The sequence below is a fragment of the Syngnathus leptorhynchus genome, chromosome 15 (genome assembly GCF_054491065.1).
Source record: "Syngnathus leptorhynchus isolate UIUO chromosome 15, UIUO_Slep, whole genome shotgun sequence".
NCBI classification, from domain to species: Eukaryota; Metazoa; Chordata; class Actinopteri; order Syngnathiformes; family Syngnathidae; genus Syngnathus; species Syngnathus leptorhynchus.
The window spans coordinates 9843009-9975000 of NC_141209.1; the positions used below are offsets into that span (position 1 = coordinate 9843009).

At 49.8% G+C, this 131992-nt stretch overlaps 12 protein-coding genes and 1 pseudogene across 26 annotated transcripts in view; 6 read left to right on the plus strand and 7 right to left on the minus strand.

Moving 5' to 3' along the window:
* Nucleotides 1-24372: 24372 nt before the first annotated feature.
* On the minus strand, nucleotides 24373-25548 carry LOC147045650 (L-threonine 3-dehydrogenase, mitochondrial pseudogene; annotated as a pseudogene).
* Nucleotides 25549-30387: 4839 nt separating this feature from the next.
* Nucleotides 30388-31797, minus strand: foxg1a (forkhead box G1a). Of its 2 annotated transcripts, XM_085932038.1 has the most exons (2): nucleotides 31692-31797; nucleotides 30388-31523 (listed from the first exon to the last, which is right to left on the minus strand). In XM_085932038.1, the coding sequence occupies exons 1-2, from the start codon at nucleotides 31789-31791 to the stop codon at nucleotides 30388-30390; spliced, it is 1236 nt and encodes a 411-aa protein (XP_085788164.1). In that variant the 5' UTR covers nucleotides 31792-31797. The 2 variants fall into 2 exon arrangements, with proteins under 2 accessions (XP_085788164.1, XP_085788162.1); XM_085932036.1 differs by having other exon boundaries at nucleotides 30388-31791.
* Nucleotides 31798-37863: 6066 nt separating this feature from the next.
* ehd4 (EH-domain containing 4) lies at nucleotides 37864-49371 on the plus strand. Of its 2 annotated transcripts, none has more exons than XM_085932039.1 (8): nucleotides 37864-38490; nucleotides 43533-43709; nucleotides 44327-44424; nucleotides 46408-46574; nucleotides 46652-46785; nucleotides 46847-46982; nucleotides 47701-47865; nucleotides 48250-49371. In XM_085932039.1, the coding sequence occupies exons 1-8, from the start codon at nucleotides 38261-38263 to the stop codon at nucleotides 48802-48804; spliced, it is 1662 nt and encodes a 553-aa protein (XP_085788165.1). In that variant the 5' UTR covers nucleotides 37864-38260; the 3' UTR covers nucleotides 48805-49371. The 2 variants fall into 2 exon arrangements, with proteins under 2 accessions (XP_085788165.1, XP_085788166.1); XM_085932040.1 differs by having other exon boundaries at nucleotides 37882-38490; nucleotides 46847-46958.
* A 2887-nt stretch (nucleotides 49372-52258) lies between these two features.
* Nucleotides 52259-59742, plus strand: scfd1 (sec1 family domain containing 1). Of its 3 annotated transcripts, none has more exons than XM_085931846.1 (25): nucleotides 52259-52354; nucleotides 52865-52932; nucleotides 53076-53164; nucleotides 53236-53326; nucleotides 53795-53917; nucleotides 54062-54149; nucleotides 54241-54330; nucleotides 54402-54457; nucleotides 54783-54868; nucleotides 54930-55029; nucleotides 55112-55251; nucleotides 55321-55411; nucleotides 55476-55549; nucleotides 55844-55925; nucleotides 56011-56107; nucleotides 56188-56258; nucleotides 57108-57187; nucleotides 57554-57616; nucleotides 57691-57766; nucleotides 58089-58142; nucleotides 58383-58435; nucleotides 58515-58548; nucleotides 59047-59112; nucleotides 59222-59290; nucleotides 59482-59742. In XM_085931846.1, exons 1-25 carry the CDS (start codon nucleotides 52288-52290, stop codon nucleotides 59503-59505), a joined length of 1932 nt encoding a protein of 643 aa, XP_085787972.1. In that variant the 5' UTR covers nucleotides 52259-52287; the 3' UTR covers nucleotides 59506-59742. The 3 variants fall into 3 exon arrangements, with proteins under 3 accessions (XP_085787972.1, XP_085787973.1, XP_085787974.1); XM_085931847.1 differs by having other exon boundaries at nucleotides 52268-52354; nucleotides 54783-54859; XM_085931848.1 differs by lacking the exons at nucleotides 59047-59112; nucleotides 59222-59290; nucleotides 59482-59742 and adding an exon at nucleotides 58613-59018 and having other exon boundaries at nucleotides 52268-52354.
* Nucleotides 59743-59878: 136 nt separating this feature from the next.
* coch (coagulation factor C homolog, cochlin (Limulus polyphemus)) lies at nucleotides 59879-66581 on the plus strand. 3 transcript variants are annotated; one of them, XM_085931849.1, is made up of 14 exons: nucleotides 59879-60118; nucleotides 60192-60567; nucleotides 60740-61327; nucleotides 61411-61579; nucleotides 61638-61771; nucleotides 61859-61966; nucleotides 62231-62378; nucleotides 62526-62629; nucleotides 62740-62966; nucleotides 63052-63166; nucleotides 63266-63409; nucleotides 63506-63662; nucleotides 63718-63812; nucleotides 65454-66581. In XM_085931849.1, exons 4-14 carry the CDS (start codon nucleotides 61464-61466, stop codon nucleotides 65624-65626), a joined length of 1521 nt encoding a protein of 506 aa, XP_085787975.1. In that variant the 5' UTR covers nucleotides 59879-60118; nucleotides 60192-60567; nucleotides 60740-61327; nucleotides 61411-61463; the 3' UTR covers nucleotides 65627-66581. The 3 variants fall into 3 exon arrangements, with proteins under 3 accessions (XP_085787975.1, XP_085787976.1, XP_085787978.1); XM_085931850.1 differs by having other exon boundaries at nucleotides 60192-60287; nucleotides 61286-61327; XM_085931852.1 differs by lacking the exons at nucleotides 59879-60118; nucleotides 60192-60567; nucleotides 60740-61327 and having other exon boundaries at nucleotides 61375-61579.
* A 1334-nt stretch (nucleotides 66582-67915) lies between these two features.
* LOC147045655 (dynein regulatory complex subunit 2-like) lies at nucleotides 67916-72101 on the plus strand. The gene is made up of 9 exons (XM_085932407.1): nucleotides 67916-68136; nucleotides 69141-69293; nucleotides 69410-69577; nucleotides 69904-70073; nucleotides 70517-70664; nucleotides 70748-70918; nucleotides 70980-71198; nucleotides 71257-71370; nucleotides 71669-72101. The coding sequence occupies exons 2-9, from the start codon at nucleotides 69177-69179 to the stop codon at nucleotides 71927-71929; spliced, it is 1368 nt and encodes a 455-aa protein (XP_085788533.1). The 5' UTR covers nucleotides 67916-68136; nucleotides 69141-69176; the 3' UTR covers nucleotides 71930-72101.
* A 600-nt stretch (nucleotides 72102-72701) lies between these two features.
* On the minus strand, nucleotides 72702-82324 carry strn3 (striatin, calmodulin binding protein 3). 6 transcript variants are annotated; one of them, XM_085931160.1, is made up of 17 exons: nucleotides 81662-82316; nucleotides 81507-81577; nucleotides 80337-80440; nucleotides 80085-80248; nucleotides 79872-79950; nucleotides 79656-79805; nucleotides 79442-79577; nucleotides 78893-79031; nucleotides 78654-78793; nucleotides 78325-78503; nucleotides 77554-77601; nucleotides 77350-77471; nucleotides 76681-76848; nucleotides 76470-76610; nucleotides 76263-76370; nucleotides 74237-74323; nucleotides 72702-74159 (listed from the first exon to the last, which is right to left on the minus strand). In XM_085931160.1, the coding sequence occupies exons 3-17, from the start codon at nucleotides 80363-80365 to the stop codon at nucleotides 73990-73992; spliced, it is 1860 nt and encodes a 619-aa protein (XP_085787286.1). In that variant the 5' UTR covers nucleotides 80366-80440; nucleotides 81507-81577; nucleotides 81662-82316; the 3' UTR covers nucleotides 72702-73989. The 6 variants fall into 6 exon arrangements, 5 of the variants coding, with proteins under 5 accessions (XP_085787286.1, XP_085787283.1, XP_085787284.1 ...); XR_015068284.1 differs by lacking the exon at nucleotides 81507-81577 and having other exon boundaries at nucleotides 72702-72902; nucleotides 73140-74159; nucleotides 76263-76610; nucleotides 80175-80248; nucleotides 81812-82324; XM_085931157.1 differs by lacking the exon at nucleotides 81507-81577 and having other exon boundaries at nucleotides 81812-82323.
* Nucleotides 82325-82591: 267 nt separating this feature from the next.
* ap4s1 (adaptor related protein complex 4 subunit sigma 1) lies at nucleotides 82592-84571 on the plus strand. Its single transcript, XM_085931161.1, has 6 exons — nucleotides 82592-82633; nucleotides 83053-83235; nucleotides 83742-83828; nucleotides 83922-83990; nucleotides 84065-84076; nucleotides 84166-84571. Exons 2-6 carry the CDS (start codon nucleotides 83098-83100, stop codon nucleotides 84292-84294), a joined length of 435 nt encoding a protein of 144 aa, XP_085787287.1. The 5' UTR covers nucleotides 82592-82633; nucleotides 83053-83097; the 3' UTR covers nucleotides 84295-84571.
* On the minus strand, nucleotides 84474-104826 carry hectd1 (HECT domain containing 1). Of its 2 annotated transcripts, none has more exons than XM_085931155.1 (43): nucleotides 104637-104826; nucleotides 100390-100510; nucleotides 100090-100241; nucleotides 99787-100021; nucleotides 98977-99204; nucleotides 98584-98868; nucleotides 98168-98438; nucleotides 97928-98004; nucleotides 97761-97859; nucleotides 97558-97672; nucleotides 97296-97470; nucleotides 97075-97213; nucleotides 96837-97007; nucleotides 96542-96764; nucleotides 96089-96352; nucleotides 95782-95993; nucleotides 95556-95699; nucleotides 94885-95015; nucleotides 94686-94791; nucleotides 94475-94609; nucleotides 94253-94392; nucleotides 93971-94183; nucleotides 93643-93753; nucleotides 93411-93577; nucleotides 93151-93327; nucleotides 91107-91823; nucleotides 90802-91023; nucleotides 90352-90485; nucleotides 90093-90249; nucleotides 89934-90004; nucleotides 89707-89858; nucleotides 89573-89627; nucleotides 89208-89427; nucleotides 88821-89031; nucleotides 88487-88688; nucleotides 88251-88388; nucleotides 87644-88101; nucleotides 86653-86811; nucleotides 86153-86231; nucleotides 85978-86071; nucleotides 85290-85440; nucleotides 85067-85211; nucleotides 84474-85003 (listed from the first exon to the last, which is right to left on the minus strand). In XM_085931155.1, the coding sequence occupies exons 3-43, from the start codon at nucleotides 100227-100229 to the stop codon at nucleotides 84866-84868; spliced, it is 7461 nt and encodes a 2486-aa protein (XP_085787281.1). In that variant the 5' UTR covers nucleotides 100230-100241; nucleotides 100390-100510; nucleotides 104637-104826; the 3' UTR covers nucleotides 84474-84865. The 2 variants fall into 2 exon arrangements, with proteins under 2 accessions (XP_085787281.1, XP_085787280.1); XM_085931154.1 differs by having other exon boundaries at nucleotides 91107-91973.
* A 1650-nt stretch (nucleotides 104827-106476) lies between these two features.
* On the plus strand, nucleotides 106477-107546 carry hikeshi (heat shock protein nuclear import factor hikeshi). Its single transcript, XM_085931944.1, has one exon. The coding sequence runs from the start codon at nucleotides 106808-106810 to the stop codon at nucleotides 107399-107401; it is 594 nt and encodes a 197-aa protein (XP_085788070.1). The 5' UTR covers nucleotides 106477-106807; the 3' UTR covers nucleotides 107402-107546.
* A 1047-nt stretch (nucleotides 107547-108593) lies between these two features.
* LOC147045660 (SUN domain-containing protein 3-like) lies at nucleotides 108594-112343 on the minus strand. 2 transcript variants are annotated; one of them, XM_085931943.1, is made up of 9 exons: nucleotides 112217-112343; nucleotides 111478-111568; nucleotides 110954-111138; nucleotides 110286-110338; nucleotides 110085-110214; nucleotides 109669-109811; nucleotides 109427-109600; nucleotides 109245-109334; nucleotides 108876-109145 (listed from the first exon to the last, which is right to left on the minus strand). In XM_085931943.1, the coding sequence occupies exons 2-9, from the start codon at nucleotides 111564-111566 to the stop codon at nucleotides 109029-109031; spliced, it is 981 nt and encodes a 326-aa protein (XP_085788069.1). In that variant the 5' UTR covers nucleotides 111567-111568; nucleotides 112217-112343; the 3' UTR covers nucleotides 108876-109028. The 2 variants fall into 2 exon arrangements, with proteins under 2 accessions (XP_085788068.1, XP_085788069.1); XM_085931942.1 differs by lacking the exons at nucleotides 111478-111568; nucleotides 112217-112343 and having other exon boundaries at nucleotides 108594-109059; nucleotides 110954-111446.
* Nucleotides 112217-121431, minus strand: mdga2a (MAM domain containing glycosylphosphatidylinositol anchor 2a). Of its 2 annotated transcripts, XM_085931940.1 has the most exons (19): nucleotides 121071-121431; nucleotides 119276-119415; nucleotides 118937-119111; nucleotides 118670-118869; nucleotides 118470-118602; nucleotides 118113-118385; nucleotides 117542-117871; nucleotides 117151-117462; nucleotides 116715-116987; nucleotides 116333-116481; nucleotides 116092-116269; nucleotides 115978-115998; nucleotides 115504-115659; nucleotides 114774-114917; nucleotides 114579-114703; nucleotides 114125-114224; nucleotides 113930-114014; nucleotides 112450-112574; nucleotides 112217-112345 (listed from the first exon to the last, which is right to left on the minus strand). In XM_085931940.1, the coding sequence occupies exons 1-18, from the start codon at nucleotides 121141-121143 to the stop codon at nucleotides 112475-112477; spliced, it is 2967 nt and encodes a 988-aa protein (XP_085788066.1). In that variant the 5' UTR covers nucleotides 121144-121431; the 3' UTR covers nucleotides 112217-112345; nucleotides 112450-112474. The 2 variants fall into 2 exon arrangements, with proteins under 2 accessions (XP_085788066.1, XP_085788067.1); XM_085931941.1 differs by lacking the exons at nucleotides 112217-112345; nucleotides 112450-112574 and having other exon boundaries at nucleotides 112643-114014.
* A 2831-nt stretch (nucleotides 121432-124262) lies between these two features.
* Nucleotides 124263-131992, minus strand: part of npas3 (neuronal PAS domain protein 3) — a 50071-nt gene continuing 42341 nt past the window's right edge. Inside the window, exons 9-12 of the mRNA XM_085931960.1 lie at nucleotides 128463-128569; nucleotides 126965-127112; nucleotides 126527-126642; nucleotides 124263-126427 (exon numbers count right to left, since the gene is read on the minus strand). Of these exons, the coding sequence (XP_085788086.1) occupies nucleotides 125034-126427; nucleotides 126527-126642; nucleotides 126965-127112; nucleotides 128463-128569 (1765 nt within the window). The 3' untranslated portion in view covers nucleotides 124263-125033. The remainder of the gene's footprint in view (nucleotides 126428-126526; nucleotides 126643-126964; nucleotides 127113-128462; nucleotides 128570-131992) is intronic.

Sequence of the window (131992 nt, forward strand, 5' to 3'; positions counted from 1 at the left end):
TTGTCATCGCCACGCTTGATTGGCAGCAGCCCTAGGGGGTGCGGTGGGGGGAACACCACTTGATGGGAACACCACTCGAGATGTGAATTGGCTCGGCCACTCCAATCAGGCCGCTGGATGACAAATGAAGTGTGTCTCCCCCCCCTCCCCACAAACACACACACACACACACACACACACACACACACACCACACACACACACACACACACACACACACACACACACACACACGTTCTTCTTCACACTTTTTGGCCGTCCGAGCTAAAGAAGAAAAGGCGAGTTCATGCGGGAGTGCTTGACAGCAACACAATCACATTCCCATTCAGACCCCCGCCTGCTGCTAGTCCGCTAGCACGCTAAGACGACAACAAGAAGGAACGGCGCGGCCCAATTAGAATCTGTGAAAGACACAAAAGGTCTTTAGAGGTTTGGACAGGTGTCTCATTTTGTCTCATTTGGCCGCAGGACACTTTGGCAGCTTTTTCAATCCCGTTTGTGGGCAGCGGGCGAGGAAAAGTGACGAGAAGGTTATTTGTCGCGCTGTCACGCTGCTCGTCTTCCTCGCTGGCCATGGGAAATGAAATCATCTTCGTCTTTGCGTCAGGTCACATTGCTTTGCTCCGCTGACGGAAAAAAGACAACCAGACGGAAAAGTCCTCACATTGGCACCAGCCACTTGTTTTGCCACCTTGGCCTTTTGCTCACGTTCCAACCTCAAGTAAAAAAAATCTCAAACAAGAAGTAGAAAGGAAATAAAAGCGCCTCCAACGGGAAACAGAACCTCCTCAAACCAAAAGTTGAATGTTCCAGAAACAGGACGTTAAAGAACTTGAATTGGCAAATGGAAAATAGAAAAAAATGTATTTTCAAAAGAAGTGCAATGCACACATGCAAGTAGGAGGTGGAAGCACCCCAAACAGGAAGTCGAACACTCCCAAATGAGTAGGTGGAGCAGCACAACATTCAATTGTTTTTAGTTGTCGTAGGTCCATTCAAAAAATGGGCAGTGAATCGTTTTTAGTCGTCGGAGGTCCATTCAAAAGATGGGCAATGAATCAATCGTTTTTAGTTGTTGGAGGTCTTAACCACTGCCCACCTCCGCCTGCTCGCTTGCTCGCAACTCGCACGACCAGGACAAAAGTAGCGATCTGGCCGTCCCAATCGCCAAACTCATCGCGGGAACTACTAGTTCAACTGCTCGTGTGTCACTTCCTGCCAAATAGTGATCAACGTCACAAGAAATGGGAGCAGCCGCCATTTTGGAGGAATGGTGGCACATGCAGGCAATTTGTGGGCCTCTGGCCAAGATGATGTCTGGGGTGGGGGGTTGAGAGGAGGAAATGTGAGAATGCTGGAGGTGACAGGCTTTGTGTGAAGGTGTGAACGGTGGAGACAAGAGCACTGAAAGTTGTTCTTGTCCTGAGAGGAAGAGGACATTCACCCCCCCTGGCAACCCCCCACCCCAATTAGACAAACATTAAGGTCGATTAAGGGTCCTCACGGGAACGTTGGCTCTATATAATTACCTTAATGGGCGGACTCTTTCTCTCTTTGGGTCGTTTTCTTTGTACCCTCAATGTCTTAAGCAAACTTGGAGGGACCGATGGGGGGGAGGTCCTAGGGGGTCAGACAAACGTTGATGGGCAGCGGGGGGTGTAGGGAACCGGTTTCCCATTATGCTTTGTGGCAGAACTTGCTCACAAAGGCCTCGCTTGAATTGACGCTATTGGCCCACAAACAAGGAGCTGTTCTCACCGAGGGCGGGGGAGAGGGACAAAACAGACCCCTGACTGGGAGAGGACTAGGAGAGGGGGTGTGAGGACACTAGTGGGATGGGAGGGGATGGGGGGGTGACCATATCAGGGTCCATGGCGATGTCACGTGGGATAGTTTTGACTTCCTGTCAGCCATTTTGCTTCCACCAATTTGTGACGTCCTCATGTCTTGTCGTGATGTCATCAGCATGTCTCACATCATGTCAGTTGCTCGCTCGCCCGCCTCTTGCTTGTCAATTGCTTGCTCATGTCTCCTGTTTGAAATCATCCGCTGGCCCAAAGCAACACAAGCGGGTGCCGCTGCCAATTCGCGTGAAAAAAGGCCGTGTCAATCCAGAACAAACAAACAAAAGGCTCTTTTTGGTTTGCTGACAGCTTGTGTTTGCTTTGCGGCGCATCCAGGACCGAGCGGCCGAAAAGCGCATCGTCACTGTCGCCTGATTGACGTGCCGCCATCCATTGTTGAGCCGCCAGCTGGCCACCGCCGCCAGCTGTGGCGGGAAAGCAAGCGCCAAGCGCACCGGCCGGCCGGCGTCTCTTAGGGTCGCTTCCTGCCGTTGGCGGAGGTGTGACGTGTCAGCCGATCAGAGACATAAAGTGTCAAGTTGGCTTAAAGGGGACACACTCGCACCACCTGTGGTCAAACTGCTTGTGTAATGGAAAACTGATTTTCTAACGTTTGTCATCAAATAATTAAAAAACATTTGAAACATTCAAGCGCAACTCTTTTTTCCAACAGTGACTTCACATTTGGGTGAATTTGCATGACCCTGTGCCACAGAGCTAGCCGGCCTAGGCTGGACGGCGTTCCAGAAAGGGAAAAGGGTCTCAAAGGTCGGGCATCGCCGGATGAGCTAGCCCACTCGTCGTCATTCATGACAAAAGCGGGCTTGGTATCAGCGAAATGCCAGCGCTTCGCCAATCGGTGGCTGTTGGTCTATTTTGACGACACGACGGCTCGCCACAGACGGGATCACAGGCGTCTGTCGGGAAAAAAAAAAAAATACAGATGTTGGTGCTTTAACTGTCAGCGCGCTTTAACACTGCTTTTATGCTAATGCTGGCGCTTTTTGTGTGTGTGTGTGTGTGTGCACGCTGACATGTTTGAGCATGAGCGTAATGAGACTTTTGCGCCAACAAAGGGTGCTGCTGACGGCCTACTTTGACACCACGGGGAGAGGGGGGGCTGACAGGAAGTGACGACGGCACATGGCCTTTTGATATCCTTTAGCCGTGTTCAAAGTCCATCCCCGATAAAAAAGTGTTTTTGGAGTGGAATGAAGACAAAACGAGCTCTTTAACACAGCTTTCATATTTGTGGTTTTGCGTGGGGATGCGTTATGTTGTCGGTCGCCATCGTTTGTCATTAAATGTACTTTATTTAAAGAACACATATCATGGAAAATCGACTTTTTTTATTTTAAAATCATTTGTGTGTAGGGGCAGCTCGGTGGCTCACTGGTTAGCTCCATTCCACCTCCCGCCCTCCTTGTGTGGAGTTTGCATGTTCACCCAGTGTCCGCGTGGGTTTTCTCCGGGCACTCCGGTTTCCTCCCACATCCCAAAAAACATGCTTGGTAGGCAGATTGAGCACTCCAAATTGTCCCTAGGTGTGAGTGCGAGTACGGATGGTTGTTCGTCTCTGTGTGCCCTGCGATTGGCTGGCAACCGGTTCAGGGTGTCCCCCGCCTACTGCCCGATGACGGCTGGGATAGGCTCCAGCACGCCCGCGATCCCCGTGGGGACAAAGCGGTACAGAAAATGGATGGATGGATTTCCGTGTGTATCTGGAGTATCCAGGAGTGTAGAAAAGTGTCAAATGTATATCCCGCCAGGTGTTGCAGAGATACTGTTATGATCGTTTTGGAGAGCTATTTTTTACTTTTCTATGACTTTTTTAAAATCTATTTCTGTCACGTCTTGTCCCCAGCCGTTCCACTATGTGTTGGTTGTCTTGGTTTCTGTGTGCTCGCCCCTCCCCTTCCCTCCCCTCCTGTGTGCCCATGATCAGTTTGATTATTCCCACCTGCCTCTTGTTACCTGTCGTGTATATAAGTATTGTCTGCCCCTCACCCCTGGTCGGATCATTCTTGTCTGTTGTGTTGTCTGTTCCCCTTATCTTCCCTTCCAACTGCCTTTTTCCTGGTCCGCGCTGCATTTGGTCGTCCTGCTCCATTCCGATCCGTGACAGAATGATCCGATCATAACCCTAACCCAGTGCTTGTTTACAAGAAGTCCATAGCATTAGTGTCAGTCTTTCTGCTGATTTTGGAGCTGTGTTTTCTATGTTTTCACTTCTTGTGGGTGAATTTTGAGTAGTTGTATCAGCTGAATTGCATCGAAGGTGCTGTTTTATTCTTGGGGAACACTAATATGTTCAATGCATTGGTTAGCTCAGAACAAGTAGAAAAGAGTGACGTATCAAAAGGAGGAATTCAGACAAAAGCATCACTGTTCCACTTTATATAGACCACAACTGAATGAGTAAAACTTAGAACAGTCGAATTTATTATGGTGATACTTGGGCTTTAAAGGCAAACAGTATCCCGACACGGACCTGCTCGGAAGCACATCTATGGCAGTTTGCCTTGTTTGTTAGCATTGAGGTGAACAGTCAAAAGTAAGTGGCTCAAGTTGACCCCACTGACACCCCCCATCCCTTACGTACTGTGCTCGTATCTCAGTGAAGGTTGGGAAAGAGCAAAAGGTTCCCATTTGATAATTCTCTTCATGTCTCTTGTCTTACTTTGTCTCCTTTCAACATGTCGCGTTTGCCCGTCATGTCTATCACTTTTCATTCTGTCATGCCATTTCTCAACCCGTACATGTTTAGTTTCATTTCGTCTCATACTTTTGGTGTCTCATGTTTCATGTCTGATGTCGACACTGCTGTCTCTCGTCCGACAATGTCCTTTGTTAGCCTCCCCCGCCCCCAGTGCCTCTACCTGAGTGCGGCTGTCACTCACCCTTGAGTGAAACGGGGCGGGGAGGGCGAGCACAGATGGAAGGTGAGCGAGATGCTGCCACTTGTCTATCTCGTCTGCCTATAAATACTCATCTATACGTACACGCGCCACGTAGATTCGTAGACGCCTGCAGATGGAGATCACGGCCGGGTCACGTTGCCATGGAGATGCCGCTCAATGCGGTGTGTGTGTGTGTTGGTATGGGTGTGTATGTTTCTGTGCCTTATGTGGGTGCCCAAGGCGTGAGCATGCCTAAATGTGCGTGTCTTGCATGATTGTACACGTGAGACTGCATACGTCCGTCCACCTGTGTGTGTGCGCACGCGTGCGTGCATGTGCGTGTGCGCACACACAGCCCAACTCATAAAAAATACCTCAAGTCAAGCAAAGGAGCTTCCTTATTGATGACTGCATTTTCATCTTCTGTATTTGCCTCCATCGATAAGCGGCCCAACGGCCAAGTTTGAGAGGTTCCGAATACAGCCATAACGCAAGAACACAAAGAAGTCAAAGCACAAAGCTACACACACAAAAGTTCAACTTGCACGCACACACACACACGCAGCTGTCAAGTGAGGAATAATCATCACTTCCAGAGTTTGTTTTCTCAGCACAGATTCGATTGATGGACCGTTTGGATCAACATCCGCACGACCCCGAGTGTGCGCGTGCGTGCGTGCATGCGAGTGTGTGCAAGGCTACGTGAATGCGGTGTAAAATAAACACACGCGCGCAGAAACAGCTGGAAACGCGCACACATTGCAAGGAGTGACGACAGCCAAGAGAACATCTGCCGCAAATGTGAGTTTCTCCCTTCTGCGTAGATATATGCGAACTGGCGCCGATGCCACCCGAACAGCGTAGCTCCAAAATGTCCTCCGAGTTGGTTATGAATCAAATTCAATGTCCTCAAGCAAGTCGCTGTCAGTGCTGCATTATGTTAGCATAAAGATTGTGCTCAAGCTAACTACTAATGCTAACGTCGTGAGCTGTGACACTCGGGGAGGAGTCCATGTTCCACAAGAGCCAGATCCCGCCTCTTTTCCCGTATGTCTCCCTGCTGCAACGCACCTGATTCAAGTGATCAGGACAGTATCGAGGTTGCAGCTCAGCCGACCATTTCAGTCAGGCGTGTCGGAGGAGAGAGAGGGACATGGAAAGCAGTCAGGTTTGGGCTCTCGGGGAGTCAATCGGTTTCCCTAGCTAGTGTTGGCTCCTGAATGAACGATTCGTTCAAAAGAACGAATCTTTTCAGTGAACGAGAGTGAACGAATCACTTCCGAAAGTGATTCGTTCTTTTTTCACTTCATATGACTTATATGTTATATATATTACCTGTTATATGAGTTGGTGCCCCCCCAAATAAAAAGATGTCGGCATAACGGTTTTTTTCAACCTTTTATTCAAACACAAACACGTTTGGTAAATTAACACTATCAACTACAAGTCAACAAATACAAAATTAAAACATCAATGTCGGCATAACGTGTGTCGGCTGGCATAGCGACAATGCTGTCTGTCACTCATTCTTGAATCTTCGCGAACGACCAATCAGCAGCGAGTGATAGATGGAGGAGGGACTCTACGAGTCAGTGACGTAATTTCCCGTTCACGAACGAATCAGTGACGCAACTTCCCGTTCACGACCAGGTGAGAGACTGTTGCCAACGGATCAGTTGCCAATGTAGGTGTTGTATTATAGAAAGAAATGTATTAATTACCCGAGCCAGTTATTATTATATATAATAATGGCGGGGGGGGGTGTTGTTTGATGTGTATGGGTTGTTTCCACGGGATGTTTTTAAATAAATAAATAAATAAATAAATATAGAGAAATTGGATCAGTGTGTGTGGGGGTGAATAGACGATTCATTGAACAATTCGTTTGAATGAATCTATTGAGTGAACTGATTCTAAAGATTCAATTCATCTAAAAGAACTGGAATTCCCATCACTATCCCTAGCTAAGCCTCACAGAAATGGTCCTTAACTTCTGGTGCAGAGGGATCAAAATAAAAAATGCTAAGCTAACTTTGTATCACCAACAAGTACTGCTGATGCTAACTGCTAAATATGTGGTACAATGATCTGTGCTACAAGTTACTCTTTAGTGAACTTGAATGAAACTGTCAAACACTGCGCTTGACGCACTGCAGTGGGATTTGGGCAATGCGTGTGGCTAGCTCTAAAGGCTAACCACTAACATCAGGCGTGACAAGGGTGTTGAGTGAGTGTGTGTTCCTGCCTTGTGCTTGACCTGACATGCATAAACAAACTATACACACACACACACACACACACACACACACACACACACACACTCATCGATGACGTGCACGTCATACAATGGCAGAACTCAAGTTCTCACTTTGCAAAGCAGGGTGTGTGTGTGTGTGGGTGTATGTATGTGTGTGTGGGTGTGTGTGTGTGTGCGTGTGTGTGTGTGTGTGTGTGTGCGATCTTATCACCTTTGCATCAAACACACCTCAAGGCTAACACGCACATGAAAAAAGCCCAGATGGCCTCACAATCCTGTCTTTTGCCAAACAGATGGACTTTGATGCATTAATTCAACAATGGACACACACACACACACACACACACACACACACACACACACACACACACACACACACACACACAGAGTAGTGGCCATGCAATCACAGTGCGCTCCGCACACGCAAACAAGTACACACAGACACAGTGGCTGGTGTCCAGTCGCCGTGACCTTGGTGCTTGCGTGCGCGTTACGTGCTCATTAGCAGATCAGCATCAATATTGATGAGGGCCATTTCATGACGGGATGTCAATTCGCACTTGCGCTTCTCTCACTACTTTACGAGCACTCCAATACTCCGTGCCGCGACACGGGTTCAAGCATTCAAGGAGCCAAGTTAGCGTTTACTTGCGCTGCAAACTTTTTGATTGATTAAAAGATGTCAGCGGAAGAAGACTTGTCCATACATTCAAAACACGTAACACGGAATAAATCCCCTCACAATATTTATGAACACGTCTTGTAAATAAGCACTGCAGTCAAGCTACGAAGTAAGCTAATGCTAGCGCTAGCGAGAAGCTAACGAATGCATTTAACACATTATTTTGTTCTCCAAGAATAAAACAGCACCTTTGATGAAATGAATCTGATACAACTACTCAAAATACACCCACAAGAACTGAAAATCAGCAGAAAGACGAACGCTAATGCTATGAAAACCAGTGCATAGACACACAATATTATTAAAGTAAAACACAGTTTATTATTTTTGTGTCATCTCAAGCTTAGTGTGTCTGTCATTTCCATAGATTGAAGGAACTGAACCATCAATGAAACAAAGTCTTTCGGCGAATCCTTCTTGATACTGACAAAAGATTTCTGAAACACTCCAGGACTTTGCCCACAGATGTGAAAACACTGCTTGAAAAATGAAATTTGACCAGGCACTTCTTTGAGGTTCTGATGTTGGGGGATGGTGCAATGATTTGTGTGGATTGATGCATCTAACAATGGAACATTTTGATCTCTCCACTTTGGCATCTTTGAGTTGTTTGTATTTCAAAAGTCTCACTGAGTAATAAAGATGGCGGATTTGCAAAACTGTTTGACAACACCCATTACCTTGTTTGGTTTGCCCCGCCCCAACGGATGTGATGTAATAGATAAAAATAAGTAATAGAAAACGGAGAAAACTGAACGGAGTAAAAATTAGCCCCCCCAAACAAATGTTAAAAGGATCTCTGCAGCACCTGGAGGGATATTTTGCACTTTTCTACACTCTTGGAGACTCCAAATACACAAGAAAATGAATTTAAAAACAAAAAAATGGATTGTCCATGATATTATGTCTCCGTTGAGCGTTGAGCTTGCTTGTCCGGCTTTGAGCTGGCAAGGCTTTGCTGTGACAACGCTTTGCCCGAAATCCGCACTCGTCCTTCGTCCGTCAGCGCCGCCGTCTCGCGGGACCCACGTGAAGTCACGCAGTGTGACTGGGAATTAGCAACGTTTGTTTTTGTAGCCCATTTCTTCCACTCACTCACTCACTCACTCACTCACTCACTCACTCACTCACTCACTCACTCACTCACTCACTCACTCACTCACTCACTCACTCACGGACGCACGCACGCACGCACACACGCACGGCTGATGGGTGTAGAACATTGTTCATACATTATCTTAGCATTTGTGCTTCGATCTGTGTGTGTGTGTGCGTGCACAGGTGCGTGCGCGTGTGTAATTGCAGTTCGCTGAAAGATGAGAGTGTTCACTTTCAGGCAGGCGGACACTGGATCGCGGGGGCCGGGTTCAAAGGTCACCATCCATCCTTCAAGTGTACCTGCCGAATGCGTCAGCTCTGACTAAACGCTGGAGGTCAGATTTTTAATTCTTTAACTTCACACCTTTTTTTTTTTTTCTTATTTACTTATCCTCGGCTCCCCTGCCCGCATTTGGCTCCACCCCAAGTCCCCCAAGGCGTGCGATTGGTGAGCTGTGCTCAGATTAAAATGTCGCAGGAGAAAAGACGCGTTAACAAACACACATTTGGACTTAAGAGGATTAGGAGTCGCGCTCGCCTCTTCAACGCTCTTCATTTACACCAAGTAGACAAGGTCAACACAACCACAGCTAACGTGTTAACATGCTAACAAGCGGCATATGACTAGTTAAACAACCACAGGCAGTCGCCAAGCCAGTAGACAAGTTAAAGGGAAGTAGCGAGGCTAGCGGTGAGGTTAGCGGCGTGGCTAGTAGCCACTTTGGTTTTTAAGGCGAACCGAAGGGATCGCAGCCGGGAGACGAGAGGTCGGGCCAGCAACAAGTCTGGTGACAAAACTTGCAGCCAGGCTTGAAACATACCTAGCAGTTAGGCGAGGCAAATAGCAAGACTCGTGGAAAGCCTGACTGCTTTTCTGTGTTAGCATTAACATGTGAGAAAATGTTTGTTTCTCTGCTCACAATGTGTCTGAGTGGATGTGTTTTACTATTATGTAGCATCAGCATGATAGCAAAGTGTTTGTCGCTCCACTAAACTATGTATTAACATTTTAGCAAAGTTGTCATTAACCACGTGAGTTCGAGCCCCACATATGACGGTGTGAATGTGTGTGTGCGTGCGTGTGTGCGTGTGTGTGTGCATGTGTGTGCGTGTGTGTGCGTGTGTGTGCGTGCGCGCGCGCGTTTTTAGCATTAGGTGGCAATAGCATGTTAGCACAGCATTCCTCGTTTAGTGCAGCAGGGGTTGAACAAAAGCTAAACTACGACTAATCTCTTTGGAGCGGCAATTAGCCTGCCGACGCAGCGACAACAAAATAAGGTAGCCGCCCGCTGGCTCGCTTCCTGTCAGGGTCACCCGGGGTCAGGAATCGCAAGTCTACACTCTGCCGTCGTCCGGGATCGGACCTGTTTCTTCCTTTTCATCTGTGTGGGTCCTTTGTTTTTGCTATGTTAGTCACCATTTTCTTTGTTGTTGCTATTTTCTTTTTGAAGTTCATCAATAATGATTGTCCTTTTCTTTTTTCTTTCATCTTTCTGTGTTCATTTTTAAATTTATTTTCCCTATTTTCCCACTTTGTCAGTCTTTGACAGTCGTGTACATTAATGCTTGCTGTGGTTGTTTTCCCGGGCCGATGTCAGTTTGCCGCTGTTTGTTTGTTGCTGGCCGTTGTTTCCCGGCTGTCGTCGGCGTCCGCTTCCCGGGTGTCGCCTTTCGCCACATTATGACGCCGCCGTCCGATTGGATCGTGCGGATCGAGTGTCGCCGCCAAGGAGCCAATTAGCCGCCGACAGCGACTCAACGCTGACCACCCTCACCCGCATCTGTCCGTGTATTAGCCGGCTGCCATTAAAAATGAATGCAGGCCTTTTAAAGAGGATGGCAAAGGGGCAAAATATTGTTATTGATCCAAAGTTCTTAGACGTAAGAGGATCTCGATGGCTTCCAAACATCCATTCCCATGAACACAACACCACCGGAACATCCAGGCGGTCCGGGCGGGGCATGGCGAGGGTTGGGGGTACCGGGCATCCCGAGTCTGTTGTCGCGACGACAAGGACGATGAGTGCAGTTATGAAAATGAAGTGGGCCTAATTAATTGGCTTGGTTACGTTTTTATTCCTGCATATTGATTGGCCTGCCACGACAACAACAACAACATGGCTGCCGGCAGACCAACACGATGGAAAACATAAAAGTGAGCGGGCGAGCATGGAGAAATTGGAAAAAATCAATTAGAAATGAAATTTTATTTGATAAATTTTTCTCTTTGTGTGTGGTTTTTTTTTTTTACTGTTCGATTTTTCTTTGAGTTAATGACCAAATGAACTATTTCAACATCAATAGACTTCCAACTCATCGCCTTGGTCATCGTGTGTGCGTGTGTGATTACAGGTTAGGGTTACATCTTCCTGGTCGCGCCACGCCGAGCTGCACCGCGCTCACCATCTCGCCATCCTGTCAGCCAATAGCGGTGAGTTTGATGTTGTTCTTTGATGCTTTGAGTGTTTCTGCGCTCGATGCAAATCTCATCAGCGGGCTTGCACGCACACGCTCGAGCACGCACCCGGACGCATTAGAACTTCTGGAAGGAAGCGAGGAGGAAGAGTAAATATGGCGTCAGGTTTCCGACGTTTGGAAATGTTGCAAAATTGGATCAAAAATGTGCAAAGTGACTCCCACAACAAGTTTATTTTATGCACACGCACACTCACCCCCCACACACACACACGTGAGTGTGCATGTCCGTGCGTGCGTGCGTACGTGTCTTAAAGCAGCAGACAGACATTTGGTATCGAGTCGAACTCGGAACCTCCCTCCTCTTAAAGTGAGCTGGCAAATGAGCTTGCTGGCGTGTTAGCATATTCTTTTTGGCCCTCGGCGAAACATCACGCTTCCTACAGAAAAGGGAGCAACAGCAATGTGTACATACTCTTATTAGTTTATACAAAGTTTATCATATCAATGTGTAAATATTGTTCTTAATTTATACAAACAAAGTTACTCAATCAGAACACTGACACAGCTCACAGAGCTTTGTAACTTTCCATTACACACAGGCACAGAGCAGAGCACAGACACGGCACAGAGCTCACTGTCAGAGTATTTCTCCATGACACATTGACACAAAACATTCAGTATATAAAAGAACATTCAGGTGATAACAGAACTTATAAGGACATGTGTTCCCTCTCCTTCCCTTCACTTCCTAGTTTCTGGTTGCGGACACTATAAAACCTTCTGATCTGGAGTATAACGTTGTTGTTTCATCTGCTGAAGTGCCTTGTGTACTGACCACCATTAAACAACCCAAGATCTTGCAAATAAAGAACCAACTGTTACTCCACATCTTTATTTTCCTTGCTCAACGACGGACATCTTGAACAAAACTACGTTGCGTTTTCCTTCGCATGTGAGGACAAAAATGTGTTGGAAATGCACTTTGCATTTTGTAAAATTCGAATGTTCAGGCAATCGTATGTTGAAGTCTGACCCGTGTTCTCACTGGTTTACGATCAAATTCCGTGTGGTGTACCGGTGGCTAAACTTGTCACCAGGAACCTCAATATTTTCTTTCCGTCAATCGATGCAGTCAGCAGTTGCACGTCCGCCTTGCAGTTTATTTATCACATTTTATATTGATATTTCTTATCGCATTGACATTTATTTTTGTCTCTTTATTTTTGCACATTGGTATTTAAAGTCATTTTATTTACATCACATGAAGATTTTACTGCGATTATGTCGCTGACACCATTTTTTAAACAGGTGACTAATAATTGTATGGGAATATTCATATTCTGAAGTAATGCTCCCAACGCCAACTGTGTTGAAGAAGAGTTAAACGTGTGTGTACGTGTGTGTGCGCGTGCGTGTGTGCGTGCGTGTGTACGTGCGTGCGTGTGTACGTGTGCATAATGGACTCCCAGTATGACTAAGTAGTGTGTAAGTAGTGCGCATGGCGTGCGATGAAGTCGCCGCGGTCGATTTGCCGGCCGCACTGTTGACTTCCTGTCAGGGCTGCACAAGACATTTATTAAAGCGAGAGGGCGGGAAATCAATGCTAATCAATGCTAACGGCACTAGCGTCACATTACTGCCCGCCGTCTTGCTGTGTGTGTTACAAGTGTCTGCGTACAGTTTGCTGCATCAATGTTGATGCGAAACTATGAAAAGAAATGTCGACTTTGCGGAGCTAAACATGCTGCTCGACTTGAAGCAAACAAATGAATGTGACTAAAACTATGAATCAAGCTGTTGTTTGAGATGCAAATAATCAAGCTAATAAACATGCTATTCAATGTGCCACTCTACATGCGACTAAAGATGCAAATAGTCCGCTTATTTAGTCAAATTCCTTGTTTGGCATGCTCAAACATGGCAAATAAAAGAATTTGAATCTTGAATCTTATGAAAAATGCCCTTCCCGCCGGCCGCACTCGGCCAATTGTAGCGCAGCGGACGTGTCCCGCCTAGAAGTCAAGTGGGATCAGAATAACACATCCTTTTCTGTCGCCAGCGATGTATTCAGGGTCCACTAGAAAACAAAAACTTCCCTCTTTTCTCTGCTTTCTTTCTTTGTGTGTTTTTCTGCTTTACTTTCTACACACACACACACAAGCACTCAGTGGCGGTTGCCTAGCAACAGAGTGGTCGTCCTCGTGTTTACTTGAGATGTTTGTTGTGGCGGGCGAGTACGGGCTGCTAAACTATTAGCAGGTGACGGTGCGTTCAAGTGACCCACGCCCACAAATCTATTATTATCCAAAACAAAGCACTCTGCGGACACGCTGCCACGCCCCTTCCCCCCCCCACCAACCAAAGGGACTCTGGGACCGGCAGTACCGTACATCTACACCCCCCCTTCCCTGCCGTCGTCGGACCCCCAGCCGCGACTAAGTAGCATTCGCCAACAACTTGTGATAATTAGCACTCTGAAATGCCAGAGCGCGGCGGGGCGACGCTAGGGCGGCATGCTAGCGTTTGCTAATGGCTAAACAACATGATGAGTCCTTCAGGGGCCGCGCATAATTATAGCCTAGCGCACGTGGATGCCTAGCATGTACGCCAGCTGGTTAGCCATTAGCTCGGCCTTAAGATGGTCATTAGCGCTTCGCATTTTCTCCGTTAAGGTGGCGCGTTCGCATGATTGACGGCGTCGACCTCGTTAAAGAGCTGAACGTGGGAAGTGACCACCACTGCCTGACCGTGTCGGTGTTGCAGAACAGGTATCAGAACTTTGTCATTACCTCCATCAAGGAAAACATTGAGTTGTAATGTTTGTTTTTGTTTTTTGAGCGCATTCTTGTTGGAGGTGTTGTCCTCATTGTCCTCAGCTGAATTTGTATCATGGTTCTGGTCCATGGTTGTGTTTGGTTCTTTATTATGATACTGGTGTATGTTTAGGGGCCATGGTTCTGGATTATAGTTCCATTGGTTTGGGATCATAGTTATTGTGTTTGGTTGCGAGTCTTTATTCTGTTTGGTTCTGGATGTCGGTCACGGTTGTGTTGTGTTGTTTGCTCGATTGGTTGTGTTCTTTTCCCGCCCACTCGCGTGTTTGGGTGCACCAGTCACTGTGTGCATCCTCGCCATATTTATTTGATACGTGGCCATATTTGTGTGTGTATGTGTGTGTGTGTGCGTGCGTGTGTGTGTGTGTGCGTGCGTGCGTGCGTGCGCGTCAATCTTTTCGGCGTGCGTGCATGTGTGTAAAGTGTGAATTGAAGGAGCCGCGAGCAGATGGGCTCTGGAGATCGGGTTACCTGTTTATAGAGCAGCATCTGTCCATCCTGTCAATCAAACGCAGACATGGGGGGGACGCATTCGAGGTGGGTGGGGAAAGCAAAGAGGCGCGGGGGCGGCTTCTCTGGGTTAAGTGTTAAAATCTCTAAGCAGTCACACTCCATGCCAGCAAGGGGCAGCATGTTTACTTTGAAAAGTACAGTCCACAACGAAGAACATGAAGCGCATCCACGTGATAGTAAACATACCATTTAAAGTGTTATCAAACATGCTACTTAACATGATCAAAGAATGCTAAAATGCTGTCAATGTGCATAAACATGAATGAACAGAACACTAAACACAACATACATACATTTTCCGAATGGCTTTGTCCCCACGGGGGTCGCGGGCGTGCTGGAGCCTATCCCAATCGTCATCGGGCAGTAGGCGGGGGACACCCTGAACCGGTTTGCCAGCCAATGGCAGGGCACACAGTGACGAACAACCATTCGCACTCGCACTCATACCTAGAGACAATTTAAAGTCTTCAATCGGCCTACCAAGCATGTTTTGGGGATGTGGGAGGAAACCGGAGTGCCCGGAGAAAACCCTCACAGACACGGGGAGAACATGCAAACTCCACACAGGGAGGGCCAGAGGTGGAATCGAACCCGCACCCTCCTAACTGTGAGGCGGACGTCTACCCAGTGCACTACCGAGCCGGTCAGAAATGAAACATAATTGCTAAAAAATATTGCACATGCTAAAAAGTGCCAACAAACGTACTACTAACCGTGCAACTCAACATTCAAGTTGAGGTCAGTAACACACGAACAGACAATGTACGCAAATGCCAATGGCGCTAAAGTTGCACCAAGCATGCATTTCAACATATGCAAAGGGTCTTCGTCACAAGTTTATGTTCATATTTTCCATATTGATTTTCCACAATCGTGCATATATTACCCCCCCTCCCTCCCCCCACCCCCGTGGCGGACTCCGTCATTATGCATCTGATTGCTGCGTTTAGGCTGGTAATTGAAATAATGAGAGTAGATTGCAAGCACGCTTTTAGTCACTGCGTCCAATCCACCAATCAGCTGTCGGCAGGTCAACATTCAGTTTGCACAGCGCATGTGTGAGTTTGCTGTGATTCATGTTAGGAGCCCGTTTGGCATGTTGGCGTGTGCAGCAGCCAGAGCAGAAAAAGAGGAAATCGATGCAGGAGTTCTCGATGAAACAAATCGACAGCTGAATCTTCACACTATGGCTAGGCACGTGGTCTCCTGCACAGCGAGATGATGAGCAGATGGACGGACGGTCATAAGTGAATGGATGGAGAGAAAGTTGAATAGATTTATGTAGCGTTTGCACCAAGTTTCGCTTTTATCAAATTGGGTGGGTTAATTGTCATCATGTTGACAAAGGTTGTGTGAAAAAAAACATCACGTTGAAAAACGCATCCAAAAGCTTGACGCATGTTTGAGATTTATCTTCCAATTTGGACTTTGTGGTCACGGCATCCTCGCAAGCGGTGTCATCAGGCCGGAGGTTTTGCCTCCGGAAGCCGTCCGTCCACGCGGGGAGGAAGCTTTTAGCTGTGTGTAGCTGCACGTGGCTAGCTGAGCGCCGGCGCCTCTTAAAGGCTCCTGGCTGTTACGCCAAATGTCGACACGCATAAGCGCATAATTAAGTGCGCGCGACGCCCGACGTAAATGCGAAGCACTTTGAGGCGAGACGAGAGCGCCCAGGAGCTTCAATCTAATTGAGCCATATCAATTTATTTCACATTTGCCGAATATCACGCCTTGATGTGAAGTCATTTGCATAAAAGCGCCGCGTGTTGTTAGCTCGCCGCCGCGTGTGGAGCAAATATGCCGCCGCCGCCGCAAATAAATAATGCCACAGCGCCAAGGCACTTGCTGAGTGCGTGCACGCACGCACGCGAGCGAGTCCATTCTCAGCCGGCGTCTGGCAGCCGGCCGGCCGGCGTCCACGTCTGTCAATCAACCCCCACAACACTTCCTTCGGAGTACTGCGGGAGGCGCTGGGCAAGGACAATGCTAAAAGCCATAAGGAGAGCGACATGCGCACTATGGCGCCCCAGTATGCAAATCCCTGTGCAACGCCGTGCAAGGATGCTAGCAAACATAGCAACTGCTACCTTTCCAGCTTCCGTCTTGCTACGTCAAGCTGCCAATTGACATCTCGCTCCGAGTTACGACTCTGGTTCCACCTCCCGTTTGGGTCACAGACAATCATGCGGAATTGCAAATGATGTCGTCGCTCGTACGAGTCAAATCTTCTCGGGAGAGTGGCACATTTTGACGTCCGCTTGCGAGTTCACCATCAACATCTACGAGCTCGGGATGGTCCCGTGTGGTCGGAAGTGACCAGCGGCAACGGAGTTGGGCTTAGGTGGCTCGCCTAGCCTAACTAGTCCAAAAAACCGACGGCTCACATTTCGTCACCTCTTGGTGTCGTCGTCCTTGAGGCCGCGTCGTAAAGTCAATCCTGAGCCGCCGCCAGGAGGCCACTGTGGGCGACGCACATGCAAACGCACGTTGCCGGGATAAATGTTAGCATGGAGCTACGTGCAGCTAATGATTCTGTCGGCGTGCGCTCGTACCTCCGGATTGTTAGTTTCTTTGGGAATTCCGACAGTAGACACGCACGTGCAGAAACGCACACACCTGTTGGCAGGCGGATCAGGTTCAGCTGTTGAGAAAGTCGACGTGTCAGATCTTTTTTTCTTCCCCTCCCTTCGATTCATCCTTCAACTCTTTTGTTGTCCAACTTTCTTCCTCCAGCGCACACAAACATGACCCCTACACCACACGCACGCACACACATACACACACGCAGTGTTACCGGAGTGGCTGTAATTACACGTGGAGTGCGAACAGCAGTTGTCTCACCTCAGCGGGATGCAGCCTGCGAATGCGCATGTGGCACAATTGTTTCTACAAATTGCTTTTGTGCCTTTTGCACAACTTTTTCCTTGTCCAGAAACACACAAATCAAACCCTCCCTCCCTCCCGGGAGCCCGCCCGCAGAATGTCGTCCAACGTGGTCATATGTCACCTCATTGCCCGCCGAGTACACGCGTGTTGGCCTTGGAGCGAACAAGCGCTCTGCGTTGTCACGAATCACTCGACTCGCCTCTGAGAAAATTGTGCCACATTCATGCTGCCGACAACACAAAGACCGAATAAGCGCTCCCTCATATGCGCTGCTCAGACATGCACGTGTGTTTGTGCTGACATATGACCTGACTCATACCCCCCCTTGCCTAAAAAAAAACAACACACACACACACACACACACACACACACACACACACACACAAAACAAGGGAGCTCTTGCTCATCTTTCTCTGAAACACGCATGCATGCCTCCCTCCCTCTCGCTCTTTCACACTTTGGTATACACATGCAAGGTCAAATGTTGTTGGAGGTCTGGCTGAAGAGAATTAGCGAGAAGAAGCGCAGTCATCAGGACGCTACAAGTCCAAAGGATGCAAAAAAAGAGCGCTTGTTTTGCGTTGCTGCTGTTGGAGGTTGGAATCAGGTGAATTAGTCACAGGAACTGTCAACACACGTACGCACGTGCACGCGCACACACGCACGCACACACAGATGAAGGGACAAAGCTTGTGTTGCTTTTCAGGGTGAGTCCGAAGGTGCTCGTGTTACCTTCTTGTCTTCAAGTCATTTGTAAGTACCCCCCCCCCAAGCACCATCATTAACATCTTAAGTTACTCCCCACTCCCCCTTCCTCCCAGCTAAACACGCTCATCACTGTCCAGTGCGCCATGTGCGTTCCGTGCCGCCATGCAAGCTAGTAGTCTTTCCTTTTAAAAAATGCCATCTCACAAGAGCGAAGCGCATTCGTATTCATGTGGAAACTATTATACATGCGTTTATTACGTCACGCCTGGACTTCTGTAACGCATTATTCTCTGGTCTTCCTAAATCCAGTATCAAACGTCTACAGTTAGTACAAAATGCTGCTGCACGGACAAGAAAATTTGATCACATTACCCCAATATGATCCAACTTACATTGGCTCCCGCTCCATTTAAAATGTGACGTCAAGGTTCTCCTATTAACCTATAAATCATTGCATGGCTTAGCGCCTTCATATCTCGTCGACTTAGTTGTTCCGTCCCATAACCTCCGCTCGCAAAACGCTCGTCTTTTAGTGATCCCAAGGGCCCAAAAAATGTCTGCAAGGTGTAGAGCATTTTCTATTCCGGCTCCAGAGCTTTGGAATGCCCGACCGACCAATGGATATTAGAACTGCTACCTCAGTAGAAATATTTAAGACACCTTAAAGACACATTTTTACGATATGGCCTTTAATTAACCTGTAGTGGCCGATCCGGCTGGAGTTTGTGTTTTCGCCCCCCCTCCCCGGCTGGGTGACACCCAAACTGACAGTGGCTGTCTGGATTCTCGTGGCCCAATCAGGATGAGGGAACTGCAGCGGATTACTCCCCTCGAAGACACTGACAGGACAATCGAGGGCACCTCCTGCAGCTCTTCACTTTGAATTGGACATCCACTTTTTATTTGATTTTTAATATTATGTATTCTATGTGCCCTCTCTGCATCCATTGCAGCCTGGTCATCCTGAAATCTGTGGTCCCTTCTCAAGGTTTCCCATTTTTCCCCTGATAGTGTTTTTTTGAGTTTTTCCTTGCCCTCCTGGGAGTTTAAGATCAGGGGGATGTTTGAGAATAATTGTCTTTTTTTTGTATATGTGAAGCCCTTTGAGACTTGTTTGTGATTTAGGGCAATATAAATAAACTTGACTTGACATGAGTGCGTGCCAATATTCGTCGGCGTGGTCACCTTGGATCAAAATAGGCTTCGAGATTTTCGTTTTGATTTTTAAACAACAAAAGAGGAATATCGAGTTCACCTTGCATCATGTACAAACATCTTGAACTCAAGCGCACATGCACACTGCTGAAAGTCAGCGTTAATCTCTTGTTTCTCTTTTCTTCTGTGTTTTGACTGCGTTAATCCTCGACACCTGCAATGACATGGCTACAACACACACACACACACACACACACACACACACACACACTACACTGACTGTGACCACGCCCGCTAAACTCTGCCACTCACATTTATGTGTGTGTGTGTGTGTGTGTGTGTGTGTGTGTGTGTGTGTGTGTGTGTGTGTGTGTGTGTGTGTGTGTGTGTGTGTGTGTGTGAGAGAGAGAGATTGTAATTGGTTGTTAATTTGCATTTTTCACTTGCTCGGGTCTTTGGGCCACAAAGACAGCCACATGATCATTCGCTTCAAAGACAGCGACATGATCATTCGCTTCCCGGGTCGCTTCCCGCGTTGCTTCCCGCGTCGCTTCCCGCGTCGCACGGGAAACCATCGATGTTACGCATTGGCTCACTATGCTAATACAGCAAAGGAAACCTTGGCCTTTGAAAAGACTCATTTGAAATCCCAAGCCGCGTTGAAAAGCTCATTCGAAAAGCCAAAGTCTGGCCTAAAACCCGACTTGGAAACAAGTTCAAAGCCCTACTTGGAAAGTATAAAACTATTTGAAACGCTTACCCTGGCATTGAAACCTTAACCCAATTAAAAACCTATTTGGAAACACTAACCAAAGTTTAAAAATGTACTTTGAAATCTGACCCCAAGTTCAAAACCCCAATTTGGAAACTAAACCCAAGTTTAAGGGCAACAATTTCTCGGGAACCCTCATTTGAAACATTGAGCTGCTTTGAAAGGAAGGTTGAAGGAAGATGACGGCCGTGACGACCAAAACGGGGATGACGATGATGGCGATGAAGATGACTATGACAATTACGTTGACGCCGCCGCCGATGAGGAATACGATGACACACGTACGTTTTTGCGCGCGCTCGTGTCCACGACCGTTTGATTGACAGCTGTGTGACAAAAGGCGCACAAGAGAGATTTTGTTGGGTTTTTTTGCGCGCTGTCAGCTGCTCGCATCCAAAGCGAGTGAAGCATCTCAAGCGGCGCTAATACATCAGCCCTCTGCCCCGTACGCCATCCAGCTCCCCCCCCCCCCACACACACACGAGAGTGATCTGAATAGTTGTCGCATCGTGATGCAGCGGCGGCAAGGAAGAAAAGTGAAGAAATTCGGCGGTTAATGGCAGCGAGAAATAGCGAAACATGTTGAGCAGGACAAAAGGGGGGACGGCTGACAGACGACTCACAGACATGCCAATTTTCTGTGTTTCGGACGGCGCTGTCGTTGTCACCATGGTTGTCATTTTCATCATCCTCGTCATCTTCATCATCCTCGACGTCTTCACGCGCACGACAAACAATGCAAAATTGGAAGATGGCGGCGTGACCATGACCATGACGACGATAATGAAGATGATGGCAAAGATGTCGTGCATTTTGCCACCGCATTTGCATTTGTGGACATCCGTCCACGAGGGCGAGCCCCCCTTTCGAGTGACGGACGCCCCTTTTGGTGGCGAATGTTCCGAAGAGGGTGGACTGGCTTTTTACTTGCTTTTTTTGCTTGTTTTTTGTTTTGTTTTGGCGAACTAGCTTAATGGCAGAAGCGGTGACGGAACTGTCCGTTCTACTTTTTGCATTTGTGTAAAAATGTGCATCGTGAGTTTTTTTTAGCTGCTAACATGGCTAAAAGCTAACATGCCAGCATCTTAAACTGTCCAAGAAAAAAGGACTCTTGTTTTTGTTTGTTTGGACGTGTTTGTGTTGTAACAAAAGCAGCACCGCGCCTCTCCCAAAGCACCATATTTGCGGATACACTCATTTGTTCATCTTTCCTCAATGAACTGTCCGTCCTTACTTTTTGCATGTGTGTGTACAAGTGCATGGTGTGTGTTTTTTAGCTGCTAACATGGCTGAAGGTTAACGTGGCAGCATCTTGAAATGTCCAACAAAAAAGGACTCTTGTTGTTTTTGTTTGGACGTGTTTGTGTTGTAACAAAAGCAGCACCGTGCCTCTCCCAAAGCATCATGGGAAGCGCACACTGCGGCTTGTGAAAATTCACACAGTCACACAAACAACAGTGGCAAGATATAATATGGCGGTGAGGGTATTGAGGGTGTGGATGTGTGATTTAGAGGGAGTGGGAAGGCACGCCGCCGCTGCCTCTGGTGGATTCCATCAGCAAGCATGCACATACACACACCCGCACGGCACGGTTGTTAGTGAGTTAGAGCAGGTACAGCTGGGACTTAAAAAGTCAACACCACCTGCCCTCATGCTTGTCACGCGCTGATTAATGCGTGTACGCTCACATAATGAACATGTTCGACTTGTTTTTTTTCCCCCCCAATACCACATCTGACGTGGACTTTGACGTCTTCGTACAAGCTAATTGGCTAAGTGGCTAAAATGCTACATCATTAAGATTCTAGCTGTGATTGAACTTTTCAGGCCCGAGCCATCACTTCAAACATTTTCAACTGTCGGCAAAGGTGCACACGTCACTTTGTCCGTTCGTTCAAGGGTGCAAATGTTCGACTAACGTACGCCAACCGTCTGAGCCCCTCACCACAAATGTTGTTTTAGGGCATGCTAACGTTAGCTTAGCCAGCTGCATGTGAGGAGGGTACACACATCCGCAAAGTGTACTAAATAATAAATAGCATGTGAGTGGTCGCCATTGCTAATGGGCTAATTAGTTGTAGCTCGCATTAGCTGATATCGGACACTTGGCTCCTCCGTGCTAACTTTGACGTCTGGGCCCCACGTTGGGGGCGTTGCGGGGGGAATACTGTCATTTTCCGCTCCGCTGGCATGGAGTAGGAGTGGGGGATGCAAAAAAAAAGGGGTGAACAAGTGGAAGCCTTTTCAGGTATCAAAGCATCCAAAGTGGAGCACAACATGGGCAACATGTTTTGGCGGCGAGGCGCTGAGGGGGCGGGGCTAAAACAGCCGAGGCTTTGTTTTGGGAGGGGATCCTATCAAGATGGAGATCCTGTCAGGACCAGTTTTTCCTGCCAGCGGCCAGGAAGATCGCTTTCCGCAAACGAGACACGCCGACGCCCACGACAGACGGACGGCAAAATGACAAGAAACGACCAATGGGAAATGTCTGTGTTGTGTATGTTGTGTGTATCCATGCATTAGTGCTGTGATTTGTGGCGGCTAGTGGCTCAGACGTTTGGGTAGCTCAGTGCAGGTATGGTAGGTCTCAACCAGGCGGCAAAGTGATTAAGTTGAGCGTCGCGAGCGTTGCACTTGTGTTCAAATCGTCACCATGGAAACACATGTCCAACATTTGATCTTGTGATTGGTCAGCAACCGAGGACCTAAGATGCTAAGTGGCTGACAAGATAGGTGGCACAGTTACAAGATAAGGACAGGATGCGAGGCAGTAATGTGACAAAGTCAACATTAGCTTAGCTTCCAGCTGGCTAGCATGTTGCTGGCTAAGATTAAAAGGTAGCAAAAGCCCCGTTAGCACTCTACCCTAATGCTTTTTGGGGACCTCCTCATTTGTGCTTGGATAAAAAGTAGCCTGGTTCTACAACGGGACGTTCTTTTTGGCCAAGCGTCGAAGTTGACAATTCAAAATGGGGCTGCCGTTAAAACAGTGAGCATAAAAATAGACAGAACAGGACAAATGTTTTGAAAATTGACAGACAAAGAATTGAGTGGCTCGTTCGATCAAAGCCGGCGTGTGCTTGGACCGTCCCGGCCATGTGAGTGCGTGTCATGTGACCGGGCATCACTGTGAGCCTCTTCTTCCCCTAGCTGGCCCCACTCTCAGGTCATGGGTCAAAGTTGAAGACGAGCCCTTGTTAGGGCTTCAAAGATGTCGGACGCGGCGTCAAGCGACTTCTGCGCTTCCCGTCCGGTCTGTCTGGGTCGACACGCCGCTTCCTTCTGGTGGACCCCGACGTGCTGAAGGCCACAAAGCAAAGTGGAAAAGAAGGAGTGAGAAGGTGCATGGGAGAGGTCAAAGCATGGTGGTGCCTGCTCGCTTGGGAGCTAGCTTTGTGCACAAAGTAAGTTGGCGAGCTCGGGGACCGCTCAAGGAGCTCAGCACAAGAGCGAGTAAATGGAACTTGCCTTGCATGGGTCTCATCATTGGTGGAAGAGCGGGAGGAGAAAGGAGCAAAAGGTAAGGGAGCAAGGAAAAAAGTAGCCACGTCTGACAGGCAGCAGCGCCCAGCGGCAGCCACTACAGTTTGCACTCGGACAAAAGGATTAGTTGAGTTTGTTTAACCAGACAGCTGCTTTTCTGCTCATTAAAAGCATTTTTTACGAGCCGTCGACTGTTTCCACACACGCACCCCCCCACACACACACACACCACATACGCTCGATTAACGCACTTCCGTACGACTGTTATATTCCCATGACATGCACGTACGCGGTCACGAGTTGAACGTGTTAGCATCGTGCTAACTAGCTTACTTATTAGCATCCTTGTTAGCACTGAAGAAATGGGGTTGAAAAACAAAAAGTCCTGCCTAGCTACAAAAACAGATATGCTCACACCTCAATGAATAAAGTACATACTCAGACAAGTATATTCACATCTTAAATCAATAAAAGAAACATTCTAAGCCTATAATTATACCTACACACCAAATCAATAAAGAAGACATAACTAGACATTTTTGATATGTGGTAATGACAAAGATTTTTATAACTTCATGATCTGATATGCAAATGTTTTTTGATATATTGCCTGAATAGCCTAACAACCCTTAAGGAACAGTTTAATGCATGCCTGATGTTTTTCTAAATCACGGACACTGTCAAACCGACACGGTTTTATATAGCGCTTTTCTAGACACTCAAAGCCGCTTTACATACACAATTACAACAGATTATCAAGATAAAAACGTGACCAATTTATACACTATGTACAAAACAGCTGCGTTAGCTTAGCTCAGTTTGCCGCTAGTTGGCGTGGGCCATGCGCCTGTCGTTGCTGAGGAAGTTGAGCATGGTCTGCACCAGCTTGGGCAGGTTGTAGTCGTGCTTCCAGGCCCAGTTGCGTTTGGCGTTGGAGTCGTCAAAGTCCATCGGCCAGGAGTCGGCGATGGCCCGCCGGATGGGGGGGTCCACGTTGTACAGGACCTCCAGCTCGGGCACATGCCTGCGCAGCTCCCGCACTAGCTCTTCGGGCGAGAGGCTCATGGGGGCGATGCAGCCCGTGCGCATGCCGAGCGTGGCGCACAAGCAGTCGTCGACACACACCATGGGAAGCCACGGGTCGGGTCGCAGGAAGCACCCAAACCTGCCCCTCCCAAGAGCGTCACCGGCCAGGCCAGCCGGGATGCGCTGGCAGGGGCTGCTCGCAGCCAGCAGCTGGCAGTGGAGGCCGCCGCCGCCACCGCTGGCAGCCAAACGACGCAGGGAGCTGCAGAGTGCCGCCAAAAAGCAAAATATAAAATACTAACTTAAAAAGAACTTTAGTGATTTCAAAAGTGAAGAAAGAAAAGGACTAAAACTAAGCTAACTTGGTGGAGAAGCGGCGAACATTCAGCGCCAGCGTCCTCTGGATTACTACTCAATATTCTGAACATTTTTTGCCTAACAATGAAAAGATATGGTTAGAAGCATGATTAAACTAAGAATGTGATGAAGTAAGCAAGTACATGGAGTGTCAAACGAGCAAACAAACAAATGCATGGTAAGTGGTGAGTAACAACTTACTTACAGGGAACATTAACGACACCCAACATTTCAAATAATTCCGTGGAAGGATGATGAATGAGCGGTGTCTGACAGTGGGTAAAGTGGATGCTTATGCAAGATTGGAGGAAAATGTTTACAGGAAGGACACTTGGAGCAGGAGGAAAACAGCCAAGAAGCCAGCCAAAGGTGATCGCCGAGGCCGAGCTGGTAAACGACAGCAACGATACATGGAATAACCCATCATTCAATGTTTTATCAGGTAAGCCAATTGAGAACATTTTCTCATTTACAATGGCGACCTGGAGGCAAGGTGTGTGAAGTGTCTTGCCCAAGGAGACAACGACATGTGACTGTGACAGAGCTGGGATTGAACCGCCGACCTTCCACTTACTAGACGACCCACTCTGCTGCCTGAGACACGGCCGCCACAATCATCATAGTCCATAATCAGCACCCAACCCTACGGAACCAGCTCTCACCGAACCAGCACCCACTTCCATAGAATCAAACTCTCCTGCAAACTTGCCCCACCCCCCTGGACTCATCACCCATCAAACTCGCCCCACACCGGTGTTGGCACACGTGTAACTGAATATAAGCTGACCAAAGAACCTTGAACCGTTCGTTGCCTTTTCTGAATGGAGACTTTCTGCTCTTGAGCATTGTTGCACGAAAGGCCCAGCGCTGTATTGTACTTTCCTGAAAACAGCTTTTTTAACAAGAATTGTGAATGAACTCAACCAACCTGTGTAAGTCTAAATTTTGTTTCCGTGTCTAAGTGTTTTCCTAAATCTGAAGAAAGAAAACGAGCATGCAGTGAATGAATTGGAGAACAGGTGATTGGCTATGCCTTTTGCCACGAGGCGAGGATAGCGCGCTTCCCAAATTGTGGATTCAATCCAACAGCACCCTTGTTAACCTTCTGGTGCTATCCTTCAGCCACGCACGCACGCACATACACGCTAATATTTTCCCCGGATTTACCTCTTTTGTGCAATTCCCTACGTGGAAGGAATCCTGATCTTCCTTTTCGCGCCAGTCATTGGTTGATGACATTTCTCGACCAATTCCCAAGGTTGGTGTGATGAGCTTCCCCGTGCCAATCTTTATTTGAATTGTTGTTGATGATGCAAATCCATGTTGAATGTTCCTCACCTTTGCCGCTTCTTTAGTGGCTCTCTCGCTCACATGACATCGGTCAAATATGTAGCATAATGATGTCGAGCAGGTTATGCTCATTTGCACATTTTCCATGCATGCAGGACTTCACATGCAGCCAACCGATTGCACGCAATCATCATGTTGCTCTTGGTTTGGTTGGTTTACTTTTGCCCCCGAATTTTTTTTTTTTTTTTTGCGACAAAATGTGATAGGACAAATAGGAAATCCGTTAGCATTTACAACTTCAAACGCTTGCCATTCTGTCTGAGATGTTTTGCTCCCGCACTTGAAAATATTTTTCATCCTTTTACTCGTTCTTAAAAAACTTTCCGTTGTTCCTACAAAATGTGGGATTGGGTACATTCACTCCATCAAAAAAGCTCAATCTGGCTCGCTCATTGTGACATCATACTCGCACACATCGGTTGTTTTTTTTTTCTTGCTTTGAGCTGGCATTGCATACGTGAAATTATCCAGCTGATTGGCCGGCCTCCTTACGTTCTGATGTTTTCCATATTTTGACTCGTTGGATGACGTCACGCGTAACACCGGCAATATTCGAAAGACGCCAACATCGGGATTCGCTGATGGCCTGTTTTGTGTGCCGACACTTCGAATTCGATCACGCATATGATAGAATGTGTGTGCGCGTGCGTGTGTGTGTGCGTGTGTTTGTGTGTGAGACAAAAAAAAATGACGCCGACGTCGCAGTCCGACATCAAAATCCTCAAGGTGGTCGCTGTCGTCGACGTCCTCGTTGTTGTTCAACATCTTTCTCTACTTCCAGTCTCAAAAGACAGTCCCAATTTCTGCCACCGCCAAAATATTCCAAGTCCGTAAAAGGAACATATAAAACGGATGAAATGCTCACCTGCCTGCAAGAAAAAAAACCTGCGCATAAAAAAATGTGTCACGGTCCAAAAACGTGCGCCCATGCAAGACCGCTTGCGGGTCTCAAAAAGGCTGGTTTGAAAAAAACTTATTTTGGACGTGCATGGGAAATTCAATACTGAGAAGAAAAAAAGAATGACGAGGAAACAGCCGACACGCAGCGGGCATGCAAGCTATATCGTGCACGTGCATGCGCAAAAATAACTAAAAAAGGTTTTGCAAGTTCATTTTTGAACGACAGACACTGAAATTATTTGGCTGATTGCAGGCGGGACAGGTGACAAAGGAATTGAAATGATCGTGCTGATGAAGATTAAAACTATTGCTGAATCAAAATTGCCAGGCCAAAAGTTCAGCAGGAAGTCCGACTGTAACCTTTCAACCTTGCCATTTAACCTGTCACACCCTCACCAGGGAACACCTGAACCACCACGACACCCACAACAACACGCACACACATACATATACTATGTTGTAAACACTGTGTGTGGTGTGTGTGTGTGTGTGTGTGTGTGTGTGTGTGTGTGTGTGTGTGTGTGTGTGTGTGTGTGTGTGTGTGTGTATGTGTGTGTATATATATATATATATATATATATATATATATATATATATATATATATATATATATATATATATACACACACATATATTTATATATATATATATAAGTCTGTGCGTGTGTGTGCTGTGTGTGTGAATGTTATACGCTAAACGTATTTCTCGTTTTGTTTTATTTACTTTGAGGTGAGGATTTGCATAAAAATCAGAAATAAGGGACTATTTGGTTGAAAGTTGAAAAAAATCTAAATTTTTGAGCAATCAAAAAATACATTTGTTTTCAAATAGAAATTTGATCTGCTGCACAAATAAATGCGCAACTTGTAAAGTGTGATTTTTTTCTGTGAAATGTTGATTTTTGTTTTTATTTCATTGACTTCATTTCCACATATTTTCAATTTTACGGTACTGCACATTTGATGCATGCACTTATCTATTTTGTTATTATGCACATTGAGTTGTCTGAACAAACATTTGCTTCTTATTGTGTGAGCAACGAAGGTGATTTTATTCAACTTTCTTGCCCCCCTCCCCATTTCTAATCCGTTCTATTGCAACTCTAAATGTTCAACGACTGCAAAGAACAACAAGGAGAACGTGTTCTGCACTTCTGCGTTCTCTTTGGGGCCACTTGACACCGGTTCGTCGGTACAAGGCACGCACACGCACGCACGCGCACACACACACACACACACACACAAGCAAGGTTGTGCTCGAGTCATTGTTCATCCAAACAAGAATAGCAACAAATTCAGCACAACTTTGTATCTTTAGCTTCAGCACACAATCCAGAAATAAAATACTCACTCATACTCATTCATTGCATTTTTTTATTATTATGAGTAGTATTGTTATTAATTGTTATTATTAATTAGTAGTAGTAGTAGTACTATTGTTATCATTATTATCATTATTATTATTGTTTTATTTTTGTTATTATTATTGTTTATTTTGAGATCGAAAACATTTAGAAAAGGAAAATGGTTGCATGAAGGAAGACATTGCGCCAAGCTGAAATCAACGAAAAACAAGAGGAATCCTCGCCATCACATTCGAAACACGCTTTTATTATTTTTTATTACATCCAAAAGCGACAAAGAGAAGAAACGAACGTATCTGCAACCATTTTACATCCTCTTCGCGTTTTGGTTGTTGTAGTGTTTTAGTTGTCAGCAGCCCGCAAATAAATTTCTGCAGAGTTCAAATTTCTTTTGACATCAAAACATCACATTTAAACATTAATAAGAATAAATATTTTCAATGAAGGAAAAAAGAAAGTCTTGAGTGTTTCAAATGTTTGTGTCATTTTGCCAATATTCAAATTTTCTTTCGTTCCTTTGTACTTGGTTTTTTTTTCCTCTTGAGTGTCTTTCGGATTTCTTCAACGCTTCACACAACTCACAACGAAGTTATGGCAAATTGTATTTTATGTTAAGTTTTTTTGGGTGGGACGTTTTTTTTGTTCGCTCAAAGTGACAATAAAAAATAAAAACACTGAAAACGGCACAGTATGTTTTCGATTTTTTTTTAAAGTTTTGGTTTCCGAACGAACAAAATAATTTAGGGTTCATTTGTATTATTATTACCATTTTTTTTCAAATACGCTTACTAGAAATTAAGAAAATATTCCTTTATTTATATATCCTTTATTTGTCCCACACGGGGAAATTCCAAAATGCAGAATAATTCTAGAAGGAACAAATCTACTGTTTTTTTATTTTCAAGATCAAAACAAACTATGCTGACATCTATAACAAAACGAAATTATTAACTAATTTTAAAAAACACACTTTCATTTTTTACAAATAGAATACTTTCCTGGCATTGACAAAAAAAACTTGACGTGCTCACGCGACCCAAATGCTCTTGTTCCATTTTTTTTCTCATCACCCATCATTATGCATGCACGGTGTCCCTCAAAACAAAACGCGTGACACAGCTTCTATGTGCCGCAAACCTATAAGTCGATGCGCATTATTTATTTATTGCTGAAATCTAAACAAAAATCGCGTGCACGCCAGCAGCAAGAGAAAAAAAGACAGAAAATGTTTAGCAAGATCAGCTAGCTTTATTTCCTCAAGACTGCAACATTTTTCCCCTCCGCACTCTTGTTTGATTTTTTAGGTCAAAGCGACACGAGGAAAAAAAATAAAGAAAAGAAGAAGACATTCAAAAACAAGCAGCAGAATATTTGCAGAGGACGAGTAGACATGTTGTTGGCAACGGCAACAACAAAGGAGGAGAAAGGACGAACAAGCGGGTTGATGCGAGTCAGTCAACCTTTTTTACATTTCTTCGGTCAGATATGAAAAAAAATCCCCAAATGAGAACTCGGTGTCACGTTTAATACTGAAACATGTTCAATGTAAATGTTGACTATAAAAATTTAAAATAAAAATTTTGAACTAACATTCTTTCTAGTCGACGTGACACGTGCACGCACTATAGACACGCGTGCGCGCGATAACACGCACACGCACGCACACACAGACACACAGACACACACATAGAACACGAATAATAATATTAAGAATAACAATAATAATAATAATAATAAAAAATACCTGGAAACTTCCTGGTTGTCTTTTGCCTAGTTCTAAACTTTAAATTCTTTTTGTTAAATGTTCCACTTACAGTTGCGGAGTTTCGCCGTCGCCGGTTCCGTTAGTGGATGAGCGGATTGGGCGCAGAGGCATGGTTCTGGTGCGTGAAATAGTCAGAGAGTCCGGCGGACAGTCCAGACGAAAAGGACGGCAGAGAGGCGCCCATGGAGGGTCTCAGAGAGTCACATGTGGGGGCCTGCAAGGAACCGGAGGCCGGGGCCCGGACGGCGGGTTGGCCGCCGCCGCCTCCTCCGCTCGCGCCACCGCCGCCGCCCGGCGTGCTCACCGGTACGTGCGGGAAGAAGTAGCTGGTCTGGCCGGACAGCAGGTTGACCGAGCACGGGTTGAGGGAGTAGGTGGTGCCGGAGCAGGGCACCGACAGGCCACAGGGCATCGCTGAGGCCGCCAGCGCCGCCGCCGTTAGATGGTGCGTGGCGTAGGGCAGCTCTCCGCCGACCAGCCGCTCCATGCTCAGGCCATTGGGCGACGACGAGAACGGGTGCCCAGCGCCGTGGACGTTCTGGCCCAGCACGGCTCCGTAAGACACAGGGTGGGCAGGGTAGGCGGCAGCCGCCGCCGCCGCAGTGGCGGGCCCGTTGTATCCCACGGCCGCTCCCGCCCTCGGGTGGTGCAGCGACAGGAAGGGCGACACGGGCCAGTAAAGCGAACCGGCCCGTTCCATAAAGGTGAGGCCGGAGGTGAGGCGCGCTCCGCGCTTGAAAGCCAGCTTGGCTCGGGAGGTGGTGGAGCGCCGGCGCAGCTTGCCGGTGGTGCCGCCGATGAAGACGTCGTCGCTGCTGGGGTCCAGCATCCAGTAGTTGCCCTTGCCCGGGTCGTCGTAGTGGCGCGGCACCTTGACGAAGCACTTGTTGAGCGACAGGTTGTGGCGGATGGAGTTCTGCCAGCCCTGCTTGTTCTCGCGGTAGTAGGGGAAGTTCTTCATGATAAACTCGTAGATGCCGTTGAGCGTGAGCCGCTTCTCCGGGCTCTGGCGGATGGCCATCATGATGAGCGCGTTGTACGAGAACGGAGGCTTCTCGAACTTGCCGCCCTTCTTCTCGGCCTCCTTGCAGCCGGCGTCGCCGCCGCCGCCAGCCGCTGCCGCGTCTTTGCCCTCCTTCTTGTCTTCGGGCTTCTCCACCGCTGACGCCGAGGCCGCCAAGGGGGTTTCTTGGCCGCCGCCGGAGCCTTCAGGCCCTGGTGGATCGCTCTTGCCTTCCGTCTTGCTCGCATCCCGCTGCGCAGCAGCGGGCTTGAGCTCGTCGTTCTGGGGGTGGCGGTGGTAGTGGTGGTAGTTCTGGACGTGGTGGTGCTGGTGGTTGTTGCTTCCGCTGCCGTTGTGCGGGTGGTGACCGTGGCCTAGGCTGCGGTTGTCGCTCTGCGCGGCCTCGGGCACCAGGCTGTGGATGGTGAAGGACGACTTGGGGATCATTTTGAGCTCTTTGCGTTCGCCCATGTCCAACATCACCCAGCAGAGTCGCAAGTGTGCCTGCCGCCGAGCTGATCGACGGGACGCACGGGAAAGGAAGCAAGGAGGCGAGGAAGGGGGGGGGGGGGGGCGTGTGGATGGATGGATGGATGGATGGATGGATGAATGGATGGATGGATGGAAGGATGGATGGATGGATGGATGGAGGAGAAGGAAAGTGTAGCCCAACAAACTAGTTCATGTTCGCTTTGGGGAGAAAAAGACAAACACACACGCGCGGCACGCAGCTCGAACACACTCGCGCACGCTCACAAGGACAGGAGACAGATAACAGCAATTAATTAGCGAGCCGCAGCGGCACAACACATTGGTCGGCCTTTCCTGCTCGTCGGCCAATCGGCGCCGCGTGAGCTCCAGCGCGCAGCCAATTGCTTCGCGCCTGCAGCCACTCGCGCACGCGCAGGCTCAAGGAAGTCGGCGCCTGGCCCGAGCATGCACCGTGAGGCCAAGTGTTTTCCAGCTTCTAGTTGCCATTCGCGACGCGTCTCAGCTGCACCCGCCGCATCAAATGGGCCAAGAACACGCGCGCGTGTGCGTGATTATGGAGAATAAGAATGCTGCGTGGCATGTGACGTCGTCGCGGCATTTGGCTTCCGTGAAAAGCAACTGAGCACCAAAACTGCGCTTTGCATTTCTTACAGTGGTGAAAACAACTGTTCTCTTTCCGCTGCATGTAGGTGTATAAATAAAATAGGTGCATAAATAATATAGAATACTTTTTGGGCCGTGTGAGCTATCAAACACGTTTTAAACAACGTTTAATAACCATAGCAGTATATATATCGGAGTAACCTGACTCAGGCCACCTATCAACAAAGCTAGCTAAAGTACTCGAGCCAGGAGTACTCAGAAAGTACTCTGCGAAAAAGAAACAGCGTCAAAGCAGAAGTATTGAAACAAAGGACACATTTTGAAACATATAAGAATGTTTTTCCCCATCAGTGGAAAGAGGTCATCCAACTCTGACTTCAATAAAAATAAAAAGGTGCAACCCGAAATGTATTAAAGTCCAAAATAAAATAAATGGTTACAGTTAATGGAAAAAAAGTGGTGATTCAACATGTGTTCAACTAAAAAGCACAAACTACAAATTTTGATCAAGTGCAAAATGAACAAATGAGCGCTTACCATTTCACTACAACCCAGCAGATGTAAAGATGTAACCAACCTATTTGAAATCATTTTTGAATAAATAAAGAGTCGAACATGTAAAGAACCAATGAATATCTGTTTTACAGAGGCCAAGTAAAAAGTATTGGGGGGAACTTGAGTAGAACACGGACACCCGAAGTAAAAGTAAAAGTGCCAGTTAGAAGAACATGTTTTTCTTCGTTTGTGACCACATCCAATTTTCAAATGAAGTCCATGACGTGGTGCCACAGCCTACTGTGACCTGATGTAAACATCCTATGGTTGGTGGTTTTTTCCTGTTTGTCAAGTTCTGATGTTGTCATTTGAAGTCCCCATGCCGAGTAAATTGCAGCTTCCCTTTTGAAGTTGATCCCGATGAAGTCACAGAGAAAACTTTGAGTTAATTCCTGCTGCAAAGTCTTCATATTAGGTATTATGCTCCCTGGATATTTCGAGTGTGATTAGTTCGTCAGATGTTTGTAAGCGTTTGTACTGTGCAAGCGTTTGTATCAAGTCCTCATATGTGAATAGAAGACAAAGTCATTATGCGTTAGAAGACAAAGTCTTCATGTGAAGTCTTGCTGTCGACTCACAGTCATGGTGACTTGTCTTCTTCAGTCTTCATGTCCTCAATGTTGTGTTTGCGAGATTCTCAGCCCCGATTTGGGCAATGATTCCGAGGGCCTGTGCCAGGCTGTCGTCATACGATCCGACGCCTTGCAACTCCATCAAATGAAAAGTTGATGCAAAGTGTGCTTTCCATTTTGCCTTTTCCAACCAAAGTGGGGCAACGGCGCTCTCAAGCGGCCCAAACATAAAAGTTCGCAATGTAGCTAATCTTGACGTTCGACATTTCAGTCAATGTGAAGGTAACGTTTTGTTTTTTTCCACCATGATTATCATCTATAATAGAAAAAATAGCTTGTATTTTAGTGGTAGGGATGTACTGTCTCTGACTTGGATTGTCTGAGAACGATTTTTAAATCTTTACAACAAATGCAAGTATGTTTTCCTTCCTCAGGCACGTCGCTCGGGAGCTACTGCAAATGACGACACTGACATCTTGTGGCCAAAAATTGAGAGCCGACGATGAATTTGACTTTGATTTTTCTTTTTTTGCCTATCCACTGTTATTTGCCGAAAATTCGAGATCACTGGCGTTGTTGTTATTGGTGTTTTTGCTTTTTGCACCTGTGTCACTTGGGAGTTACTTTTATGCACATAGAGGCACTTTGCCGCCATCTTCGGGCATCTCTGTGGCAAGGAACTATTTTAAAATGTGTTGGAAATGTTCAGGGTTCGGTGGCGCAGTGGGTAGCACGTCCGCTAAAAGTATAAATAACTTGCATTATTTCCGTTATATTCATCTGCGTCTAACTAATCTTTTATTTTGAAACATGAACCGGATTCTCCCCTACACCTCGTGACGTGAACAAAACAAACATTACTCATGTTGGCGCGATTTTATGAGGACCCTGCAAGTAAAGTTGCATAGGTGTTCGCATACAGAAGTCCACCATGGAACTAATGGTTGAAGGGTGTGTCGAGACTGTGGTGTGTTCTTTCTATTCCTCGTTTTACGAGTATGTTCAGTAAAGTTTTTTTGTCTCCTTTCTTTTGGTACCACAATACCATTGTTTTTATGCCGGTCGTATCATTTTATTTTGTTGAATTTATCCGCCACACCTTAAAAGCCGGTCCCACTTCCGTTCGGTGTTCAGATCGGCTCCCTAACACTATTCAAGACGTCACGCGGAAATTGGATTGTAGTTCAAAGAAAACTTCTAAAAACCATGTGCAGTCGGTGATTATTTGATTTATTGATACTTTTGACATCTGATTTTGATTTGTATTTTCTACAATTGTTTTCAGAAGTTTTTGTCGCAAAAATCGTAAAAATATTGTATGACAAAAATCCGGTTAGTGGTGCTAAAAAGTTTGGGGATCGCTGCTCTACACAACTGATACTGGCCTTCCACTGCAAGCAAACCAACGTGAACTGATGTGAAGGTTCGAGGGACTGAAGTGCACGCCACAACGAAAATTCTTGCTCACTTTTGGTGCCAATTTTAGATAGTGACTGTAATACCAAAAGAAACCACATGATGTCATAAATGATCAAATACTCACTGGAACTGCCTGAGTAGTGTGTGTGCATGTGTGCGTGCATGCGTGTGTCAAGTGTGATTGGCGAGGAACAGGAAGTCACCTCGTTTTTCAGGAAGTTGATGGCGACGCCATTGTTCTCCAGGAAGTGGACTCTCAGTCTAGGGCGGCTGGGCGGTGCTCCAGCACCCGGATCGGAACCGCGCCGCACTTCCGCATTCAACTTCATCTACACAATTGTCAGAACTGCATTCTCCTGAACACACGCATCTCCCTCCTACATATACACGGACAGACAAACACACACGCACGCACGCATACACACACACACACGAGAAGCGACCGATGGAGTGTGTGTGCGTGTGTCTGTGTGTGTGACACACACACGTGCACACACACAATACAACATACATCTGCACACACACGTATTAGGCAGGAAGCTAACTGCTGCATTTGGACATGTGGACGATTCGTTTGAAATGTTTTGACATTTGCTTTCAAAATGTTTCCCGAAGAGGCCAACGGGAAGTTGAGCTGAGGTGGTCATGGGTCATTCTTGGAGAGGCCACCGCCATGCAGCTTCCTGCCAGTCTTCCACAAGTTCCTTTTGCCACACGAGTGTATGCTCAAAGTGTCTAGCAGATTTTTACTGATTTGATGACATCATCAGCTAGATGTCTACTATTGGCTTTGTGCGCTGTGCTCACCCCAAAGCTAACATTCATAGTTAAATCTGCTTTAGTGACCTTGGCTCCCACTGTTGTTGTTTTTTTTGCGTGGGGTGCGGGACCGGCTTCACTCAGGTAATAAATGCATGTGTTTGGTATGTGTCGTAACATATAAAACATCAAAGGAGTTAAAGTACTGAGTCAGTTGGGATGGCAAACGCTGTTTATTGTCAGCAAGTGCTCTGTGTGGAGTGACAACAGCCAGTATGGAAACTCGAAAGGTGGCACCTCAAAAGACAACGCCTGCACACTGTTATGATACGGATTTTTAGCTATTGATCTGACTCCAAATTGCGATCAACACTTAACACAATTTTGCGAGTTCGTTCTGTCAAAGAGAAGACCGGTAGATCAATCAGACCAAATTTACCAATTGTTTATTCCTAACAAAGCGCACTAATACAGGCCGTTGTAAGTTGCATTTCTAATTATTACACAGACCCATATAACGATATATAAAGTATATTTCAAATAACTATCATATTAAAACAATATTATCAAACCATCTGTGTCACTCCAAATCATTAAATCCTTCGATCAAATTCCTCGTTCTTTAAGTCAACAACGCCTCACGTGCGATCCAGAGATCTAGTATATAACTATATTGTAGCGTTAACAAAGTACCAGGAAAGACGTGGGTTTATATAACAACAATATTATCAAACCATCTGTGTCACTCCAAATCATTAAATCCATCGATCAAATTCCTCCTCCTTCATGTCAACAACGCCGCGCACGCGCGCCGCACAGATCTAGTATATAACTATATTGTAGCGTTAACAAAGTACCAGGAAAGACGTGGGTTTGGTAAACGGCTCTTTATTTAACAAAACAAGAGTTCAACGAGCCAACAACTACTGAACTTCCAGCCACGGAGGTGGAAGAGAGCTCCATAGAATAGGAGCGGGCGTGCGTAAAAGCCATGTCCGAGCCCCATCCACCGTCCCCGGACAGCCACCCGCCCGAGCGCCGGCCCCCGACTTCCATCCACGGAGGTGGAAGAGAGCTCCATAGAATAGGAGCGTGCGTGGTTAAAAGCCATGTCCGAGCCCCATCCACCGTCCCCGGACAGCCACCCGGCCGAGCGCCAGCCCCCGACTTCCATCCACGGTGAAAGAGAGCTCCCGTCGAGAAGGATCGGGCGTGCGTAAAAGCCATAATAGTTTTTCAAACCTTCTGTGTCACTCCAAATCATTAAATCCTTCAAACTCTTCATCCTCCGTGTCACTTACAAACAAAGCCGCTAATGATGCCGGTAGTACGTGGGGCCCTTCGTCATATTCGTCATCCCGTGATCGAATCTTTGGCCTTTATGTAAACAACCACTGCGCGGGACGGATGACATCACTTGCAGTTCAAATGACAGTAATCCCTTGCTACATCGCGGTTGGTTTTTCGCAGTTTCACTACATCGCGGATTTTTGAATTTAGAAAATTTGTGAAAAAAATCACAAAGTCGCTCCTGAGTATAAGTCGCCCCCCCCCACCCAAACTATGACAAAAACCGCGACTTATAGTCAGAAAATTACGGTATATAGAAGACGTTGACAGTCATACTGGCCCTTCAAGGGAAACTATGACAACAATGTGGCCCGCGACAAAAATTTGTTTGACAAGCATGATCTAGGTGATTAAATGTTTTTTGGACCAGAGTAAGTAATGCTAATGTCCTATGTTAGTTAAAGGGGAAGTAACCCAATTTCTTTGTAATATGTTCTGTGCAGCCAAACTCGTCGCAACAGTGTGCTCATTAATGTTTCGTTTTGAATTAAACAGGCATCCATCTCGGGGGCGGCCATTTGGCCACATGTCGCAATGTATAATATCGTAAATCTTGCTTTGATTGCGCAGGCATTGTGTATCATTACGTAGTAATTACCACCTTTAAAGGTGCATATTTAGCGTTTTAAGATGGCCGACCTTAAGCGGATGCGCCTAAGGGCGAATCCCGCATAGTCTGGACGAGCCATGGAGAAGCCTGAAGGAGCAGGGAGTGAACACACGAGCCTCGTCGATTGTCATCTTTTTAGAAATTCCCCTGGAACGCAGAGCGCGAACGTCATTCAAGACATGCCGAAACTGCCGCTCGACACAGTTTGTCCTGAAGGGGGCTCCGAGCTGCCTTCAACAAGTAGCGATGCTCAAATGGCCTCCGAAGTGCCATGACGAACGAGTGACGCCGCCACAGTTGCGCGTTCAACCTATTCGGGGACAAAATGTCAGCATTCTGAAACACATCCGCGCTGTTTGTTTCCGGGTTACTGTGACGCAAATGTGAAGGGGCGGAGCATTATGGAGCAGTTTGTCCCTCCCACAGGTAGGTTGCTCGCTCACCCAGCCCCGACAAGTTGCCCTCCAAGGCGTCAGTCAGAAAGTCCAAGACAAGGAGGGAAGTTTACGCCTTAACGCGTTGGCGTCTCCTTTTTTCTCCCCCTCCCTACGTTGTGCTGTGAGCGCTGCTGTCGCTGCTTGTGCTGGGGATGTTCAGTTGGGTGAAGCAGGAGCAGGGCGGCCGCAACAAGGAGGGCGAGATGTACCAAACGGTCACCGAGGGGCTGCAGAGCCTCTACAGCAAGAAGTTGCTGCCGCTGGAGGAGACGTATCTCTTCCACGACTTCCACTCGCCCGCCCTGGAGCCGGCCGACTTCCAGAGCAAGCCCATGGTGCTGCTGGTGGGCCAGTACTCCACCGGAAAGACCACCTTCATCAGGTGAGGCACGGCGCCACAGCCCGGCCAGCCGGTATTTGCTTCCCAATTTTCTGCCGCACCTGGGAGGGACGATCAGGATTGTTCAAATGGGTTGGACGTGTTTGAATGACCACGACACGGGGCTGCTTTGAAGAAATCTCCGCCGCTCGAATTGAACGCGATCGGATTGCGTTGACTCTCGGTGGACGGACTTCCGCAAGTTGAAAGCAAAGAGGCATCGAATGAATCAGAGCGCCCGGGCCGGCATGCTCATGAAACTCGTACCGCACCTCCCGCGCTACGTAGAATAACTCGGTCCCTCATCCAATTCGGCATTTGAACCTACTCGTGCGGATTACTTGGCGCTAACGCGCTCAATCTGATGCTTTTCAATAGGGCCTTAGTGTGTGTGTGTGTGTGTGTGTGTGTGTGTGTGTGTGTGTGTTCGTGTACGTATGTGTGTTCGTGTACGTATGCGCGCGTGTGTACGTGTGCGCGCGTGTGTGCGCGCGCGCGCGTGTGTGTGCGTGCGCGCGCGCGCGCGCGCGGGCGTGCGCGCGGGCGTGTGCGTGTGTGTGTGTGTGTGTGTGCGTGTGTGTGTGTGTGTGTGTGTGTGTGTGTGTGTGTGTGAGGGGGGTCACGTGACCATGATGTTTCTCTTGACAGTTTCGCAACTGTAAAAACACGTTGTTGTTTTTTAAAAAAAAAATGAAATATTCGCATATCTGTCAGCGCGCGCACGTGCAAGTTGTTTTCGAACATTCACTTTGGACCTGCAACGAGTGTCCCTCCTTTTTTTTCTTTCGGCTGTCGACACCCCCATTGTGTGCACTTCCTTCATGTCATGTGTGCATTTGACAGGCGCTCGCAGTTTACCACCGGACTCGACCTGGTTGCAAACTGGTCCATTTGAAAAACGGCCGTAGCCACAGGCTGCGACATCTTTGCAAATCGAATGCAACCGTGGTAGAAGCACACCTTTCTCACCAGACGTGAGATTGGTGGTCGGTGAGGCACAGACAGTCCAGTTGGTCGGGTTCGCAAATCCACACACCGTTGTCAAGTTAAATAAAAGCTGTATCGCCATTCTTTTTTCCAGCGTTTCATTTGCATCAAATTTGCCCCAAAGCAAATTGTGTGATTGCGACATGTAAGTGATTTGGGTACCAACCGACACCAAGATACACGATAATGATGTTCAGCCATCTGTCTTGTTGCGATTTGCTCCATTTGCTGTTGCTTCCCGCGAGTAACGATTCATTTACCCGCGCACAATTTGTGAGGACTCTCACGTGGTCGCAAATCATGCAGTATTTATTTTCCACTCACTCGCAAAACTGATTTGGTTCCTGTTGTGACAGATTTGTTACTTACTCAAATCATGTTTTACTTTTTGTATTTCCTCGTGTTGGAGTGTTCTCAAGTGACTTTGTGGCGAGAGCGGGACAAAGAAAGCGATTTTTTTCTTGATTTATTTTGTCGACTAAGGGTAGAAATCCCGTGTGTGTGTGTGCGTACTACATTTTTTTGGGCAGCCTACAAGCTGCAGAGAAATCTGAGCTGCTGTTGCAGCACTCGTGTGGATGGATGTATGTGCGCGCGTCTCCTTGGAGGCTCCACCCTATTCTGAGGAGTGCCGCCAATCACGGGAAAAAGAAGGATTACAACTTCATCATGCGTACGGGACTCGGCATGTCACTCAAAGCAGCCACGCTACACGACTCACGTGACCCGCCGACCCGCTGTGTCGTGTTATGGCCGTTTGTCGGTGCCACAAAAAGTACCGTAATTTTTGGACTATAAGTCGCGTTTTTTTCCTTAGTTTGGGTGGGGGGGGCGACTTTTATATTTTCACAAATTTGCAAAATAAAAAAAATAAAATAAAAAAAGGGAATTGCTGTAATTTGAATTTCAAGTGACGTCAGCAGCGCGGCGGTTGTTTACATAAAGGACAAATACGGCCGGGTGGCTGTCCGGGGACTGGGCTTTTACGCACACCCGGTCCTACTCTACGGAGCTCTCTTTCACCTCCGTGGATGGAAGTCGGGGGGCGGCGCTCGGCCGGGTGGCTGTCCGGGGACGGTGGATGGGACTCGGACATGGCTTTTACGCACGCCCGGAGCTCACTTCCACCTCCGTGGCTGGAAATGCCACCTCCGGGGATGGAAGTCCACGCCGCTGCACTCCTGGAAATCGACTTTGTTAACCCTACAATATAGTTATATACTAGATCTGTGGAATAACGACGAGGCTGACGTCAGGGCGCACGCGCGGCGTTGTTGACAAAGGTCGAGGAATTTGATCGATGAATTTAATGATTTGGAGTGACACAGATGGTTTGATAATATTGTTGTAATATGATAGTTATTTGAAATATACTTTATATATCGTTATATGGGTCTGTGGAATAATTACAAATGCAACTTACGAGTCCGACGTCAGCAGCGCGGCGCATACGCGGCGCATACGCGGCGCTTACATGGCATTGTTTACATAAAAGATGATCGATGGATTTAATCAATTGGAGTGACACAGATGGTTTTATAAACGCGGTATTTATGTAATAGTAATTAGAATAACTGAATGTTACGTCAGGCCTGTTCTCAGCTCTGCGTTTGTGTGTATGTCACGTTAGCATACCTATCGTTTAGCTTGTTGTTGCTCGTTCATGTCTGTTCTTGGTGTTGTATTTTGTCGAATAAATTTCCCCCAAAATGCGACCTATACTCCAGAGCAACTTATATGTTTTTTTTTCACGTTATTGTGCATTTTATGGCTAATGCGACCTATATTCCGGAGCGACTTTTAGTCCGAAAAATACGGTACTTTAATTTGTTGTGCGTGAGGACTTGAGGACGGTTCCCCCCTGCTCACAGCGACCAATCAAATTGCAGCGGGGTCTCTACTGCCTATTTGCTCTGGATATCTAAGCTCAGTGGTATTCCAAAAAGAGTCGTCGTCGCTCTTTGCAGAGGATAAATAATACATGACTGCGAGTACCGGGCTATTCACTGTCTTGGTGATGTTGTGCAACCGTTTGTGTTCAGGCCACAGCCTGGAGGCTCATAGTGACGCAACATAGATGCTAATTGGCGCTTGCATATCAGGCCTCTTATTTTTTTTAATCCTCCAGGTTTCTTGATGATGATGATGATGATGATGATAGAACTTTATTTATCCCACAGCGGGGAAATTTACTTGTCACAGCAGCGTACAAGAGTGCAAGAATAGAGACAAGTGCTAAATGTAAAAATGGATAAATAACAGACAAGGAGAAAGACAAGCGCCACTAGACAAAACACATGATCAGGTGCCACACATGTTGTAGAGTCTGACAGCAGTGGGAATGAAGGACCTGCGGAATCTCTCCTTATTAATAATAGTAATAGTCTGCTGCTGAAGGATCGCACTATGTCATGGAGGGGGTGAGAGGTGTTGTCCATGATGGATTTCAGCTTAATCCACCTCCTCCTCTCACCCACAACCTCTATGGAGTCCAGGGGACAGCCCAGGACAGAGCTGCAGACCACAGCGTAGAGGATGGCTGAGGCCACCACAGAGTCATAGAAGGTCCTGAGGAGAGCCCTGCACACACCAAAGGACCTCAGTCTCCTCAGCAGGTGGAGGCGACCCTGGCCCTTGTACAGGGCGTGAGTGTGATCAGTCCAGTCCAGTTTGTTGTTAAGGCAAACACCCAGGAATTTGTAGTTCTCCACTACCTCAAAGTCCGATCCCTGGATGTTCACCGAAGTGAAGTGGGGTGCTGTCCTCCCCAAGCTCACGATCATCTCCTTCGTCCTGTTGGTGTTCAGCTGAAGCTGGTTGAGCTCACACCAGCTGACTAAGTCCTTGATGACCGTCCTGTATTCCAGATCGTTTCCCTCAGAAATATATCCAACAATGGCTGTGTCGTCGGAGAACCTCTGGATGTGGCAGTGTGTGGTATCGTAGGTGAAGTCCGAAGTGTACAGGGTGAAAAAGAAAGAAGAGAGCACCGTACCCTGGGGGACACCTGTGCTGCAGAGCACCACATCAGACTCACAGCGATTTAACCTCACGTACTGCGGCCTGTTGCTAAGGAATTCTGTAGTCCATGCAGCCAGGCGTTGGTCCACTCCCGCCTTCTCCATTTTCACTCTGAGCAGTGACGCCTGGATAGTGTTAAAAGCGCTGGAGAAATAGAAGAACACAATCCTCCCAGTGCTCCCGATGTCCACCAGGTGAAGCAGTGATCTGTGCAGTAAATAAATCACTGGATCGTCCACCCCAACACCAGCCCAGTAAGCAAACTGCAGGAGGTCCTGCGCTCCCACCAGTGAACGCAGGTGACCCAGGATGATCCTCTCCAAAGTCTTCATGGGGTGGGAAGTCAAGGCAATAGGCCTGAAGTGGTTAGGCTCCTTGGGACGCGGCACCTTCGGTACGGGAACCACGCAGGAGGTCTTCCACAGGGTTAGGTGAGGGGTGAAGGGGCGGGGGGAGGCAGAATCAAATCTGTTGAAGAACAGATTGAGTTCATCCACCCAGTCCTTGTCTCTACCAGTTGGTTTCCGATCAACCCCTTTACCATGGCCTATGATGGATTGCAAACCCCTCCAAATGTTCCTGCGTTGTTAAGCTCCATTTGCTTCTCCAGCCTCCTCCCGTAGTTCTCCTTCCCCTTCCTGATCTTCAGCCGGAGTTCCTTCTGGAGTCTACGCAGCTCCACCACATCCCCCAAACTAAAGGCTCTCTTCTTCTCATTAAGCAGAGCCTTTATCTCGGAGGACACCCAGGGTTTGTTGTTGGGAAAACACCGGACCAACTTGGAGGGCACAGTGATCTCCACACAGAAATTAATGTAGTCCGTAATGCAGTGGGTCATGCTGTCAATGTCACTGCCATGGGGGCTACAGAGAGCTTAGGTTGAGCATGAAATCACATTCAACCAGGGCAATCGTGGTCATGACAGTTGTTATAGTGACGTCAGAGGTAGCAGAGGTAAAATGAGGCCGTTTCATCCGGCCATCCCCAAAAAACAAAACGGGTCTTCGTTGCATAAGAGTAGGCTTCTATGACCACAGGTATCTTCTGGAGCAAGACTTTCCGGGTATGCGGATTGGACCCGAGCCCACCACAGATGGCTTCATCGCGGTGATGTACGGCGACAACGAAGGGATCGTACCCGGCAACGCCCTGGTGGTGGACCCCAAGAAGCCCTTCAGGAAGCTCAACGCCTTTGGAAACTCGTTTCTCAACAGGTATGCTTCTGACACCTGAAAATAGATTTGGCTCTCCCATAGGGTCAGTACCCGTAATGGGCGTTCTGACGCATTTATAGGCATCAGGCAAAAATCTGCCATCTGAACATTTCTGAGAATTAGTCTTAACTTTTTTCAAATCACTTTCTGTTCCAAGAGAAGCAGCAGAGTGTGTTGCTTGCTGCGCTTTTTCTTTCACCTTCAAAGCTATGTGAAGATGAACCTGTTAGTGCGCCCGCAACTTTTGTTTACAATTTAACACAAAGATGTCAGTTGTCTAAGACAAAAACCACGTTGCCCGCATCCACAAATATTTTTGAGAGGAAGCGATGGGGGGGGGGGGGTGTTCCTTCAGCCTTCTTGTGCCAGCGAGGGTCCCCCCGCCTCAATGAAGCATTGTTTCCAGGGGAAACAATGCGTGTGCGTCACACGCGGCGGCATTGCGCTCTTGTTATTTCCCGCCTGCCACGCGATTTATGACCAACGAGCCATTTATGGTCCCAAGCGAACGCCCTTTTAGATGTACGCTGGGCTATCTATGGCAAACACAAATACTGGCTCCTCGAGCTAAGGAGGCTAAGCTAGTGGCCTTCCAATAGATCTGCTTGTGTGTACAGGTTCATCTGCTCTCAGATGCCCAATCAGGTTCTTCAGAGCATCAGCATCATCGACACGCCGGGGATTCTGTCCGGAGAGAAGCAGCGCATCAGTAGAGGTGCCACTAGCCCTCCGCCTCGGCTTTTGCTTCGTCGCACGCACACTCGCCATGCAACCGCAGCAGGAACAAAGCGCTAACTAGCCGACACGTAGCAATACAACGCAACGCAACTTTATTTCAAGAACGCATTTCACCACCGCTGGAGCTGGAACAAAGTGCTTAAATGGATATTAATAAGATATACTTTCTTTTTTAGTTGAACCGAGCTTCTTTGAAAGCATCCAACTTGTCAATCAGACGCATGCCTGATTTAACATTAAGCTTTGAAGGATTTGCCCTTGATTTTTGCTGGTGCATTGAGGGAATCGGCTGCGCGAGGGAGGCGGCTCGGTGGCGCACTGGTTAGCACGTCCGCCTCACAGTTAGCAAGGTGCCGGTTTGATTCCATCTCCGACCCGCCCTCTGTGGAGTTTGCATGTTCTCCCCGAGCCCGCGTGGGTTTCCTCCAGGCACTCCGGTTTCCTCTCACATCCCAAAAACATGCTTGGTAGGCCGATTGAGCACTCCAAATTGCCCCTAGGTGTGAGTGCAGGCGCGGATGGTTCTTCGTCTCTGTGTGCCCTGCGATTGGCTGGCAACCGGTTCAGGGTGTCCCCCGCCTACTGCCCGATGACGGCTGGGATAGGCTCCAGCACGCCCGCGACCCCCGTGGGGACAAAGCAGTTCAGAAAAAGGATGGATGGATGGATGGATGGATGGATGGATGGATGGATGGATGGATGGATGGATGGATGGATGGGCACCGCAAGGGACGGCGACGACTACTTTCAGGCAAAATCTGTCGTCCCTCTCAGACACATTTGGAACTTTACTCTATCCCGATGATTCCGTGTCGGTCCCTTCGACACATGATGCATGGCGCAAGAAAGACTGGCCAACCCGCTCTCGCTTCCGGCACCGGTTGAGGTTGTCCCTTCGTGACTTTGCATTTGAAGTGACAACATGAACAGTGTGCCAAAGAGCCTGCTGAGTTTGCTCGATGACATCACTCAGTGGGTCGGGCGGAGTCTCGGTGGGAGGACGAGTGGAGGTGGGGGGGCGCGTTGCTGCAATCTGGAAACATTTAGCGTTGCTCAGCCGAATCTCTCTCACACACACGCACACACTACGTACACGCCCGTACAATAATGTCACTCTTGTCACGGCATATTTTGTCAGAATGCGAAAGGGAATCCTAAAGGGAGCACTTGATTGTTTCCAAGTCTGAAAATGGCCGTGCTACTCGAGTCACAACTTGGCTCGAATTCCTCAACTGTGCAATCAAGAGTGACGGTGTCACGAGTTGGAAGCAGTTGTTGACATTTGACTCTCGTGTCTCACACCGCAAGTTCCGCGTCCTGATTGGCACCAGGATGTGTTTCTATAGTGTCCAGCGGGCCGGTTGAATGAATGAGCGCCCTTTGCGGGTTTATCTGAGTCAAGTTGACAGTTGCCACGTGATTTTGTTTCACAATGCTAAAAAAGGAAGCAAGATTGCTGGACAAAAGACATTTCCTCAAAAAGGGGAAACACTTGAAGCTGTAGAAGGAAACTGAAACCGGAGGGCGTCGCCCTTGTCACCGCCGTCCTTCATTTATTGATGGAGAAGAGCTGCTTTGGTGGGCAGCTACGGCAACTTCACATGGTGATTGCATCTGCAAAAAACTCAGTGTAGTTCTGGGGTCCTTTCCCTGGGGAAGCGTCAAGGACTAGGTTGCCCTGTTCAAAGACAGCTTGTGGCTGATGATGAAGCATATTGAGGAGGTGTTCTGGCCACCTGGCCGCCTGACAGGGCAAAGGCGAAGACCGGTGTGTGTTTTGGGTGGGACGGGCTAAGCGACAGTTTATAGTAAAGCTGCACTACTAGGTGGATTTTTTTCCTCGATTGGATGGGGTCTGGAACGTGTGCTTTGGAGAGATTGCGAACTTTTGGGCTTGAGCTTTCCAGCTTTAAAGTGTCCAAACACGTCAACATAAAGGCTCCTCGTCCTATGTGAACAGGTTACGACTTTGCCGAGGTTCTGCGCTGGTTCGGCGAGCGAGTGGACAGGATCATCCTGCTTTTTGACGCCCACAAACTGGACATCTCAGACGAGTTCTCCGAGGCCATCCAAGCTCTCAAAGGACAAGACGACAAGATCAGGGTGGTCCTCAACAAGGCCGACCAGGTCCGCTCTCCCTCGCGTCCGTCGCTTCGCCTCATCCGCCGCCTTAACGCCTTTTCCCACCCACCCTTGTGTTGCAGGTGGACACGCAGCAGCTGATGCGTGTCTACGGCGCCCTCATGTGGTCTCTGGGCAAAGTGATCAACACCCCAGAAGTGGTGCGGGTTTATCTGGGCTCCTTCTGGGCCAAACCCCTACAGAACACGGAGAACAGGTACCTTCCCGTAGGGTGTGTCCATCCCCTGACCACTCGCTAAATTCACTCTCGCCCTCAGACGTCTATTTGAGGCGGAGTCTCAGGACCTCTTCCGGGACATCCAGAGTCTCCCAAAGAACGCGGCGCTTCGGAAGCTCAATGATCTCATCAAGCGGGCCAGGCTGGCCAAGGTGAGACGGGAAGTGCATGGCGAGGTAGGAGGAAGTCACATAGGCGCAAGTTAAAACTGAAAAGTTAAAGTCCCAATGATCATCGTCACACACACATCTGGGTGTGGTGAAATTTGTCCTCTGCATTTAACCTTATGTGATTTTGATCCATCCCCTGCCCTGGGGGAGAGGGGAGCAGTGAGCAGCAGTGGTGCCGCGCTCGGGAATCATTTGGTGATCTAACTCCCCAATTCCAACCCTTATTGCTGAGTGCCAAGCAGGGAGGCAATGGGTTCCATTTTTATAGTCTTTGGCATGACCCGGCCGGCCGGGGTTTGAACCCACAACCTTCCAGTCTCAGGGCGGACACTCTATTACTAGGCCACTGAGCTGGTTTAAGCAAGTCAACTACAGACATGAATGGCGGCGCTCGGCTCCAATGAAGTGGCTTGGGGGAGACTCGACGCCAGAGGCACAAGCAAAAAGGGGGAAACAGCATTATGCATTATGGCTATGATTGGGTACCGCACTCAAACGTGCGTCATTTTGAAATAAATCTCAAACTGATTTCCCCCAACTGTGGAATGCACAGGCTGACCTTGAAAACATTTGTGGATTCCCGCTGCCGGCGTCATGTGATATCCACGCCAACGCCAGCCCACACGTTCTCAGCGCCTTTCTGCGCTCTTGTCTCCAGTTGGGGAGAGAGAGGGGCCTCCGAACCATCCCAGGTTTGCATTGACGCTGGCCGTGTGCTTGGCAGGTCCACGCCTACATCATCAGCTACCTCAAGAAGGAGATGCCGTCGCTGTTTGGGCGCGAGAAGAAGAAGGAGGAGCTCATCGCGAGGCTGCCCGAGATCTATGCCATCCTGCAGAGGGAGCATCACATCAGCCCTGGAGACTTTCCTAATGTCAACAAGATGCAGGTACATCGAGGCCAATGTTCAACTGCCCCCCCCCCCGCCGCTGATGTCAAGATTCATTGGGCATCGAATGACTCGACAACGAGTTGATAATGGTTTAGCACCAAATCCTCTGATTGATTTCTTCATTGAGATCTGCATGCTGAAAACAACGCTGTGGTGTCTACACCAAGTGTAACGTCAACTCCTCTTTAATCCTGCTGTTTACGCCCGCCGAACGTCGACGGTGGGCTACTTTTACTTGCGTGCAGTTATTTCTTTGGCAAGCAATTGCAATAGCGGTCCGACGGACATATATATCACAGCCACCGGGATGAATCAAGCAGACGGGTTCTGTTCAAAGGACAGGACCAGCGGTCCAATGACAGCCGCGAACCTTTCTTCCAGGACATGTTGCAGCACTACGACTTCAGCAAGTTCCCATCTCTGAAAATGAAGCTGATCGAGTCCGTAGACAAGATGCTGGCGTCCAAGATCGCCGGGCTGATGACCATGATCCGCGAGGAGGAAACCAAGGCGCCGCCTGCCATGGTGTCGGGCGGCGCCTTTGAGGGCTCCCAGGACGGCCCCTTCGGCCGCGGCTATGGCGAGGGCATTGGCGCCGGTGCCGATGGAGCCGAGGACTGGATCGTCAGCCGGGACAAGCACCGCTACGACGAGATTTTCTACACACTCATGCCCGTCAACGGCAAAATCAGCGGCATCAACGCCAAGAAGGAGATGATGAACTCCAGGCTGCCTAACACTGTACTGGGCAAGATATGGAAGCTGGCCGACTGCGACCAGGATGGCAGCCTGGACGACGAGGAGTTTGCGCTGGCTCAGCACCTCATCAAGGTCAAGCTGGAGGGCTACGAGCTGCCGGCCGAGCTGCCCCCACACCTGGTGCCACCCGCCCATCGCAAGCCGGCCGAGGCCGCATACGACCCCGGCGAGGACTAGACGCTCGCTTCCATGCTCCCTGACTGACGCTCGACGACAACAGGCACCTGTGTTTATTTGCTACGCTCGCTTGAAATTTTCGGTCCAACTCAAAATTTGCAAGTTTGCCATCAGCGGGGACTCTCGTCTTTATTTGATGAAAAATTCGCTTATTTGCTGTTTTTCTTCTCACTGCATCTTGGCTTTGGAACTGTTGAAGTGAGTTAAGGAGCTTTATTTCGACAGATGTAGTGATTTACCGTCATCTTGTGGTTGGCCAGTACAGTACACTTTAAACCGTTTTAGGGGCGTGTCACTTACAGGCCGAATAAGCTTCATTTAGGCCACCTTTTTGAAACCGAAACTAACTTCTTCCCCACACTGCTTAAAAGCAAAACATGGTTTTGATGGTTCTTGTCATACTGGTTTTGCTGGTGTCACTTGCAAAACTCGGCAGCAAAACCAGCCAAGATTTGAACAGCTGAACATTTGATCACCGACCGGGCAACCTACCTACTGCGCTAACTGAGCAAGAGATTTTAAGATGTGAAGACATATAGCCTTGTCAATTAAATTTTAAAAAACCTGTGTTGTGTATATGAATTGTTTTGGAGCAATGATCAAAGTATTGTACATGATTTCAAGGTTCTTGTACCGCTCTGTTGTCCCATAGTTAAAGGACACATATGGGAAATTGACTTTTTATACTTTTAAAGTCATTTTCTTGTGTATCTGGACTATGCAGGAGTGTGGAAAAGTGTAATATGTCCCTTCAGGTGCTACAGAGATACTGTTACGATTGTTTTGGGGGGGCTATTTTTTTTTCTCTGTTCAGATTTCTCCGTTTTTTTTATCTATTACAACACATCCATTGGTGTGTGACAAACCAAACAAGGTAATGGGTATTGCCAAACAGAAATCCGAGTAATGAACATGGCGAATTCAAGAATCCGAATCCGCTTTGTTCATAACTCAGTGAGACTTTTGTAGTCCCAACAACTCAAGAAGGCCGAGGTGGAGAGATCAAAATGTTCCACACAAATCCACAAAGTCAGCTTCATTGTCAATTTCTTCACGTTAAGACACACAAAGAGATCAAAATGACGTTTCCCACCGTCCCACGGTGACTAGGAACACTACACAACACATACAAGCAAATAGCACAAAGAGTAAAAACAAATAGACAAGAGCGATGAATAAGTAATAAGCAAATAACCCAAATAAATAAACAATAAATAGATAAATAAGAGGAGCAAAATGGAGCAAACGTGAGATCACGCGCTGAGCCTTGACGTAGGTCCACTCACTCTTATTCCACCGCCATTTTTGTTTGGGTTTGGGCAACATTTGCACGGTTTCTCACGTTAAACCAAAGAATGCTCGTCAAGTCAACGGATAGTAAGAAGCAGTGGCTTTCATTTGTCAAGAAATGAAACATTTCGGATGTACTGCTCCAAAATCCCATTTTAGACTAGAGTGTCTAGCTTCAGTTAGCTGTGAGTGTTTGCAAGTAGTCATGATTTGAAGTTTCATACATATGTCTATTTTGGCAGCCTTGCAATGTCTGTATTCATTTGTTGTTGTCTGCAGCATCAAACTTGAGTTTTCCAACAATTGTGTGACCTCTGACCCTGGAGGAGAACAACATGAAGAAGAAAGCCAGGCGCTTGGGAAGGCACGAAGCGGTCACCAGCAGCGAAATGTTGGTCCAGCCTAAGTATGGAACGAGGGAAGACAACAAGAGCAAAAACAACTCCCTTTATGACTTTAGACTTAGATTTGAAGCTTTTTTTTCTTATTTCAAAGAATTGGCTTCTTTTAGTGCTGCACTTAGCTTAATATTGTCTTGGTTCCTTTTGAGCAGATTTTGATTTATTTTGTGAATGAGCAATTTTTGTTTTCAATGTATTTGACTGAATTTTGTCGCGTTGATTGCTTTTGGCTTTATCCTTTGCTCAGTTTAATTCATTTTAGATGGGATAATTGTATTGAGTTGAGTATGTTTGTACTAAATTTAGTTCCCTCTTCATTTTTTTTTCTCCTGCCTGGACCTGATGTAACGTGGTATCCCCCAGGTTGCGTTTTCTGCCGACGCTGTGAGGATGACCCCGTCTTGTTTGGGGACAAATTCACCCTGTGGGAGGACAACATCTCTGTGCACTACTTCTGCTTGGTCAGCATCGAGTTGCGCTTTCGTTGCCCCGAGAAGTCTTTCCTTCATAGACAAAGAACCAAGACCTCGTCCAGAATTTTGACTCGATGCCCTTCTCCTCGCAGCTGACGTCGAGCGGCATTTACCAGCGGGGCAAAGATAGCGAGGGCGTGTTGGGGTTCCTGGTGGACGACATCAAGCGGGAGGTCCGCCGCATTCTGCCAAAACAGGGTGAGTCCACCTCGCCGGAGGTCGCCGCATCTCCGCGACGTGGCTCTAAAATTTGTCGTAATCTTCTCTCCCCGTTGCCACGACGCTCAGGTGGTTCACAGTGATCCGATGCCTGCTGTGCACAGGAAGTGCTCTGGGCTCAAGCTGGACGCCGCCGACTGGACCTGTCCCGAATGCGCTAAGTCCACTGACAGGAAAGGTGACCAAAGCCGACGCCCCTTTCAAGGCCCGAGCACTGCCTTCTCAGCCATTTTACGTCCACACAGCTTCCTTCACCTTGACATGCAGCCCTTGCATATGCCTCATCCATCCCCCCTTGTTCTTGCTGGCAAATGACCCCAATCCCACCGGCACAACAATAATCCCTCCACATGTGCATAGCCGCTTCACACGGACGTGCGGGCCTCTCCACCGTATCCCCTCTTTGACATTGCAATTGTTTCTCCAGCAGCCGGTCGCCGCAGCACCGTCTTCCTGCGAGACCTCCTACTCTTGGCCACCGGTTCGCTGATGCCGCCGCCGCCGCCGAGGAGGAGGAGGACAAAACGCGGCCGAAGCAGGGCCGCTTCCCCCAGAGCCAGCACGAGGAGAACCCCCTCCTTCTCCCCGTTAAATCAGCCCGGCCGTCGGCCACCACGCACACCTCCTGCCTGGCGACGTCGCACCATAACAGTTTCTTAACAATTACGTTTTTGTTATTACTCTAAGACTTAGCATGAAGAGAATAATGTTTCACAGTGACATTGTTCACTTGTTAAATTGTGACTTCAGTATCAACTTGGAAAAATACAACTCTTAATTAAAATAAATTCTTCCTTGCTTGCTCGTTTTGTTGAACTGGCTTCTTAACTCTGATTCTTTCCTTGTGAAGACCTCGAAAGTTTGAGCTTTCCTCCAAGGAGATACAAGACCTTTGATACATGTTTGTCACGCTATATCATTTTGGAATCATCCAGCCAAATTGACACCCTTTATCAGGGAGGGAAAAAACAAGTCGGGCGCGTCTCACATCGTTCACTCAAAAGGTAGCAGAGTGATACCTTCTCTCGGTCGTCTCTCGCGATGGTTTTGTCAAACTGCATCAGAGTGGCCCCTCCTCCTTTTAATGCCTCTTTGTGTTGATGACACGTCATCGACAGTCCACAACATCCAAGATGGCGGCGGCATCGGTGCGCGACAAGCAGACAGGTACGTGTCTTCCGATCGTAAATTTTCAAATCACTCGTCATCCGTCATCTACTGCCGCCGGCGCACTCTTGACTTTTAAACTGTCAATTAGGACGGATGCGTAATTTAAACGAGCGTTCATGGACCGCCATGTGGAATTAGCATCTGTTCGCTGGCGCTCTCCCCCGTATTTTGCATTGACGTCTCGTCTCTAAAGATGTGAAGACATCGAGATGGCAAATAAACTTTCAGGATGAAAGCGTAAGCAAAAGTTGCCGCTTAGCTCGTCGTACGTGTCCCAAAATTGACCGAGTCCGCTGCAAAGTGGGGGAGAGCAAAGCTTGATTGTCCCGAACGGAAATGCGAACCTTTCTCTTGACTCTACTCCCCGAACATCTCTTTTAAATTCAACCTAAATTCCATCGAACAAAGTGTAGCAAAATCGAGCCAACCCGAGCTCGGTCTCGGCGCGTCTCAATTGATGTTATGTCTGCTCACGTGTTGTGTCTTTTTCTCACGGTTGCCGTCCAGTGGCTCTGAGGCGCATGTTGAACTTCAACACTCCCGTGAAGAACGTCACATCCGAGCCAGTATGGAAGGTAAGAAACAAACACAAACTAACAAATCAAAGGCATCAAAAGCCAACTTGAGCAAGTGAACTTGACTTTGGAGCGAAGCGGGCGAACTCCATCGGATGGCAGTTTGAGTGTGGCATGGAGACAAGTTTGCGTTTGTTTCCTAGGTGCTGATCTACGACCGCTTCGGCCAGGACATAATCTCACCTCTGCTGTCCGTCAAAGAGCTGCGGGACATGGGCGTCACCCTGCACCTGTGAGATGCCGTCGGCTGGGCGTACCTCACCTCGCACCGCCATCAACATCTCGTTGCCTTTGTGCCTTCAGCTTGCTCCACTCGGACCGAGATCCCATTCCCGACGTGCCGGCCATCTACTTTGTCATGCCCTCGGAGGAGAACGTGGACAGAATGTGTCAGGTGCTGGTGCAAGCGCCCGCTTCTCTCGAGTGGAATGTCGCCAACATTTTGGCACTCCGTGAGCCGCATCAGCAACCCAACTTGAGTTGTGGCAGGTCTCAAATGAGCACCAAAACTCAAGACGCACTCCAATTTTTTTCCCCTCATGAGGTTACAAATTGGTGTCACCTTATGGCGCGGATGGGCGCAGCAGGCTCCAGTTGCGCCTTGTTCGATCTTGGCCCGCGCCGTCATTTTCCGTCCAATCATCCGATTGCTTGTTGACCAAGCAAGCGACCTCGCGCAAGTGAAAACTCCCAAGTTGATTTGATGTCGGCAGAGTTCTGATCGGGCTCCGTGTGTGTGTCCGTGTGTGTGTGTGTGTGTGTGTGTGTGTGTGTGTGTGTGTGTGTGTGTGTGTGTGTGTGTGTGTGTGTGTGTGTGTGTGTGTGTGTGTGTGTGTGCGCGCGCGCGCGCGCGCGGGTGCAGGACCTGAGGAATCAGCTGTACGAATCTTACTACCTGAACTTCATTTCGGCCATCAGCCGAAGCAAACTGGAGGACATCGCTGGTGCCGCCTTGGCTGCGAATGCCGTCAGCCAGATCACCAAGGTTGCCGCGCTTACCCTTAATCGATTATCACTCCCAAATTTCAGGATGAACAAAATGTGATACAACCTCAGTGGCCTCCCGTTATCATTTGGACCCTTTTGTAATAATGGAATAGGCTAACTGGACCTTTTTTGGGTGTTTCAGGTATACGACCAGTACCTGAACTTCATCACGCTCGAGGACGACATGTTTGTTCTGTGCCATCAAAACAAGGAGCTCATCTCGTATCACGGTGCCGCTTTGCTGCTACGTCATCGCGCATGCGCCTCACCGCTGCTGCCGCCGCCCGCTCACCGACACCGTTGTGCCGCATCACCCCGCAGCTATCAACCGACCAGACGCACAGGACGCCGACATGGAGGCCATCATGGACACCATCGTGGATAGCCTCTTCTGCTTCTTCGTCACCCTTGGTGCGTCCCCACCAGCCGCCAGCCCACCCTCGCCCTGACCTTGCCGACGAATGCGCCCTGTGCTCGCGTAGGCGCTGTGCCTGTCATCCGGTGTCCCCGTGGCAACGCGGCTGAGATGGTTGCCGTGGTGAGTTGAGCGACGCGCTGTGCGCTTCTCAGCCCCTTTTGCAGGCGAAAGAAAACCTGTGAGAGTGTGGTCGAACCCAGGTCGGAACCCGGTGACGTCTCGGATCGAGAGACGAAGCAATATTTCTCTGACCTAGCGACCCGTCTCGTAAGCTTGTGGTCGGTCACAACCATCGGGGGCTCTGTTACCGTTGAGGAAATAAAGCGAGTCGGTCGGTTTTGGTCCAGTTCCAAATTGGAACAAAGTGACCCAGACTCGCTTGTCTTCTGAAACAGATGCGTGGCTTTTTGATTCATTTCACCATCCACTCCACCCTGTCTCGTAGAAGCTGGACAAGAAGCTGCGTGAAAACCTACGCGACGCCAGGAACAGCCTGTTCACGGGAGACAACATGGCCGCAGGGCAGTTCAGGTGAGCGCGCATTTCTTGCCAGCAGCGGCTCCTGTGACGCTCGTGGTCCTCTCGCGCACAGCTTCCAGAGGCCGCTGTTCGTCCTGGCTGACCGCAACATGGACATGGCCACACCCCTTCACCACACATGGACATATCAGGCGCTCATCCATGACGTCATGGTGAGCCGTCCGTTGAATTTTTGGATTATGATGAATGATAAATCCATTAAAATTATATTTTGACTGTTGAATCGCCCACCAGGACTTCCACCTCAACCGGGTGGTGCTGGAGGAGGGCGCGGTAGCCGAGGCGTCCCCGACTGGCGCCAGACCCAAAAAGAAGAACCGCCGCACGTACGACCTGACACCCGCCGACAAGTTCTGGCAAAAGCACAAGGGCAGGTGAGTGGCCGGGGAGCGAGGGGAGAGCAGGGTGCTTTTCTGACCGTGCATGCCCGCGAGCGGTGGCAGTCCCTTCCCGGAGGTGGCCGAGTCAGTCCAGGAGGAGTTGGATGCGTACCGGGCGCAGGAGGACGAGGTCAAACATCTGAAGAGCATCATGGTGAGAAACCCCTGTCTCCTTGCCCCTTGCTTGCCTCCACCGGCTGAGCTCTCTGTGCGGGCAGGGCCTGGAGGGCGAAGACGAGGGCGCTATCAGCATGCTGTCCGACAACACCGCCAAGCTCACGTCAGCCGTCAGGTGCGTGGCCTGCTCCCAGCTTCCTTATTCACAAGCAAGTTAACCCCCCCATCCCCGTGGGAATGCCTTCATGCAGCACTAAATACAGCGGGCCTACTGTTCAACGGCTTTTGTGCTGCTTTTCTCCTCACCAATGTAAACCCTACACGCATACGAAACATAAATTTGATGGCGAAGAAGAGTGTCACAGTTGGAGTTGTTTTGCTGAGACGATAACGACTCGATGCCTGTGACGATTGTTATGTCGAGAGCAAGACTATGTGCGGTGGGTGGCTAAGTTTGGTGTTTGTGTAGTTCTCTGCCCGAGCTGCTGGAGAAGAAACGCCTGATTGACCTGCACACCAACGTGGCCACGGCCGTGCTGGACCACATCAAGGTACTAACGTGCACACGCGTTACTAACCTGTAAAGGAGGCGCCGTGACGTGTCGTGCCTTTGTTGTCCCCCTTGTGACTTTACAGAGCCGAAAATTGGACGTTTATTTTGAGTATGAAGAAAAACTGATGAGTAAGTCAACTTTGGACAAATCTCTTCTGGATATCATCAGTGACCCGGACGGTATGCACGCACGCACACTCTCGCTCGGCCATCCCGTCTGAGCGCCCTGTTGACGCCACCGTGTTGTTGTTGCTCGTCAGCGGGGACTCCGGAAGACAAGATGCGACTCTTCCTCATCTTCTACATCACAGCTCAGCAGCCTCCTTCCGAGGTATCGCCTCCGACAATCTTAGAATACATTTCAATAGACTTTTAAAATTGCACGCAGCAAAAGCCGCAAAAAATTGACAGGTTCAGAGTTGTCACCAGATGGCAGCAAAACACTACTTTTTCCATAATCTAGTTTGTCAGGCGCTTTAGCACGTGTCCCTCGGCAAATTCGCAAGAGAATGCCAAAGCGCTCCTTTGGTCCAAAGAAACTCCTTTGCTCACGTCTTCAATTAGTAATCCCCTCGCAGCTAGATACTGCAAGATGGCAGCAAAGCACTTCTTTTGTGTAAAGAACCCCTAAACCGAGTTCCTTGGCACATTTATCAAAGAGCTCCTTTTGTCCAAAACAAGCTTCCATCTTCACCCTGACATACATCATCTGTTGGCACCAAGGTGCCGCACAATGGCAGTGAAGCGCTCCTTTTGACGAAAGGAAGCGCTTCACTTTAATGTGTTTTGGTTGAGCACAAAACGGCAACTATTTTTAAGCGATTTTTTTTAGGTTAGGAGAAAAAAAAAGGTGAATATTGAACCAAGCTCTCCCCGTGTGTGCCTGCCAGGGCATCTGTCTCGCGTGCGTGTGTATGTGTCTGTCTGTCTGTCTGTCTATCTATCTGCCCCCGCGCTAGAGCAAGCGCGCGCGCTGATGGCGATCGCAGGCCCAGTGGCGGCCGGCTATGACAGCGGCCGTGTCGTAAATCACGCTCTTCCCTTTCCAGTCCAAACCTGCTCTAAGTGTGACGGAATGTTTCCCTTGCTGCTCTTTTCTTTTTCCGCTGGTCCTTTTTGTTTTGCCCTTGCTGTGGCTCCAATGATAGCAGCACAACTTCCGTTTGTTGTGTGCCCCCAGTCTGACGTGGAGCAGTACAAAAAGGCCATGCTGGATGCCGGCTGTGACCTGTCGCCCATCACCTACATCAAACAGTGGAAGTGAGTCTCTGTGCCTGCGTCGGTCAATGAGCAATCCCTCCAGCTTTGCACCCTCCCCCAACTCCCCTAGGTGGGCGTATGGATATTAAGTCGCGCTTTTCCCGACCTGGGAAAAACGAGTTGGCGGGTGGAGATAGAGAGCAGACGACCCGCTGCGCCCTCCCTCAAAATGTGTCTGACCAGCCTGTCATTGAATTGCTCCTTTTTGATGCTACGAACGCTTGCAACCAAAAAGAGCGTCTGTAGGCCTCCCCCTCCGAGTCGTGTGGGCTTCCCTGTTGAACCTGCAAAAAAATGGGACAGATGAATGTCTGGTCCGCTGTCACGCCTTTATGACACGCTTTGATTTGTGTCTTCGCTGCGCAGAGCCTTCACCAAGATGTCCGCCACACCCGCCAACTACGGCAACAGCGGAGTCAAGCCCATGGGGTACCTTTCTTCAAATAGCCAAAGTGAACCCGATTACCATCCTGAGCTTGTCCTCCGTTCCTCTTCCTGCTCAGACTCTTCTCGCGAGTGATGAATAGCGGCTCTCAGCTGGTGATGGAGGGAGTGAAGAACTTGGTGCTCAAGCAGCACGTGAGTCCGCAAGCAAACACCTGCACAAGTCGTTTCCACGCCGTTCGTTTGTTCCACCAGCCCACTGGCATTGCGTGCAATGTTGTCATCTCTTGATCACATCACCTTGATGTCTCGTCTCCAAAACATTCCACTCAAAATCTTTCTTTACAATTTTGTTCAAGATCAATGATGATTGACCCCAAAAGAGGCCCTTTTTTCCGTTCGGAAGGAAAGGAAAATTTTCTGCTTTCCTGATTCTTGTCTATTTGTTGAAGTTAACAATTCACCTTGGGTCTCGGGAAGAGAACAGTTGCTCTTAACTATGTGTTGTCACTTTCAGAACCTCCCAGTTACGCGAGTCCTCGACAACCTGATGGAGATGAAGTCGCACGCTGTGAGTGTAACACACACACACACACGTCAGTACGAGCACACAAAAAGTGGTTGTTGGACTTGTTGAAAGGAATTTGGACCGACAGTGACAGAATTTCCTTGACCGCACGCGCTTATTTTTTCCCTGCTTGACTTGCTGTGCTCACGCTAACCCATCTTAACCTTGGATTGTGAGGAGGCTCCACCTCCGGGCTGCCAATAATTTTTGTCACGTGTTTATTTTTTTTCCTTCCCGTTCCAGGAAACGGACGACTATCGCTACTTTGACCCCAAGATGCTGCGCGGCAGCGAAAGGTAGCGCACGCGCAAGCGCTTGCTCTTAGCGCCGCGATGACGTCACAGCAATGTCATGTCTCCCTCGCGTTGCCCGCAGCTCCATTCCGAGGAACAAGAACCCTTTCCAGGAGGTGAGTCCATCTGTTTTTGACCGATACGTTCATCCATTGACTCAAATCTAAATGCCTTGCCAAGGACAAGAAACGTGAGCCGGATGACAACAAGACCAAAGAAAGAAAGGAAGAAAAAAAAACAAGCAGTGTGAAAAAAGCAAATGTAGTTCAAAATAAATGTACAAAATGTAAACATTTCTGAAAGAAAGGAGGAAATGTCAAATTGGATTTAAAAATAGTAGATTAACCAATTCTAGTTGTGTAAAAATGAAAAAGTAATTCTGTGGCAAAAGGGAATGAATGAGAAGGCAAAAGGTTCAGTTTGAAAAAATGTGCCGTATTTGTGGATGTGGCACAGGTAAAATGCAGCAGAGCAGGAAGAAAGTCAAACTGAAAATTGGGTCAATGCAAACATTTCAGTTTGTAAAAAGCTTTTCAGAAATTCTCCAGAAGGAAAAAAGCCAGTTAGTGTTGTGTCGTCACACTCATGACCTTGTTGACCTTGTTGTCTTCGAGGCCATCATCTTTGTGGTGGGTGGCGGAAACTACATTGAGTACCAGAACTTGGTGGACTACGCCAGAGTACGTGAACTCGCACGCACACACGCACACACATACACACACACACACACACACACACACACACACACACACACGACTCGCCGTATTGACGCGTGTGTCTGTTTGTCAGTCAAAAGCAGGCAAGAAAATCCTTTACGGCTGCAGTGAGCTGTTCAACGCATCGCAGTTCCTCAAACAGGTCAGTTGCAGTTTTTTTTCTTTTTGGATGAAAACTTTTCAACTTGTGGCCTTCTGACGTGTGAAAACCATTAAACACTGTGTGTGTGTGTGTGTGTGTGTGTGTGTGTGTGTGTGTGTGTGTGTGTGTGTGTGTGTGTGTGTTTGTGTGTGTTTGTGTGTGTTTGTGTGTTTGTGTGTGTGTGTTTGCAGCTCTCCCATTTGGGCCAAAAATGAGATGGCAGACCCCAAAGAACATTTTAGCCTGTGAGCAGAAGTGCTTGAGATGGATGAGCGCATCAATTGCTGTTGACTGGGTGGATGTTGTCCAGTCGCATCAATACAAAAGAACTTGACCAACCCCCTTTTTTAAAGTGTTTTGCTTTCGGAAGATGTATCTGAGGAAACCCCGTCTGTCAATCACCCCATAAATCAATATGTAGAATAAAAATTGTCGAGGCTCTTCAAGTCCAACCACGTCATCGTTTGTTGCAAGAACACATGCGACCAAGTGAGGATAATCAGACCTTGCCATTGAGATGAGCAAAGACAGTCGGACTCTGGCTGAGGGGAGGAAACAGCGCCTCCTCTTGGAAGGAGAAGGATGATGAACCGCAACTTTTCATTTTGGAACAAAGAAGCACCACAAGCTCCACTTCCCGGCCTGGAACCACATGAGAGACATTCTTGCTCTCCGTCTCAGCTGGAGACGCAGTGGGAGGAAATTCTCCTTCCTCCGCAACATCCTGTCTCGTGTTGATGATGTCATCAGGCCAGATCTCATTTGCATCCGTCCCAATCAGCATGAACCCCGATGACTGGGGAGCTATTGCACAAAGAGAACAGCAAGGTCCAATGCAAAGCAGGAGGAACATGGCTGGCTGCATTGTCGTTAGCCTCATTTCACTTCTCTCTTTTTCCAGACAAAGCAAGACATTAATCAAAGAAGTGTGCAGTTTGACCCTTTGACCTGGCTGACTGCCAATCTCCAATCACCCCGAGCATATCAAAGGATTCGGGTAATTCTGCCATTGGGCGAACAAAATATAGCCCACAATATGACAAGTTGGAAGCTGATATGCTTTCTCTTCTCTTTTGGCTGAATGTTTTTCTTTCCACTTGGACTTGAAAGAGTTGAGGTGAAAAGCTCGAGTTGTTCTCCCGTCGTGGCTAGTCAGAGGGCGCCGCTGCCTCCACGCCCACGGCGCGATCGTATTTAAAGGCTCCGGTTAGCCCCTCTAGTTCAATTTCTTCATCCTCATCCAGGATTTCGGATTTGCTTGGATTACAACCTTGGAGGTCAGCGTATTTTTTGCTGTGGTGCGACCGCGTTTGCTTGGTGTCGGGCCCGCAGCCCATTTGTATCTCATTTGCATGAGCTGCGCCTCATTAGCCTAAGCGTCGAATTGTGACCGCATTTGCGACCCTGTGCAGTGAGTTTGACGACTCTTTTTATTTGCTTGCCTTCCAGGCGGCGGTGTCGGTGCGCTCATGTCTAGGCTCCTTTTCAGCGGTACCAGCTGGCACCCACTCGTCTCCGCTCGAGCGTGATTCCACTGCGGCTCTCTCTGTCGAGCGCTCAATTCTTCTCCTCGAGTCCCCTCCTTAGTTCGGGCAGAGTCGGGCTCTGTTGTTCCCCATTTCCCCTTAATTTGCGTCTCGACCATGTTGTGTTCTGCGACGTCCTCGTACTTGTTCCGTAGTTTTGCAACTTTTGCAACAAAAAAAAATCCTATTTCACCCGATACTTTTCCTCTCTTCTACTGTACTCTAACACTTTTCTATTGGCGTCCACTCTGTCTTGCACTCGATTCCTTGTGAGCCGTATCCGCACCCCGTGACATTCTGTTTTCTTTTTCTATGTCCGTCCATGATGCCCCTCATCGACGTTCTACTTGACTCTCTGGCCTGGAGTCGACCCATCTCTCTCTGTTCTCTCCTCTTCTCCCCTTCCCACTCCGGTCCTTGGTTTGCCTCCATTCTGTTGATGTGTATTGCGATGACGTTCTTCTTGCAGGTGTTCTCTTCCTGGCATCGTGGCGGTCCTGCGAAAACTCGGGTGCGTCCTCGCATTTTTTGCTCGTGGCCCTCGAGCTTGTTTGGGTGTTGTGTGAAGTTGCCGTGTTTCTGCCGGTCGCTTAGCGACGCGGGCGCTCACCTGTGGCACCCGCGCCGTCGACCTAGACCCAACGGCGATGGTGGGCGACGTCCCGTTGCGGTGCCCGCCCCACTGTGCGCAACGCAGACTCTCTGTCTTCGGCACCACCGTGTACGCCGCCGTCTCATCCATTTGCGGTGCCGCGCTGCACAGGTAAAAAGCCTCACAGTTTCGCGTGCCTCGACCCGCGACATGACATGTTTGTCTGCAGCGGCGCTGTGGGACATACCGGTGGCGATGTTCTGCTCAGCCGTCTAACGGGACAGCAGCACTATGTGAGCACCCTGGCCAATGGCATCCAGTCGCAGGCCCTGTCACGCTGGAGCGCCTCCTTTAGCCTCCAAGGTAGGGTACGGCCAGCGCCGGCAAGCATGAGCGCTCACTGGGCCGGCCGGGTAGGACTCGCAAAGGACTCTTTACTCTGTGACCCAGGGCTCAAGGACCAAGGACCGCAGGAGCTGATCCGGGACTCGGGCATCGATTCCAGGCCAGCCAAGAAAGCTGCCAAGAAGATGTCTGTGAAAAAAATTGGAAATAAAGGTAACCTTGTCTTATCCTTTATTTTATTTTTTGTCCTGTTCTATCCCACGCCATCTTGCCTCTTCCCTCTCTGGACCTGCCTGGCTCTGCCCTGTGCTATCCAATGTGTGCCAGTCCGCTCTGCCCCATCCCTCCCAGTGCTGTCACTTCCCTGCCCCTCTCTCCCCTCCCCTCCCCCCCCCTCCCCTCGCCTCGCCTTCCCCGCCCCGTCCATCCTTTCTGGCAGCCATTTCCACAGCATTCTGTCCCGTCCCTTTCTGCCAGACTGTCAGATGGACATTGCGCTGGTGATTGACAGCAGCTCCAACTTGGGGCAGCGGCGCTTCAACCTTCAAAAGAACTTTGTCGGCAAGCTGGTGGCCATGTTGAAAGTTGGAGTCGACGGACCCCATGTGGGCCTCGTCCAGGCCAGGTCACGCACGCACCAATCGCTTTCCATCCATCTTGGTTGACCAGCGGTCAGCAAGCTTTGAGCTCAAAGTTATGAGTTAATGTGTGTCTGTGTGTGTGTGCGTGCGTGTGTGTGTGTGTGTGTGTGTGCGCACGCATGTGCGTGCAGTGACCTTCCTCGAACAGAATTCCTGCTCAGCAACTATACACAACCCAGAGAGCTTCAGTTAGCCATCAAGGGGCTTGCACACCTGGGAGGGAACACCAACACGGGTACTCACACACGCAGGGTGACTTGCTGTAGCAGGACTTTGGCTGGATGGACGGAGATGGTTCTGCAAAAGTCTCCAAGGAAGCTGCGTGTTTGTGTGGCACTCCCGCAGGCAAGGCCATCATGCACACGACAGATATGCTGTTCACGCAGCGGAGCGGCGCCAGACGCGGTCGCCCTCGGGTCATGCTTGTACTAATCGATGGCTGGCCGTCGGACGAGCTGCAGCCGGCAGCGGCGGCTGCCCGCCGCGCGGGCATCAATGTCTTCGTGGCCACCGTCACCCAGCCCGCGGCCAACGAGCTGCCCGCCGTACCCGATCGCGACTTTGCCAAGAAGGTCGGCGGGCTGGCACCGCCCGCGTGTTTGTCCCAGTCACGTGTTTAACTCAGTCACGTGTTTGACTCGCGTTTGTTGACTTCAGTCGGTGTGCAAAGACAACGGCTTCTTCAGCTACCAGATGTCCAGCTGGTTTGGTACCACCAAACACGTCAAACCTCTGGCACAGAGACTCTGTTCGCCAGACGGCCTTCTGTGCAGTACGTGATTTGATGGTGCCAGCACAACGCAGCAGAAATGCCATCCAAATGCCCGCCGTCGTGCGTACGTTTTGCCACAGGTCATACGTTTTGCCACAGGTCGTACGTGTTTTAATTCAGTCAACGTGGGCTTCTTGATCGACGGCTCCTCCAGCGTGGGTGATCCCAACTTCCGCACGCTCCTGGACTTCTTGGTGGCCATCGCCAGCAAGTTTGACATCTCCGACATGGGTGCTCGCGTGGGTGAGCATGTTGCCACTGTGCCAAACTTGAGTCTCCTGATATCTCCGTGGCCTTTTCATATCATTTTCTTGTGTGTGTCTGTAATGTCACACCCAGGCGCCGTTCAGTTCACGTATGACCAGCGTCTGGAATTTGGCCTTAGCGAGCACGACAGCAAAGATGGCGTCCTGCGCGCCCTGAGGGCCATCCCCTACATGAGTGGCGGCACGGCCACCGGGAGTGCCATCACCTTCGCCACGCAAAACCTCTTCAGGTGACGCCCGCCATCGTTCGCGCTCTGATTCCGTGAATTGATTCTCTCGTAACAGGCCGACGGCAGTCAGACGTAACTTCCTGATTGTGGTGACTGACGGCCAATCGTACGACAGCGTGGGCGGGCCCGCGCTGGCGGCGCAGATTCAAGGTGTGCCCATGTGACTGTTTTCATTATATTATTGGAAAAGCTTCTGCAATACCAATATGGACAGTTTTCCTTGAAATGTGTTACTATAACCATTTTCTTAGAAATGGAGAACTTTTCAATAAAAAGGACTTATTAGTGGCACCACGGCGGCGCGCTGGTTAGCATGTTGTATTTTGCCGGGGCTCATTTGTGTCATGTCTTTAAAGCAGTGGTTCTTAACCTGGGTTTGATCGAGTGACCTCCACTGCGGCGGTCCGAACACACCTGATTTATCGTGTAAATTCGCGATGACGCATAACTGAACTGGTCTCGCTCGCAAAGGCAACGGCAGAAGTAACACTGATTTGCAGGAATGGAATTTGATGTGAGTTCATGCATTTTGTAGGTGATGTTCATGCACGGCTCATTTTGTGGACCAGTAAAACACATCTATGTCTTGAATTTGAAAAAAAGAATTTTATTTTTCACTTACAAGGAGTTCGGTGAATGCGCATATGAAGCTGGTGGGGTTCGGTACCTCCAACAAGGTTAAGAACCACTGCTTTAAAGTGATTACCGTAATTTTCGGACTATTAGTCGCTCCGGAGTATAAGTCGCACCACCCATAAAATGCACAATAACGTGAAAAAAAACATATATAAGTCGCTCCGGAGTATAAGTCGCACTTTTGGGGCAAATGTATTTGTCAGAATCCAACACCAAAAACAGACACGAACCAGCAACAACAGGCGAAACGATACGGGATGCTAACGTGACATACACAAACGAGAGGCTGAGAACGGGCCTAACGTCAGAGTTATTCAAATGATTATTACATAAATAACACGTTTATCAAACCATCTGTGGCACTCCAATTCATTAAATCCATCGATCGTGCTTGATGTAAACAATGACGTTGGACCTGTTGTAAGTTGCATTTGTAATTATTCCACAGACCCATATAACGATATATAAAGTATATTTCAAATAACTATCATATAGCAACAATATTACCAAACCATCTGTCACTCCAAATCATAAAATACATCGATCATCGATCGTGTAAACAATGCCGCGTACGCGCGCCGTCGGACTCGTGATTCGCATGTCTGGTGTGATGTGTGCTCGCATGCTGTCCATCACAAGCAGAGCTTGCATCCTAAATTGCATTGCTGCCCCGACTGTTTTATTTATTTATTTATTTTTACATCACCACACTAAATTCTCTTCACCAGACCTGTGCTTTTTAAAAACTCAAAAAAACAGCGCTTTCCCCTCCCAGTTGTTGCGTCACGGCCAATGGTGAAATTTAAATCACCCTCGTTCAGTTTCGTTTGAAAATAACTATATTTCTTTGTCAGTTGTTTTTTTTTGTTTTGTTTATTTGTTTCATGAACTTGAATATTGTGCTTTAAAGTGTGAATTGCTTTATTCGTTTTTTCAATGTATTAAAAATAATATGTGAGGTGATCAACTCACACAGTAAGTAATGTGTTAATGATCAAGTAAATTCTTTTGAAAAAAAACACATAAGTCGCTCCTGAGTATAAGTCGCCCCCCCACCCAAACTATGAAAAAAACCGCGACTTATAGTCCGAAAATGACGGTAGTTGCTTTTTTTCACCAGTGTGCTGTTTGTGGCTTTTGCCCCGCCCATGACAGGCATCAGCATGTTTTCAGTGGGCGTGGCCTGGGCGCCCATGGACGACCTGCGCGCAATGGCGTCGGAGCCCAAAGACGAGCACGTCTTTTTCAGCCAACATTTCGGTGGCCTGGAGGAGCTCGTCGATGATGTCCTCCGTGCAATTTGTCACGACTTTGACGTCAACAATTGAATACATAATTTGGACGCCATAACGTCATGGCCAAGTCACCACGTGTAGTTAAGTGAAAACTCTCCTCATTGCCATGTAGAACTTTTCTTAGGCGCGTATTCATATTATTAATTGCAACAAAATCTACATGTAAGTGCTTCCAGTCAAATGTTCTCACTGGTTCCAATGATTTTCGCTTTGTAGAGCGGCATTTTTGAAACCATCATGAGCCTTCATTGCATTGTATCTTGAGGCTACAATCAGCAGAAGTTGAGTCTAATTTCTTTCGTGTAGTCTTTTAAAGGCATTGAGTTTTGGAATAATTATTCCATCCATCCATTTTCTATACCGGGTGTCGCAGGCGTGCTGTAGCCTATCCCAGCGGGCAGTAGGCGGGGGACACCCTGAACCGGTTGCCAGTCAATGGCAGGGCACAGAGAGACTAACAACCATCCACACTTGCACTCACACCGACGGGGCAATTTGGATTGCTCAATCGGCCTACCAAGTCTGTTTTGGGGATGTGGGAGGAAACTGTAGTGCCCGGAGAAAACCCGCACGCACCCTCCTAGCTGTGAGGTGGACGTGCTGACCAATTTTTGTAACAACAAATTTATTAGAAGCTTTTTTCGACAAAACTGGTTCTTTCAAATGTGGTTATACTATATTGAAAAACTTTAAAGCCCACGTATCCATCCATCCATCCATTTTCTGAACCGCTTTGTCCCCATCATGGTAATCAATTCTACTGTTTGACATTGTACTCATTCAGTTGTGGTCTATATAAAGTGGAACAGCGATACTTTTGTCTGCATTTCTCATTTTGATAGGATCTACTTGTTCTGAGGTGCTTTTTCCTTTAAAAATAAAATCATTTCGCGGTGTCCATCTTATGTCGTCTGCCGATAATCTTTTCAGCACATAGCTGGCGTTGCGGCGATAATGGGGTCCAATGGCGTCCAGAATATCTCCCCAATCTTCATCGGCTGTCTTCTCAAAAGTCTTTCTTTCATCAGAGTCTGCCTTCTCCAAATTCTGCCTTCATCAGAGTGTCCCTGATGAAGGCGGAAGTACATGCCGAAACATGTCAGGTAATATAACCTCGAACACATCATTAGCTTCTTTGTCGTACCATTCATCAAACTTAACTGGTTGAGAGGGTGACATTCGTTCGATACCGTAGTGTGCACGGTCAGGGTAACACCCTACGTAGTTTAGATATTCTAAAGCGCTGAATTTGTGTGGAAAATAGCCCTTTGATTTATCTTCAAACCCAAGAGCTTTAGGCATCGCACTTAGAGGCATGGTCAGAAATGAGAGAGAGTCTTTATATCGAGATTTCATGTCTAAATCGATAAATGACAGAACTTTACGCCCTTGCATCAGAATGTCAAGTTTGATACCCAGTTCAAGCATTCTCCTTATCAAGATGTATGAATCAAAACCTCTTGCATTATGCGCGACAAATGTCATTTGTTTAAACCGGGGGTTTCAAAAAAAAATAAGAAAACCAAACCATTGTTTCTCCAATCTATTGGATTTACAACAGATGAGAAAAGCTTTGTGTAAACCATCTGTATCTACATAGGTTTCAAAATCTGATGTAGTAGACTACATCTTTGCAAGGTGGTTGAGGCTTGATGGGCTGAATGTAACACACGTGAGGGTTCAACAACGCATCATCTTGACTCAAGAAGTTTACTTTACACAGGTAAACCAGCACAAACGAACGGTACCATTTTGGGTCCATTTGGAGGGAAATGGGGGGAGGGCTGGGTGACGTCATCGCTATACAATAAATGTCTAATATCTACGAAACCGGAGCAGCACAAACGAAGCACAAACGAACGGTCCCATTTTGGGTCCATTTGGGTGGTCCAGTTGCGCGATCGGACAAAATGAAACTTCCTGCGCACAGAGGTCCACTTCAATTTTGGAAAATCCATTAGGACTTTGAAAATATTTTCTTCATTTTAGCGACGGCTTTGTCGCGGTGCAGCTAAGCGGTCGGTGACGCGCTACGGTTGTGCGATCGGCGGTGCGCTGCAGTTGTGCGATCGGACAGAAATGCGCAGATGAAAAAATGCTTACAAAAGCGGGTTTTTTTTTTCTTGGAACGGATGAATTTTTTTCCCATTATTTGTAATGGGAAAACATGATGCGGAATTCGAGTGATTCTTTTCTCGAACAGCCTTCTGGAACGGATTGTGTTCAAAAACCGAGGTCCCACTGTATAGACGTGTTTTGGACTGATTTTAGCCTAGACGTCTAGGCACTATATAGTGGTCTACCCCAAGAATTGATTGAAAGTCGTTTGCTCTGGCTGACCGTTCTTTGGCTATAATATGGAGATGGCTTGTAATGTTTTTCTTCTTTGTATCATCTAAGCTTTGTTTTTGTACTTGCTGTGCAATGGGATTTATAGGGTATGTTACTGTACCTATTTGTGTTTGGATAAATGGTTGGGAGGGGGGGAAACAGTCGCCATGGAAACGAGACGCAAACATTCCAGGCAGGAGCGCGTGGACGAGGTAAGATGACGAGAATTTCTCTCCACACTTGCAATTTACTTGGAATTGCTATCTATTATTAGCTGAGTACAATAGCGGGTTTTGGCCATGTTACACAACTTTGAAAAGCATTTTCCTCGTGATATTTGACATTTGAAACGTTTGACAATTGCGTGCCATCATCACATCACGACCACTTGATTAGGTTCACCAAGTTACTAACTACAATGTCGTGGAGCCCCTTTAAATTTTGTATTTCAAATAAGAGTAAAGAAATTCATTTGAATATCTTATACAATATTTAAACCAGAAAAACAGGAAAATCAAAATCTCCAAATTTGTCCAGATTGAATTCTGTACTTAAGTATTATGTTCTTTTTGCTAATCTGATCCTGAAACTAAAATCCATCTTATCTACAACACCTATATTACTTCTAAGTTTTGGAATGATGTTAAGAACTTTATACTCACTAAAACAAATATATGTATTGACATTAGAGCCAAAGATATTGTACCCGGTTTTGAACCGGAGAATACTCCACTTAAGCATGTTACTAATGTTCTACTGCTTGTGGGAAAGTTCCATATTCACAAAGCAAAAGTTAATCATTCGTCTCCACTTCTATTTTTTTCTCTGAGCCGTAGTCATATGTCCATGTTTTGGCTCTCATTTCCAACAAGTTATTTTGTGTGACCTTTGATCGAATTGAAATCACATTTGAATCTTAAGTTTTCAAGCAAAACCTGAATGTTTGCTATGCTTCTGCTAAATAAAGTTGGCAAAAACAAGTTACCTCCAAATATTAGTAACACGTAAAAAAATTATACAAGGCCAGTCATTTTTTCAGTGATTAGCAAATTTAGATTCAAGCAGGGAGGCAGTGGGTTCCATTCTTATAGTCTTTGGCATGACCCGACCGGGGCTTGAATCCACAACCTTCCAGGCTCAGGGCGGACACTCTATTACGAGGCCACTGAGCTAGGATGATTAAATAAACAAAAATAAACATTTGCTTGACGTTTAGGCCACCTGAGTGACAAAGAGGAGGAGGACCAAGAAGATGCTCAAGCAGGCAAAGAAAGCAGGCGGGGTCTTGGAGATACCACAGCGATGGCATCGAGCCAAACAAGAGGAAGTGGAGAGGAAGAGGGAGGAGCTTCTCGCACTCTTCCTCACGGTAACGCTCAGTGAGAGCATTTGGGTGACCATGGTGACGATGATGCTCAGAGGCCGAGGCTGGCGTTGCATTATTATGCGCAAGAGTCTGAAGTGGGCGCGCGTTTGTGGCCACAGGTCAAAGTTCATCGGGAGGAGCAAAATTCGCGCGTCAATCAGGCGAAGCTGGACCACGCCTGGCGCGTCATCCTGCAGCGGGCGCACTCAGAACAGCTGCGCCATGACATCATCGTCTTGAGACAGACGTTCGAACGACAGCTGGATGCCCTACAGGATATCATCAAGGTGTTAGCATGCGAGCTAAAATGAGAATGGCGACCAGAGTGCGTGCCGCTTTCTCCTTGTTTCTTGGCCCGCTTCCTGTTTGTCCCTCGCAAAACTTGCTCTTTGACCCTCCCAACTAGGCCACTCTTCTTTTGATTTCTCGCAACAGGTCATTGGCCCTAAAGAGCTCCTTTGGTTTTTATGCAACTTCCTGCTTGATGCTCGCATAGCTTCCTTTGTTTCTTGGTTTTAGTTTCTCACGTCTCATTACTTATTCCTAACTTGCCCTCTTTTTTTATCTCTTGTGGCACACCACTTCGTTTTTTTTCCCGTATTTTTTGAGGCAGGTCCTGTCAGGTGACCTGGAGGAGGCGGAGCGTCAGTGTTGCCGCGTGCGTCGCCTTCACCTTCATCACGCTGAGTGTTTGCGGACTTTGCTGGATGAGCGCGTGGCGTCTGTGCAGATCCACTGGGAGCAAAACATGCAATACATTGATCAAGGCTTAGCAGAAGACAGGTCAGTGCATGCATCTCCTTGGCGCCGACTCGTGCCCAAACTCATGTGGTCATTTTGATGCGTTGCGCTGATCGGGGGATTAACCGGTCTTCTGTTGCTGCTCGGGCCCAAATAAATCATTGGAAACAACATTTAATCAATGAAACCACCACTGATTCTGAAAGTAAAAATGTTTTGTAATTTCATGTTGCAATTCTTACTGCACACAAACTAATCGACCCTATGCAAGGTGACAAAACGGACATGAAGCCATTCCCCCCCCATATATTGAAATAAGGCACGTCACATCCGTTGACAAGTGGGCTGTGTCCCCCCACAATGACGCAAACACTCCTTTCGAGTTGGGCCAGTTTGAGTGAAAGAAAGAAAATGTGAAAACAAAACGCATGGTTAAAAGAAGGACAAACAGATGACAAGCTAATGCGCTAAGTTGCTACCTGCAGTAACAACATGGCGATGGAGTCCCAACATCAGCGTCAGCGCTTTGAGGATGCAGCATTGATGTCGCTGCGGCATGATGATGTCATGCGCCAAGTGCATGTCGTGTACGGCGACATTATGTCAGCCCGGCGCGACGCTCAGCATGAGCGGGTACGTCAGCAACCACTCGCTCTCACTTCCTGGACGCCGTCATTGTTTTAGATAGCTCATTTGTTGTTGCGCCCTCCTGTCAGGTGTCTGCGCTATGCAGCACCGACGAGAAGATGGAGGAGAAACGACATCAGAAGCAGGAACTGGAACAGGAAGCGGAGCAGGCGAGCCGCCCGGCCCAACTTCTCATGTCCAGAAACCAACAACTGATGAATGACACCGGCAAGGACGTGACGAGAGTGCGCAGGCTGCAGGTGACACGCTGGCAGCCAGGATGCCTCACCTCAGTCACATAACCCTAACCCTCACCTCCAGGTCGCCGTCAGCAGCCTGCGCACCAAGCTGAGCACCTTCCAGACAGAAAGGACGTCCGAGGCGGAAGTGCCGTCGTCGGCGAGCACCGAGGTGGCGGCCAAGACGTGTGGCCTTGGCCGCCATCTGACCGAAGCCCGCCGGGCGTCCAGGAAACGTCTGTCCGTGCTGGCGCTCCAGACAGACACCGCTGCGCACAAGCTGAGGGCGCTAGTCGCCAAGGTGTCAGAGTCAGGTCGTCGTGGAAACTGAGAGTCGCTGACCAACGTTTTTTCCGCAGGGTGAGAAAGTTCTGTTCACCACCTCCTTGTGCAGTCAGCTCAAACTCGCAAAGACTTGGTGGCCAAGCAGCGGCAAAGGCGGCGAGCGTCCAATAAAGACACGACCGACCGAGGTAGGAGGTGGCCGCATGTAAAAAAATATTTGACAAAATAACGTAGTAGGGTTAGGGTTTCATAGTAGGCTTTCAAACTAGGGTTGGGGGTTTCAAAGTAGGACCAAGTATAGTAAAGCCTTACATGGTCCATGGCTTTGGTTAAAAAAAAAAAAAAAGACCATGTCTTTTTTAATGGAGTTGTTTTTGTTTTGTTTTACAAAAATAGTGAAAAATTCAAAATCTGAATAACATAGCATTTACATGAACATGCGAAGTGGCTCTGGAGACTTTAGGGACTTGATGTTTGCGCATGCAGACGTTTCCAGATGTTTACCAGATTAGTCGCCTTCTCAACTGGGACCTGCTGCAGCAAGAGGCGCTGGCCAAACGCTCGGAGGAGCTGCGTCGTGACAACCGTCGGCTCAGGCTTCTGCTACGCCGCTGTCTGCACGGCACGACGCTCGGAGGAGGCCCCCCCGCACTTGTCGCCATTAGAGCAGCGCCCGTCGCGGGCGCACACCCAGTCGGGACGTCGAACCACAACGTCATCGAGGCCAACCAACGCCGTCGTCAGTAACTCACTTAGGTAACAAGGACACCTGCTGCCACGAACCGGACTGGTTCGGAGCATTCGGCGCACAGCGCTACACTGCTACTGTATAAAAGATGCATTCATATTTCTTCAAAAGCGACGAATATTGTGTGGCGTTAGTGGTGATTTTGGTGACTTTTGAAATGTGTCATTTTCAATAGAAAATAAGAGTTTAGGGTTGTCAAATGCAAATCTCAAACGTGTGCTCATTTGCGATTACGTTTGTCCACTAGATGTCAGTGTTTACCAGGCCTGAGAGACAATATTGCGAATTAAGTATCTACAATATTGCGAATGAAGTTCACCGGCCCCAAGCGACAACCGGTCACCGAGGCACCCGCCGAAGGCGGGTGCCGAGTTCACTGGCCCCAAGTGACAACCGGTCACCGAGGCACCCGCCGAAGGCGGGTGCCGAGTTCACTGGCCCCAAGCGACAGCGGTCACCGAGGCACCCGCCGGAGGCGGGTGCCGAGTTCACCGGCCCCGAGCACCAGCGGTCAGCCACGGAGGGTGCTGGATCATCCATACTTCCATAGCTCCATAGCCCCGGAGCTCCATAGCCCCGGAGCTCCATAGCCCCGGAGCTCCATACTTCCATAGCTCCATACTTCCATAGCCCCAGAGCTCCATACTTCCATAGCTCCATACTTCCATAGCTCCAGCCGCGGAGGGTGCTGGCTGGTGGCTCCATAGCTCCATACTTTCGCCCTCCATTCGCCCATTGTCGTTTCTTCCCGTCAATGAAATCAAACGCGAGTTGGAAGACTAGAAAAAATACTTTTATTGTAATCATGCAGGACACTGACAAGAAGTAACACGTCGCGTGATCAACGTCAGCTGCTCACCACACCATCAATCACTTAAGTTAAAAAAATAAAAGCCATTCAGCGCAGCGCAGGAGGCCTCTGGTTGGACGGTTTCTCCTGGAGTCTCGACTTCCTTATGTGAATATCGAAACCTATGAGAAAACGTGAGAACGACAGCAGTGAGCAATGTGGGGTGGGATCTGCCCCTTCCTAGCAGATGCTATGTGATCAACCAATTAAGGCGGTTGGAAAAATTAAAAAATAATATTGATGAGTTGCCAGTCACTTCCTTGACTTTGAGCTCATTGCAGTTATCATGCCATCATCTCAAGAATTCAGGGACAGGAGGTAGAGGAGGAGCAAAGACTCGAAAGCCCGCCAAAACTTACTGACGGAATGGAGATTTCTGATTGGCTGGCTGCTGCTTAGATCTGAAATCCAAAATAAATCGGGTCCAATCAGGACCAGTCGTTATGTCTCTATGGCTGCATCACACTGACTGGCCAGTGAATTGAGACATCAAATTGGTTCGCTGGAATCCATATGACAGCTGTCCCGAGTCCCGTCATAACCGATCACGACCAATCTGAAACGTTATTTCAGGAACTGGAAGTGGTGGGGTCGGGCCAAGAGGGATCCTTGTTTGATTTTAAAATATATATATATATATATAAAAAAAAAAACACTTGTGCCATTGGCGATTGAACGGACATATCCGATTGGCCAGCTACCGCTGCTGACGAGTATCATATTAGCACGCTGACCGAGTCCCGTCCTAATTAATCGGGCTCAATCATTTTAGTTATGTCATCACACAAACCTAAAAAAAAAAAAAACTACGATTGCTCGCGATGTCAGCAACAACACGGCCAGTTGGCCAGCCGAGTTCTGTCTTGACCGATCGGAATCAATCTGGTCTGATCAGAATCGATTGTCCATTTGAAATGAAGTTTTTTACCGATGTGTCCTAGAAGCGTTGGTGAAAAAAACGTATCACCTCGCCGCCATCTACACCGATGTAGCGAGCCAGAGGATCACCAGCTGACAGGAGCGTCGGGATTCGACGACAAACAACTGATGGGGTGACGTGGAAGAGGGGCTTTAGTGTCATGTGGACCAATGATGTCATTGGTGAGCTGCCCGCGTCGGTCTTAAGGCGGTGTGCATGGCGGCGATCCAGCGTCACGTGTCTGTGCGCAGACCCCGTCAAGGGTCCCCAGGCGGGGTGGTGGGCAGACCCTACACATAAACCCTGGCGAGGGCGTCGGCTCCGGCTGAAGCAATGTAGGCCTTGGAGGGGTGAAAGGTCACGTCGTAAATGGCCTCGTCGCTCTTCTTGCGGTGCGCTGTGATCTCCTGCACGCACATCTTGGAGTCCAGATTCCATATGCGCAGCGAGCAATCGTGACCTGAAACCGCGGCAACGACAACCATTATTCCATCGGAGGCCACGCCCACTTTTAAAGGCAAAAGCAGGCAAACTTACTGCCGGACATCAAGTAGATCCCGTTTGGATCAACCGCCAGGCTGGTGACGGCATCCAGGTGGGCCACCATGACGTGGATCACCTTACCTGCAAGCGCACACACGCACGCACGCACGCAGGCAGGCAGGCAGGCAGACACATAAACACGTACCATTTATAAAAACAACACTTGCGTGGAGCCACACACTTTAGCACAGGCAAAATCAGACGTTTGTGCGGACGCATGCTCACAAAGGTATACGTAGTAGAGTTGCAAACCATGATGAATTCAATAATCAATTAAGACATTAATTCATGGTTCAAGTGGATTAAAAAAAAATTCCCATTTTTGGATTCTGAAACTGGCGGCACGCTGCCGCATTGGTAAGCATGTCCGACTCACAGTTCAGAGAATGCAGATTCCATTCCACCTCGCCTGTGTGGAGTTTGCATGTTCTCCCTGGGCCTGCGTGGGTTTTCCCCAGGAACTCCAGTTTCCTCCCACATCCCAAAACACGCTTGGTAGGCTAATTGATCCCTCCAAATTGCCCATAGGTGTGAGTGCGTGTGCGAACGGTTGTTCATCTCTATGTGCCCTGTTAGGGTTGATAGATTAGTTTGATTCTATGCTTATGTTGGAATGTAACCTGTAATAATGAACCAAACTTGTCCTGTCTTAACAAAGTAGTAGAACAAAGTGCTAACATCCTTTGAACTGATTGACCAACTGCAGAGGAAGCAATCTAACAACATCGTAAAATACCCCCTGCTATGATTTGACCCGAGCCCAGGGGTGCACCCCCACCCACCCAGTCCACTCTCACCCCCACCCTGCTTTCTCTCTGCAAGAATCCAAAGTCAAGCTTCGTTCAAACATTGCTGTATGCACAGTGACTAAGATGCCCTGCGATTGGGTGGCAAACAGTCCGGGGTGTCCCTTGCCTAATGCCCAATGACTGTTGGGATAAGCCTCGCACGCCCGCGACCCACGTGGGGATAAGCGGTATGGTATAGGGATGGGAATCTTCACCATCAAAGCCATACGATACACATCTCGATGCACTGCCAACGATTCGATGCATTCACGATTCATGGAATTGCCAATGATGCAATTGCTTTTGATGGCAAGATGGCGGCGCGTGCACACGCAGCGGCCTCTCTCCGTCCCTGCCGATCGGTGTTTTTGTTCATTTAATGAGTGTTTGTCAGACAGTTTTGTGTGTTTGTCTGATCGCACCACGTAGCGCTACGAGTACAGCAGGCGGGTTCTGCTCGACGTCGGCGAAAGCGAGTTTTGCGGCGTTTCGGACTTTGGTGCGGGGACATTAAAGTCACTGGGACTACAATGCCTGCATCATCGCTGGACCAGCAGCGTCGGAAGCGGTGTGCGAGGAGGCAGAAGAGGGGGAAGCGCGGAGGCGTCCGGGCAAGGCTAGCGGCGTGCCCAACTCGCCCGGCCGTGCCTTCCATTCTTCTGGCGACTGTCCGGTCGCTGGACACCGGACTCTGCTGTGCTACTGGAGCGGCTGGCGTGCTATCGAGCGGACCGGGCACTTGTTACTTCTTCGTTGCTCTTGTCTGTTCGTTTTTACTCTTTGTGCTATTTGGTGCGAGTGTTGTGTACTGTCTAGTCACCGTGGGACGGTGGGGAACGTAATTTCGATCTCTTTGTGTGCCTGGCATGTGGAGAAATTGACAATAAAGCGGACTTTGACTTTGATAAGATGCGATACGGTTTAATTTTAAAACAATGCGATCCAGTGCGATACGATGAGACTGCATCTTATAGGTCGTATCGATTTTCTGATGCATATCGGTGAATCTTCCCAACCCTAGTATGGTATGGTATGGTATGGTATGATATTAGATGTATGGCTGGATGGACGGATTCCTGAACAGGGCAAATTTGGAAAATTTGTCTTAATTGGATCTGACACAAAGAAATCGCAGACATTTGGAGCATTCAGACAACTTGATGAGTTGTTGATGATCGGCAGTGCACCTCCAACAGGCAGACGGGCCAACGCGGCCGGCAGGTGGATGTTACCTGACTTGTTGTCGAAAAACTTGATGCTTCTGTCCTCGTGTGCCGTGATAGTGACAGCCAGCGTGGGATGGCCCACCGCCTTGTAGATGTGGTGGCAGCCGGGACGGCCTGCGTGTGGAGACAAAATTGGCCGCGTTAAGTGGGCATCATCAAGCGCCGGGACCATATTTGGCGGATGGCAAAACCGCCTTTGATGCGTGCGCTTACTTCCTTGGCTCTGGCCCTTTAGCACCAGCGCACTCTGAGCCGTCTCCAGGTCGTAGAGCACCACGTCTCCGCTGTCAAACGACGCCAGTGCGCGGGCAGGGTCACAGCCGTCAAAGTTTACCGAGGTGGGGATGCCGTGCTCTGTGTGCGCACAAAGCCATGTTGTGGGATGAATGTGAGTGTGTGTGCGTGCGTGCGCGGTGCTGCTGACCTGCGGCGGCATTCAAAGTGCTGATGCAGGGGTTCTCCTCGCGAGGGTTCCACAGCTTGACCGTCCCGTCGGCCGAGCAGGACAGGAGGCGGTTCTTGATGCCGCTGTAGGCCAAAGCCCACACGGCATCCACGTGGCCCCACCACGTCCCTGCCAGCGCACCGGCGTCTGGAAAAAAGGAAAACGCAAGGAAAAAAGGAACCAATGGTGGCGGCAAGTTACCCTCCGGATGGGACAGAATTGCAATCTTGAAAATCAAAAAAACCTTTTTAATTGGAGAGACGCGCGCTAGAACATGCCGCTGCCCTTGTTTTGTTGGCATCTGGCCACGGTTTGTTTCAACCAAACGGCCACCCACAGGCTTGGTCTTGCCCTTATGTTTGTCAAATGAGGCATGTTGAAAACGACAAGCCGGGCTCAAGCGGGCTCCTTCCCGACATACGCAGCTCTTCTCTCGCCATTTAGCAGATGTTCCGTCCCCAAACCAAAGCTGAGGTTCCGCTGCCCAAAACATGACATTCCCAAAGGGTGCGCGCAAAACCCCTTTGCGGCAGAATTTCATTGGACGTTTTTTTTTCATTCTGCAGTCTCACGTTTGAGTCATTTTAGCCTCTAACGTCGATGCGGTTGAACATAGCCTTTGCGATTTACCGGCAGCTCTGCGCCTACCGTATGTGTCGTAGGGGTCTACATTTGGGCCGGGAACATTCCACCACCGGATGGTGGTGTCCACGCCGCCGCTGAAGCAGTGCTCACCGTCGGCCGTGACGGCCAGCGACAGTACGGGGCCGCTGGAGGGAGAGAGAGAGAGGACACGTGGCTAGGTTAGGCTGGGAGGCTTGGATTGGCCCGATGGCGCCGCACCATACGTACGCGTGAGCTCTGAACGTGTAGACCGGCTCCACGTCCAGCGAGGCGGTTCTACACAAAACAAGCAAAGTCACATGTTGAGGACGGAGTGGTTCATGCGCTGACATTTTTTGCTCAACCTCTCGTCAAATGTTTAAGGTATGAAAAAGGTCACCAAAAGATTTGGTCACAGCACGATACCTGATGTCGTAACGAGGGACGGGCGAGTCCCCATGTTGCTGCTAATGATAGCCGTAGCCGCTTTATTTACCATCAGCAAGTAGAAAAATGCCTTTTGTGTCACGTCAAGTTGCTCTCTGGTTAATCCGGATAGGTCTGATTGGAAAGTGGTTTCGATCGTTGTTGTTGTAGTATGGGTGACTAATCAAGAATTGATACTCATATTGCTCTGAAGAGGTATTGAACATCCCCAGTAGCAACGCTTTGTGATTTTCTAATGTAAAATTTCAAAATTAAAAACGTAAAATCATAAAATGGGTTTTGGGATTAGGTTATAAAATGATTTTGGATGTAGAGGTGCCCAAATCGATAGATTACTCAAAACCTAAACCAAATGAATCAACATTTTTCTCCAAAGGGTCCAAAATCCTCCCAATAAAATTTCAATCATTCTTTTAGGATTTGTCATCTTTAGTGAATCAAAATTGGAGATGGAGCGGCATAAAAAAAAAAGCACCACAAAATCGTGTTTGTTGTATCGAATTTGACACTGTCGTTAGGCCGTTGGACAATGCCGACAAACGATGTGAGGTGAAGCCGGATGGGAGGCGTTACTTTTTGGCGGCGAGCGTCTTGGTGAGATTCCACAGCTTGAGAGTGTGATCCTCAGACACGGTGAGCAGGCAGGGCTCGAGCGGTTGGAAGGCCACTGCCCGCACGCCGTCAAAGTGGCTACGCAGCGTGTACTTGGGGTTCCACGTCTTCCGGAACGACGACTCCTGATTGGACGCCAGCTGCGGGAGGGGGGAGGAGTCGCATTAGCCAGCAAACACTCGGCTCGCCAATTACTATTGGCGATGTGCTTTTTGGAACCGAAGCAACGTAATGTTCAGTATATGGGTAATGAGGTCGAGCGCAGGAACTAAGTCGTAGTCGTCACTCACGTCGTAGCCGAAGTCCACATCGTCATTGGCGACAGTGAGGTCGGCCAGATCGCCCAATCCCAGCACGCTCTCCAAGACGTGGTCGGCCCTGCCCATCAGGAAGTCGTTCCCCCCTACAGGCGCGAACGGCAGCGGTTCGGCTGCGTGCAACAGAAGAGGGCTAGCGTTAGCGCTGGCTTCCTCTTAGCCGGAGGGGGATGGGTGTGTGTGTGTGTGTGTTGTACGCCTGCTGAGCTCACCCCACTCCGTCCCGTCTCCAGAGCTGCGCGCTTCGCCGGCGCCTTCGCCATTCTCAGCTGTCACCAGGAAGTCAAACTCCTTCAGCGCCTCCTCTGTGTCGCCGGCGTCCTCCTCGGACGCCAGACCCTCATTGCCCGCCTGAGGACAGCAGTGAGCGAGTTGACCATGGGCCGGGGCGGATGGCAAACATGGAGAAGAGGAAGAAGGGTTAGGGTTGGGAAGGCACTGGAACATGAAGAAAAGCAAGAGCGATAGACAGAGCAAGTAGAGGAGGGCAAGGAAGGGGAAGATGAAGACAGTAAAGAGCAGAAAGAGACGGGACTAGCGGGACGAAGAGGATGTAGAAGATGGAGGAGACCGATTGGGAGGAGGACAAGAAAGAACTAAAGAGGAGCAGAAAGATGAAGAAGAAATGTTAGACCAAAAGGAGGAAATGATGAAGAGATGGAACACGTACAAGATCAAAATGAGGAGGAAGGCAAAGATCAAATGAAGGAGGACACAGAGGAAGGAAATGAAGACCAGGAGGAAGATGACGTGTTACTGACCTTGTTTTTGTGTTTCCTGTGATGTCTGACATCAATGCCAATGTCATCCAAGAGCTCTCCGTCCTCATCGTCGTCTTCGTCGCTGTCCTCGGCATTCTCCAGAAAGTTGAAAGTCTCCAGAACGTCACTTGCACTTCTGCGCGCGTACATACAATACACAAGGGCGTCCTTGTCATCGTGGCCCCGTCATTGTCGTCGTCACCGCCACAGTTACCGTTTGCCATCCTTGCCGTTGATGAGCTGCTGGAGGTTCTTCTTCTCCACCGACCCGTTCTGGTCTGGCGTCGACAAGCCCAGCAGCGAACGCACACGCTGCGTGCGCACGTCCAAGATGGTGTCCGTATAGCCCACTTCCTGAAGGTACCTATGCACGCACACACGTGAGCACTTCCTGCCACTGCCTGATGAAGTCACCATGATGTCATCTTACTGTCTCAGCAGCTGTCTTCCTTGTTTCCACGTCAGCTGACTGTTGGTGGGGAGCGCCGACACTTCTGAGTCTTTGGCGTCTGGAACACGACAGACGCGCGCTTAGACACAGATACGCAGATACACACACAAACACGCACGATTACTGGCACACACAGACATATCAACAACAAATGCAGACCAGAAGACAAAACAGACCGCATGCAGAACATACATATGCATGCAGAACAGTGCCAACATCGGCAGGCGAGGCAATGTAACCAGGACAACCAGAAAGCGAGGGGGCAGGGCAGGCCAATGTCACCTGACTCAAGGCTGGGCATCTTCAAGTCGCCTTGATTCAACTCTGTTCCATATTTCAACTTGTGATACTTGGCCCTGTGGAACGCCAATGTGCACACACACACAGTTACATACGATGCAACTCCAAAGCGTTGCTACTCAGGCTAATTGTGCACGCACGCACCTCTCTTGCTTGAGCGCATACTCCAACATCTTGATTCTTCTGACCAGGTCATTCTTCAAGTTCTCCTGACCTTTTCTCTCTCCCTGCAGGAACGCTATCCTCGCCTGAGCAAAAAAAAAAAAAAACATAAAACAAAACACGCACGCACGCGTCAGTGCAACAGCAGCTGGTCTTGAAAGATGACACTATTGGAGGATATTTATAAACACACTCAGTTGTCCATAGCAACAGGTGCCATCAAGAGGCAAATCAAAGTTGTGCCATTTCCATGGCAACAGAGGATACACACAGGGCGCTTTGCCACCATCCATTTTATCGAGAGAAGGTGGCTTTGTGTGCGTGGGGTTACGTGGTGGCTCCACCTACTTAAAGATTACGCGATAATCAAAATATGAATTGTCAAACGGTAATTTAGGGTCAGGCCAGGAATTAGTCAGTGATCTCCAACACGGGCATTTATTGAGTTAGGCCTCTGTTAGCGGCTTTGGCTGTAATTTCATTCATTATTTTAGCGTGAAAGTCACCCACATTGTCCATGATCTTGAAACCAACAAGAACAACATCAACAACACATAGAGTGCTTGCCAGGTGAGTATGGAATGACAAATCAATGATTTGATGACCGATTTTCAGAAAACCTTTAAAATTCAGTCCTGTAAATTAAAATCATCTCATTACTGTGAACCGAGCATTCCTATGCAATATGAGAGTCACTGACAAAAATCGGTACAGTAGGCTTTTAGGAAAGTCCTAATTGATATTGCCATTCATAGAAATCAAAAGTTAACATGATGCGTATGTAGTGTCATGCAGGCAGGCCCAGCTATTGCTCGTTCAGCGCCAAGGCTAAGATAGCAGAATGATGAACACAAACCATTTTGAACGTACAAATTCGACATTCCTCCACGATATTCGGGTCTAATTGTTTGGGAGTCAAACCTCGACGCGCAGGGAAGGGACAACGTCAAGACGTGACAAATTGAATTTCTAGACACAATTAAGTTTGAGTGCAAGCGAAAGGCTAATGCGGCTAACGCGTAGTATATTAGCTTGGCTTTAGCCCTCAAGCAAAGGTTTCGTTTATGAAAAATCATTTTGATATGCATTTATGGTCGCCGTGATATGTTTAAAATAGGTGGTCTTGAAAATGGATGGATCTATAGAACTAACCTTGCCCGCCCTCTTTTTTGTTAAATACGCGGCACAAGTCGACACTGTTGTTGTTCATGGCCTGTCACTCACTACCTAGATTCAATAAATAGCACACATCCAATTGATAGAAAAAGTATTCTCATGTATTGACCAAGGCTAAAAATGTCGTTGACCTACTTTGTGAGTGTTGTCACATTAGTGAGAGTAGTGTCACTGCTATTATTAGTCCAAGATGTTGACATGATCTCTCTCCCTTGAATGGACGTCAACGGCGCCCCGGCCAGTGGTCGTGTCTACCGTCCATCCGCCCCAGCGCGGCTCACCTGCAGCTCGGCACGCTCCACCTCCCAGTGGGCCCGCTCCATCTCGAAGCGGGCCCACTCGTGCTGGATGTAGTGCAGGATGCCGGGGATGGTGTACTGCTGCTGCTGCTGCTGAGGTCGCGGCAAGTCGTCGGTCTGCGGCGGCCCCAGCGCCGTCCCGCCGCCGACGCCTGGGTGAGCTCCTCCGTACCCCCCCGGCTGGACCTGCTGCTGCGGCTGAATTCTGGTTGTGGCTCCTTCGGGGTGCTCGTCCATGTCGGGCTTGTTAGGAAAGTGTCCGGAAGAGAAGGAAAACTCCCACTGCGTGTCCGGCTCGATCCCGGGGGTCCACCCCGGCTTGACTTGTTGCCCACCCCCCACCCCCGACCCAGGAGGACTGGGATGAGGTGAGTGTGGCTGATGACGGAGCTGCTTACTGAGAGGAGCTAACCAGCCGCCATTACGGAGCGATCTCGTAGCGGCGGAGGCCGGAGAGAACCTTGCCGTGGTGCATGCTGGGAACAGAACTACCACCAAGCCGCTTTCAGGGACACAAACAAAAATGGGAATCACTGTGCCAACAATTGAATCTGACCATTGCCAAGACCTCATTTTTATTTTAACAATAATTGTTACTTTTACCGCCAAAGTTTTTTTCATAGTGAATTATGGTGTGCCATTAAATCTGCTCTTTTGATCTTTCACGTCTCTTTTTATTATGATTAATTTTAGTGTGGAAGATGAGTTCACCGTTCGGCGATGAACATGAAAGCCAAATTTCCTACTTTTTGCCATGAACGCCCCACTACAGAGCGAGCTGGGCACGAGTGGAACCTTTGGCGAGTTAGCATAATATTCAACATTTTAACGAGGAAATTTAATCTTTTTCATTGATACTGTCTCTGTTTTAGAACAGCCTAAAGGAATTTGGTATTAGCTTGATTGTTGCCGTTTTTGGACTCATCTGACTGAGCTCCTGTAGCTGCTAAGCTACCAAGCAGCTGACCGTCGGTTGACAGTATTTGTGGAATCAATGCACCAAAGTGTTTTGAAATACTAATAATGATCATTATTAATGCATTGCACTGGGTAAATGGACGCAGTCGGAGTCCCAAGTTTGCATTAGAATCAATGTCTCACATAATGCTTTTTACTTAAACTCTATTTTTAAACTCGAGGAATAGCTCCAAAAGGAAGGTAACGTGTTTCAAATATTTGACGTAAAAATGGGCAAAACGCCACTTTCTGATTTGATGTCGTAGGTGACATCGCGATCAACGTCAGAAGGCTTCAGCCAATTGTCAAGCATGATCACCTTCATTCTGATGGTGAACCGCCAGGGACAGACCCGATTCTGCAGGTACTACCAGTCCGTCAACATGAGTTGCAGGACGGCGCTGGAGGCCAACGTCGTCCATGCCTGCCTAAGCCGCAATAGAGACCAAGTGAGCGCTTGCTGTGCATCACGTGCACTCGGCTTAGCAGTAACCCCCGTGCTGTAAATATTCACAAGTTTTTGCAGAGGATAGAGAATAGACGTATGAGAGTACTATACAATAGTAATGCAATACAAATCTACAGAAAAAACTTTACGCCGACAAAAAGTTGTGTTGTCATCTCGTGGTCAACGGCGGAACTACACCTAAAATTAACAAACTGAAAAACAAAATTAAAGCTAGCTAGCTAGAGACTTTATTGATCCCCGGGGGGAAATTCAAGAGCCAGCAGTAAAATACAGAAACACGCAAATTAAGTACTAACTGTACCCCCCAAAATAAATCAAATAAATCCACAAACAGGAACCCACAATGTAATTTATGAATGTTGGCGGCTGCAGATTTTTTACCTTAAAAAAACAAAACAGAACAGCCCTTATGTAATAATTGTGGGATTAGTGAATGTGTTCCCATCAGTCCCAGTTCATTTCCTGTCCGTGCCAAATCATTCCCAGTGTTCCTTTGCGGAGTACCAAGACTTGAAAGTGGTTTTCCGGCAGTACGCCGCCCTCTACATCGTCGTGGGCATCACAGAGGATGAGGTGGGTCTTCAGCCTTCAGCTCCACGCCTCGCCCGTGACTCGTCCTCACGCGGTGAGGATACGTGAGGACTGATGATTTTCTTGCTCCCGCAGAACGAGTTGTCCGTCTATGAGCTATTACAGAACTTTGTGGAGGTTCTCGACAAATACTTCAGCCGCGTGGTGAGTTGGTAAAGATGTCAGCCACATCCGTACTTTCCCACTTCATGTTTTTTTTCTTTTTTGTACCTTTGAAGAGCGAACTGGACGTATCCTTTCAAGTCACGTGACCGCGAACTAGCGCGTATAAATGTGCAAAAAAATAGTTTGGTTGTTCCTTGAGTCATTGGCATCGCAGATTATGTTCAACCTGGACCGCGTTCACATCATCCTGGACGAGATGATCCAGAACGGACATGTCGTGGAAACCAATAAGAGCAATGTCCTCGGCCCACTCAACGCCCTGGACAAGATGGCCGATGGCTGATGCCAAAAGGAGATGAACTGGAATTTGTTGAATTTTTTTCACCGACACGTCAACTGCTATGCTTTTGGTTGTAATGACAAAGAATGGTTCTTTAATTGCTGTCATGGTCAATCACACTTAAAGTGCTCAAATGTAAAGTGGTGGAAAGTAAAAAAAAAAAAAAAAAAAAAGTTCAAAAGTTTCTTTTTACTTTGCAAACATTTTAATGATCATTTTTTTATGGAGCAAACACATTTTTGAAAATATTTGTTTAGCTCAATCTGCAACTTGAGTTAAATAAATGTTTATAATATACAAAGAAATTACAGGATTTTTTTTCTGTTTACCTTCGCACACGGACAGAAACAAAAGAATGAACGAACGACCAGTGTTTGTGTCTCTGGAACGAACCACCACGCACGCACAAAGCAATCAAAGGCTAAAAACAAAAGCCAAAAAAAACTCAAAATGTGGTCACAGGACAGGGAACGACAGGACACGCACATCCACACACATAGCGGGTGGGTGAGAATGGCTGCGGGGAGACCGACCCCATCACCACCACCACCACCACCACCAACCCACCAGGTCATCAGTTGAGGTGGAAGCCCTTCTCCATGGTGGCAGCCAGCAGACGTTCCCTCATGATATCCTCGGACGAGTACTCGGGCAGCTTCAGGTAGTGAACGCACGTGTTGACAGACGGGTAGCTCGAGTCCGTCGCGTCCACCTGAGGGCAAAGGTCAAAACGTCGCAGTCTCATGGAGCGTGGACGGAGACTTCGGGCGCGTACCTTTCTGACGATGGTGAGGCGCGGGTGCAGGTTGGCCAGGCCTCCAGGAGGCAGCGTGGAACAACCAGTGGTGAACTGCAGGAAGGCTTTCCTCTCGTCAGATGACATTCCACACAGGACGCGCACGAAGCGCAGGAAGCCCGCACTGAGGATGGGAAAAACAAAGGGGAATTTTTTCATGGCCCACCCACCCGATGACGAGGAAGGGCAGGTTGTTGGGGACCTGTCTCTGGTGTAGCCCAGCTTTGGCTCAGTGTAGTTGATGATGTCATCAGAAGTCCACGAAGGCGACTGGTTGCCACACAGGATCATCTGAACTTCTTTGTGGGTGAACGAGCTCAATTTCTCCATTGGGAAAACGCAGTTGAAACCCTCTGGTGGCAAGGCAAATCACTAACTAGTTGGCTAACCAACCAAGTAACAAGCTAAGTGGTCTGTTCGTAACTAAGCAGTCAAACGACTACTCACGTAGCCGAAAAAAACACTAAGAAACAAAATCACAAATCCATTAGCTAGTCTTCAGGGAGTTGGCAATTTCATTGATTTTTAAGGGCAATGAACATTCAGGAACAGAGCAAAAACGCATCCGCATGTGTTTGCATGGTGTCTCTCTTCTCCACATGTAACAAGGGAGAAAAGCGCATCGACGAGAGAAGCTAGCGATTTCCTCAAATAGGCATACAGCCCATCTCTTCACATTGTGCTCACCTTTGATGTCCCCTCCTAAAAAGAAGCTAATTACCGGTGACAGCTAGAAACCTCAACTTTTTCAAACCACTCTAACCCGTTTAATAAGTCATTGGCCCAACCAAGTATTACAAAAAAAAAAAAAAAACACGACTTACTTTAGCTACTTCATTTCTGAATTTCTAAATACCTTGTGGTAGTACATACACAAGCAAGCAGCGTACCTCTGAAGGCCTCCATCTGTTTCTGTATGCCCATGTGGATGCAGAAGTCAAACATTAACTCCACGTAGTCCTCGGCGTTCTCCAGAGTCACCATCTACACGCACGCACGCACGCACGCAAGCAAGCGCGCGTTAGCCAGATGCAGTGCGTTTGCACAGAAAACAGGCATGCTTACCTCGTCGTCTCCGTCGGGTTTGAGGTCCACCGCCGAGAAGCCGTGAACTTTGGAAGATGGGCAGAACTGGAAGTTCAACCTGCGTGGGAGGAGACACGCGAGTAAGGCCACAGTTTTGCCATACAAAAGTCAGCTAGCTTAACGCTGACGCGCCATGGAAAACGCCACTGACGGGCTAACAAAACTAGCGTCAATTGAGTTCACCATTTTGCCTTATAAAAGTCAGCTAGCTTAACGCTAATGCGCAATGGAAAACGCCACTATTAACAAAACTAGCGTCAATGCCACAGTGGTGACCTGTTCAGCAGCAAATATTAAAAAGAGAGCCAAACACTACATGGAAATAGAAAATAATATTCACAGCCAGGTATTGTTTATCCTCCAAGAATAAATGCAAGTTTTAAAGCAGCAGCTACAGCCTACTGAGCAACAGATGAACATGTGCGTTTGTGTCTGGGCGTGCACATTTGTGTGTTTGTGACAGTTGGGGTCTCAGTCACCCGAGGTCTTCAATGCCGAGCGGGGGTCCGGAGCCCAGGGGGTTCTGAAGCATCAGATCCTGCAGTCGCGTGTTCTTCTCGTCCTCGGAGAGAACTTTAGAAGTTAGGATCTGCCGCCTTTTCACCGCCAGATCCTTGACCTCCTTCAGAAAGCTGGCCCTGTGATTGGTCGACAAGAGAATGCGCTTTATTTGGCTTCATACGGCAACACCACCTCCTCAATTGCTAATCCAATCTACGTCATGGAAACCAAATTTTAAAATCAAACAATTTCGATATGATGAACTACAGTATGTAGCGTGTGACGCAAACAGTACGGTATTTTCCGGACGATAAGGCGCACCTAAAAACCTAAACTTTTCTCAAAAGCCGATAGTGCGCCTTATAGTCCGGTGCGCGTTATATATGGCTCAATTGATGAATTTATTGATCCATACTGGATGTACACAGTGCTCTACCAAAATGTTTCAGTACGACTAGTAAATTACAAGGTCACATCGCTTCCCAGCATTACGGCAACCATGGTCAGGGGGCATCACTGAATAGCAATAGTTGTACCCGTGAGGCTATTTCATTTCAAAATCGGCTGCTCCACTAATGTTTCGAGTAAATTTACGGATCGATATGGAAGGGAAACATAGGTAAGCAGTATCAATGTGTCAGGTCAAACTTTAGTCAGTTCCGATCATTTTATAGGTGCTCGTTTGAGAAACGCGATTGTTTACACTTTGCTGAGGCTCATGGGAGTCTGCGAGCTGAGGCTCATGGGAGTTTACGGGTGGCTAATGCTATAATGATAGCTGCTTTACGCACGAGGCTATTTCATGTCAAAATAGGCTGCTCTGATAATCGATATGGAAGGGAAACACAGGTAAGCAGTACCAATGTGTTAGATCAAACTTTAGTCAGTTCCGATCATTTTATAGGAGCTCGTTTGAGAAACGCGATTGTTTACAGAGGGCTCATTGGTTATTGATGAGCGCGAGGACACCTGTGCGGGTTGACCAGCTGGAAGTCGTCCCAAGTGAGGATGCCATGGTACCAGGCGGGGGGTTTGGGCTTGGGCGGGTCCATGATGAACTCTGACTTGGAGTCGTCGTCGAAGCTCCCCACCGAGAAAGTCTCCCGGCTCTCCTCGGTGGACGCCTCGGAGTACACGTTGGACGGCGGTGAGCGCTCCAGGTCGGCGCCGCCCTGCGATGAGTAGAGCAGCTTGCTCATGTTGGATTTGATGTCGCCCATGCAGAGCAGCTTGAAGAACGGTTGTGAGATGGGCAAGTCCACCAGCCGGTTGTCCTGGATGCACTTGGCCAGGAAGACGCCCAGGAAGCGAAAGAGCTTGCTGATGCGCTCCAGCTCCTCGCTGTCCTGTGGGAACGGCGCAGGGAAGAGGCCACACGAACGCTGCACGTAGTAGCCCGGCGGCTTAAGGCCACCGCCCAGGTCCACCTGTCACACAGAGGAACATTAGCTTAGTGTTAGCGTGGCAGCATTGGCAAACTGCACCGGTGAGTGAGCGTGCGTGTGTGAAAATGGTGAGAGCTCGTTAGTGTGAGAACCAATAAGAAAGACAAAAAAAAAAAAAAGTCCTCGGCGACCTGTCTGGATTCGTCGTCGGGGAAATCGTCGTCACACAACCAAATTCCCAAGGAGGTGGTCTGGAATTCCGCCGCCACCAAAGCGTAAAACTCCAAAGTGGGTCCCAGACCCGTGCCCTCCTCTCCCTGAAACTCCACCTGGACGAGACACGTGTGTCAAATACAAAACCCAGGCAGGCAGGCAGGCAGGCAGGCAGGCAGGCAGGCAGGCAGGCAGGCAAGCAACGAGCGCTCACCTCCAGCACGGACTTCCTGTCGGCGTGAATCTGCATGACGACCTCGGCCCACTCCATCATGGTGTCGCCCCGGGGCACCTTGACGCGCTCATGCTTGAGACGGCCCACCCGAAAGTCACCGGGGTCGTCCCGGCGGACGGCGGTTGACGCCCGTGACCGCTCCATGGTGGCCTCACGGCGGTTCTGCAGCCAAACAATGGCCCTGCCGTACATGCACGCGAGACAAGACATTGAGGCACTCCTGGCTCCTCCTGCCACAATTCGCCACCGATTTCAATAACTCAGATCTGGAATTGCTGAATGGGTCTCGAGCAGTGAGCGCGGCGGGTCCCACCTGGAGGCTCCGAAGGCGGTGCAGGTGAAGAAGAGCTGTCGGGTCTCAAAGGGAATGAGGAAAGGACACTTGGAGGTGAGGTGCTCGCACCAGTCAGGCAGCGCACCGCTGGCCAGCGCCAGAGGCTCCTCGATCTGCTGTAGGATTTTGGTGGTGATTTTCTTGCTGGTGAACTCCTCTGGCGAGGCGTTGAATTGTAGCTCGTCCGCATCTGCGTACGGGCAGTCAGTCGTTCAAGTGAACGAATGATTGGCCTCCTTCCCGTGTTTGGGTTGGGCGGCTAACTTGCATTCATTCGCCGACATCAACTTCCACAGTCATTCAATAGAATACCACGAATCCTAAAGGGTGAGCCAGAAAATGCCAATGATAAAGTTGCACGCCAACCTTCTTGCAGCGTGCGGCCATTGGAAGCGCTGTCCCCCCCGATGATGTAGAGGATGCGCAGCAGCTGCAGGACATCCTCCACGCTGCAGGCGCTGTGCGCTGACCCCGCCTTGGCCTGAGCTGCCTCCCCACCATGGGCCAAGATGTCGCCGCCGCGCTCGCTTGACAAGGTGCCGGGGCTCGGGGCACCACTGCGGCCCACGCTGTGCTCGCACACGTCCTGAAGCCAACCGGTGCACGGTTATGGTGAGGGCGCATATTTATGCTTTGCGTATTGTGCTCCATTGAAACCAAATATGGTGCCATTTAGACGTGCCAAATACAAATCAAATATTCACGGGTGCTTTGCGAGCGGCGATAGTTACCGTCTTGTCGCTTTCCTTCGCCTTGTCTGCGTCCTTCAGCTCTCTGTACATGATCCTGAGGCAAGGACAAAAGCATCAAGACACGTGCATGTGCATGCGCATGCCGCTGCCGGAAACTCCTGGTGTGCTCTCACGTGTAAGTTGGCTCCCAAATGCGCCGCAGCTTGTCTGTCTTGACAGCGCCGTTGCACGAGAGCTGCAGCAGCCGCTGCACGTAGAAGAATATAGTGGACTTGTAGTCGGACAGAGGGAGTTCCACCTCCCGTGTTGCGCCCAGACCCGCCACCTGCGAGAGAGAAAAGTGCGAGCTTAGGGGGACAAGCCTGCTCATCAGCGTCATAGGCGTGCCACAAAGAGCTACCTTGAGAGTGAGAGCCAGGTGTGGGGACGGAACGCACTCCACCTCCTCCTGCACCTCTGAGCGAGGAGTTCCTGAAAGCCACGACCGTGAGAAAACGTTGAGAGAGCGAAGCAGACATGATTTGCTTTGGATGAAAATAAAGGTGGGCTCTTTGCTTACCCGGCGGGGGGATCTCCAGGTCGGTGGTCTGCTGCACGTTGGTCCTTCCGGGCCGAGGGTCGAAGGCCGGGACCAAAGCCGAGAACTGCCTCTTGAGGACAAAGTCGTCATCCCACGTCCTCCTGCGACCACCTTTGGTCTCGTATTCCTCCTCCTCCTGCGGAAGGGCGGCAGAGTGCGCTCACTGCCCATTTGCTGGATCTATTTGTAGGTACTGGCGAGCCAGCGGGTGGGCACGGCAACCACTTTGTTGGCATACCAGGACCTCCTCGTAATCCTGGTCCTCCTGATTATCGTCCTCATTCTCGTCGTCATCATCGTCGGGCTCTGGCAGGTCCTCCTCGTCTTCCAGCTCGGCCAGTAGCGTGTTGGCGCGGCAGCTGTCCAGGAAGTCTGCACGACAAACTGCATTCAATCAAAAAAACTCCCAATGAGGGGAGTTTTGCAAGAGCTAAACAGAACCAAACCGTTATTAGGAATTCTACTCAAATCCCTTAAGGTATTGGTTACAGAACGGGCCCCGACAATTAGAATAGAATCCAAATTTCAAACAGCAAAGGCTACAATAATGACAACGGCGAGCGAGCTAATGCGGCTAGCTTACCCCGTGCAGGGAACAATTGACTACGTGAGGAAACTCGGCGGACAATTAGCTGGACTACTGCGACTTAAGGATGACGCAGCCCTCGCAAAAAATGCGCAAACTGACCGTAGAGCGAGAACTCAGCCTCCTGCCCTGTGTCGCTCTCGCTGGACGTGGAGGTGAGGCTGGCGGTCAAGGTGTTGCTGAGCATCTGTCCCACCGACAGACCGGTGGTCGCTGTGGCGACATTGTTGCTGCTGGTGACGATGGACGTGGACATGGTGACGGTGGAGGTGGTGCCAGTGGTGGTGAGGTTAGGGAAGCTCTGGGCGCCCATGAGAGGAGACGCTGGAAAGGCGGCAAGGATGGTTCATATTTCAACAAGCGAGCCCTTGCAGGTGGAGCGAGTCGTTTGGATCCCGGCAACTTACTTGCCGCGCTCATGACGTTGCGGCCCAGCGTGTTGGTGTTGTTGTCGCTGCTGCTGCGGCTCAGGTTCATGTTGTTGGTGGCGTTGGTGCGGGACATGTTGGGCGCACGGCGCACAAACGACTCCATGAGGCTGGCCTCGCGCGACGACAGGTTGGGCACGCTGGCGCTGGAGCTCATAGGGGCACTGGCCGCCAGCAGCGAGCTGACTGAGAGGCGGGCGTTGGCGGCAGAGCACAAAGGCCTCTGGGGAGCCGCGTCCTTGCTTGGGGACTCTGATACGGAGCTTACGTCTGGCGAGCTCACGCTGACCAGGCCCATGGAGATGGGTGCCGCCGGGTCGGCTGGGTCTTTGGCGCCGTCAGCGCCTTCCGTAGCCGAGGGCGGCACCACGACGGCTTCCTGCCGCCGGCCCTCGGAGCCAGCAACGCCTATGGCGCCACTGCCCGCCACGCAGCCCGGGAGAGGCCCCTCGGTCCGCTTGTCCGGCCGCCCTCCGAGGGAAGAGCTCAGGCTGATGTCTGAGGAGGAGGCCAAGCTGCACACGGAGCTGTTGCTGCCCTTGCGGCTGGACGAGCCGGCTCCGCTAAGCGCCGAGGCCCCGCCCTTGTCTGGACAGTTATTTTTCACCAGACTGCTCCATGAGGACGGCGTGGACGCCGAGTTGCCGCCGCCGGCTGCCGGGGTCGGGGAGGGTCCCAGCGCGCCAAAGGCGGGGCCTGAAACAGCGGATGAGACAGGTTTGGGTGACGGTGCTGAGGCAGCCGACTCAGGGTCGTACCCCGGAGCAAGCTTGAGGTCAAACTTCCCTTCGGCGCCCATACGGTAAGAGTTTGAGCCGCCGGCATCCCAGGTTACATCAATCCAGCCTGGATGGACAGAGACATAGGAGGACACGCACGCATGGATGTCAGAGACCCGGCAGAGACGGCCAGAGTGAAAGAGAGAGAGGCAGGAAGGGGGGGGGGGGGGGGGGGGGGGGGGGGGGGGGGGAGCGAGCTACAGACTGAGCCAAAGAGAAGGAACCAGAGAAAAAGAGAACGAGGTGCATACGGCCAACAAATAGCACCGGACCACGGCGCAGGCCCGTTAAGGCCACCGACATAGACGACTGTGCATACGCGGGAGTCTGATTAAACCTGTTTGCATTCGGAACATCCGGTGTGACCGACTGACCTGGAAAAATTACGCAAAGCGATTTTCGATCAGAGACAAGTCCTGTTCATTTGTAGACTGGTGCCTTGAGATACTTGCAGCCCAACTTTACCGACGACAGACAACCCATCCAGTCGTTGCCCCCCCCCCCCCAGACTTGCAAAATGAGCCCTTTTGTGCCGCTTCCAGTTGAAGCTGAACGTCTTCATGCTAACACACGACGCAAATATAGGCTGACGAGCGGCACTAACTGTGCATTCAGTGGCGACAAATGAGAACGGATCTATATTCCTCAACTGCGACCGGTAAAGAAAAAATGCGATACAAACGTTTGGAGATTTTTACCCATATCTCAAGGCAGCAATGTAATCTTATTTCATCCCCGTTGACAAAAGCCAGCTCCTAATAAATCCTGTACATCCAATGTTTTTTTTTTAAGACTGGACTAAAATGGACATTTACTAGAACCCATTTCAACATTCAGCTTGTGACAAAATTAACTCAAGACGGCAGGGGCGCGTTCTTGAACATATGAGCAAGCCACAAAGTCAAGGGCAAAATGATAGATACCATGCCCAAGCGCCACCAACAAAAAGAGTTGTCTGAAATGGGCCGTCACCGCCCACGGCCACAGTGGGGCGCCCGTCTATGGGTGCAGCCTTAAACAAACAGGCGGCTCGAGCGCCATTGTGGTCCGGTGACAGGGAGCACGTGAACAAACGGCAGAAGACATTTGAGATCATCATCCTTCACGGCAACAAACTGAGAAAGGAGAGCGGAGCGGGTGCATAATTGGCTTGCGTTACAACCGCGTAGCCCCGGCAGCCAATCGATTTTTTTCTCTTTTGGGTGCGCAACAAAACTTCATCTGCGCCGGCCGGCTGCTCTTACCATTGTGGGCCTCTCCGGTGACGGTGCCCTCGCCGGCCAGGTTTCCGTCTTGGTCACGCCACTTCCAGTCGATGCCGCGCACCACCCGCGCACCCGGCACGATGTACTTCATCACTTGAGAGCGGAAGAGTCGGCGCTGGCGCCGCAGGTTGGCCTCAGCCTCCTTCACGGCTTTTCCTGCGAGGTCAGCAGTTAAGTGTCGCGCGTCGCCATCCTAGGCCTCGATGGAGTCGCACTTGCGGCCGTGCTGAGGTGCTCACCTAGTTGGTCCTCGCAAACGGCAGTGACTGTGCCGTAGAGTTCCAGGCCCGACAAAGACAAGTAGTGCGTCTGGGCGCTGGCGTTCTTGCCCATCTGCTTGATGCGGATGTGCCTCCAGCCCTGCTTATCGTCTTTGGACGGGTCCAGGGGCCAAGTGGCCGTCGACCTGAACACGCAAATCGGTCACGGAGGCATCTTGCGTGGTCGCCACCACATGCCAAAAAAGCCTACCCCGGCTCGTTGAGGCTGCAGTCGTCCACGTGCGTGTACAGCGTGCTCCAGTTCTGACCGTCTTTGGACACCTGGAAGACCCAGCTCCTCAACGCCGAGCGCCCATAACCCCTGAACCGGGACAAAGAATGAGCAGATGACATAGCGGCGTGACAGCAAAAAGGCTTCTTTCCTATCGCCCTTACAGGAAGGCATGCGTGGAACTTGCAGGGACAAACAAAAATAACTAAGCTGCAGCACAGCAAACTGCAGAAGAATGCAAATACGTCGCCAAGGCCAGCTGAGGCCCGTTCCGATTGGCCAGGGTGTCTTTGCTCGGCCCACATACCTGGCGTGTCTCAAGGTGTAAGCCGAGGGGATGAGCCAGAGGCCGAGGTCGACGGCAAACCAGGCGTTCTTGTCGTCGTTGGTGTGGCAGTTGAGGGCGGAGCCGTCCCGACTGAGAATGTCTTCGAGACGGCCGTATGGCAGGTTGCGCCCTTCCGACGACGTCACCACCACTAGACCGTAGGCGGCGGGGTTGACCCACTCGTAGGCCGTCCTTCGGGGCAACCAATCCGTTGACGGATGGCATCACGGCCAACGGCGACTGTAAGCGGCCAGAACTTACTTAGCGTTGGTTCCGACCCAGTAGATGACGCCGTTCTCGTCAAAGTCGTGCTGATGCCTGAAGGCGAAGGTCTGGCCTTCCCGTAGCTTCCTTACGAAGACGAAGGAAGAGCGCTCAAAGTCGTACCACTGCTTGGCCACCTGCGCTCATGCCGAGGGGGAGCCAGAAATGAGTGAGAATTCGGCAAGGTGGCGGGCAGCGCCAGTTCGACTGTGGACTGACCATCTTCAGCAAGTATTGCTCCAGAGACTCCACGGTGGCCAGCGGTTCCATCTTGAGCATGCGGCCCGTCCGATCGATTAGGGCCGTCTCGCCCGGCGCTCGCTCCAGGCGGAAGCGCAAGCGCCTGGTCAGGATCTGAGAAGGCGACGCGGAGGGTGGCCAACGTGACTGTAACGATCGGCCGTGGAGCCGTTGAGAGCGCGTGACCCACCTGCAGGTTGTAGGCAGAGCCGGGAGTGTCGTACAGGTGCAGTGGCAGCCGCTCGATGGACTCCAGGACAGCAATCAGCTTGCGGATTAAGGCGACAGCCGGCCGACTGCGCACAAACACACGCATTCATGCGACGACTTTTGCTCACACAAACGTTGTTGAAATGCTTTATGGGAGGTCCGGCCCATCACGTCGTTACCTTTCGTCGTCTTCATTCTCACTGAAGGCCGCCTTGAAGACGTTGATCCTCTCCATTAAAGGCTTCCGATCGGGTTTTGGGTCCACGTCAACAAAGCAGCGCCGTCGATTATGTGCGAGTGTGTGTGTGACCTGCTGACAGTGAGCAAAAGCACGGGTCAGCTTGTGCAAAAGTGTTTGCGTGAGACTGAGTCTACGGGAATTGTTGTGTTCATCCGAATACCCCGGTAATGCGAGTATCTTGATTGAGGTTGCCTGGCCCAAGTACTTATGTTCATCAGGTAGGCAACGGTCAAGCCGAACGCAGCAACACCCACATGTTACTATTGGGGCCAACGGCAACTTCAAAACAAAGGCGACGTAACCAAAGAAAGGAACAGCCGTGCCTCAGCACACTTTTTCCTTCAGGCAACGCGTAGTCACATTTCTGACTTGTGACCACAATCGTGGCATATTTCTTAGCACAAATATTTATCTATCTCATGATTATCAAAACAAACACTTATCTTAAACACTTATCTAAAACTTGTATTTCTGCGTCTTTTTCACCTGAGCAAAATTGTCAATATTATTTTCTAATCCACATAGCAGCTCATTCAACACAAGTTTCTGTCGGATGACGGCAGTGTGTGTGTGCGTGCAAGTGCCCCAAAGAGTGCCTACGTGACTGACGTTGAGCACGATGAAGAGGGCCTGGACGAGGCCGCTGCTGCACATCTCATAGGGTGAAATAGTGTTCTCGTCTTTGAGCACCACAATCAGGTTCTCCAGGGCCGTCTTCATCAGATCCCTCCATGTGTTCTCGCCTTCAACGCACTGACACAGAACGCAGGCATGCGCAATGACAAATGTTATTGTCAGCGGCAGTGGGGCAGCGGCAAGGCGTGGCGCTGAGCACCTGTCTGTTGGTGTGCAGCTCCCAGGAGGACTCCAGCTGCGTGGAGATGTTTCGGAGGGTGACCACAACGCCCCTGGGCATGCTCTCCACCGCCTTAAAGTGGTCGTCGTACAGCTCCCTAGCCATGCTCTTCACTTTCTGCTTTGTCTTCTCTAGCTTGGACTTTAGCTTGCGACCCCGTTTGCCAGTCCAACCCGTCACAAACTCTGAACCTGCACAAAACGGCAGAGCGGCCGGCGTTGGAGCTCCCCCAGCTTGAGTCACGTTGTTGCCTCATCCTCCAAAATAAAGACAAGAGCATTCTTACCTAGAGAGGTCTCGGCGGTGAAGGAGTGTTTGGTTCCCCGGTTGGACTCGAAGACAAAGCCCGGCAGGTCCTCCTTTAAGATGGTGGCCTGCTGGCCGTCCGAGTTGTGAATGGCGATCTCGCCGTCCTTCAGGCACATCAGTGACCAGTTGCCCACCGTCAGCTTGGCCGGACCCAGACCGGACAGGACTGGCTGGCTGGAAGTGACGGGCTTCACTTGACTCCTGGCACGCTGAAGCTTCTCCAGGAACTCACTGCGAGACTCTTCAAAAAAAAAAAAAATTTAATAAATAAATTATATATATATATACACACACACACACACACACACACACACACACACACACACACACACACACACACACACACACACAAAGAGGGGGGGGGGCTCGCGCTTCAGAGGTCAAATAGCTCAAGCAGCTTTTGTTCTAATACGTCTGGTTTTGGCATTACCAGAGCTGTCAGAGCCGCCCTCGGGGCTGCCACTGGAGTACATGGTGGCCAGCTTGCCGTCAAGGATGAAGCGGAACCAGCCGTTTGAGCCATTGGACAGCTCGAGGGCAGCGGCGTCTGACCAAATATACAGGCAGTCCCGGCCCCTGATGATGGACCAGTCCCGCCAGTGGTAAGGCTTTCCTTGAAGGATCTCCCGGGCATCCTCCTGGGCTTCCTCCTCCTGTGCACACACACTTATGGGTCAAAGTCTTGCGCTGTCCCGATATCGCCCTTCCTCACTCCCTCGACGCACCTTCTCAGCTTTGATCTCATCCTCGTTCTCGTCGTCCGACGTGGGTCCGGCCAGAGTGGACACCTTGTTGATTACACCCAGACGGGCCAGCTGGTCCAGAAAAATATCTCCCCCTTTGTCCACGAGGTCTCGGATGATCTGCAGCGCCAGCAGGTGTCCATCGTCGTCATCCTGGGTCGGGGAGAAAGGCATTCGTCTCATTGGGGCCCGCTCCACGCAAGTGGCGAGACGGCGTTACCTCCTGGTCCAGCACGGTGGCGCTGATATCCACCAGAACGGTGGGCAGGTTGTGGCCCACCTCGCCGTCACAGACTTCCTTCAGCAGCAACTCGCCACTGTAGTGGACCATCTTTCGGATCAGGGCCAGGCTGGCTTTCCTGATCCAAACAAACACTCGAGGGAGTAAGTCACTGGGAAAAGTACATCAATTCAGTGAGCCAATCAAGTGAGCAATGTCACCTGATGGAAGGTAGCATGGTCTGCTGGAAGGTTTGAGCAAAAACAGGCAACAGTCTCTTCAGGTAGACTGGCGCCATTTCGGGGTCTCCTTTCGGCTCGCCTCCTTCGTCCTCCTCCTTGCTGACATCTTTCTTTTTCTTGTCATCACTCTTGTTTACTGGACACATCCAGTCACCTGACACACACACACACACAAACAAACAAACACGCACCCGTCAGGTCAGGTGCCGTGGTGCCATTTCTCGCCACGCATGAGACTGACCCGGAGACTGCAGTATGGCCACGACCTCGCTGTGGCCTCGCTCCCTGGCCTTATCCAGGGGGGTCTTTCCATCCTCATCCCTCAGGTCAGGATTGGCACCATGACGCAGCAGAGTCTGCGTACAAGTGCGCACACGCATGCACGCACGCACCATTTAGACCAGGCGCTGTTGAGCGGCGCTCTCCACAGCGTCGCCGTGTTACCTTAGCCACTTGCGGCCGCCCGAAACAGGCGGCGTAGTGCAGCGAAGATGACCTCTGTCCTCGATTGACATCGGCACCGCGCTCACACAGGAACTCCACCTGTTGGGGAGCAAAAGAAGCGGGAACAATAGTGGGCACGTTTGCGCTGAGTTTTGCAGCTCCTTTACCATTTCCTGCGTGCCGAAGGCAGACGCCCAGTTGAGGAGGGTCTGACCCACGTCGTCCATGAAGTTCACCTCGAAGGCTGCCAACAGTTTAAAATCTCATTTCAGTCGCACCAATGCCACCCTTTTATGGAAATTCTCAGATTTGCGACAAAATCGACTTCTCGCAAGAACATCGTCGATTTAACTTGAAAAGCCCTGGCGAGTCTGTACAGCCACGCCGTTCTCGCCCAGCGCGCTCACCTCCTGTGTCGATGGCGTCAATGAGCGCGTCCGTGTCTTTGCTGCGAATACAGTCGATGAGTTGCCGGTGGGATCGTTCACCCGAGCTGTCCAGGCGCCGCAGGCAGGGGATGCGGCTGGAGGAGCCCGCCGCGGATTTGGGCAGTGCCTTGCGGCCCTCAAACAGGAGTACTAGCAGCAGGTCCACCAGGCGCATGGTGTCCAGCACGCAACGCTCATCCCCGCCCAGGGCGCACTCCATGGAGTTGGGCAGCGCGGAGCGTAGCAGGTCCTGTTGGCATCAAAACACTGTGGTGAGCCTCGAGCTGAACTGAGCCTCGTGGAGTTTGAGGAGGAGGGCGTGTGCTGAGCGACAGGAGAGCCGGCCAGGGGGCCGCAAAGTTAATCCCATAAACTGGAGTGGCACAAAGACCTACGTGCGTGACGAGCGGCGAGCCTCGGCACAGCGTGGACAGCAGGCTGACGATGGTGGACACCTGGTTGCTGAGCTTGGAGTCGGGGGTGGAGGGGGCGGCGCCGGCCGACGGGCGGCCAGGCTTGCAGGCAGAGGAGGGACCCAGCGCGGTGCCACCACCCGCCGCTGCCATGCGCGACAGGAGCTCCTCCGTCAGACCGTGCTTGGCCAGTGGCGCCGGATCCACGCCGCGACGCGTGAAGCGGTCAGCCAGCGAGGCAAAGCAGCGCAGGGCGCCATCGGATACCTGAGCGCAAGCAGACAATTTGGCACACCGGGGGCAGGCAGATCAAGCCGGCCAATCTGTCCGAGTAACTCCAGTCGCTTGGAATTGTGTTGAGCAGGGGCGCCTGACCTGGTGGTCTTCGTGCTTGAGGAGGCTGGACAGAGACTCCACGCAGGTCTCCAGGGAAGCGTCCTGGGGCTCCATCTTGCCGCAGAGGCGCGACACCACCGTCATGGCTGAGTGCAGCGTGTCTTTGTGCACCAGGTGGCCGCTGTCGCGAATGAAGCTCAGCACGCAGTTCAGGCCGCCTGCCTCAAACACTGCACCGGACTCCCTGGTGCAGATCAACTCCAGGACCTGCAACAAAAAGTCCACTCCATTGACTGGATCAGCTTTGGAGGCTCCACACGCAACACAGCACTCAGTCAATTTTTTGGCAATCGTACAACACAAAGTGCAACTCGCGCTAATAAACACTCCCAATCGCCGACTCCAGCCTTGCATTTCAGAGACTCTCCATGCTTGCCTTTCGAGCCCCAACTGAAATTAAAATACGGCTGGCTCACTTTCAAGTTATCGTATCACGACTCCTCACAGGATGTTTTTCAAGAACTTGCCATCATTTTTGTTCAGGAGAAGGCTGAAAAGGATGCATGGAACTTCCACTATTTGAAGTACAAGACCTCAAGGCATCTCCATACTACAAGTCATTTTTCAAAACACTTGATGGTTTTTCATCTAGGCAGAAGTTGACTTTACTCTAGCTCACTCCATTATACAGTGGAGCCAGGCTACTGGAATTTGGGGTTGTAATCAGTGGCTTGGCAAATCAGTGAATAGATAAATCTGCAAGTATGTGGGGCCTTAGACAAACCTAAACAAAGACTTGACGTAACTGGCGCAAAGGCCCGAATGTTAGCCTTTGGCGCCCTACCTCACCTTGACGCACTGCTCGGCCAGGTCCCTGCTGGTCCTGTTGTTGAGCTCCACCACCACCAGGCGGTTGCACAAGGCTTTAATAGCGCCGTCCACACCAACGATCCTGCGCGTGCACTCGGCAGACACGTCCAGGTAGTATGTGATGGCCCGGGCCGTCACCTCCAGAACATTGTCGGGGGCACTCTCGTCCAGGAAGATCTTGCACAGCGCCGGTAGGAAGGTTCGCGGGGGGCACCTGGACAAAGACCGGCACGCGTCCGTGGGCAATGAGAACCCTAACTACTCCCCCCCCCCCCGACTCACGTTTCGAAGCATCGGTCTACATTGTCGGACATGAGCAGCAGCATGCAGAGCTGCTCCAGTGCAATAAGCTGCATGTCGCGCTCGTCGCCCTGACCCATCTGGAGCCATTCCAGCAGGGTGTCGGGGTCCACGTCTGCCATCGCACCTCGCCGCTGAAATGTCAAAACACACGGGTTTGTGCAAAAATCAACAAACTAGCCACTTTTAGAAACAACAAAATAGGTCAAGCATAATGAAGCACACACGCTGGGACTCTTGACCACGCAACATAAAACAAACAAAGGTGAGCTACCTACTCACCCACTTGGACGGCTCTAGGCCAAACAGTGCTCGCGCTGCTCGGGCTGTTTGGGATTCATCCAAGCCAGCAGGAAGCGGGAAGCGGCTCTCGTATGGAATTGTGGGACATCAAGCGCACGGCCTGGCAGACACACGCAAATGTTCCATCAAAGATGTTGGTCTCCAAAAGTTGGCACTGCCTTTCACTCTGGCAAGCAAATGCCCAGAGGGGCATGTTAACTTCCGATGCAATGCATTGTGAGGGAGGGGGCTGTCACGGAGGTGTCGCTTGTTTTTGTTGTTCAGTCTGCGAGCGCGGTGGAGTGAAAAACGTGGCTAAATAAATATGTCTGTGACAAACATCGTCGTATATTAAGATTTACAGGGCACGCTGGGAGATTTGGATGGCGGCTTTAGTTTAAGTCTGGAAGATCTGCAGCAACAAATCAGATTTGCTTCTCATGAGCTGGTAGGCGCTGATGACCCTTTTCTCTTCTCTTCTTTTCATTTTCCCACCTCAATTTACTATTCAAATTTGAACTGAAAATATGCTTCTAAAAACACCTGAAAATTATTTTCAAGTCATCAGACCCCCCAGAAACCATGACAAAGCGTGCATTTCCACGAAGAATTGGTTATTGTTAAAGAAAGATTATCTGTCCCTCTCTCTCGTGATTTAAAGATTACATATAATGGATAATCCACTTTTTTTTTGGCTTATAAATTAATTTTCATGTGTATTTGGAGTTTACAAGAGTGTAGAAAAGTGTAATATATCCCTCCAGGTGCAGCCGATATACTTTTATGATGTTTGAGGAGCTACTTTTTACTCCGTTCAGTTTTCTCCATTTTCTATTATGCATTATTATCTATTATATCACATCCGTTGGGGTTGGACAAACTAAACAAGGTAATGGGTGTTTGCATACTGAAATTCGAGTAATAAACATGGCGGATTTGCGAATTTGCCATCTTTATTACTCTAAGAGACTTTTGTAGTCCAAACAACCTAAGGATGCCGAAGTGGAGAGATAAATTTCATTTTTCAAACTGTGATTTCCGCCATGTTTAAAACTAATCCGCCTTGTTTATAACTCGGTGAGACTTTTGTAGTCCAAACAATTCAAGGATGTCGAAGTAGAGAGATCAAACTATTCCGTTATTGGATGCATCAATCCACACAAATCATTGCACAATATCAGAACCTCAAAGAAGTGCCTGGTCAAATTTCCTTTTTCAAGCAGTGTTCCCACGTCTGTGGGCAAAGTCCTGCTTGTTAAGGAGTGTTTCAGAAATATTTTGGCAATATAGAGAAGGATTTGCCGAAAGACTTCATTTCGTTGACGGTTCAGTTTCTTCAAACTATGTAAACGACAGACACAATAAAATTGTAAGTTTGAGATGACACAAAAATAATGAAGTGTATTTCACTTTAATAATATTGTGTCTGCACTCATTTTCATAGCATTAGCGTCAGTCTCTCTGCTGATTTTGGAGCTGTGCGCTCTATGTTTTCACTTCTTGTGGGCGTATTTTGAGTAGTTGTATCAGCTGAATTGCATCGAAGGTGCTGTTTTATTCTTGAGCAACACTAATATGTTCAATGCATTCGTTAGCTTCCTGCGAACTCTCGCATCCAACGCATTAGCATCAGTCTTACTGCTAATTTGGAGCTGTGCGGGCTATGTTTTCACTTCTTGTGGGTGTATTTTGAGTAGTTCTATCAGATGAATTGCATCGAAGGTGCCGTTTTATTCTTGGGTAACACAATGTGTTGAATGCATTTGTTAGCTTCTCGCAAATGCCAAAACGGCTTGCGCTGAGCCTCACCTCAGAACAAGTAGAAAAGAGTGACGGTATCAAAACGAGGAATTCAGACAAAAGCATCGCTGTTCCACTTAATATAGACCACAACCGAATGAGTAAAACTGTAGAATTTATTACCATGATATGTGGGCTTTAACAGTTTTGCTCATACTCCATCATGTGCGGTACATGTTGCTTTACAGCTTCGCAGCAGCTTCCTTGATCACCGGTCAGGACACTTTTAAAATCGAGTCAAGCGACTCGACGGACGAGATTTTGCTCGTGTACTTTGCTATTTAAGATCGCCGGCCCAAATTCATTTTGGACAAGATTATCGGGACAAGTCCACTCTTAACACATTTCAGACAGAAAGATCAGTTCAGAGGTCAATCTATCACGCGTTGTCCTTGATCGAGACAGAGACTTGTCCAAAACCACGACGCGACATTTGGGAGTTGAGTCACAGAGTCCAAGTCCCCTTCAAAGAGTGACCTTGATACAGCTCTCCCTCCGGTGTTACAACCACAAACCGGTTGTCCCTTTCTATGTTTAGCATAGGGTGACCAGACATCCTCTTTTTCCCGGACATGTCCTACCTTTGAGAAAAAAAAATTCAGAGGGAAATTTTAAAATCGTCCGGGATTTTATTGGACTGCCTCAAACATAATGCATGTAGAGTAAATTGTCACTAGAATTGCCACTCCGTTCCATTTCACTCAATTCCAGGTTTTTCTGTATTGTTCGCAATTAAGTCACGCCCTTCTCAAATCTAGTGATTTTGCTACCAAGTAGGGAGGGCTGGCCAGCCGACACCAAGTGTTTACAAGCAGCGCCGAAACGAAAGTGCACGTTCACGGAGAAGTTGAATAAAAGATTTCCCGTGCTTTCGCCAGGGTCGTGATCCTTATGAAGCCGAGTGCTTGACATGCAAGTCAGGCACTTACGTGTCTGTGGCAAATAAAAGGTGCCAACGCACCCCGCAAGAGGAGAACTGAAGAGGAGCCCTTTTTTTTTCTTGTTCAAATGCTGCACCAATGGCCGTATTTCTTTTCTTATTTACTTAGTGTACCACTATAAAACTCAGAAATGTCTACGTACACTTGTGTTTTTGTTCGAGTAAATAGGTTATTGTATACATGTTGTTTTGTGTAAATTTGTTTTTGTTATTGTACATTTGTTATTCAAGCCAATGAATGCAATTGTTATACAGACACTGTCATTTGTGTTATAACATGACACAAATGACCCCCCCCCCCCCCCCAAAAAAAAACAAATAACATGACCCCCCCCCCACACACACACACACACACACGCGCGCGCACACAGAAAAAGGTGTCAATTTTTCAGAAACCCAAATCTGGTCACCCTAGTTTAGCGACATCTGCGATGACATCACGTTTTTTTTTAAATGCAGGAAGAACAAAATTGGGAAAAGTTATTTAACTTAGATCTGAGAAAACGGTTTCAGCTAAGATCTCGGAACGTGCTGCATTTTTTTTTTTTTTTATGACGACGGGAAAAGCATAATTGTAGCACCGGGATGCTCTTGGGCTGACCTGCGTCCTCCGCTCAACCCAATCGAGGTTCTCAGCTCATAACTAGGTCCAGACAGCACCGGGACAACTTGCGCAAGCGACCTGCTCGAACAAACATGATGACACGATAAGATTGTGTTGCACAGAAAGCACGCAAATTCCGGGGTGCACAAACCGAGCTCGCTGTCCTGTTGTGCTGGCACATTTTCATTTGATCGTGTGGCCGCCTCGCCGCTCCCATCACACTTGACTATTGGTCACGAACACGGTCCAGCAAGCGTGCATGTAGCTTTAGCATGTTACCATCTCAGACTGCTGGGCCGCTAGCGTCAACCAACAACATTCCGTCATAATCGCTCGTGTCACGCCACTTAACTAAACCGCGGGTACTCGAAAACATCCCAAACAACAGACGAGCACAAGTGGACATATTTCACAAGTTTTCCCCCGCACATTGGAGGGTCGAATTGCCTTGAATAGCTGGTGAGCTAGTGGCAAGCTTCGCGCTAGCTTGTCCGGAGACTAAGCAGACTAAACAATTGTTGACATTTTCCCGTAAAGTTGTCATATTGGTGTGTTAAATCCACGCACGTGTTTTACCAAACCTTCAGCCACCGACAACGAGTGCGACCGCGACGAGTCAGGCTCGGGGTTAATCGGGGTGACCGCAGAAAAAAACACGCGCGGCCTCGGGCCTCGAGTTCCAAGAGAGCCGGCAGGCCGCGACGCAGCCGCCGAATAGCAGACACGAGCCGGCCCGAACACTCACCCTGGCTTTTCTTGACGTGTGCGTGTGTGTGCGTGTGTGTGCGTGTGTGTGTGTGTGTGTGTGTGTGTGTGTGTGTGTGTGTGTGTGTGTGTGTGTGTGTGCGTGTGCGTGTACGTGTTATATGTGTGTGCGTTGAGAGGGGGATAGTCGCTCCTTACCGCGGCGAAGGAGAAAAGTATAACTGACCCCCGTGGGTTACGTCCATTTCCAGCGAGGTGCTTCTAGGAGGTCAGAGTGGACCGAGCGGACGGCAGCCCGGAAAACAACACACAAATTCACGCACGCTAACACATGCGCACACAACACACACAAACAGTGACAAGAAATGGAGTTGAACGGTGCCCACGGGCCGTGCGACGTTCACGTACCGCTTGTCCACTGGGAAATATTATATACGCTGACGACCGTCATGTTCTTTCAATTGTCATGGCCTGGTTTAATATTTGCGCGGCGGTGTGTAAACATTTAACAAATGGTGGAGTAAGCATGGACTTCTTTGGATGAATAATAAATGATAATGAAAACTATTGGTACTTGGTATCGGTGAGTCCCCTCAGAAATACCCCAAAACATCAAAATAAAACACCACGACTTTATGGCGTATTATGTAACTCGTTTGAGGTGGAAACATAAGTTGATGAAAAGAATTAAGGTATTTTTATTGCATTTCCTTCCCTTTGTTTTTTTTTCCTTAATCAGCTCAGTGGCCTAGTAGTAGAGTGTCCCCCCTGAGACTGGAACGCTGTGAGTTCAAACCCCACCCGGGTCATACCAAAGACTATAAAAATGGGACCCATTGCCTCCCTGCTTGGCACTCAGCATTAAGGGTTGGAATTGGGGGGTTTGATCACTAAATGATTCCCGAGCGCGGCACCGCGGCACCGCTGCTGCTCACTGCTCCCCTCTCTCTCCCCCAGGGCAGGGGATGGATCAAAATCACATGGGGATGGGGACAAATTTCACCACACCCAGATGTGTGCGTGACAATGATCATTGAGACTTTAACAAAGCGGACCGAAGTTAATATTCATTCATTCATTTTCTGAACCGCTTTGTCCCCACGGAGGTCGCGGGCGTGCTGGAGCCTATCCCAGCCGTCATCGGGCAGTAGGCGGGGGACACCGTGAACCGGTTGCTAGCAAATCGCAGGGCACACAGTGACGAACAACCATCCGCACTCGCACTCATACCTAGGGACAATTTAGAGTCTTCAATCGGCCTACCAAGCATGTTTTTGGGATGTGGGAGGAAACCGGAGCACCCGGAGAAAACCCACGCGGGCTTGGGGAGAACATGCAAACTCCACACAGGGAGGGCCGGAGGTGGAATCGAACCAGCACCCTCCTAACTGTCAGGCAAACGTGCTACCCACTGCGCCACCGAGCCGCCTCCGAAGTTAATACAAATGACCAAATTCATTCAATCAACAAACTTATATCAATTTGTAATAATTTTGTAACATTTTTTTAATTATTGAGTTGCGCTCATGCCATCTGTAGTTTATATAATGTGGTATGAATACTGCTGGGGCCTGAATTTCTCCACCCCCGGGATCAAAAAATGTTCAATCAATATACACGCATCATAGTCATACTGAAAAAAAAAACAAAAAAAAACCACAAACTTGAAAAATGCCGTTTGGAAAAACCCTTTGTGAGCAGACTTGCTTTTAATCCTTCCTTTTATTATGCAGGGAAACACTTTTCAGGTGACTTAAAAACAAATATTAATCCCAAAATAATTTGCAAAGTGTTTGGAAAGAAGTAACCACATGAATTTGACACATCTTTTTTAAACAATGTCACAACCGAATATCATTGATTTCAGTTTTTAGAAACAGTAGATAATACACTTTTTGTTTGGGTTCCATGCCAAATTTAACAAGCACGAGAAGCAATACATTGAATGTAAAAAGTGAAGCATTTTCCAGGGAGCCGTAAAACAAGGATTTTTCTTTGTTTACAAATGACGTTTTTAATATTCTTACGTATAATTCGATAAACAACGTAACCACTCCAAGCTCAGGGATTGTAATCGATAGCCGATCAGATGCAACGCGACCTGAGAAGCTTCTCGAACTTTCGACTGTTGTCTATTGGTTGCGTTGCAGTCAAGTGAGCTGGCCTGGCCTGGCAGTCGGTCACGAGACTCCACAAGTGGACTGTGCCAAGTACCGACCGCAGCTAGCTGTTGGGGACGCCAGCGGGGGCTAATTTTAGCGGCTAAAGCTACAGCGGGTAATGCGTGCTAACTAACGTTAGCAACTAAGGCTACACAGAGTGCTCAAACGGCAGCTATCGCTAGCAGCCAAACGGACGAGCGGCTAGCCATGTTCGGCTGCTTGGTGACCGGGCGGTTGGTGCAGACCGACGCTGTCCAGGTGGCCTCGGACAAATTCGTCTTCAACCTGCCAGACTACAAGAGCGTAAACCACGTGGTGGTGTTCATGCTGGGCACCGAGCCGTTTCCGGCCGGCATGGGCGGCGCGGTCTACTTCTCCTTCCCCGACGCCGGAAGCGGCGAGCCGGTATGGCAGCTGCTCGGCTTCATTGCTAACGATAAGCCCAGCGCCATCTTCAAGATCTCGGGCCTTACGGAGGGCCGGGGCGGGGCGCACCCCTTTGGCGGGATGGGGTCGGCCGCTCCCTCCGTGGCGCAGGTCGGGGTGTCGGTCGAGCCGCTGGAGCAGCTGGCGCAGCAGACGCCGGTGTCCGGAGCGGCGGCGTCCACCGCGGACGCGCTGCGGCTCTTCACGCAGAAGATGCTGGATAGTTTGTACAACTTCGCGTCGTCATTCGCCGTGACGCAGGCGCAGATGACGCCCAACCTAAGTGAGACCTTCGTGCCGTCCAGCTGCATCCTTAAGTGGTACGACAACTTCCAGAGGCGCATGAACCAGAACCCCAACTTTTGGAAGAACTGAACTCACGGACTGTTTGCTTTCGTACGTTTCCCCCGAAGGACAACTTGAAGGCATCACCAGCGACATGTCCTGTTTATTTTTATTTTTTTAACTACAAATGTGTCAACTTAGTATTGTGTTAAAAGAATAAACTATCTTAATCTTGCATTGAATCCATGTGAGAAAAGTCAGAGCCATGAAAGTTTAAATACGGTATGTTGGGGGACCTGAGCACACAGTACAAGAGGCTCATTTGCAATTGCTTTGTTTCTTTGCAAATCTTGCATATCACTTTTTGGTTCTTTTATCACAAACAGGGTATTTTAGGTTGCATTACCTGACATGTTTCGGCATGAACTTCCGCCTTCATCAGAGTTGACACTCTGCTGTTGTGTCAACAACCCTTTGAAGAGGGAGCAACACCAATGTGTACATGTTCTATTAGGGGAGACAATCTCTGTACAATGTGATGCTCATATATGTACAATTCTTTTATTGTTTTATGTAAACTGCTCAAAATGCTCATATATGTACAATTCTTTTATTGTTTTATGTAAACTGCTCAATCAGAACATGAATACAACACATAACTGATGAACACACACAGGGGGTGACGCACATAACTGGATGAACACAGACAGGGGGGGTGACGCCTCCCACTCAGGTATGAGATGGTCAGGTGACAAGTTCCCGCCTCAGGTACGAAACGGTCATGTGACAAGTTCCCGCCTTTCCGGACAGTATAAAACAAGCTGACCTGGAGACAGAACTTGTCGTTTCATCTGCTGCCGTGACTTGTGTGCTGGCCGCCGTTAAACAACCCAAGATTTTGCCAATAAAGAACCAACTCTATACTCCACATCCTTGCTTTCCTGGCTCAACAACGAACATTCCGTATAACACAACAATTTTGAAGTTGTGATTCCCCCATAACTTATGCAAGGTCTTACCCAACAGGAGTGAGAACAGAACATGACCCCCCCCAATAGATATAAATGCAACCTGAAATGCTTCTTTACGTGAAAGCATAAATGGAGAAAAGGAGGCGTTTATTGGAGAAAGAAAAAAAAAAAGTCCAACAATCGATTTTGCAACTGCAGTGAGTGAAATGTGCTTTGTCCCTTTTGCCGTTGTCAGGTTCTGTAGAAATGCTAAACAATGTTTAGAATCCAAGTCAAAAGGATGTTGATTTTTTTTTTTTTTGGGGGGGGGGGGGGGGGGGGGCAAGGAAAGGTCCCGGAGGCGGCAAGCGACCGACCATGCTAGGCAACCATAACTTGCCATGCCTAGCCACCGATGCACGTTAGAAAAGAATCACGCCACGTCACGGACCGTCTTCATTTTCCATCAAATATGATTACGACTCATGATGAGCCAATGATCAGTTGCACTTTGTGACTTGAGATTGAAAAACACATTGAATCATGTACGCGTGAGCACTAGCAAAGTAGAAATACACAGTATTGCACATGCTGTATGGAGAGTGCAGCCTTGCTGGTGAGCTAAATCAAACCCGGCGATGGCCAAAAGGTGGCCCACACCAGGGCGGAGGTCACGTCCGCTTGCGGCGAGTGCTCCCCTGTGTGGCGGGCGCTGCGGTGCGTCCGCAGCTGTGTTGCGTGTCGACGGTGGGACGCACCGGCCCGCCTCAGGACACCAGAGCTCCGTGCACCCTGAAGCTGTAGAGGCACGTGTAGGTGGGGTCGCCCCAGTTGCTGTGCACGCTCAGCGTCACGTGCGTGCTCACAGCGGCGCCTTTGGGCTGCTGCACCAGCACAGCCACACATTGCAAATGCACTTTCTCACAACCTTATTCAACTTGAGCCAGCCATTTTTTGCAGGCTATATTGGTGGCGCTACTTACCGATATTTGGAAATTTTGGAACATGGGGCCAATCCGCTCATACTTGAACCTTCCCAGTTCCACGGCCGCCGACTCCAAAGACACTAAACCCTATGGGGACAATCGCCGTCAGACTGCGCGCTTCAACACGGAATTGTGACGAGCGGCGAGCAGTTGGTGAGCAGGCAAACGGACATACTCACATAGACTAAGAATTCCTTGGGCGCGTGCAATATGTCGCCGGTGGGCGAGACGCTTCTGGCGATGTGTCCGAGGGTGACGCTAGTGACCAGCACCGGGTGCGAGAGGGCTACCGTGAGGTTACCTTGCTGGCCGGCGAAGGCCCAGCAGTCGCCCGGATTCAACTCCGACTTGCCCTAAGAGAGAGACAAACAGCACTGTGTCAAGGCCGCGCCCTTTGTCACCGTTTGCTGTGGCACCTTACCTCAATGACCACTCGTGCCCGGGAGACATAGGGGACATTTCCCCTCCAGCCCAGGAAGGGCACGCGCACTAGGCCCAGGAAGGGCACGCGGAACGCCTTCGCCATGTACGGCAGTGACGATGCGCTGCACAGCACCCGGGCACCTGACAACAAAACAAAAGACGCCTCGCTGGCTTCACCCGTCGCCGTAAGCGGCTCAGTGCCCCTTGGCCATGTGTTATCGTTGTCACACATAGACTTGCCACCCGTGTTTATGGCGTTGAATTGTTATCCGTCACTGACACGACTGTCATATTTGGTACATTTTTCCCAGAGCTTCATTTGTAGGCGGGCGCCTTCATGCGTTCAGATGGCGAGATGCTTCTTGAGATCATGAGATGCTAAGGGGTTGCACAGAGAGATACGTGCACGCTCACCCGCCGACTGGAGGGCGTAGTTGGGAATGGAGATCCACAACGGGTCCTCTTTGCGTATGTGCAGAAGCTCTTTGAGCTCGTTGTATGCTGTGTAAACTTCCTCCAAGAGCTCGTTGCCACGTCCGGCCACCTGGGAGGATGACACCAGTGTCGTTAGAGGTCGCTGACGAGAGAGCTTAACGTGGAAGAAAGCTCTCGTACCGCGTTGGAGGGAGTGGGGCCACCCGCCATCTGACGGACCAAGGGCTCGCACACTGGAAACAGGAAGTGAAAGACGCGTGAGACCATCTCGATTGGTAGGACCAGAACCTTCCCGTCATACACTTGGGACTGGAACTTGCTCTCAAGGACCACTACTGTCTTCCAGAACATTCCCACCATACACTTGGGTCTGGAACTTGCTCTCAGGGACCACTACCGTCTTCCAGAACATTCCCACCATACACTTGAGTCTGGAACTTGCTTTCGGGGACCACTACCGTCTCCCAGTGACAAGGTGCTTTCTTTCAGACTACTCGAATCTACTCGTATCTTGACTGGAACATTAGCAGCAGACTATGAGATGAGACTCAAACTATCACTTGGACAATGATTAATCTTCTCTCACGGCTGGAACTTTCTCCCTGGGCTACAAATGTCGCTGGGGACTAAAACACCAGTCTTCCCCCCGGAATTACTCCCACCACCCACTCGAACCTTCTGACAAGACTAACACTGTTTGGCCGGACGACACCTGTCTCATGACTAAAAACGTCTCTGGTACAACGCGACTTGCAATTTGCAGATGCCCCTCTTCTCAGTTGACAAGAGCCTTGACCCGGGCCAAGACTTGGACTCAGTTTCTCTCAGGAACTACTGTGCATACTCACAGATCCAGAGTACAGGGATGAAGATGGGGATGAGGTAATTCCGTGCCAAGCGTAGCAATCCTTTTCCTCTGCGTGCCGGTCTGACGTCTTCAACAGGAGAGTCAGGCAGCGGGGTGGCTTCCTTGGCGTTGTCCGTGGTGACCCTGCAGGGGCGCTGCTGAGCGCGGCTCCGTGTCCACAGCTTCCTGTAAAGGGGCGCGGGGGGCGAGCGAGCAGCGGCGTGGACATCAGATGCACATGCACCAACGTCTGCCATATTGGATGTGGCGGCACAACCTAATGCAGTTGAGGTACTGGCCAGACTCTCCAAAAATAATTCATGCAATTTTTTACTTTGGAATTTGAAATGTTTGATGTGGCCAGGGTAAATGCAGACAGTTGCATCAGGCAGGAAGGGCATCAAATGACTTCTCTCTCTTGTCTTGATACCGTGGCTCCACATTGCCACATCCGTTGATGTTGCAACGAGTGCTCACTGAGTTCTGCGTGTGTGTAAGTGCGCCATTATGAACACACCTGCTTACCTGTATGGCGTCTCCTTGTACGAGATGACGGGCTGACCGTCGCTGTTGTAATAGCCCGATAACTCCAGGCGAGAACTTTTTCTTATCATGGCTGCCGGACACAATGGGGGGGGGGTAGATTGAGGAAGGAGGAGGAGGCAGCGACCACTATTGATGCTTGCGCGCATTCAAATCATGTTTCGTCGACGTGAATATAAATAAAATCATGTCATGTTGATCAAACCCAATTGGAACGTGTTTGCGTGCAGCCAATGTCTGTTTTATTTTGAAAGTTACGGAAGTTCCCGACCAAGTAGAAAAGGTTGTTGCTGCCTGCTTGACAGCTGGCACCAACGGGCGTATTTTTACCACCTTACCACTTTTCAAGAGTCAACTTTCGGAATATTTGTCACATACAGGAAAATAATGCTGACTTCCATTGACAAGGTCTGATCATGCTTGTCTCAAGCTTTGAAATGTTACAAGCTGCAGAATGAGCTGGCTCGAGACCATGAAGAGGTTTCAAGACATACTGAACAATGTCAACGTTTAAGTTGGACAACCGAGCTGAGCGCATTAGTCAGACATATGGAGGGAGGCAATCCCTCAGCCACTTTGCCACAAATTGGTCAGTTGCTGTATTGGGTTGAATGCAAAGCTCAGACGTGACGTCAGCTATACCCCCGCCCCTTCCCGCAGCCAGTAAATCAAACCTTTCCAGTTGCCTCTTTCGGTACCTGAGTTTGGACTTTCTACTCACATTTGCACTTGTTGATTCCCACTGTCTTCTTCTCGGTGTCATGTGAGTCGATTGATGATCCCCGTGGCGTGCGTGACTTGACTCGTGAGCTTTGCCAATTGACTGCCTTGGGCGTCTAATCGGGAGGGGCTGACATTTTGTACCGGTCGGTCACCTGGGAGAAGCTCGTCGTCGTAGCGCGTGCGCGCTACAAAGGCCGCCGCCGCCGCCTCAGCGGTCGCCACCTCACTTACCGCGCATCGTTGACGTCATGGTGCGTCACCGCCAGTTGACGGCCCTGTGAAACGTGACGTCGCACTTTGGCTCAAGGCGCGCAAGAGAGTGCACGTGCAGGCGAGGCGCTGTCGGCTGGTGGAAACTTCGAAAAGTAAAAGACAAAAACAATTTTGGCTTTTGCAAAGGAAGGAACATTAAAAAAAAGATCGATGCATTTAAACAATATATCTCTCCCAAGTATTTCCTTGGCGTCTCTCATTTTTATTTGAACACTATTGACCGTCGAAAATTGTCACTTGTCTACTGAGTGAAATACAAATACTAACCTCAACCATACATACGCCTTCTGCTGAGTACATGTGGTACTGCACATCCCACTCATCTCTATGTGGAGAACAAGATGCTCAGAACCAACGTCGGCTTCCCCATTTCCAGGACCCCAACAACCCAAATTACCATTTCAACCATTTCCGTCAAACCATTCAGTTAGCTTAAAAGTTCAAAATGTTTGATGTTTTAAAGTGTTTAAAACGTAAGCGTAACGTCTTAGGATGGCGCATCATTAAAACCGGCAAAGAAATATAAGAATAATAGAGGAAAATGGCGATCATAATCCGTGTGGGCCGAGTCAAACATTTAGGCCCACCCCAAATTGAGCCAGCCAGGGCTTCTCGCCTTATTGTGCAAAACAACGCATTTCATCTCATCATTTTTTTTTTTCTGGTGTGGCAGCAATTTGTGTTCACTAAAAATATTCTAGAAATGTCCACATTGAAGTCAAAGTTGAGAGCAGAGCTGTTGCTTCTCCCTAGAGTTGCCAAATGGTGAAACACCCTCCTTGCAAGTGGCGCCCCGCCATTCGACATTTGTCATTGGTGAAAGCTTTTCGGAAGGGGTCCCAAAGAGATGACATTGCCTCAACTTGACAAAAATCACTTTTATTGTCTCCAGTCCAACACTTTCTTTGTCAAACATGCCGAAGGGAGGAAAAAGTCGCCAAATCGAGCCGTCCTCACCGATATCGTCGCTTTGCAATTTTGTGCCCAGAAAGCAACTCAATGTTTCTTTGCCCCTGGCAGGGCTGACAAGGCGGGAAAAAAGTTTCCAGCGTTTGTCTTTGTTGTGCTTGTTTGAAAAATAAATTCCACACTGTGGACTTTATGGAGACAGCGAGGCGTCAACCGAGTCTTGTTTTTGCAAGCGTCCCTTTTCCGCCCTTTCCTCTCCTCAGGTTGCCGTGAGGCCGGCCGGCAAAATTCCGCTTGGTCTCAAGGCACTTGAGTGTCATGGCTGATGCACCCCGAAACAACAAAAACGCAGCCAACCCCCAAAATTAGGTGTGCGTATGTTCTCAAGAGTGTGTGTGTTTGTGTTCTGGGTCGAGGGGTCAGCGGGGTCGCAGTAATAATTGGAACAGAATGCTAAGCTAAGAGCCGTCAATGTTAAGAATGCGGGGGCCAGCGCAGCGGGCGGGGCTAAACGTGTGGGTGATGTCACCTCTGTCGGCCAAGTAGGATCAAGCTTAGGGTGATGTGAGGCAGCCAGACGCTAGGATGGCAGGGCAGGGCCAGCGAGATCAGGTCTGAGAGAGGAGGAGAGAGCAGGAGAGTGGCATCGTTCACAATTCAAACAAAGCACAGAGAAGTCAGTCTGCTCAACCCCACAGAATGGGCAGGCGGCACTCTTGCTTACTGTTGGATGGCGGGTCTCGGCATGGGCCTTCCTGGACGGTGATGTCGTCGACAGCAATGTCGCCCTCAATTCCGGAGCCACGCACCCCTTCCAGCACCACCTGAAATAATTCAATCATTCAAAAGAATTGAAACCACGTTCTGAAATCAATGATGATTTGGTTCAACGTATCAATAACACACAAATGCACAAACTTCTACTGGTGTCCATAAAGTGCAACCATATCGATTTGACACGAGTTGAATTTTGCCATCTCTTTTGCTTCTTCTCTTCCTCCTCAGACTGAAGATGGCCCGTTGAAAGCAGAACATATCAAAGAATGTGTTTGTGTTTTTTTTTTTAGCATGTGGCCAAACTTTATGGAGTGCCTGTACATCAAATGGTGAACGCTTTAGTTGGATCAATGACCTTTTTAAGTGACAACAGAGAGCTATTATTGAATGCACAATAATACCTGGAAATCGGCGTCGGGGTGAATGTCGATGGCCGCGCGGCGCCATCGGTCGCCTTGGTTACCCCTCAGACTCCACACCTGTGTCTCCGACGCCCCTTTCTGACGCAGGGAGACGCTCAGCGAGCCTACATCCAACAGGAGAAGTTGAGGCCAGCACGGGGCAACGGCACGCCGAGCGACACCGCGCTCACTCACCGATGTGCTTGCCGTACATGTGGTAGTGGAAGGCCAGGCAGTAGGTGGCGCCACTTTTGGAGCCCGTGTTGAAGGAGGGCGACAGGAGGCGGGCCTTGTCGCCCTCTGTTCTGGGCCGGGACGTCTCGATGTAAACGTAGTACCCTGCGGGACGCCACCGTAGCCGCTCAACTTTTTTTCTCAACAAAAACGGGATTGTTCGTCAAGACAGGAACGGATGGAAAAGTGATTTAAAGAGTGAAATGATCTGAGAAGCTCGGTCTGTGTGTGTACGTTTGGGAGTGATTGATTACTTGAGAGTACTTGTATTGTTAGGATTATGCACAAAGTCTGTCTTCACAACAAAGAGTCACATGCACATTTGTCTTTCCTGCACCTAACACAGATGCAGGCATGTACGCTCTGGAAATTGCTGAAATTGCAAATTTGGCAAAATCCACCATCCCCTGAAATAGAATTAGAAATCTGGTAGAAATGTCGATCGCAAGTGGAGCCGCCCAAAAGCCTCAAAAAGACTCAGAACGTCTGCCATTTGCTTTGAAGCATCCAAATTCAGCGCCCAAAGCCAGTTTGAATGATCAACATGAACTTTGCAACACATCAATCATGAGTAGAAGGACAATAACAGTCAAGCATTTGGCTTTGAAGCATCCATTTTTGGCACATTTTGACCATCCCAAGATTTTGTCCATCTGCCAGCAAATTTGAAGTGTGTGAGTGAGTGAGTGACCTCTTTTGGAACCATGACGGTCAGCGCTGGGTCCAGTGTTGGGTGTGTACTTGGTGTCGCGGGAGGCAGCGCTGTGGCGTGTCCAGTCAAAGTCGTCGCTTTTGTCCTGAGAGAAGAGACACATGGCCTCGTCCTCGAAAGCACACTGGAACTCCCCTGCGCACACGCACACAGGGCAGGGCGCACGCTCGCCATGTGATATCAAATTGATACTCTGCTCTCAACATTAGTTGGATATGGGTCTAAAAACACATTTTCAATTCCTGATTGCAAACTTCTGCTCCATTCAAGTGAAATACGGCTGAACCATACTTTAAAAATCCAATGCATTGTAAAGGTCTTCATGTTTGAATGAAGCTTTAAGTTTGTTGGTTTCCCACTAGGGGAGTCCACGCACCACACGTAGACAATCACTTTCAATATAGCAAACGTCTCGGTCAGCATGTGTTGGAGGGCGATTGTCGGATTACTCACTGAGGTGTGGATTCACGGGCGCTGCGGAGGGAATGCGACACCAGTTAGACGGGTGCACATGTGCGCTGCAGGCTGCGCTCGGCTGTGCGCGGCAGCGGCAACGCCAGGAAGTACCGCTGTAGGCGATGACACGCTCGGTGGGGTCGCCCTCGCCGTAACGCGTGATGGGCGTCAGGCGCACCAGGTAGGACTCGGGCTTGACCAGCTCCGTCAGGTTGTGGCTCAGCATCTGGCCCTTGTGGATGTTGGCCTCCATGGGGATCTGCTGCTCCCACAAGCGGCCCTGCCCCACCTGACACATGCATGTGGGTGCGCGTTCACTCGGCACTTGGAGCGGCGTCACTTTGTGCCTCACCTGGCGGATGCCCAGCCTGTAAGCTAGGATGCGGTCTACGCCAGCGGGCTCCATCTGGGTCCACTGCAGCGTGAATCCATATGTGCGGGGCCGGTTCTGCCACAGGGCACCGGGCGTGTCATAGTAGAACTCGGGAGGGTACGCCTTCCCTGGCGGAGGTACAACGCAGCCGCTCAAAGTGGAGAGAGCTTGACATCAAGCGTGTGTGTGTGTGTGTTGTGAGAAAGGGAGACCAAAGAAGGAGCGTGGAAACTGGCTGACTCAGCTCTCGCACGTGTTAAGTCCCAAAGTGACAAACGAGAGAGAAGGAGCGAAGACCAAGCCAAATCAGAGCACAAAATGTCCCGTCATGCATCGATCGGCATGCGCTGCCGCGACTAACCCGTGACCAGGAAGGTGCATCTGCCTGCTCCGGCCTCGTTGCTGATGTCGCACGTGTACTCTCCGTAGCCTTCGCGGTTGAGCGCTCGCACCTGGTAGCGCATCTCGTCGCGCGTCTCGTCAAACTGGCCCACAGTCAGGAGTCGGGACCCCAGCTTCCACTCGTAGCGCAGCGGCTGGGCTGGGTGGGCACGCAGCAGCCGGCACGTCAGGGAGAAAGCCCGACCCAGAGCCTGGCGCACCTCTAACAACACCGGCTCCACCGCTGGTGGGACTGCAAAAGGAACTAGGAGTCAAAAGTGGCACGGCGTTACGCGTAGGGCCCGGCCCGACCGATATGGCATTTTAGAGGGTCGGAGGGGACTGGGGGGCTTTGTGAACAACATTTTCAAAGCCCAAATATTGGCCGGGCACAGATGTCGGTGCGCGCTACCCACACTGCACCACCAGCTGTATGAGGGCCTGTCGAGGTTTGACGTTAAAGCCATTGTACTGGCTGGTCTGGCAGCGGTAGGTCCCGCCCATCTCCCGCGTCACGTTGGCCAGCCTCAGCACGCCGTCGTGGCTCTCCGTCTGGGCAGCTGCCTCGGCCGGCGGGGGCGCCTCAGGCGCCGCAGGACCGCCTTCCAAGCGAGACCACAGAATGACAGGTTTGGGTTTGCCTGACACCAAACACTGCAGCTCCACAGCGTCGCCTTCCTGCGCGATGATGCGTGAGCGCCCCCTGGGCACCGTCAACTCTGGGGGAACTGCGACCGCACACCCGAGGTCCTGTTCATCAAGTCAAGCCGAGTGAGCCGAGCGCCGAGTTCCCCTCCCCTTCCTCACCTGTCGTGGATGAAATGTTGACGTCGATACTAATCTCGGGACTTCCCCCATCCCTGAGCGAGGCCACGCAGGTGTACGTTCCAAAATCGGTGAACTTGAGGTCGATGATGTCCAGGTTGGTGACGCCTGGCATCGTTTGCGCGTCCGAGTGCGTGATGACCATTCGCTCGGAGCTGCGCAGCGGCCGACCGTTCTTGAGCCAGCCGAATTGCAGCTCCTCGGAGGGCGTGGCCTCCACCTCGCAGCTGATCTTCACCTCACGCCCAATCTGAATGTGGTCATCGTCATGATACGGGTCCGGACTGATCCAGAAGCGAGCCTTACGCAGACCTGACGGAGAAGCGAGCACAAACAGGAAGTGCGAGAAGTGGGTGGAGTCGCAAATGGAAATTGTGCTGAGTCAGAAACGGGAAGTGGGCCGAGTCTCACATTTGCCCGGAAGGATTCCTACGCCATTTCGGGCTTGGCCACACAAGAGCACGCGTTTGCGTACACGGGTGCCTTTGTACATGTATGTGCAGTGGCAGGCATCACCCGCGACCAGCTGAACAGGGTTCAACAATGGTCTCACCTCTGACCAGGATGTTGGCCGACTTCCTGGCGGCGTTGCCCACGCGGTTGTCGGCCAGACAGCTGTAGACTCCGCCGTCGTCGACGTTGACGGAGGGGATGGTGAGCTTGCCGCCCTGGGCCCAGATCTTCTTGGGGAGCGGCTCCCTGTTAGGACGCACCCACCTCAGGGCGGGAGGTGGGTCACCGCCAGAGGCCACGCACACCAGCGTCGCCGTCTCGCCGGGGTTCACCACTAGCGGGTCGTCCAGGAGCAGCTTGACAGAGGGAGGGGCTGGCGCACACAAAGCACAGCCTGCTGTCACCTCCTGATGCGCTGCCGGCATGCCTGCGTGCGTGCAAGTGTAGGCATGCGTACCCGTTCTGTTGTTGAGGCTGAAATGCGCGACCTTGTCGGGGATACCGCACACGTTCCTGACTGAGGCGATGCACGTGTAGTTGGCATAGTCCTGAGGACGGAGGTTCTTCAGCTTCAGGATCTTGGTCTCTCCCTGAAACGCGCACACACATGGTTTGAGATGCGCACTCGCTGGAAGAATGCTGGCGCCGCGAACGCACCTGTGTGAAGAAAGGCTCATAAATATCCACTCCAGAGTCCGCTCCCTGCGACAGGTCTTGGCGACCTCTCCTCCAGATGTAACGCACGGGCGGGTTCGAGGTGGCCACGCAGCGTAGGAACACCGTCCTCTCAGAGTAGAAGAGCTCCTTGGCCCCGTCGCCCACGCTTTGGTGCACCGTGACCAGCGGCTGGTCCAGAACTGCACGGCAAAACGTGTGACCTTCAGGGACCGCTTCAGGAGTTTTCATGCGTGCATGTGTGCTCACAGTATACATCAACCCGTATGGAGCGGATGGCGGGGGTCCCAATGCCGTTGTCGGCCTTGCAGTAGTAACGACCCCCCTGGTTGCGCTCGACTCTTTCGATCTTTAGTGTGTTGTCATGGGTGCGGGCGTCGCCTTGCCGCTCCATAGTTCCGCCCGCAGTTTTGGTCCAGCGGACCTGTTCAGAAGAGTGAGCAAGCAGCAAGTGAGCAACCTTCTCCTTTCCAAAATGTCTCATCAACAGCTACGTTTACATAAACAATGTTTTGTCCAACTCTTGGTCGCCTCCCCCACCCATGGACAACAATTGACCCGCCCGGGCACCAGATGAGGTGTGCTGACCTGCGGTCGCGGGTGTCCGGTGACCAGGCAGACAAGTTCCAGAGTTTCTCCTTCTCTGATGGTGTAGACTCGCTCGCTGAGTCGCTCCTCCTCCAAGTTGCAAGCTTGTCCCGAGTGCACGATGCGAACTGTAGGTGGCGCTGTGCGCCCCCCGCCCACACACCCCACATTTTTCTTCTTTAAAGCACAATTGAAAATGTTGCCTGTCGCTATGGCAACACAAAGCTCATATCTTGAAAACGATCGGAATGATGTCAGGGACATGCCCCCCCCCCCCCATCATGATGCAGCATTTGGCGACAACAGTTGGATGGCATCTCAAGCGCTGGGCACCCAATTGCAGCAAAACCTTATAGTAATGAACGGAGGGCCGCGAGGAAGATGAGCACGAGCACGAGGAGGAAGGTGAAAGCAAAAAAACGCGGGTAGGGGAGGAGCTGGGCAAGGATGTCCTACTTTGCCGCTGCTATTTTAAGCCTGGGATTTTTGTGTTGGTCTCCTCTGACGGCTGAATGTTGATGTCATCAGAGACACACGCACGCGGGGGCAGGCGCACACACACACACACACACACACACACACACACACACACACCTGACCTCGGGTGGCATTTCCCAGTGCTGCACACATTCACTTGACGTTCCAGAATATTAGCAGCAGTGTTGTGCGTGCGCGTGTGCGTGCGCGCTCTATTACGAGGTCAGCTGCTTTTAAGTGTGTCATGCGTTCTCCTTCCTCCGTGACAGCGTTACATAAGATGCCCGACTCCACCCCGCTTGCTCGACCGCCCCCCTCCCTCGCTTTTTTTCATCTTTCTTTTTGTAGGCCGAGGCAGCCGCAATCAGTCAGTGGGCCGGACAAAAATAACTGCCATCGCCTCATTGGCTGGCAGCCGCACACACTCATGTATACGGAATGAAGCCCCCAGAGGCCCGAATGATGAATGGAAGATTCGAATACGATTCCATGCAGCAACCAGCGCAGATGAGCTGTCAATCACAGGGCCATAGTGTTGCAATGTCAAACTCTACCCTACCATTGAGTCTCCTGTTGTAGCCAATATTGAGGGTTTCCACCGACAAGGAAATATTTGAGCTCCGAGAGCGCCACAGACCCCTGCCGCGAGACGGGGCCTACAAGTTGCGCAACATTCGGCCACCCTCAGAAAAACATCTGCAAACATGATCTGATTTTCAGCTGGACTTTATCTAGTGTTCTATTGTGTTAATGTGTACCAAAAAAAAAGTTTGGCAAAAAAGGACGGGTTTTCAAACGTGTTGGCAGCTGATAGACCTGAATTGTTGTAATATTTCTAATAAAAAAAATTGGCGAGGTTGTAATGTGTTCATTGCATTTCAATTTCTTTCAATGAGGGTGATTTGAAACGGTTCTTTCTAGAGCGCAAGCATTCGCTGCTAGCTAGCAGTTTGAAGATGATGATGACTTGTTGCCTCCATCGAGCTCATCATTGCTAAACATCAACGTTGGCGCAGATGTTCGCGCCTAATCCGCACACAAGCACACGGGCCTGCTGTGATGTAAAACGACTTGCAATCCACACCGGAAGTGCTCAAATGGCCAATCCTGAGTCACTCCACTTCCGGTGTGTGCCAGGTGACCTTGACAGGTGTTGACCCAGCCGCGAAAAAAACGACCGCGTTGTCACGTGAACCGAGGCTCCCCTCTCTGCCGTCGCAAGAGGGGGGCAGGTGCACGCGCGTAGCCGTTCTACCTGTTGCTCCACGCGACCACGCTGTCAGTCGTCGCAAGGTCACGTGCGTACGAGCGCGCTTACCGTAGACGCCCTGCGCGTGCATGCTGTGCACGAAGCCGCTCAAGAACCACACGAGGGCCACCAGCGGGCCCATCTTCACATCCTCCCTCCCGGCACGAACTCGCGGGTCCAGGCTCCTGCAGCCGCTCGGCCCCCGTTTCCCTGCCTTTCCTCGTCCTCTTCTTCCTCCTCCTCCTCAGAGCAGAGTCGTGCCCAGTGTCGGCCTCTCATGCAAACATCCCGAGTCGACGCGTCCCCCCAGCGTCCCCCCTCGCACATACACGTCGGCCAGGCGGTCAGGTGGTCCAGCTCATCCCGCAGCAGGAGGCCGGGGGAAAACGCGGGAGGATAGCTTCGGGCGCCTCAGCGAGGCGGCACTCCTTTGAACTGACAATGTGTGTGTGCGTGCGTGCGTGCGTGCGTGGGCGCGCCGTTGGGAAGCTCCCGCGTCCAAGCGAGTCCTGCGGTGGGTGCGAAGCTCCACGTCACCCGCGCCGAGCCACCCTGCAGAGCCTCCTCGCGGTTGGGGCCTGCGGTCGGTCGGGATAGCAGCGGCTCGTCGCGCTCCGCCAGGCCGCCGAGGTGCGAGCAGAGTGGGCCTGAGGATGGAGCGGCGATTCGCTCGTTTGCTGCTGGTGGTGCTGGATTTTACCGGTGAGACGTCAGCGAGAAGCCAAGTCGGCCGCAGTGAGCCGCCAACATACTTCCTGCTTGGCTTTTCACAGTAAAACGGTCGGGAAGACTCAGAGGTGCGGCCTGGAATTTGTTCTGCTCATTTGGCGGATTTGCCGGAGACAAATTTGACTTTGATTAATAGGCACAAAAGTGTCCATGTTCTGCCAGGAACAAAATCATTGCCGCAATTGTTGGCTTCTTTTTCAATTGCTTTTCATTCATTAGGTAAAAAAAGATCATGTGATTCAAGGTAACTTCAGCGAATTGCCCAGAGAGGAGTGAGGGGGAGTATCCATCCATCCATCCATCCATCCATCCATCCATCCATCCATCCATCCATCCATCCCGCTTTCTCCCCACGGGGGTCACGGACGTGCTGGAGCCTATCCCAGCGGTCATCGGGCAGTAGGCGGGGTACACTCTGAACCGGTTGCCAGCCAATCGCAGGGCACACAGAGACGAACAACCATTTGCACTCGCACTCACACCTAGGGACAATTTGGAGCGCTCAATCGGCCTATCAAGCATGTTTTTGGGATGTGGGAGGAAACCGGAGTGCCCGGAGAAAACCCCACGCGAGCACGGTGAGAACATGCAAACTCCACACAGGGAGGGTTGGAGGTGGAATCGCCTAACCCGCACCCTCCTGTGAGCCAGACGTGCTACCCAGTGCACCACCAAGCCGCCGGGGGAGGATTCATTCTCTCGAAGTCGTTTGAGTCGTATTTGTGGCTTCCCAAAAGACGCAACAGGCAAGTTGAAGAGAAAAAAGCTTTTTATTGTGAAAATGTCTCCTGCCAGATGTCGTAGTGACGCCAACTTAGTAGACGTAGAAAAGAAGAACCATTATAAAAATGAGATTTGCACACGCTCAGTTTGCAGCATTTTCGATGGTCGAACGATAAAGAAAAACAAATACACACAACACAGAGAACCCCCCAAAAAGAGAAAAAACAAGGCAGGCACTCCAAGTTAGCATCCGCGTTAGCATCCTGTTCATGCTCCTCTTCTGTGAGGCAAAAAAACCAACAACCAAAAAACAAATGTACCGTGGATTATTTAGTGTTTTTTCTCACTCTTTTCATCCTTTTTTTTTCATTTTTGAATAACACCCTTAACATTGATAGTAAGAGAAGAGCCTCATCACCGTCTTCTCGTGAAAAAAGAAGAATAATTTCCAAAACACAGACATAAATTTTGTTCACACTTAAATGACGGGGGACGGCAGCCGCCGTTTTCACACGTAACCGGGGAGGGGAACGCTAAGAAAAAGTGCTTTGTTGGATTTTTTTTATTTTTTATTTATTTTTTGCCGCAAGTGCTTGTGCACGCCTACGTTGCGTGCGCAATGCGCGCACTGAGCCGCAAAGCATTCTGTGAAACCGCAGCCTTCGCTTTCACACCCGCCGTCACGCGATGCTGAGCATCTTTTGACGGCCGAGTGCAAAGCTCGCTTTCCCTCGTTTGTGTTCTTGACATGTCAAACTTTCAGGATCCGGCGGCCTCGTACTCTTTCGTCCTATTTGCTTTGCCTCGTGACGTGTTCAAGTTCTTGGAGAGCGCCAGCTGCTTTCCTCAAGACACGGTTTCTCCACTTTGAGCCTTCTACATGCATCCAAGCATTTTTTTCCCCACAAGTAGTCACGTTGTTCCTCGACAAAATTTCCAGCACTTAATCAAAGTCCTTTTTCTCTGCTTTCAGTGCTCAAAATGCTGCAAATTGGAACTGCTCTTTGAAAATGGCATGCAGTCTTGGAGAAAATCATTGTCTGAATATCTGAATGCGTGAAGTCGAATCGGCCGGGTCAAAAGGACTGTATCAAAGGAGCTGTGGAGTCCCAGAATGCTTTGCGTTGCCCACCCGCACCAAACATCCAGCCGGTTGTGTCAACAAGACGACGGCACGAAAGCAAAGCAGAGAAGAAGATGGCCAAAAATGAAAGAAGTACAAATGTTTTCTTTTTTTGTAGTTTCCTGCAGCACAGCAACCTCCCAAACCTCCCTGGGATGTTTTGGGGTTCACACGAGAGCACAGAGAAGACACGGCGACGACAGCTGCGGCGACCGACGACAGCTCCGACGACAGCAGCACACACACGGCACAGAGCAACACGCACAGGAACAGGAAGTGGCGACACCAAAAACGCGGCGACGGAGGGGAAAAAAAAAAACCCACTTTTGCGCGCTGAGCACATTTTGCAGGCTCATCTTTTTTATCTTAGCAAAAAATACAAATGATGTAGATTCACAGTGCTCGTTTGATTTTTTTTCTTTTTTTTTGGGGGGGGGGGGGGGCAACGCCCTCTGGACAAAGTTGGCGGAAGAAGAAGTGCAGAACACAAACATATATCAAACAGCAAGCGGTCAGTCAGACATTCATTTTTAAGTTAGCCATTCTAACTCGTTAGAATCAATGCTGATTAGTCCCAATGTCAGCCAATTAGTGACATTGCTGACCAATTACCATCAATGCTAAATGATAAACTCGCTGACCAGCATCACCTTTAGTATTTGTTAGCTTCAGCGCAAGCTAATTAGCATACATGAGTCAATTACAGCTACAATGTAACTGATTAACATCCATGCTAACTGATTAACGTCAAGCTAATTACACTAGTGATGCTAAACGATTAGCACCGATGCTAAATGGTTCACTCTGCGGTCCACTCAGTAACATCAATTCTAATAGCCAATTCGCCTTAAAGCAAATTAATACTTCAATACTTATTAATTAGCAAAATGAAGCCAATTGTAGCAGTGATGCTAATTGGTCAGCATCAACAATTGTTAACCAATCAAAATCAATGCTAGTTGCATAGCCTCAGTATCACTGAGACGATAACATAGCACCACCAGTGTGTCGTCCTTGAAACTCCAAGATGGACGGTACTGGGTGACGCAACAGGAAGTATTTCCACATTCTCAAGTCGCTTGTTTTTCTGTGCATGTCACTTTTGTATTGTTTTTTTAGCCTTGCCAGCGACATCAGGAAGTGATGATGTCAACAACCTTAAGCTAGATCAGCGAGGGAGCAAAATGGTTGGCAAGAAGAAGTGAGGAGTTTAAAAAGTGCTACACAAGCTCTGGCATCCAGTTCATCCTTCCATCTTTCCCTCCTATTTGCTATTCTTACTACTTCCTTCCATTCCTCCCTCCTTCCGTTCCTCCCTCCCTCCTTCCGTTCCTTCCGTTCCTTCCGTTCCTTCCGTTCCTTCCGTTCCTTCCTTCCTTCCTTCCTTCAACAACACAGTAGAGTCGGAAAGCACAGTAACCCGGTCTCCAGTCTGGGCCGGTTTGGGCCACTTCCCGCTAGTTGTCCTTTCTCTGGGCTTGGATGCCATTCGTGTAGATGGGGAACGGCAGCGTGGAGAAAATTCCATCAGCCGTGGTGAACACGTTGGCGGCGGCGGCGGGCATCTGCGCTGTCCCTGCGGTGGCCCCTGGAGAGCCTGTAAAGGGCCCTGTGGCGGCAGCAGCTGACATGTTGAGACGGTGCACGTGGTGGTACAGCATCTCCATGGGGGTCTTGGGGTCCAGGCCGAAACCCGGGGCGTCCACAAAGTTCATAGAGGTGTTGGGTAGCAGGCTCCCCGACGTCATGGCGAGCGTGACGTCGGCAGGCGCATAGCGGATGGTCCCGGTGGTGTACACATGGGGCGGCGTGCTGCCACTGGGCGCCACTGTGACGCGGTGGACAAGCGGCAGGACCACGTTGCTCGCCTGCAAGCGCTGTAGCGCTTCCAGGTCACCCGAGCACAACAGCGAAGACGACGAGGCTGAGGACGAGGCCAAAGTTGTGGCGGGTGAGTCTTGCCGCTTGTCGCGCGGTGACGCCGAGAGTGGCGGCGATAGGGGATCTGCCGAGGAGCCGCTGAAGGGCGGCACTAAACTGGCCGGGGTGGAGCTTCCGTTATAAGGGGGCTTCCTGGTCCCAGCCCCGCCCTCGGTTGCAGGCGGCGTCAGCACGGCGTCAGGAATGGGGACCTGGAGGGAGCCACCCTGCTTGAGGAGTCCTGGGGTGGCCAGCTTGGCCGTCATACTGTACGGCGACTCGTTGCGGGAAATCTCCCTGTTGGGCGGAAAGTTCCAGATACTGCTGTCATTGTCAAAGTTGATGGGCTCCGACATTTCCGTCTTGATCTTCAGGACCGCCGACGTGCTGCCGCCCAGGGACCCGAGAAGTTGCGAGGAGTCCGGCGCCGCGGCACCGTCCATTAGTGGGACTGGGTTGGCCAGCGTCGATGACAGGCGCAACTTTCTGCCTCGCGTCCGGTCCCATTTATGCAATTTCCGCCGCTTACGGCTTTGGAGCTTTTCCGCGTCGCCGCTGGCCGTGGCAGCCTCTGCCACAGCGCTGCCCGCTTCATCACCGTCCCTCTCCTCTTCCTCCTCCGACAACTGCGAGGGATGAAAATGCTCGTCGGCCTCACTGTAATGCTCCACTTTGATCTGAAGGCCGTCCAGGACACCTTCCATCCCGGCCGCCGCCACCCCGCTGACAGCGTCGGCGGGTTCAGCGTTGTCACTGTCTGGGCTGTCATTGCTGTCCGGACTGTCAACGTTGTCACTGGACGTCTCGGGCTCCACCCGCCGCTTGGCTTCCTGCTCGGAAGTGCTCTGCGATCGGCCTCGGCACTGCAAATTGGCCTCCACGTCTGTGCCGCGCTCAGATTGGCCTGGCTTGCGTGCCGCCTTCTCCTTGTCTGGCGAGACAAACAAATATTCCACAGATGAATGCAACAAAAAAAAACAACAAGATGCTCTGCTGTTCTCCCCTTAAGTGTGGGATGGGCCAAACTCACCCGAGTTTTCTTTAGACTCACAGTCCGAGTCAGAGGATTCCAAGGAATCCAAAATCTTTTCTGGAAGGTTTGGCATCTGGCCAAAGTCAATGGGTGTGTCCTTGTATTCGTGATTACTGCGGACGCAAATGTGGAATCACATGACAAAGAAGAAAAAAAATGGCAATCATAAACAAAAAGTATTAAGACAAAACTAAAGAAATGACTCAACAAATATTTAAAACAATATGGTATATATTCCATTTCTGTCTTCCGCTTTGTGTTCCAAATAAAATGGTGTGTACGAATGTCAAGTTAAAATGTGTCCAAAAATACAATAAAAAAAATCTAAACTTGTGAAACTGTTTTAATCAATACTTTAATTTTGATGATAAATAATAATGCGTGATCGTATGATTGAAGGAAGGAAAAATGACTGCAGCCTCCGGGACATCAAACCTGAGCACGTAGTTGACCCAGATGACGTTCTTGTCGCCGGCGTTCTTGGCGTTGACGGCGATGGTGGCGCTGGACTGGATCCAAACGTAGCCGGCGTTCCTCTGGATCCAGCGGTAGTACTTGGTCACGCACTGGCCTTTGTTCATAACTGCGCACACACGCGTGCACGTCACAAACCGACTCTCGCTCGGTCACCTTCCAAATGTCAACCACGCACGCAGCCAAGTAGAGGACCTGCCTCATCTCAGGCGCGGTGAGCGTTTTAGCTCACTAGGTGGTGCTGCGACTCTGTGAATGATAGCAGGGTCAAATGACCTCCACTCGCAAGATTGGGGGAGCCAGGGCAGGACCGGAAGCCTTCTCGCAGGCGGAACGATCTGGCGCCCATTGATAAAGAACCTTTTGGACGACCACCTGGTCAGTTGCCGTGGGGGGAGCTGCCATGGGGGCAGGTGCCGTGGAGGCAGTTGCCGTGCAGGCAGTTGCCGTGGAGGCAGTTGCCGTGGAGGCAGTTGCCGTGGAGGCAGTTGCCGTGGAGGCAGTTGCCGTGGAGGCAGTTGCCGTGAAGGCAGTTGCCGTGAAGGCAGTTGCAATGAGCCACAAATGTGATAGCGGTGAACAAAGCCATCAAGTCAGCCAATCAGAGAGAAGCAAGAGCGGGAAATAAGACAAACGTGGATGGTTTTGGTGTCGGTTGCTTGTGGGGCATGCACGTCGCTTGTAGCTTAGCTTAGCTTAGCTGTGTGCGCACTGAGTCTGCCAGTCAAGCGCAAGAAAAAGACAAACTTGCTCTTTGACATTGAAATGACTTTGTGCTGCGTTTTAGCGGCATGCGCAGGTGTGTGTGCATGCGTCTGTGACAGGCCTTTGATGTGTGTGTGCCTCGATTAAAAGTGGTGGGGGTCCGCAGAGACCATCAGAGCTAAAGTGCCTGCAGGCTCTCGTTCGCTCTCCCTTTCTCTTCGATTTTGTGCCACGGTGTCTAATCGTCTCTTTTTCGACCATCTTTTCCAGCGGCGTCCCTCATCGTCTTTGCAAAGCGCACCTCGTCAGCCACGGAGGCTTAAAACATGAATGATAGATTGAAAATTGTGTTTGGAGGAGGACGAGGGTGAGGAAGGTGGGAAGGATGAGGGGAGCAAGGTAGGACGAGGAAGGGTGAGGTGAAGATTGGAAGGCCGAGGATGAGGGGGGTGATGATGGAGGAAAGTTAGGAAGAAGAGATTGATGGGCATGATGAAGAGGATGAAGGGTAAGGAAGATGAGTAAGGTGATGATGAGGGTTAGGAAGAGGATTTTGACAAAGATGCTTTGAAAAAACTACTGAAGTAGTGAAGCTTGAAACGAAGCTTCAAATTTGCTTCATGAACAGGTGTGAATAACTCGGCGCCCTGTTCAACATCGGGCTCAAAATCCATTGACTTGCCATCAAAGCCCCATTGCGACTAACCCGGCCGGCCGGCGTGGCTTGAATTGTTCCTACTCGGGCGCTACTCACGGTCGAGGTGACTTTGCCTGATAGCGTCCACGTCCTCGGCGTGGATCAGCTGGTAGCAGCGTTTCCCCACAATGTCGGTGGCGGACACATCCATGTAGTCGCTGATCCTGACAATGTAAACGTGAAGCAAAGTTACACACAACGCTTAGTGTGTGTGTGTGTGTGCGTGCGTGTGTACATAAGCACGGTGTGTGTGTGTGTATCGTACACAGGGCATGTGATGCGTCAGTGCAGTAGTGTTGGAGTAGTAGTGCCTGTAGTTTGTGCATGCTGTATGCTGCTTCTGCTTGCCACTTTTCTGCTTTCAGCTACCGCCACCGGCTAGCCCTCTGTTTCCGGGGGTGAAAAGAGGAGCCGAGTGCATAAGCCTCCTCCGCCGGTACACAGCCTCTCCATTGCCAAGACTTGCACACGCCTCCTCGTGGCCACACACGGTAACTGGCACCTTGCGGTCCCAGGCTAAGTTGTGCAGGATCTCGGAGCAGCGGTGGGCCCCAGAAATGTGGCATGTAGGCCCACCGGTGTGTGGACACGCCCTACTGCCCATCAGCCACTGTCCCTGCTGTGGGTAAACAGCCCCAGCTTTGGGTAAATAGTGAAGACCTCAACGGCGGACCAGGCGGAGGATGATGGCTGACCTAAGGGGAGGCGTCACAACGGCTGGGAAGGCGGATGAAGGCTACAGCAGAAAAGGGTCACCAGTCGTCTTGGTCTCCTTGCCACTGGATTCTGACCCCAATCTGTCAAGGACAGTGTGGTGACTGTCTGTGCACCAGTCTCCCCACGTTAAACAAAGTCACGCACAGGCGTCTTTTTCAGGGAATCCATTTTACATCCCAGATTAAAGTCCTGTGGCGACCAGTAAGTGGCAACGGGGGCAGGATTGTGAAGTCTGGAAGCCCCTAGTCACAAGCTGGCACATCAGGCGGTGGATGTTAGATGATCGTTGGGCTCTTGGACCGAGGCAGAAAGAGCTCTTGGGTAGCTGCATCCACGACTGAGCAGCCCTTTTTAGGATCCACTCTGCTCACCCCTGACGGGGAAGGGGCTAGAAAAGGTGCCCTAAACATAGCCTGCCTCAAACCTCCCGACTGGATTACCGCGTTCAGAGGGATCACCAATATGCGGTCAAAAACACAGAAACATGAATTTTGGAGCATGGAATGTGCGCACACTAATGGACAGTGTAACCAGAGACAGGCCGGAGAGGAGAACTGCCATCATTGCCATGGAACTGAGAAGATGCCGGATTGACATAGCTGCTCTTTCAGAAACCCGATGTGCAGAGGAAGGTCATCTATCTGAAGGAAGAAAAGGGTGGATACACTTTCTTCTGGAAAGGAAAGGCCACAGATGAGCCTAGGATCCATGGGGTTGGCTTTGCCATCAAGAACCAACTGATCAGTCATCTCTCTGAACTCCCGGTGGGAATCAGTGAGCGCCTGATGACCCTCCGTCTGGTGCTGGCTAACAACCAGACGGCAACAGTTCTTAGTGCGTATGCACCTACCCTCGTTTCCGATGAGGAAGAAAAAGAGGCCTTCTATGCCTGTCTGGATGAGGTATTGTCAAAAATCCCCAAGGAGGACAAGATTATTATACTGGGAGATTTCAATGACAGAGTGGGCCGTGACCACCACCTCTGGAAGGGCACCATTGGAAAGGAAGGCATTGGAAACATCAACTCCAACGGGGTTTTGCTTCTTAGCAAATGTGCTCAATACGACCTTACCATCACCAATACCATCTTTCGCCAGAAGAACAAACTCAAGGGCTCATGGAGACACCCTCGCTCTAAACAATGGCATCTTATTGACTATGTCATTGTCAGAGCCAGGGATCAGCGCGACGTGAGCATCACAAAAGCCATGATAGATTCAGAGGCCTGCTGGACAGATCACCGCCTGATACGATCCACAATGTCCATCAGACTCAAGAGGAAGAGGAGACTGCAAAAGAAGTTGAGCCGGCCGAGACTAAACCTTGAGACCCCGAACAAAACTTCCGCCCTGCAGCTGTTTCAGACCTCTCTTGGAGAAAGCCTCAATCAGGAATACCCTGACGACATTGAAGAACACTGGAGCCTGCTCAAGTCTTCCATCCTTGATACCTGCAGTGCCACTCTCGGGCACAAGTCCAGAAAGCATCAGGACTGGTTTGATGAGAATGACACAGAGATAGAACAGCTCATCTCCAAGAAAAGGGAAACCTTTCGTGTCTGGCAAAATGACATCACCTGCAAAGCAAAGAGACAGGCTCACTCCAGAGCCAAGGCTGACGTCCAGAGCCGGGTGAGACAGATTAAAAACTCCTGGTGGATTGAAAGGGCACTGGAAATCCAGAGTTTGGCAGACTCTGGTGACACCAGAGGCTTTTTCAGCGCTACTAAGGCTGTCTACGGGCCAAGCCATCGCGGCCAACAACCCCTACGCTCTAAAGACGGGCAGGAGCTGTTGAAGGGCAATGAGTCCATAAACAACCGGTGGAGAGAGCATTTTCAGGAACTCCTCAACCGTGACAGCACAATTCAGTCAGATCTTCTTAGTCATATCCCTCAGAGTCCCATCAGGGAAGACATGGGTGAACCTCCCACATTAGCAGAGGTCCAAGACGCCATCAGGAGCCTGAAGAACAACAAGGCCTCTGGGCCAGATGGGATCCCAGCCGAGGTCCTAAAGGAAGGTGGACCAGAGCTCCAGCGCCACCTCCATTCCCTCTTTTTGAAGGTCTGGGAAAAAGAAGTACTCCCCTCGGAGCACAGGGACGCTCTGATAGTGCCCATTTTCAAGAAAGGGGACAAAGCGGATTGTGGGAACTATAGGGGCATCTCGCTCCTTTCAACAGTTGGCAAAGTACTTGCTCGTGTTCTTGCCAATCGCCTACTGCCATTGTCTGAGGAAGTTCTCCCAGAATCGCAGTGCGGTTTTCGCCCATCTAGAGGCACTGCAGACATGATCTTTACAGCACGCCAACTCCAGGAGAAATGCCGTGAACATAAATAGCCTTTGTTCATGGCTTTTATAGACCTGACAAAGGCCTTTGACACGGTGGATCGCCAGGCCCTCTGGAGCATCCTTCTGAGGTATGGTTGCCCAGATAAATACGTCAGAATACTGCGATTATTACATGACGGAATGACAGCCACAGTGCTCAACAACAGCTCTTTGACTGAGCCTTTCACTGTAGAGACAGGGGTCAAACAGGGATGCATCATTGCACCCACCCTGTTCTCTATCTTCATTGCCACCATACTCCATCTCATTGACAAAGAACTACCACACGGAATCCCAATTTGGTACAGAACTGATGGCAGGCTCTTCAACCTTAACAGGTTCAAAGCCAAAACCAAGATCAGAACCACCACGGTCATGGAGCTCCAGTATGCAGATGATAATGCCATTGTAGCACACTCTGCAGAAGACCTCCAGGGCATCCTGAACTCATTTGCTAAGGCATACAGAGCCCTGGGTCTGACCGTGCACACCAAGAAGACCCAGGTGCTACATCAACCCCCACCCAACCAGCCATCT

What these genes read in the sequence shown, in the direction of transcription:
- foxg1a (XM_085932036.1), bottom strand. Translation starts at nt 31,791, where the DNA reads ATGTTGGACATGGGCGAACGCAAAGAGCTCAAAATGATCCCCAAGTCG.
- ehd4 (XM_085932039.1), top strand. Translation starts at nt 38,261, where the DNA reads ATGTTCAGTTGGGTGAAGCAGGAGCAGGGCGGCCGCAACAAGGAGGGC. An exon ending in TCCTCAACAAGGCCGACCAG is followed by an intron (nt 46,575 to 46,651) that starts GTCCGCTCTCCC and finishes CTTGTGTTGCAG; the next exon opens with GTGGACACGCAGCAGCTGAT. An exon ending in CTACAGAACACGGAGAACAG is followed by an intron (nt 46,786 to 46,846) that starts GTACCTTCCCGT and finishes TCTCGCCCTCAG; the next exon opens with ACGTCTATTTGAGGCGGAGT.
- scfd1 (XM_085931846.1), top strand. Translation starts at nt 52,288, where the DNA reads ATGACACGTCATCGACAGTCCACAACATCCAAGATGGCGGCGGCATCG. An exon ending in ATGGGCGTCACCCTGCACCT is followed by an intron (nt 53,165 to 53,235) that starts GTGAGATGCCGT and finishes TTGTGCCTTCAG; the next exon opens with CTTGCTCCACTCGGACCGAG. An exon ending in ACCTACATCAAACAGTGGAA is followed by an intron (nt 57,188 to 57,553) that starts GTGAGTCTCTGT and finishes TTCGCTGCGCAG; the next exon opens with AGCCTTCACCAAGATGTCCG.
- coch (XM_085931849.1), top strand. Translation starts at nt 61,464, where the DNA reads ATGGTGGGCGACGTCCCGTTGCGGTGCCCGCCCCACTGTGCGCAACGC. An exon ending in CGCCTCCTTTAGCCTCCAAG is followed by an intron (nt 61,772 to 61,858) that starts GTAGGGTACGGC and finishes TCTGTGACCCAG; the next exon opens with GGCTCAAGGACCAAGGACCG. An exon ending in GTGGGCCTCGTCCAGGCCAG is followed by an intron (nt 62,379 to 62,525) that starts GTCACGCACGCA and finishes ATGTGCGTGCAG; the next exon opens with TGACCTTCCTCGAACAGAAT.
- LOC147045655 (XM_085932407.1), top strand. Translation starts at nt 69,177, where the DNA reads ATGCTCAAGCAGGCAAAGAAAGCAGGCGGGGTCTTGGAGATACCACAG. An exon ending in TTCTCGCACTCTTCCTCACG is followed by an intron (nt 69,294 to 69,409) that starts GTAACGCTCAGT and finishes TTGTGGCCACAG; the next exon opens with GTCAAAGTTCATCGGGAGGA. An exon ending in TAAAGACACGACCGACCGAG is followed by an intron (nt 71,371 to 71,668) that starts GTAGGAGGTGGC and finishes TTGCGCATGCAG; the next exon opens with ACGTTTCCAGATGTTTACCA.
- strn3 (XM_085931156.1), bottom strand. Translation starts at nt 82,066, where the DNA reads ATGGACGAGCACCCCGAAGGAGCCACAACCAGAATTCAGCCGCAGCAG. An exon ending in AAGACGCTCGCCGCCAAAAA is followed by an intron (nt 77,602 to 78,324) that starts GTAACGCCTCCC and finishes TGTTTTGTGTAG; the next exon opens with AACCGCCTCGCTGGACGTGG. An exon ending in CACTTTGAATGCCGCCGCAG is followed by an intron (nt 76,611 to 76,680) that starts GTCAGCAGCACC and finishes GTGCGCACACAG; the next exon opens with AGCACGGCATCCCCACCTCG.
- ap4s1 (XM_085931161.1), top strand. Translation starts at nt 83,098, where the DNA reads ATGATCACCTTCATTCTGATGGTGAACCGCCAGGGACAGACCCGATTC. An exon ending in TAAGCCGCAATAGAGACCAA is followed by an intron (nt 83,236 to 83,741) that starts GTGAGCGCTTGC and finishes AATCATTCCCAG; the next exon opens with TGTTCCTTTGCGGAGTACCA. An exon ending in TGGGCATCACAGAGGATGAG is followed by an intron (nt 83,829 to 83,921) that starts GTGGGTCTTCAG and finishes TTGCTCCCGCAG; the next exon opens with AACGAGTTGTCCGTCTATGA.
- hectd1 (XM_085931154.1), bottom strand. Translation starts at nt 100,229, where the DNA reads ATGGCAGACGTGGACCCCGACACCCTGCTGGAATGGCTCCAGATGGGT. An exon ending in GGGCGGCTCTGACAGCTCTG is followed by an intron (nt 96,353 to 96,541) that starts GTAATGCCAAAA and finishes TTTTTTTTGAAG; the next exon opens with AGTCTCGCAGTGAGTTCCTG. An exon ending in CACCGGAGAGGCCCACAATG is followed by an intron (nt 91,974 to 93,150) that starts GTAAGAGCAGCC and finishes CTGTCCATCCAG; the next exon opens with GCTGGATTGATGTAACCTGG.
- hikeshi (XM_085931944.1), top strand. Translation starts at nt 106,808, where the DNA reads ATGTTCGGCTGCTTGGTGACCGGGCGGTTGGTGCAGACCGACGCTGTC.
- LOC147045660 (XM_085931942.1), bottom strand. Translation starts at nt 111,395, where the DNA reads ATGTGGAGCCACGGTATCAAGACAAGAGAGAGAAGTCATTTGATGCCC. An exon ending in GCCCCACTCCCTCCAACGCG is followed by an intron (nt 110,215 to 110,285) that starts GTACGAGAGCTT and finishes TCATCCTCCCAG; the next exon opens with GTGGCCGGACGTGGCAACGA. An exon ending in CCAAGGAATTCTTAGTCTAT is followed by an intron (nt 109,335 to 109,426) that starts GTGAGTATGTCC and finishes TTGTCCCCATAG; the next exon opens with GGTTTAGTGTCTTTGGAGTC.
- mdga2a (XM_085931940.1), bottom strand. Translation starts at nt 121,143, where the DNA reads ATGGGCCCGCTGGTGGCCCTCGTGTGGTTCTTGAGCGGCTTCGTGCAC. An exon ending in CATGTACGGCAAGCACATCG is followed by an intron (nt 114,704 to 114,773) that starts GTGAGTGAGCGC and finishes TGTTGGATGTAG; the next exon opens with GCTCGCTGAGCGTCTCCCTG. An exon ending in ACCCCGACGCCGATTTCCAG is followed by an intron (nt 114,225 to 114,578) that starts GTATTATTGTGC and finishes GAATTATTTCAG; the next exon opens with GTGGTGCTGGAAGGGGTGCG.